This window comes from Myxocyprinus asiaticus, chromosome 4 (genome assembly GCF_019703515.2).
Source record: "Myxocyprinus asiaticus isolate MX2 ecotype Aquarium Trade chromosome 4, UBuf_Myxa_2, whole genome shotgun sequence".
Classification (NCBI taxonomy): Eukaryota; Metazoa; Chordata; class Actinopteri; order Cypriniformes; family Catostomidae; genus Myxocyprinus; species Myxocyprinus asiaticus.
In genome coordinates this window covers 8073821-8212572 of record NC_059347.1, presented here as the reverse complement: position 1 = coordinate 8212572, position 138752 = coordinate 8073821, and the positions used below count along the sequence as shown (strand labels likewise).

The 138752-nt window shown below is 38.4% G+C and overlaps 1 protein-coding gene across 1 annotated transcript; it reads left to right on the top strand.

Moving 5' to 3' along the window:
• Window positions 1–18869: 18869 nt before the first annotated feature.
• kif1c (kinesin family member 1C) lies at window positions 18870–98325 on the top strand. Its single transcript, XM_051691860.1, has 24 exons — window positions 18870–19406; window positions 47730–47858; window positions 55457–55533; window positions 56064–56243; window positions 59317–59382; window positions 59553–59731; window positions 64973–65084; window positions 65273–65350; window positions 65907–65972; window positions 69566–69644; window positions 70594–70672; window positions 70775–70923; window positions 78196–78356; window positions 78544–78623; window positions 80999–81074; window positions 81197–81276; window positions 81363–81457; window positions 84812–84895; window positions 85023–85203; window positions 85503–85575; window positions 85825–85923; window positions 91353–91523; window positions 94129–94512; window positions 95794–98325. The coding sequence occupies exons 2-24, from the start codon at window positions 47753–47755 to the stop codon at window positions 96712–96714; spliced, it is 3576 nt and encodes a 1191-aa protein (XP_051547820.1). The 5' UTR covers window positions 18870–19406; window positions 47730–47752; the 3' UTR covers window positions 96715–98325.
• Window positions 98326–138752: the final 40427 nt, after the last annotated feature.

Sequence of the window (138752 nt, the reverse complement as noted above, 5' to 3'; positions counted from 1 at the left end):
GATATTTGTTATGAATTTTAAAAGTGTAAATCTTAAAAATAGGCTTAAATACATTTTTGAATGCATATAAAAAATAATAACAATAATAACAATAATAATAATAATAATAACAGAATATAGAATTTAACCTGTAGTTTTTATTTCCTTCCAAGGAGATACTTCTCTGACTCCATTTGGATTTGTTCCAGATTGGGATCCATTAGATTTCATTTAGGCTATAGGGTTTATTTATTTATTTATTTTTAAATAACAAAATTAAAGGGAATACCATATTATTCCTGAGGACTTGATGATAAAAAAAATATATGTATTATAAAATGATTGGGTCTGATAGTTGGATTAGAAAAATGAGGGTAAATGCTAGGGAAACAATGTCAATTAATATTTTGTACATGTTAAAATATGTGTGCTAGTGAAAAATTATTACAAAAAGAAAGAGGATCTAATATTAATTTTATTTTGTGTGTGTGTTTATCTATGGATTCAGAAAGATTTAATCATAATGTTTATTGAGAAAATGGCACTAAAGACAACATAAATTCATCTAGTTTAATATACATTTCATTTCCAAATAGCCAAACAGATCTGAAGTCGTCTTTGGTTTGGCCTTGAGCGCGTCTGTGGTTTTATAAGCAATTTCAATGGATTTCTTCTCTAAGATGCACATTTAAACATCATAAGATAAGCCCATCTGTTCCAATTCTCTGACATTAACTCTTCATGAACTGCTCTGAAAGCACTTGCAACCACAAAGCAATTATGATGATAGCATTCCTCAAGACTCAACAATAGTAGAAAACTAAACTAGCCTACATGGCTCAAACATCAGAGACCAACAAAACGTATTTCTACAAATTATATAATATAAAAATATGACATCAAGTCATCATCACTCCTGAGAATCCCACCAGATGCCCAAGAATTCTCTGTAGCACAAGCAGGGGCTTCATTGGCCATCATGGGCGATCTATGCACTGTTCCTTCAACAAATGACATCATGGGGTTCCCTCCTGGAGCAAGGTCAAGCAAATGCTAGCAATGCTCTAAATGAGAACTGTAAAAACAAAACAAACAAAAAAAAAAAACATATACTATTCACCAAGAAGGCAAATGTTTTGATTCTTTTGTCACATTATATAAAACCCAGTTTGAAATTTTGAGTCATTGCTAGAAAAGAAAAGAAAAAAAAAATGAGAAGAAAAAAACTTCCTATATGAGCAACTTCCCTTTGTGTGCCATTCACAGCTGAATCGAAAATGCCTGTTATATTCCAGTTCAGTTCCTACATTTGAATTGAGGCAGCAAACAGGATGCAGAAGTGTATTTCGAATATCAACTTAAAGACCCCCTCCAGTAAAAATCACGTTTTTAACCTTGTTTACATGTCCATATGGTGTTTTTTATATGCTAGAAGACATACCATGAGTGAAATCAGCAGTCAAAACATGGCTGAGCATTTTCACCTCGGAACTGCAGTTTACCAAAGACAGTCTCAAAAACACCGATTCAGACAGCCAGGGTTTCATACGTCACAAACCTAAGGAACCAATCCCGTCAACTTGCGGGGTGGGGCTTTCCAACAGCATACGCTACGGCGAAGCAAGGGGTATCAGGAGAAGCCAAGTGTAGCTACGTATCTGTATTTTGCAAGACATGTTCTGTTTTCGGATGCACAGTTGTGAAAGGACAATTGGTGAGCCTTCATGTATTACCAAAGCATCTGAAAATCCGAGATAAATGGGTGCAGTTTATTTGGAAAAATCGTAATGTCCCGGCAAAACTTCCAGAGAAAACTAGGGTTTGCAGTAGTCATTTTCCAGAGAACTGTTTTGAGGGGAGCAGTGCAGGGGTGAGTGGAGATGGGACTAGATTGCATATTCATAGATCTGCGCATACTAAATGAGGCAAAGGTGTTGAGTTATATCTAAGCCATTTTAAGGCATGAAGGGATTATTTTAATGGAAATAAACTTTTAAATATGTAAATTTGATTAACAAAGATGAGTTTTTAGGGGTTAAACCAGTGCCTGGAGAGGGACTTTGAAATGCCTTATATAGCATTGCTGTTAATTGTTCTGACTAGCTTATTTTAGGGGCATTTTCTACCTTTGTGAAGGCATGTTTTTTCTAACCATGTGAAAATATACTGTGTCATCCTTTTTTGTCACATACTTTTTTGGGGGGCATTTCAAAGTTAAAATATTTTCTCCTGCCTTAGCTTAAAATACAAATACAACTGTAAGTAAAACATTCGTAGGTTAATTTTATGGAAAACTGTCTCTCTGTGGCTCTATAAAAATTCCTCTGTTTTGAGCGACCCGTCCAGCCCAACACAACAACATTGACTCAACCAATGACATGTGTTGGGGGTGGGACTACCTGTTTGTTTGACCAATGGTAGATGGGGGAGTATTCAGAAACTTGTTTGAAAACAATGTCTATTTTTTGCAATTCCCTTTCAGTGGAGCTAGTTCACTTGTGGCACTAGTTCACTAGTAACCCTGGTATTATTGTAAACACGGCCAGTTATGTCCTAAGTGAACGGAAATGGACAGGACACAAAAACTAAATATGTCAAAATATTGGATCTGTGCATTAGGTCTTACAGTGTAAATGCAGCCTAAATGTTACCTCATGGATTACAAGAAAGTAATTTGATAAGATTTTAAGCAGGGCATTACAGTTTTCTGTGTTTATGAAATTAAAGCTGCCATGGATTTACACAACCCGATCTCATGAACGAAGTACATAATTTACGAGTTGGCTATTTTGTATGGTCTCGCACGATGTTGGTCGCATAAACCCATACGACTTCATCACGTGCAAATTCCCGGATGTCTAATACGGAAGTAAGCGTGAGTTCCGCGCATGAATCGTTAAGGACATACTTATTAATATTATGCCCTTACCCAAACCCCTTATCTAAACTTAACTAATCAGTAGAGTGTGTAAACATGATAGGAAGCTGTTGAGTGTGACAGAAGCAAATAATTGTCGCATATTAGATGGAAACAATGTCCAGCGACGTCACTGGCTGTAGTGAAAGTCGCACAATATCATACGAATTAGCCAAATTTAGAAAAGTCATACAATTTCTGACGATTTTGCTGTGAGAGTGTATTATAGCAGGATAATGTTTAGCTGTTGTTGCAAATTAAAAACCTTATACATTATTTGTTTTATTTATGGTAATAATATATTGATGTTCTCTTTGTTAAGGGATTTTTAAAGGGATTAATTAATGACAAACAATTCATTTACAAATGCATTATAAATTATTAATATGCTGTTATAACAACCTGCATAAAAATGCATATGGACTTTAATGCAATACCTACCAAATAGTGAGCCATTTTACCTTACAATTTATAAATGCTTAATAGCATGTATTCAACATTAGTAATCTCTGATAATGTACCTGAGTGTAAAGTGGACATCTGAGAAGAATTTATTAAAGATTAATTTATTAAACCTGTACATACAAGTTCAGTATGGTTTAATGGCCATCAGGCTTTATAATTTGATATGCAGTATGCCTTGAATGAGCATGAAGACCTGCAAAGGACTTTAGGTAACTAGGACTAAGTAAAACCATTCTTTTGACATAAGTGTGACAAGGAAAGTCACAACACGAGTGAGTTCATTACAGTAATTAATATAAACACAATGCTTACTGTATTAAAATGACATAATCCCTCCTTTTAATCTCACTTTTATTGTATTTTTGCTATTTTTACAATTATTTATTTATTTATTTTGTTTTATACACAATTTATCTGCACAAACTGCACAATGATGACTCTAAGACTTTATAGATATTAGAGTTTTCTGTTAATGCATGATTTTCTGTAAAGCTTCTTTGAAACGATGTATGATGTGAAACGCGCTATACAAATAAAATAATATAAATAACATAAATAAGTGTAATGTCTCGGGAGCGACCTCTGTGGTTGTGGGCATGGACAGAGACTCGGAAACGACCTCTGCAGTCGTGGGCATAGACAGAGACTCGGGAATGACCTCTGTGGTCTTGGGCATAGATAGAGACTTGGGAATGACCTCCATGGTCGTGGGCATGAACTGAGACTCGGGAACGACCTCCGTGGTCATGGGCGTAGACAGAGACTCAGGAATGACCTCTGTGGTCGTGGGCATAGGCAGAGACTCGGAGTTGACCTCTGTGGTCGTGAACATGGGCAGAGACTCATACATTGCTGTGAAATGGCATGGAGCAGACTAAGACATGGCTGTGACATGGCGAGGAGCAGACTCAGACATGGCTGGGACATGGAGTGGAGCAGACTCAAACTTGACTGGGAAATGACGTGAAGCAGACTTAGACTTGACTGCGACATGACATGGAACAGACTCAGACTTGACTGGAACATAGAGTGGAGCGGACTCAAGCTTGATTGGGACATGGAGTGGAGCAGACTCAGGAGTGGCTGTGACATGGTGCGGAGCCGACTGTGATGTGGTTGTGATGTGGCGTGGAGCGGATTGGATTCAGACGTGGCTGACTCGGAAGCCAGGATCGGGATTGATTGAGGAGGATCCGCTGAAGCGAATGTCTCTAATATCAACTCAACATATTCCTCCCACGTGTAATGTCCAGTTGCCGGCAGCTCCCTCCACTGATGTGCAATGAGACCGATTTAATACATGGATTTTAGGGTTGAATCAGAAAACTCTGTGGATCTGGCAAGGATACTAAATAGACAGGAATATTCCTGGACGGGTAAGTTCGCTCGGGTCAGCTGAATAAAAGGAGCTGCTAGATCCATTTCATTAGGTCAGTTGTTCTGTAATACTGAGGGAGGTCTCAAGAGCAGGATCTAAATGCAGCGAAACAGTATTTAATCAAATAAACAAAGTACAGATTAACGGGGTAAACACAGGAACAATAGAAACAACCACGATTGGAAAAACACAGGAACAAAGAAAACATCAACGATGGGAACGGGTCAAAGAACAGGAGGTCAAAACACATAACAAGTGACACAGATAAAACAGACATCAGGGCAATATATAGACAAGGATAACAAGGTAAATGAAACACAGGTGAGAAACAATGGGGAACAGCTGGAAGTGATCAGAGCACGGGATTATGGGAAGTGTTGTCCGGGGGGAACAGATGACAGAGGCAAAACACAGGGCAGACAACAGTGAATCGTAACAGAGGCGGAAACCAGCAGTACAGTCAACATAACATTAATGACAGAAACGAAATGTAAAACAACATAAAACAAGACGCAAACACATACAGTGGCCGCGTGTGTCTCTCTCGAACTGGCGTCTCCGGCTCCCCTTTAGTCTGATCGCTTTAAATAATCATTTTAAAATGGCATCGCTGTTTCGTGCTTTTTGACATGAGAAACCAGTATAGAGTAACGAAAGATTCGCTCCCTGCAATTTCATTAGGGTAATTTTATCCGAGTGGCTAATGGCGCATAACTTTCCTCCCCTCCGCCGTATCTCCCACATCTGCTGCTGTCTGTCTGCTGTCATGTAAATATGGCAGTAGAGATGATGATGATGAATCGAGAGGCGATGGATTAATTTGCAGGCAAGCTGTAAAACAACGTGGAGTACCATAAACCAAATCAACAAACTAACACAAGTATTACATGGACGAGAACTGACAATCAATGAACAAAACAGGAGGGTATTTATACACAAATGGAGCTAATGATGGAATGGAAGACAGGTGAGGATGATGGGGAACAGATGGGTGATGAGGGCAGTGTACCATGGGAAATGTAGTCCAACTTCAAAATAAGAGTCCTAGGGAAATATGAGGAAGACAGAACGTGACATTTGCCCAGGGAAAAAAAAAGCCATTACCTGCTAGATGCCAAAATCGAGGGGGAAATGGATCTTATGCTAAATAGCGCATAATAATATAAATAAGTGTAATGTTATGCTAATATGCTTCAGTGTTTACTGCATGATGAAGTGCAAAAAGTATAGAAACAAAAAGAAAATGTGAAAAAAGTCAGGGCACCGCTTCTGCCAATTACAAACCCTGGCTATACTTGCATTTAATCTAAATGCAAACATTATGATAATTAGTAGAATATGCCTACCTGTAAATGAGCTGCTTCAGTCAGGTTTATTGTCATTTTACATATTGCAGTGCGATGAACAAAACGAAATGCGGAACGGCCGCATCCAAGCACAGATGAATGTCATGGGCTGCATTCATGGCAGTGAATTATAACAGCTACAACAGTAAATGACAAATAATACATTGGAAAATATATATAAATTTTATATAAGACATTAAGTATTTACATAACAGTGGATAGGACTATGATTTGAAGAGCCAGCTCAGAGCATTCCAACCATCCCCTATTTTTAAATGGGAAAATGGGTAGCCTATAATACTGGGGCGTAGAATAGGAGGCTACGCGGTAGTATTATGTGCCGTATTATCGGACAAATCTGAAGCTATGTGTAAATGCCAATTTTAAATTCACTGGTTGAGTTTTTAGAGACGAGCATTCAACATTAACTTTATATGATGAGCAAGTCACTCACACCCAAGCACCCTGTGCTCGCTCGCTCTCAGGAAAGTAAGCCTATTTCTTTACAGTGTAGGTCTATGCCTCTATAGTCTTGTAGATTTATGGTTGTTTTCGTTATTTCGGTAATATTAACTGAGACAAGTTCATCTGAACAATTTAACAGAAGTGAACTCTTATTTTGTCTCACGGCCTTGAAGAAGAACAGACGATACTGCAGGTTGACCAGTCAGACAAAAGAGGTGTTTTAGGGCCACCCACATATGCAAATTAATTTCTCACCTCTTTTAGTTTCTTTTTAGATGGAATCAAATTATCAAAACGCAGTGTCCCGTGGCCATTATTCCAATTTCCTATTTTTAACTTGAGCATAAAATCGAAAGTATGATAAACAAGTCGTTATTTGTTTTTTTAATATTGCTTTTGTAAATGATTAATGAAATAACAAATAATTTTTCCGATACTGAATTCTTAATTGAATATGAAAAGGACAAATGATGCATGGATTTTATATACTTAATAAACAAATAAAAATGTTGACTTTTTCTTTTTTTTTTTTTCATTTATATTTGTGGGGCAAGTTAAAATAGTTTCAGGGCAAGTAAAGATCTGGAGTACATCAGAAAACATCCTTTTAAAAATCCTTATTGTTGTGCTCTGTCAAGGTAACCTCAGGATTATTTATTGAGAGCACTGAGCCTCACAAGACGCTGTTCATTCCCGGCCTCCTTCAATTCCGGTGGAACTCTGCTCTCCTCTGGCCTGGAAAACACTGTGGTGCCCCACCATGTGTCCCCCTTCAACCTAGAACATGACAAAATAGACTAATTTATCAATTAAAGAGATAGTTCGTAGATGAGCGAATTATCATTTTTGAGTTAACTATTCCTTCAATCGGGGGTTCACGTGACGGCATGCGAGAGGCAGACATGTGAGACACGAGCTCTGCGCACTTTGCTAGTTTTTTAATTATTTTCTTGTTGTGATCCGGTGAGATTCGATACACCCAGTTACATACTTGATCTTTGAGGTAAACATGGCAAAGAAGTCAAAATCCTTAGACTCTGGAGACATTAAAAGACACTTACGTGTTCAAGCTGAGGCCTCTGATGGGACTGCGAGCCGGGGACCCGATTTGGATGGCGCGTCAGGAGAAGATATTCAGCGTCAGTTGTCCAACATGTCAGTGATGTTGACGAAGGTTCTTGCTGACTTGGAGGATCTCGTTGTAATACGTCGATCGATTACGGCGATGGAAACAAAATAGTTGTTTACAAGAGTGACAGAAGTTGAAAAACTAATCGATTATCTTGAGTCATCGGAAAGGGAATTATCCGCTAATCCGCCCGCATCCAAAACAGATTTGGAATTAATTTCGGAAAAACTGGAATATTTCGAAAATATGAGCCGAAGGAATAACATACGAATTGTTGGAATTCTTGAGCATGAAGAGGGCAGAGATATGGTGAAATTCCTGGATGAGCTTTTCCTGAGACTGCTCGACATAACAGACCATAAACTGGAAATCGAGCGAGCTCACAGGTCCTGACTCGCAGAACTGCTGAGGGAGATAGGCCTCGATCCATTCTGGCCAAATTTCTGAAATCATCCGATAAAGATCTCGTGTTGCGCCAGGCAAGGAGTAAAGGGAAGCTTTCTTGGAAGAACCATAATATTTTCTTGTTCCCGGACTTTGCGAATTCGACAAGAGAAAAACGCGATCGTTTCAAGGAATGTAAGAAACTCTTACACCAACAGAAGATCGCCTTTGCATTGATGTTCCCGGCCAAACTGAGAATAGAAATGAAGAATGGTCGCAAAGTATTTACTTGTCCAAAACAGGTTCTCTCCTTTATAAATACATTGGAGTAAGCCATTTGATGTTTCTTATATTAGTGGACTGACTCGCGGTTCAGAGACTCTATTATCTGAGGAAGCTGGGTGCCATTTTTGTTTCTTTTTGCGCTGGCTCCACCTAGCGGCTGGAATTTTTTTTATGGCATGACTCCAAGAAACTTTTGCATTGACGGAAGATTTTTTTTTACACTGAAGTTCACGGCCAGATCAAGAATGGACACTTTGGATGACCGCAAAATATCTACATGCTCACCTAAAGGACGTCTTTTATAAAGTTGACGGGCTGAGTAAGCTATGGTGTTTTTTTTTTTTTTTGTTTTGTTTTTTTTTGCACGGCCTCCGAGTTAGTTTGGCTCTTGATCATCCGAGGAACCGGGATGGCAGTTTTGTTTTTCGTGCTGGCTCTGCCTAGTGGCTGGAGCTTGTTTTGTGGAATTACACTACTTCGGGACAGTTGTGGTTAAATCTGTTTGTTCTTTGTGCTTATGCCTCCTAGTAGAATGATTAACTCATCTGCTGCACTCATAACTGCTGGCTCACTGAACAATTGTTTGTCTCAGGAAACTGAATGGCTTTATATCAGCTGGAGTTTATTTTGTGGAAGAACACACCTTCGAGACAGTTCTGTGAATGAATCTACATGTTTTTTCTGTTATTCTGCCTGTTGGCTGGGGTCTGTTTTACAAAGTATTTTCTGTTATGTAATTGTGCCTCACAAAATTTGTGCAGACGCACCGGACTTGAATAATAAGATGGCAAAGTTGTAGCGGGGATTCTCTTTGAGTTTAGAGGGATTGTCGCCGGTTGGCGCTGTCGCGCGTGGGGTTTATGCACACGTTTTTCTTTTTTCTGTTTGTTTTGTTCGGGGGGAAGTTTGGGGTTTGATTGTTTCACTAATGGGGAACGTAATCTTGTTTTTGACACACGTCAAATTTTAATATGAATAAGAATAAGAATGTGAATGGGTTGGGGCACCCTATAAAAAGAAGGAAGGTTATTTCTCTTCTTAAGCATAAGAAATATGATATAGTCTTTCTTCAAGAAATGCATCTTTCCCCACAGGAAGCTGAAAAATTTGGTAAGATATGGGGTGGACATGTTTTCTTTAGTGCTGGCTCAAGTAAGAGCAGGGGAGTTATTATATTGATAAATAAACATCTACAATTCAAATGTCTCAAACAGACTAAAGATAAATTAGGAAGAGTCATTGTTGTTTTAGGAGAAATTCAGGGGCAAAGGTTGATTTTGGCTAATATTTACGCACCTAACGTTGATGATCAGGGCTTTTTTATAGATCTTGATGGGATGTTGCAAGCTGCTGGCATCTCTCATGACATAATATTGGGAGGAGACTTTAATCTTTTGATGGACTCAGTCCTTGATCATAGTGAAGCATAAGTGTGTAAACCCCCTGGAGCAACACTGACGCTTCATAAGATCTGTAAAAATCTTGGTCTTGTAGATATCTGGTGACTTTTGAACCCATCTGGTAGGGATTATAAATTTTTTTCATCAGTTCATAAGATTTACTCTAGAATAGTCCCTCATTTCATCTGTTATTGATTGCTCAATTGGAAATATCTTAGTCTCAGATCACGCCCTGGTGAACTTAGAGATGTTGCCACATACAGAGAAAAAGAAATCATATAGTTGGTGATTTAATGTATCCCTTTTGCAAAATCCTGATTTCCAACAAATGTTAAAGACTGAAATCAATGTTTATATGGAGACCAACTGGTCCACAGTATTTTCTGTGGGCGTGGTTTGGGAGGCACTTAAGGCGGTTCTTAGGGGTCAGATCATACAGTATGCCTCATTCATCAAAAAATCCAAAGCACGAGAACTTGTGGAGTTGGAAGGAAATATTAAAAGTGCCGAGGCAGAGCTGAAGCGCCAAATGTCGTCTGATGGTCTCAGAGAATTGACCCGACTGAAATACAGATATAATACCATTTTGTCACGGAAAGTGGAGTTTTGGTTGTTCAGGGCAAGACAGTTATACTTTGAGTCAGGGGACAAAGCAGGGAAGCTTTTGGCTAGACATATAAAGAAGAGAGAGTCTTTTTCTACCATTCCCTCAGTGAAATCTGCTGGTGGTGAAATATTTACCTCGGCCATTGATATTAATAATGCCTTTAAAGAATTCTATCTTGATCTCTATGGTTCCACGTCTTCATCTACTGATGAAGATATTAGAAACTTTGTGGAACCATTAGAACTCCCTAAACTGACGAATGAGCAAAAAAACTCTCTTGATTCTGAGATAACCCTGGAGGAACTTGACGAGGTAATTAAGTCCTTACCTACAGGCAAGGCTCCGGGGCCAGATGGTTTTGCTGCTGTATTTTTTAGATCTTATGCTACAGAACTGGCTCCACTTTTGTTAGAAGTTTATACTGAATCATTAAAGAATGGAAAGCTTCCACCAACCATGACACAAGCCCGGATCAGTGTGATTCTTAAAAAGGACAAAGATCCAAACGAGTGTAAAAGTTACCGTCCAATTTCCCTGATCCAGCTAGATGTAAAAATGTTGGCTAAAATTTTGGCTAACCGATTAAGTAAAGTTATGACATCTCTTATACATATAGATCAGGTGGGGTTTATTCAGGGTCATAGCTCTTCTGATAATATTAGGAGTTTCATCAATATCATGTGGTCAGTGGCGAATGATCAGACTCCGGTTGCTGCCATCTCACTTGACGCCGAAAAGGCGTCAAAGGCAGCTGGGTGCAACTACAGTAACGCCTTCCAAATCGGTCAGAAATCTAGCGGTAACCATCGACAACAGACTAAATTTCACAGACCACATCTCAAAGACCGCAAGATCATGTAGATTTACACTCTACAATATCAGGAAGATAAGACCCTTCCTCTCTGAACATGCCACACAACTGCTTGTCCAGTCACTTGTCATAACTAGACTGGACTACTGTAACGCTCTCATTGCAGGCCTCCCTGCATGTGCAACTAGACCCCTCCAAATGATCCAGAATGCAGCAGCACGTCTGGTCTTTAATGAACCAAAGAGAGCACATGTTACACCACTCCTTGTCTCTCTCCACTGGCTACCGGTTGATGCACGTATCAAATTCAAGGCTCTGACGCTGACATACAGAACAGTTACTGGGTCTGCTCCAGCATACCTAAAATCATTTATGCAGAGCTACGTGCCCACTAGAAGTCTGCGGTCGGCTAAGGAACGTCGCCTTGTTGTACCAACACAAAGAGGCACCAAAACGCTTTCCCGGACTTTCAGCTTCATCATACCACGTTGGTGGAACGACCTTCCCAACTCCATCCGTGAAGCTGACTCACTCTCTGTCTTCAAAAAACGACTAAAAACACATCTTTTCCATGAGCACTTAACCAGTCATTTAAAATAAATAAATAAATAAATAAATAAATTTCTGTTGCACTTTATTCTATTTTGAATACTATTATGATGCTAGTGATACTTTGTAATACAGCACTTTTTATACCACTGTCTCCTAAGGTGATTCGCTTATGTTTTCCTCTCTTGTAAGTCGCTTTGGATAAAAGCGTCTGCCAAATGAATAAATGTAAAATGTAAATGTAATGTAAATGTAAATGATGTGGTAGAATGGGATTATCTTTTTAAGATTTTGGAAATGTATGGGTTCGGGAGTACGTTCATTGGTTGGATCAAGTTACTTTATAGACACCCTGTAGCAGCGGTACAAATAAATGGATTAATTTCAGATTATTTTACTCTGGTTAGGGCACCCGTCAGGGTTGCCCTCTTTCCTCATTATTGTTCTGTCTTGCCCTGGAACCATTAGCAGCCACGATAAGAAAGGAGGATGATTTTCCAGGGGTGATGGCGGGAGGCATGGCTTATAAGCTTCTGCTTTATGCAGATTATATTTTATATTCGTCTCTGACCCCACTAGATCTATGCCTTGCCTCCACAGAATTATTAATTCCTTTTCCAAGTTCTCAGAATACAAAGTCAACTGGTCTAAATCCGAAGCTTTGGCTTTGACAGTGTACTGTCCAGTAATGGCCTTCCAGCCAGGTGCCTTCCAGTGGCCCAAACAGGGCATTAAGTATTTGGGCATTTTATTCCCAACAAATTTGTCTGATTTAGCCAGAGTTAATTTTGACCCTTTAATAAAACGGTTTTCGAGCGATGTAGACAGGTGGGCTTCATTACATTTATCGATGATTGGGAAGGTTAATGTTATTAAAATGAACTGTATTCCAAAATTTAACTACTTGCTACAGTCTCTCCCGGTAGATGTCCTGCTCTCTTATTTCAAGCAATTTGATAGCATAGCAAAGTCTTTCATTTGGAGTGGTAAATGCCCCAGACTACATTTCAATAAATTACACAGGCCGATTGACAAAGGTGGGCTAGGCCTACCCAAGATTTTGTTTTATTATTATGCATTTGGTCTCAGACATTTGGCTCATTGGTCGCTTCCACCTGAAAGAGCCCCTCCCTGGTTCTGCATTGAACAAGAACTTCTTGCCCATATTTTGCCATTGCAAAGCCTTTCCATCAAGCTAAATAGAGAAGTTAAATCACACCCCTTATTTCACATTTGCACTCAGTATGGACAAAAGTGTCCAGAGTGTTTAATTCTCATATTTATCTAAATGTTGCCTCGAGCATATGGCTAAACCCCAAACTATGCATTAATAAGTCCCCTTTTTGTTGGTCAGAGTGGATTGCGAGGGGGGTTAATTCACTCAGTGATCTTTATGAGAGCGGTGTGATGAGATCCTGTGAAAATCTGGTTCAGTATTTTGGGATCCCCAGATCTCAGTTTTTTAGGTATCTTCAGTTATGCCATTTGCTCTGTCCCATTTTTGGGAATAGCATATACCCCCCTAAAGCAGCAGATACTCTAGGAGAGGTGATTTCTGCTTTTGGAAAGGGCCATGAGGCATCAGTGTATTACTCCTTATTAATTTAGAGTCTGGGGGATGGAGTCTCAAACACTCTCAAGAGATTATGGGAGAAAGATTTAAACCTGGAATTGGAGGAGAGAGAAAGGGCTAGGATTTTAAAAAACATAAAAACTGCATCGAGAGATGCAAGTTTTTATTCAAGATTATTCAAAATTTTACATCGGTTCTATTGGACCCCCTCTAAATTGTATAGGCTTGGTCTTAAAGACACACCCACCTGCTGGCAATGCCAATCAGAGGATGGAGACATGGCCCATGTTTTTTGGTGGTGCGCTGAGATTCAGGAATTTTGGTTGAAGGTACAGAGTGTTCTGTGTGACGTGTTGGGCATTTGGATTTTGTTTTGCCCCAGACTCTGTGTTTTGGGTGATGGGGCGGTCATCAACGTAGGTGACAAATACATAAACAATTGGGTCCTCACCAGTGCGTTGATTGTTTTAAGGGGTTGGAAGTCGGTGGGAGCACCCTCAATTCGGGAGTGGTACGAGGAGATGGGAAGGCTGGCAGCCTTCAAAGAGATAACATGTAGAAGGCTGGGGATATGGGATTCTGTGTGTGTGTGTGTGTGTGTGTGTGTGTGTGTTTGTATGTATATGTGTATGTATGTATGTGTGTATATGTATATATATATATATATATATATATATATATATATATATATATATATATATATATATATATATTTATTATTATTTTATTCTTTGTATATGTGTGTACTTATGTAAGACCACTGGTATGTTCATTTGGGGTCAGGAGTGGGTCTTGATTTGGGAGGGGTAGTAGTGGGAGTTAATGTTGAATCATTGTATATATGTTTTGTTTTTCTTTGTTGTGAAAATTAATAAAAATGTTAATCACAAAACAATTCCTTCAATCACTTTTGCCACCACTGACCCTGTCACTTTCTCTCACTGATTTATATGACTCTGTTTCCTCCTCAGGTCTCGTGTATGTTGCAGAACAACAGCAGCATGTCTCTCATATTTTCTCTCGCATCTCTTTTTGCCCATCAGCTGTGATGGCCGTGGTAGCCGCTCATGAGTCAGACATACAGTCTTTCCATTACGTCTGCTCACCTGAAAGAATTAGTTTACAGCATTTTAAGCATGGTACAGTGATGTATCAGATAGTAATAGAGTGGTACTGAATCATTCTCGTATTCCATGGCATACATTAAGGCAATGGTTCTCCACTGGTCGCAACCCAATAGGGTCTTTCTGATAGAGCCGTAGACAGCAGGGAAAAATAATTCTAAAAGCAATTATCAAATGTAAATACTAAGGGAGGAGAAAATGCTTTCCATATCTTTTAATGTTCAAAGTCCAATCCAACATTTGGCAACATGGATGAGTTGCATGGCATGAATTCCTCAAAAACGTTAATATCAAAACATTTCATAGTTTGATTTTAAGGAAATTTTTTGTTTACTTTTTACGACAGACAATTTTGGTTCTGTGTTAGGTCACCACTTGATGTCCGATGTAAAATCTGAGCCCTGAAACAGAACCAGTTGGGAACCACTGCTCTAAGGTGCTTTAAAGAATACCAAGGTATTATCATTATCATGTCCAAAAAAACAACCTAGTCTCATAGAATTAATGTTACTATAACAAAATTTTTGCAAACTGAGTTTTACATGCCGTGTTCTACATTTCGCCGCAGTTTCCTGGTGAAATTAACACTAGAGGCGCTACAACAACTGTGCATTTTTTTCCGTTTCACTATAACAGCTGATTTTGACTTTATAAACACTTTTTTTTTTGCTCTATAATTAACACACTGCTGTTATGATATCGAAACACTTTTACAATGCATTTACAATGTTTTATAACTCATCATTTGAAAAACGATACATTTTAATGCTTGTATTACAGACTCACCTACATTTACAAATTTATTCCAATGTGATTAGCTTGCGTGATAGCTCATCTGATACAGTGTTGGACTTTGAACTCAGAAAACCAAGGCTCAAGCCCAGCCAAACACGTGTCAGAAGCGACACGAAATGACATGGTTACTTCAGAAAATTTGCTTTTCATGTAACATTTGCTTTTAGAACACTATCGGTTAGGTTTAGGTGTTGGTTAAAGGTGAGGTTGTCTGTTTTGTTCACCTCTCATTTGCTTTTACGACACTATCGTTTAGGTTTAGGTTAAAGTTTTTGGAGGTACATTTTACTCATTAAAACCTCGATCTAATATTCACCTTAAAAACCTTGTCTGATTACAACATAATTTTACTGGCTTTTGGCGTCCCCTGCTGGACATTTCACTGGGAAACTGCAGTGAAACTTGTAATGAAGCACATCTTATTGTTGTGCAAAAATGTTACCATGGTCACATAATGCTCATGAGATCAGGCTGCTGAAAAACCTTGGTACTAGCATTTCCAGAAAACTGGTATTCACTGGGTATAGTGTCCAAGAAAACCATGGTAATACCATGGTACTTTTTGTGGTCAACTCACTGGATAAGAGAACTGAGCAGATGCACTGTAATTCATTTCACACATCATTGCACCATTTTGTAAAAAGTCAACATGAAAGCGCATTCATAACCAATTTTACTTCCATAATGTGAAACAGGTAATCCAACGAGAAAACAAAATGTAAGGCACAACATTATTTTATCCATTAAAGTTTGGAGGGGAAGGATTGAAAAATAATAGGTGTTTTGGAGGCGGAGCAAGTTATTACATTTTGATGAAAGATTATGAAGACAGTTGTTTTAAATGGGCATCAGGGTTGTGCACCATTCAGAACTGAATGAAAAATGCCAATTAAATTCCTGAATCTGGATTGAATTTGAATGAAGGTAGCAAAAAGGATGTAGAATTGCAATTTGAATTTGATTTGAAGGAAGTAGAATTAAAATGGAATTAAATTCAAAGAAATTCATTTGACTGTTTATGAGTTTATTCTTTAATAATAAATTTTATTTTTCAGTATTAACAAATGGGGTATTTCAAGAAACATTACACTGTAAAAATGTAAAAAAAAAAAAAATCTCAGATCAAGTAAATAATGCTGAAGAAAAAAAAAAACATTGAAAGATTTACTTGATTATTGTAGTTTTTCCAGCTAATAACAAGTAATGCATCTCAATGCAGCTTTTTCTTTTTGAGTCGAACCAACAAGCACAGCAGCATGTTGGATTAATGCATTAATTTGAGTTCAAATTGGCCAACACAAAATGGTTATGTGGTTCAGTCCCAATTAACCTTTGTTTGGCCATTTGCATGGTTTTATTACATTGTTGATTGTTGTTGTTGTTGTTTGTTTCTGTAATAAAATTAGCAGTTTGTTGATTGTTATCCTTGTCGTGTTTCATTAACCAGTTGTTGAGGTCTGTGCGTGCTATTTTAAAATACTTTATAACACGTTATAAGTGTTCATATAATGAGTAAAAATGTGATATCATAGGTTTAAGACAGCAAGCACATCACTCTCCAATAAATATATGTACATGAGATGCTCAAAATATTGACCAGTTAAAAACCATGTAAATAAAGGAAACAACTGTCATGCGACTTTGTTGACAGAGCTTAAGAAATCTTTTTAAAGCTACTTAATTTATATACACTACCAGTCAAAAGTTTTGAAACACTTGACTGAAATGTTTCTTATGATCTTAAAAATCTTTTGATCTGAAGGCGTATGCTTAAATGTTGGAAATTAGTTTGTAGACAAAAATATAATTGTGCCACCATATTAATTTATTTCATTATAAAACTAAAATTTTATAAAAAATAAACAATTTTTTTTTTAAATTGATGACTTGGACTAAAATGAAAGAAAAGCAGCCAATAAGTGCCCAACATATAGATGGGAACTCCTTCAATACTGTTTAAAAATCATCCCAGGGTGATACCTCAAGAAGTTGGTTGAGAAAATGTCAAGAGTACATGTCTGCAAATTCTAGGCAAAGGGTGACTACTTTGAAGATGCTAAAATATAACACAGTTTTGATTTATTTTGGATTTTGTCACAATATAATTCCCATAGTTCAATTTATGTTATTCCATAGTTTTAATGACTTTACTATTATTCTAAAATGTGAAAAAAAATTATAATAAAGAATGAGTAAGTGTTTTTATTATTACATTTTAGTTTTGTATGAAATAAATTAATTTGGTGGCACAATTATATTTTTGTCTACAAAACTAATTTCAAACATTTTAAGCATACACCTTCAGATTAAAAGATTTTTAAGATCATGAGAAACATTTCAGGCAAGTGTTTCAAAACTTTTCACCGGTAGTGTACACACATACACATACACACACACACACACACACACACACACTCACACAGTATATGACTATAGCAAATGTGTTGCTTTATTTATTGACAGAACTGTCAGAAGAAACAACTCTTACTTTGCCAGAGTCGGAAATAGGTCATACATGTCCATCTCAGTGTGTTGAGACATATTTAATGGTCTACGGCCGCCAAACAGTCACTTTCAGCCAAGTAAATAATACAACATTCAGTGAAACTTATTGTTTTGTTTTTTTTTTTGTTTTTTTACTAAAGTTTATTAAATGCAAGAGATGTTGTGAAGTCCACTGGCTAAGCTAACGTTAACAATAAATTGTGGATATTTAAACATAAAACGTGCTGAAAAATACCTCTGATAAACGACAGCTTAACAAAATGTATGGTTGACAGCGCTTCAAACTGTTTGATCGAAAGATTTGAGAGAAAATAATTTTCCAGCGCGCAATACTGACATGCGCGTGAGGGGCAGAAACAGCACTTTCATTTCGTTCAGGACATGTCAGAGTATAATAATAATAATAATAATAATAATAATAACGATAATAATAATAATGATGATAATAATAATCATATTAACAATAATAATAATAACGATAATATTAATAATAATAATAATAATAACAAGAAGAAGAAGAGAAACTTTAAAATTAGTCAAATAAGAATATACTGGATAAACTGAATTTCTGAGAAAAAAAAAAAAAGGATTTTCAGCCTATTCAGTAGGATCCAGTTAGTATCCAGTCAGTAGGTTCCAAATTATGATAGAAATTCCATTAGTAATTATGTACTCATATATTTAGGATTTCTTGACACCATGTAGACCTGTTGAGGGAGCAATTGCTTTAAACTTGTCGGGCTGTTCAATTTCAATTTATAATTTTATGTCAATGCATAAAACAATTGACAGAAAATTAAAAAGATACCAGTAAAGGTAATAAAAATAATAATAACAAAATACAGTAAGCAGTAAAATAAAATTAAACAAAATAGTATATATTAAAATAAAATAAATATTCAGCAAGACTAATGCGACTATATGAAATAATGTAAAAATGGTATAATAGTATGTAGCATATGTATATAATATATATATATATATATATATATATATATATATATATATATATATATATATATATATATATATATATAACGGATAAATGAAAAAAAAAATATTATGTGGTTCTTTTATAATAATGCAGACGAGCGGGACTTTTATCTCGTCTCTGACTCTGCTGACGTCATGCTATGATCTTTGGGAAGAGTGACGGAGCGGAGATCCAAACTTTCACAAACCGGCGACTTTTTAACTCCTCCGTTTTCATTCAGTGGGATCTGTCAGTGCCCTGACGAGTTTGAAACAGTTTTGTTATTGCCCGAAATATTGTTAGATTTGTTTGAAGAGAACGCTTCTCCTCATTTTGAGCTTTTTCTTGGATATTGTCGAGTGGAGATTTGGGATTGCCCTGCGTTCACTGGACACATGCGGATCACATTTATGTGGATGTTTTTATCAATAAACGACCTTTAAGCCCATGGGAGAAAAAGACGAAGGATTGACTTTGGGGTCTTTTGACGCGTTTTGGTTGTTTTGTATTTAGTCTGTGAGAATCTCTGTGAACGGAAAGACTTCCACCCAACTTTTTTTTTTCTGCTGTTGGTCGTCGTGTGATCCAGCAGGTGGAGAAACACGAGCCGCTCTTTCATCAGACAAAAACAACCTGTTTAATATACGTAAAGTCGGATTTCTTCTAAAGTTGCCCTGGATTTAGTTTCGTCTTGGTTGCTCGAAGTAATTTTACACAACGTGTAAGTGGTCAAATTTTTCCTGCTTACACACACCCTCTCTCTCTCTCTCCCTGTCTCTCCCTCTCTCTCTCTCTCCCTCTCTCTCTCTCTCCCTGTCTCTCCCTCTCTCTCTCTCTCTCTCTCTCTCTCTCAAAATCAAATCAAATCAAATTAAATCACTTTATTGTCACACAGCCATATACACAAGTGCAATGGTGTGTGAAATTCTCTCTCTCTCTGTGGAATTTCTGTCATAATTTCTCTCACAATGTCATTGGTTCAAATGAAATTCCAATATTTTATTTTATTTTTCAGAATTTTATCACATTAAGATTGTTTCAAAATTGTGGCAGACATTCCATATATATCAATAGCATTCTGTTAGGAATTTTATGACAAGTGTGACTTCTACTGTTTCCAAATCAAGGTACTTATATTTGGTATACCCTAACCCTACGTCCACCCCATACTTAACCTTTGCAGAACCTTTTGACATTTTATACCTTTTTTACTTGTGGAAACGTCTGCTCTAAATCTGTTCTTACAAGTCAGTTTTCAACAGATTTCAATGTAACAAGTTTAGATGTAAATATAAATACATATTTTTATTGAAAAAACGAACGGTACATGACTCCTATTGGAATTTCGACCATTACTGAGTATCCTGTAAAATCCAAGTAAAAGATCGTAGTGGATAAACTGAAAGATTTACAGGATTTTTTGTTGTTGAACTGTAGTTCTGTTGTATTGGAATAATGTCTTGCTTTAGACAGTTAAATACACAGGTGTAGATATAGGCGTTTTACAGTCTTCAAAGATTTCTTGAAATTCTTTTTGATGACCTACAGGGGCATGTTATCCTGTTTGCAATTACATATAATAATCCTATTGGAAAACATGTGTTATCAAAAATTATTATTATTATTATTATTATTATTATTATTATTATTATCTGTCATACAAGACAATTCCCATTAGGTTTATTAACCCATATTATTACTGGCTACTTATATTGTTATATTATTACTACTACATATGAATTTTATTATATCCCATTAGGTCCCTGAATGAAATATAGTTCAGATGATGATGATGTTTTGCCCTTAATTAATCCATAAACTTGTTGAGTGGCTTCATGTGTCTGGAGTACAAGAGTTAGTGTGATTCATGTTGTTGGCCCCAGGCACTACTTGATTATTTTGACAGCACTAACAAAATTTTAACAGATAGTATCATGGTAATAAAATGTTATTTTATTTTTAACATCATACCAATGTATTATACATTTTTTTTTTTTTTTTTTTGGACATGGTGGTAATACCATGGTATTTTTTAAAGTAACATGGAATAACTTGTAAATACCATGGTACATGCATGGTAATCATTCAGTACAATGGCTTGCATCAAAGTACCATGACATTACCATTTCATACATCTTAGTTTGTACCATGTTAAAGCAAGAGTACTGTACGGTGATGTACAGGACACAGATTATTATTATTATTTTGATTTTTATTGTCTTAGTTCCAGGTCAGATATATTTAGGCACTGTGTTTACCCTTGCATTTAATTCTCTCTCTCTCTCTCTCTCTCTCTCTCTCTCTCTCTCTCTCTCTCTCTCTCTCTCTCTCTCTCTCTCAGCTGTATCATGTGTTAAATCTGACTTGCTCAGATACTCTTTTTGTACTCTCAGCCTGGTTTCTGGCACTTTAATTGAAAGTGTTTGCACTTCTGTATTCTGCACTGCAGCTGCTTGTAGTTTTATATTACAGGGCGGGCACACACACACACACACACACGCGCGCACACACACATTTAATGACAGACCAGCATTCCTCAGGCTCACAAAGGTATGCTGTCTGTCTTTCTCATTCTAGCTATCCATCTCTCTGTCTCATTCTTTCTCAGATGGCTCGTGTCCAAACACATAATCTGGTTGAATGTTTATTACATGAGTTGTTTGGTCTGTAACGTGGCATACTTTAGTTGTTAAAGTACATGCTTGGCTAAGTAAAACAATCCAAAACTCACCAATCTTTAGTGGTGGATTGTAAAGACTTGGGCTGCTTTCACACTTGGTCCAAACATGAGTTAGATTGCGACCCTCCCGCATCCCCTTGCAGGTTTCTGTTCGCGTTGTATTATTTGGGTCTGGACCACGGTATGATTGCATCATTAAGGTGAGTACCACTATGAATACCAGCTGAGCAAACTCTGGTGTGGTATGCTGGTGTGCACTTGAGTTTGGAAAACTGCGTTCACAACAACCAAATGAACCGAACTCTGATATTAAACAAACTTCGATTTGCACCAGAAGTGCTAGTGTAAAAGCACCCTAAAGCCCAGTTCACACTGACTGTGATTTTCACTGACTGTACCGTTGGTAGCTAGTAGGCGCTCCTACTGCTGGTCATTATTGGTGGGCTGCACAACTGGCCATAGCCAGTATATCAACTAAGATATAATTCTATTTTTAATCTAATTTCTTGCTGATAAAATGATTGTTGTTGCTGTAGGCGCTGTCGTTCATTTCGCCTAAAATAGCCAGCTCTCATTGAAAATGAATGTTCTCCAGTCGACCTGAAGTGTGTTCACTGACCACCTGATGCATTTTGCACACAAAACTGGAAAGCAGTTTCTCGATTTGGCAAGCTATAATTTGGTTGGTGGGCTTTAGGCAACTTCCAGAGTAATGGCACATACAACTTTATTTTTTTTATCAGTTCATTTGGAAACAAGGTTGTGGTTACAAAATTGGTACAATGTTTTCCAGGTTAGTAGCATCTAGGGATGCACTGATCCGATACCTAGATTGGTATCGGCTCCGATACTGAAGTTTTTGATGGATCGGTTATCAGTTCGACGAGCCTGATCCAAATCCAATACTGTGTGTTAGTCATGTTTGTTACTGTCAAGCTCCAAAAATGACATAAAAGAACCATAAAAACACCATTAAAGCAGTTCATATGACTCGTGCATTTTATTCAAAGCCTCTTGAAGACCCACGATAGCTCTGAATCACAGAAGGCTGTGTTTAATAAGTAAATATATAGTATGTGAAGCACCAGCGCATTAGTGACTGTAGACACAAACTCAGGCACAGGCTGGTGATGCACTCGTGGCTATTTTTTGCCTTCACAGCGGTGCGCGATATTTGAGTGCTACTCAAGAACAGCATCTCAGATGTAGATGCTCAATAGTTCGGTTCACTTATAATATGCATTTAGAACGGCACCGGAGGTGCATTTTACCAGAATTTAATAAGAAGCGAATTAAACTACTGTGAACTTGCCTACAAAAAGAGGCAACTCTCCAGAGGACTTCCTGGAGAGTTTAGAATGTCAAAATAAAAGCATGAGGGTTTAAAAAGTGCACGATTTAAATATATTACTGTTGTATTTAAAATTAAAAGTCAATAATAATAAAAATTTTAACAATTTATTTATTATTATTATTGTCATCATCAGTATTTGTTTACAATTTATAACAATATTAAGTTGAATGGGTTCCAACTTACATCTAAACTCTTTTAAAAGAGATCTAAATCCTTTAAAGTCCAGATACAAGTTGAAACAGTTGAAAAAGGCAAAAATAAAACACTGGTTTCTTTTCTACTGAAGACATGAAAACTGGAATTACTGTTTTTGCTGCTACATTATCCAGTATACTAGTTTATAATAAACTGTTTCTTAATAAGCTATACATTTATATTGAAATAATGTGTAGTTAGAGGTTTGTGTTTCTTTACATATTAAAGAGTACGCCTAATTAGTTCCACACAATAATGTAAAGATATTCTAAACTGATTATGCAAAAAAACAACACAGGTATCGGCTTGGGATCAGTATCGTCCGATACCGAGATTTCCGATATCAGAATCAGATCGGAAGAGAAAAAGTGGTATCGGTGCATCCCTAGTAGCATCTAAGGCTGGGCGATATAGTGAATATTCATGATATAATCACAATGATTTTGCTGATGATATAAAATTAAGCAATATCTTAAATATCGCGATGATTGTATTGTGCATTATATTTGCCCATTAAGGTTCATAAAGAGCACATCAGTAGACTAATTTCACCATCATTCAGGGCTACACAATTAATCAAAATAACATCATATGGCGAAATGGTCATTTCAGATTATTAAACTGCAAAAGGCTGAGATTAAATACAGATAAAACATGGTCCATGTGTGCTGCAGAATAGTGCATTGTTAAAGAGAAGTACTGCATGTTCAAGCATTCATGCAATTCCAAATATTAGTAATCGCTACAAGTTATTATACAATTCTACAAATGCGTCCCAGTTTAACAGAAAAGTACAGCCACACATTGACGCTGCACTTTCAGTTTCAAAATTAAAGCCCCAGGTGAAGTAAATAGGACAGAAATGTATTACTTGTATACAGGGATGTAGACGGTTAACCAGAGGAACATGACAAAGAGTTCAAGGTGTTGACTTGGCCTCCAAATTCCCCAGATCTCAATCTGTTTGAGAATCTATGGGATGAGCTGGACCAACAAGTCCCCACCTCGCAATTTACAGGACATAAAGGATCTGCTGCTAACATCTTGGTGCCAGATACCACAGTCCGTGGAGTCCGTGCCTCAATGGGTCAGAGCTGTTTTGGTGGCACGAGGGGGACCTACACGATATTAGGCAGGTGGTTTTAATGTTGTGGCTGATCGGTGTATACTATATGTTGATTTTTCTTAACAAAAATAATTAGGATTGACCAGCAGCACAAATTGTAGTTAGATGATTTTTATTCTTCCATTGTTAAACTGTCATCCATTCAATAATTGTTTGTTACAAAATATAAGAAGGAAATATAAGAAGGAAATATACAGTTGTTCATTCAAATGCTGATGTAATAATTATAGCTAAATATCTGTCATGTGAGCTTGTTTTGTTTCAGTAAGTATAGATCATCTATAGATCACTAGTCTTCATCATGCCTGTTTGGCCACTTGTTTGATTCATGGCTTATATTGGTTAACTGGTTAATACTCACGGTTAACCGGTTAAAAGAATTTGCCAAAATTTGCATTCCTACTTGTATATAAAACAAATCTAATCCTCAAAATAATAATGATAATTAATAATAAGAAACTTGACTGGGCCCCACAGTAATAATTTAGTTCATTTTATATTCAAAAGTGTTCCAAAAGATAAGTGAGTGAAGTATTTGTTGCACAAAATATATGAAGATAAATAATGCTTTTTATTAAGCTAATATGTATAATTGTACAGCCCCAATTCTGAAAAAGTTGGGACAGTATGAAAAATGCTAATAAAAACAAAAAGGAGTGATTTGTAACTTATATTCACCCTTTCCTATATTATAAACACTACAACTACAAATTATATGATGTTTTAACCTGTGAATTTAATTGTTTTTTTTTTTTTTATGTACAGTAATTTCAAATCAGATGATTGCAACACACTCCAGAAAAGTTAGGACAGTCGAGTGTTTTCCACTGTGAAACATCACCATTTCTTCTAATAACACTTATTAAGCATTTGGGCTAGAAAGTGGAATTTTCTACTAAACTAGAAAGTTTAGAAAGTGGAATTTTCCCCATTCATCCATTATGCAGGTCTTTAGCTGCACAATTGTACAGGGTCTTCATTGCCGTATTGTGTGCTTCATAATGCACCACACATTCTCAATTGGAGATGGTCAGGACAGCAGGCAGGCCAGTCTAGCACCCACACTCTCTGCTTATTCGGCCAGTATGTGGTTTGAAGTTGTCCTGCTGAAAATTCCGGGAAGTCCCTGGAAAAGACGGTGCTGGATGGCAGTATATGCTGCTCCAAATTTTGTACATATCTGTCTGCATTAATGGTGCCCTCACAGATGTGCGAGTTACCCATGCAATGGTCACTGACACATCCCTGGCCCATACAAACACTAGCTTTTGGACCTAACGCTGATAACAGCTTGGATGGTCCTTTTCCTCTTTGGCCCGGAGAACACTGAAATGTGGACTCATCGGACAAAACTTTTCATCTAAGATGAGACCGAACCCAGAGAAGCCGGCAGTGCTTCTGGACAGTGTTGATGTATGGCTTCTGCTTTGCATAGTAATGTTTTAACTTGCATCTGTGGATGCAGCGGCGAATGGTGTTGACTAACAAAGGTTTACTAAAGTAATCCCAAGCCCATGTTCATGATATCCATTACAGATGAATGATGTTTTTTAAGACAGTGATGTCTGAGGGATCAGAGATCACGTGCATTCAGAAGTGGTTTTCGCACCGAGATTTGACCAGATTCCTTGAATCTTTTAACTATTGTGCACTGTAGAGGGTGATATGCCCCAAATCCTTCCAATTTGTCTTTGGGGAACATTGTTCTCAAAGTGCTGAATTATTTGCTGAAGCATCTGTTGGCAAATTGACAAGTTGACAAGTCTCGAATGATCCTTGCTCTTGAAGGACTAGGCTGTTTTTGGAGGCTCCTTATATACTATGACACGATTGCCTCACCTGTTTAACATCTCCTGTTTCACATCGCCTTGTTATTTTAACTCATCAAATAGTTATTAGTCTTAAATTTCCCCTGTCTCAACTTTTTTGGAGCGTGTTGCAATCATCTGATTACTGTACATAAAAAAAAAAAAATGAAATTCGCAAGGTAAAACATATATAATGTTTAGTTATGGTGCTTTCAATATAGCAAAGGGTGAATATAATTTACAAATTATTTTTTAATTATTAAATTATTTTTTAATAATTTGTATATAAATATACATGTACATTTTCATATCAGTGAATATAATTAAATCTCATTCTCCCTTGTGTTTATTTAGTGAAAAACTGTGGAGAAACTGTGTGCCTTTATTATTTTTTAAATAGATTTTTAGTCAATTCATTTAAAATATTGAATTTACTTGGCTACAATGGCTGTTTGGATGAAATGATGGATCCGTAGATATAAAAAATTTAAAAAATAAAATCACTTTTGAGCCTTTTTACACCAAATACATAATTATCGAAAAATATTTTGAACATTGTCAATTGCGCTTTAATCTCAACTCAGCTTTATTTAAATAGCATTTAAAACAACAGGGTTGACAAAAGTGCTTCACAGTAAAAAATGTAAAACATACCGTAACAACATTTTAAAATGACCACATACATAAACACCAGTAATCTAAAACTCAAAATTCAAACACTCCAAAACTGTGTCCTACATTTTGTCAGACTCAAAGGCCAGTGTAAAAGATGAGTTACGTGACTTAAAATCTTCAATGATCACACTGGGCCTGTTGCAAACTGTTTATCCAGAAAGTGAAGCTTCTGTGACTATTCAAAATAAAAGCTTGATGCTTGAAATTGAAGAAATTAAAAAATGGAATAAAAATAACTGTATAATAACATTATATATTCACTGTAATAATAACAATAATTAATCAATTTATCACAAGCAAGACTGGTGTTGAATAAAAGTTTGGCAAAAAAATAAATTTAGTGATGTTAAAAAGTTTTTTCACTTATTAAAAGTTTTAAGAATTAATTGGATAGACACCATTTTTATGATTAAATTAAACTTTAAAACAAGTTCTGGAAAATAAGAATAATTCCTAAAATATAATTATTAAAAATAACTAAACTTATGTGTTCAATAGCATCTGATCATATTAGCATATTGCTGTGGAGTCGAAATTGGTATTGAGAACCGTGAAATTTCACTGGTATTAGTACCGACTACTGAAATATTGGTACCGTGACAACACTAGATGTCACGATTCAAAACATATCACGATATCATGATTAGATTTCGACTTTAAATTAATTTGGGTATATTTCAGTTATAATGTCCATTTTTCTTACAGTATATTTCAGCTAATGCTGTTATTCATTATACAGGGGACCTTCTAACTTGTTAAATTATGGACATATCAATTTAAAAATATATATTTTATCATTAGTTTTGTAGCTTTTTAAAATTATAGTCCATGGATTACATCAATAAATATGATATATTAAAATTGCATATATTATATTGCATATATACCGTATATTGTTACATGTTTGTTGTTTACATGCCTAATTTGTACTATTTACAATATTAACTTAGATATGTAGAACAAGTGCTGAAATGGTACTGTCTCTTTAAGACCTGTGGCAGGGACTATGACAGTAGTGTTTGTTTAGTCGAATGGCTTCTTTACAGCATTCATGCTATGTGTGATTAGAATTGAGTGTTTCTTTTGTTGTTTTTGATAACTGACTGTAGAGAACAGAAAGGATATTAAAAGAGACACTATTAATGGTTTATTAAACCAACAAATGGTTTGCTTGGATCCAGTCTTTTGACTCCCATCACACAGAAAGAGTCAAAGCTTTTACTCTCAGCATGCAGTGAAAAGATCTTGGTGCTGAACTTCTTCGCTACTACACCACTCAAACACTGGTGAGTGAAATCTAAAAAATTGACCAGCCAATGGCTAATCACAGATATTTTTTGTAGCATATGGGAAGTATTTATGCACTTGATTGTAGGGGATTGCAGATAGAAAGAAAGTTCAATCTTGGCATTTTAAAAATTGACATTGGGATTATGAGAGAGGTCCAATATGTGTGAGAGAAACTGAATCCTGCAGAATCAGTTTCAGTCTCTTTCATGCCTCATAGAAGCATCTCTGACTGCACTGAAAATATGATGAGACATTTTTATCGAAACAACATTGTGAGAAAAAGTATCGCAATATATCGATGTTTGATTGCATTGACACAGTCTTACTAAAGCCAAGCGGACACTACAGAGCTGATCGCAGACTGGATGTGTCAACCACATGACCATCGTCCCCGACTGAAACTATGATTCTGAAATGTATTCACAAACTCTAGCACATAGCAGCAGGAGAGTTTATTCACGATAACACTTCAACAAACAACATGAAAGACGGGCTCGCTCCTGTTATTGCACTGATTTGCACAGAACAGGAAAAAACAGCAGAAAATAATAACTACGTAGACAGGGGTTCGGGAGAAGTGGTTGATGTTTTTATTTTCTTATTACTTTTTGTCTGCTGCTTCTCAATGCCTTTCTCTCCTCCTGTGCTCTGTATTTCTTTGGCACTTGCTCATTGCCGGTCTCTCGCTCATCGGGACAGTGCACACACAAGATGCTTGAGTGATTTCTTAAGCAGCAACCCCGCTATTTGTGTCACGTTACTGTCACCACTGGTGTGATGCACTGAGTCATGTAACAAAACAATATGATGCCAATCACCGCAGAGTTTGTCTTTGGAAGAAACGCAAACAAAACTACAGGTGCATCTCAATAAATTAGAATGTCATGGAAAAGTTCATTTATTTCAGTAATTCAACTCAAATTGTGAAACTCGTGTATTAAATAAATTCAATGCACACAGACTGAAGTAGTTCAAGTCTTTGGTTCTTTTAATTGTGATGATTTTGGCTCACATTTAACAAAAACCCACCAATTCGCTATCTCAAAAAATTAGAATATGGTGACATGCCAATCAGCTAATCAACTCAAAACACCTGCAAAGGTTTCCTGAGCCTTCAAAATGGTCTCTCAGTTTGGTTCACTAGGCTACACAATTATGGGGAAGACTGCTGATCTGACAGTTGTCCAGAAGACAATCATTGACACCCTTCACAAGGAGGGTAAGCCACAAACATTCATTGCTAAAGAAGCTGGCTGTTCACAGAGTGCTGTATCCAAGCATGTTAACAGAAAGCTGAGTGGAAGGAAAAAGTGTGGAAGAAAAAGATGCACAACCAACCGAGAGAACCACAGCCTTATGACTGTCAAGCAAAATCGATTCAAGAATTTGGGTGAACTTCACAAGGAATGGACTGAGGCTGGGGTCAAGGCATCAAGAGCCACCACACACAGACGTGTCAAGGAATTTGGCTACAGTTGTCGTATTCCTCTTGTTAAGCCACTCCTGAACCACAGACAACATCAGAGGCGTCTTACCTGGGCTAAGGAGAAGAAGAACTGGATTGTTGCCCAGTGGTCCAAAGTCCTCTTTTCAGATGAGAGCAAGTTTTGTATTTCATTTGGAAACCAAGGTCCTAGAGTCTGGAGGAAGGGTGGAGAAGCTCATAGCCCAAGTTGCTTGAAGTCCAGTGTTAAGTTTCCACAGTCTGTGATGATTTGGGGTGCAATGTCATCTGCTGGTGTTGGTCCATTGTGTTTTTTGAAAACCAAAGTCACTGCACCCATTTACCAAGAAATTTTGGAGCACTTCATGCTTCCTTCTGCTGACCAGCTTTTTAAAGATGCTGATTTCATTTTCCAGCAGGATTTGGCACCTGCCCACACTGCCAAAAGCACCAAAAGTTGGTTAAATGACCATGGTGTTGGTGTGCTTGACTGGCCAGTAAACTCACCAGACCTGAACCCCATAGAGAATCTATGGGGTATTGTCAAGAGGAAAATGAGAAACAAGAGACCAAAAAATGCAGATGAGCTGAAGGCCACTGTCAAAGAATCTGGGCTTCCATACCACCTCAGCAGTGCCACAAACTGATCACCTCCATGCCACGCCGAATTGAGGCAGTAATTAAAGCAAAAGGAGCCCCTACCAAGTATTGAGTACATATACAGTAAATGAACATACTTTCCAGAAGGCCAACAATTCACTAAAAATGTTTTTTTATTGGTCTTATGATGTATTCTAATTTTTTGAGATAGCGAATTGGTGGGTTTTTGTTAAATGTGAGCCAAAATCATCACAATTAAAAGAACCAAAGACTTAAACTACTTCAGTCTGTGTGCACTGAATTTATTTAATACACGAGTATCACAATTTGAGTTGAATTACTGAAATAAATGAACTTTTCCACGACATTCTAATTTATTGAGATGCACCTGTACATCTGGTAAGAAACCTCATTAAGTTTTTACATTGAAACCTGTTTGAGTCAAAAGACTAGAGTCTCTAGATTCATCCGATATTAAATAAAATTTGAGCGATTTATCGCGAAATTCCTCGCTGTTAAACACAATGACCACCCCACAATAGTGGACAGTAGCACTAGTTTTTCATTAGAAAATCTATATTTACTGTGCATTTTCATATTGAGAAAAAAAATTGCTTTCAGAGGCTTTATATGGAGTTAGAAGGTGCATTTTGAACTGGTCTAAAACCGGTGCAGACAGACAGCACACTGGAAGTTAAGTCACTCACTAAATAGGGAGCATCCTATAGCTTTCCTATGCAGCCAAGTGCATTCACTCCTTACATCCAACCAAAAGTTCAGTTTCAGGCTGCAGATGATGTATGGACCACTCAACATGTTTGGCAGACCCATGTCTATGATAATCAGTACATAGATTCAGAATTTATAGTGTATAATTTTATTTTAACATGGTTGGCAGTGATTTGATGATGCTGCCCATTACTATCATTGTTTGTTTGTCTGTGCAAAGAAAGAACATTGAGATTTTGTTGCCAAAATAGGAAAAAACATTGTAACAAAAGTAAAATCAAGTCAAATCATTTTTATTTGCATAGTTTTTTATTAGTGCTTTTCCAAATACACATTATTCAAAATTAGCTGTAATGTCTATAAAGTCTCAAAAACATGAAAAACTAACACTCCTGGAAACAATTTGATTAAAAAAAAAATCTGACTTTCTATAGCTTGGTATTATTATTATTTTTTTTTTTCTCCCCTTCCCCAATTTGGAATGCCCAATTCCCAATGCGCTGTAAGTCCTCGTGGAGAGTAGTGACTCGCCTCAATCCGGGTGGCGGAGGACGAATCTCAGTTGCCTCCGCGTCTGAGACAGTCAATCCGCGCATCTTATCACGTGGCTTGTTGTGCGCATTACCGCGGAGACATAGCGCATGTGGAGGCTTCACGCTATTCCCTGCGGCATCCACGCACAACACACCACGTGCCCCACTGAGAGCAAGGACCACATTATAGGGACTACGAGGAGGTTACCCCATGTGACTCTACCCTCTCTAGCAACCGGGCCAGTTTGGTTGCTTAGGAGACCTAGCTGGAATCACTCAGCATGCCCTGGATTCGAAATCACGACTTCAGGGGTGGTAGTCAGCGTCAATACTTGCTGAGCTACCCAGGCCCCCTATAGCTCGGTATTATTAAAAATTTCACAACTTAGTCCCATTGTCCCCATATGAGGACAGAAAATTTTACTATTTGCTCTAGATATTTATTTGGTGCTACTTGTTACAAATCAAAAAGGGAAATGGAAAATGCGCACAACAGTCACAAAATAGATCTTTTATCTCTTATATTTGTTTAATTCTGAAAGGGGCTGAAACTTATGAGATAAAAGAGGGATGTAAACTTATGGACTAAACTATATATGTATTAAATCCTTGATTAATGGGTTGTCAACTCTCTTTTCTTCGGCTTTCTATGTTTCTGAACAACAATCTAAATCGAGCAAGTCTGTGAATTTGGCAACTAAAAACAGCTATTTGGCTCCTAAATGTTTTAGTTCAGGAGCCAATGGCTCCAAAGTAATTGTTTTTGTCTGGAGCCCTGTAAGATCTTATCTTGATGAAACTTGCGATTTACACCCTTAGTAATGTGACTCATTTTGATTTTTGAATACAGCTGTTAAATAAAAAGTTAAAAGGGACATTTTTTTGTGTATTGATAAAAAAAAAATTAAAAGATTTAAGGACAAGGTTAAAGTTACCCTTTGAATCGTAATTGAATCGAATCATGAGGCCAGTGAAGAAATATCAATTAAATGTCAATTATATTATATTCAAGTCATTTTCCTGCAACAATAAAAAAACATGCAACTTTGAAATATGTATCATTTGTACTGCGCCAAGAGGTCCGTGTGCGACGTTCCGATCTTCTGTTAGTCACACGTCTTCTCGTCATCCAAATTCTCAGGTCAAAATTCAACAAACTTGAACTTTTTCCGCAGCAGAATGTAAATTTACTCCTCATGAACTTGCGTTTCTGGTTTCCCACATCTGGATGTGGTATGAATGGAAGTAAATAGAGCACGGAAGTGTAGCTTGACTGCTGCTCAAAACCAAAATCAAGGGCCTTCGAAGAAAAAATCATGTGTTTTGAGCGACAGTAGATGATGACTTCAGACTCATTTTTGGCTGATACCCCTTTAAGTTGTTAAAAATACAAAGTACAGAATTGACAGAGGAAAATTTGGGTTTAGATCAGCATTTTCCTTTTAACAGAAGCCAGCAAAGTGGACTGTTTATGCAGTGGTTTATTGCTGTGATTCAATTCTGTGCTCCAGATTCCAGCTTGTTTTGCTCTCTTATCAATAAAATGTGACTGAACTTTAATTTCCAAACATTCCCGAAACACAGAAGGACAGAGAAAGTGAGCAAAAGGGCATAAAAGAGGGAGTGGTGGCCTGGATGTGGTTGAAAGATGGCATGAAGCCAGTTATTTTGGCATGAGTGCTTTTAAAACCAGCACTGGCTGCTATGCTTTTTTTTTTTCTTCCAGGGATTGATTATCTTACTATAAACAAATCAGTTGAGCTGTTGAAAAATTGACCTGGACATTCACCAAAAACATTTTAACTGCCATAAATACATCAATAGCGGTATCGGCTAGTGCAGTGTAAAGTCATGATTGTTTTGCGGAATCAGATTATGATGATGGGACTTGTGTTGTAGTGATTGTACTGCAACACAATTTTAAAATAGCTAATTTTCCATAAGTACTTTTTATTTAGTATTGGGTAAACCTTTTTGCACCTTTAAAATACAACTGTGGTAATAAAAAGCAGCTATTTACATACAGTGGATTTAGCTTGTTCTGCAAGAAAATCAGATCCCACAGTGCAGCACATACCAATGCAACTAACAAGGACCTGACAAATTTCATAACATTTCCGCCAAAACTCAGACTATACACACCTCAGAGTTCTTTAAGCCAATGGTTTTCAGACTTTTTCGTGCTACCTGCGATGAGATCAGAACGTTTTCACCACCAATGTTCCCTTAAAAATTTTTTAGTATTAAAACATAATTTAAGAGTAAAATTGAGTGGCATGTTTTAAGACTTAAGGACTAAGAACAGTAGACCTCCCCCACAATTTTTTTTTTTACTAGGGCTGGGAAATGTAATGAGTTAATTTCTGCGGTTAATGGTTGACTGTTTAGCATGTTAAAATAATTAACGCAATTAATGCAGTACCCCTTTTTGTCACTCCCTGAAACATTACAAATCTTTTTCCCCACTGCCTGTGGCAAAAATGGGAAATTCCAGGAGATACACCCTCGACTCGACTGCACATCTTAGCATCCCTTATTTTTTGGAACCCAGTTAAATATTATATAATATTGAATCATTATTGAGGGAACCAGTCAAGTTTCAAATAAAATAAGTAGTTTAAGGGTGAAGGGAGACTGACTCGTTTACATCATTCACAGTGCGTCATGGGAGTGGGTGGTCACTTACGGACTTGTTCACCAGGAATTCCGCTATCAATCACGATTTTTAAACAATAATTTTGAAATAACGTAGACTGATGGCTTCAGCAGCAGCATACACTGATCAGCCACAACATTAAAACCACTGACAGGTGAAGTGAATAACATTGATTATATCGTTACAGTGGCACCTGTCAAGGGGTGGGATATTAGGTAGCAAGTGAACAGTCAGTTCTTGAATTTCATGAAAAATGGGTAAGCGTAAGGATGTGAGCGACTTTGACAAGGGACAAATTATGATGGCTAGACGACTGGGTCAGAGCATCTCCAAAACGGCAGGTCTTGTGGGTTGTTCCCGGCATGCAGTGGTTAGTATCTACCAAACGTGGTCCAAGGACAACTGGTGAACCGGCGACAGGGTCATGGGCGCCCAAGGCTCATTAATGCACGTGGGGAGCGAAGGCTAGCCCACAGAAGAGCTACCTTAGCACAAATTGCTGAAAAACGTAATGCTGGCCATGATAGAAAGGTGTCAGAACACATTGCAGCTTGATGTGTATGGGGCTGCATAGCTGCAGACCAATCAGAGACCCCTGTCCACCGCAGAAAGCGCCTACAATGGGCACGTGGCCATTAGAACTGGAACATGGAGCAATGGAAGAAGGTGGCCTGTACTGATGAAATACGTTTTCTTTTAGATCATGTGGACTAGGGCTGAAACGATTAGTCGGCGTTATCGACAAATATTTTCGTTGTCGAATAGACGTTTTATCTCATTTAAGGTAACATGAGATCATATGAAACTAATGATGGCGCACAAGAGCAGCATTGCAGCTCTCGCCTGAATGAGGAGAGGAAGAAGACACAGCCCACAGTCCAGACGCACTCCAAACCTTCCAAACAGCTTAAGGTGATGTAGATCGCAAAGTATGAGGGAATTATAATGCAAAAATATAAAAAGTAAATACAGAAGCACTCTCATTGTGGAATAAGTGGAGCCGGAGCTGCAAAACTTGCTTGTCGATGGTCTTTAAAGCAAATAATAAGGAAGCAGATCATGTAAATAACTACAAATTCCGAAACTGACATTTCTCTGTGCGGTCAGCGCCTCTTCTGTGAGTTGCACGAAGTGTCCTGATGTAAAGGGGAGAGATTGAAACTGCACCCGGCTGATGCACACTCTGTCGCAGGGACGCTCATCCCCCTCACGTGCATGCTTGCTGCTGCTAGATTATAACGTGATGGCTCGCGACTTATTGAATCATAATATATGTCACTGTGCATTTCTTATCGTGAAGAAAATTGTCAATACGCAGCTTTATTAATAAGAGAGAGTTTGATTTTTTTTGTGAGTTAAAGATGGATTGAAGTGAACAGAAAGGTGAGAGAGGGTAGTCTTCGCCCCATTATACACTGCAACAAAATACGTTTTTGATTTTGTTTTTGTTTTGGCTTGTTTTCCAATATAAATATCTAAAAACTTTTTTTTTTATCTGAGAATGTTGAATATAATATTAAAAACAAAAATATGTAAAATATGAATTCACCTGAGAAGCAGCATATATGATATTTAGACTTGCTTTTAGAGAATAGATCTTGAATATAAGTATATTTTGTTTTTACTACACTCGCAGAAGTATAACCAAGTGAAAAAATACACTTATATACAAAATACACTTATATTTAAGATACATTCTTTTAAAGCAAATCTAAATATCTTATATGTTGCTTCTCAAGTAAATGTATCTTGTTTTAAGGATTTTTAAATGGAAAACAAGGCAAAAACACTTGATAATAGGATTTTTTGCTGTAAATTTTTTACTGAAACTTAATAAAAAATTTTTTTTCCTTTAATTCAGTGAATGTCATTTAGAGGTATTTTTAAAAGATGATTTTGTCCTGTATTGTTAGTAAGTGCGTTTAATACAACCTTTTAAGTCGAGGCACAAGCTGAATAATCGGTTAAGAGCTAATGATTAACTGTTGCAATAATCGCCCGAATAGTCGAATAATCGTTGTAATAATCGTTAGATTAGTCGATTATCATAATAATCATTAGTTGCAGCCCTAATGTGGACGGTTGGGTGCATTTGCGTCGTTTACCTGGGGAAGAGATGGCAGCGGGATTCACCATGGGAAGAAGGAAGGCCGGCGGAGGCAGTGTAATGCTCTGGGCAATGTTCTGCTGGGGTCCTGGCATTTATGTGGATGTTACTTTGACATGTACCACCTACCTATAGATTGTTGTAGACCACGTACACCCCTTCATGGCAACGGTATTCCCTGATGGCAGTGGCCTCTTTCAGCAGGATAATGCGCCCTGCCACACTGCAAAAATTGTTCAGGAATGGTTTGAGGAACATGATAAAGAGTTCAAGGTGTTCAAGGAGTTCAAAGTTCATCCAATTTAGCATCTATAGGATGTGCTGGACCAACAAGTCCGATCCATGGAGGCCCCACCTCGCAAATTACAGGATTTAAAGGATCTGCTGCTAACGTCTTGGTGCCAGATACCACAGGACACCTTCAGAGGTCTTGTGGAGTCCATGCCTCAATGGGTCAGAGCTGTTTTGGTGGCATGAGGGGGACCTACAGTAGGTGATTTTAATGTTGTGGCTGATTGGTGTATACCATCGATAAACAACTTCGGAGCTCATGGTAGGTCTGTCTTTAAAGGTTTACAAGTTATCATTGAAAATCAATTAGTCTATGGAAAAAATGAATGAGATTTTCACTTCTGGAACCAGACTGTTGCACTCTGTAGCACGCACAGACCATGTATTGAAGTCATAAAGTCACAGCCATTTGTGGTTTAATATTCACATATGACTACATAGTGATTCTAATGTTTGAATAAGGATTCAGGAGCCCTGAAGGATTGTGAAATTAGTCTAATGACGGCTCTTTAGGAAATGCAGTGGCCAAGTAAAAGGCGCATTAAAATGATTGTGATATTCAAGATATTGCTTAATTTTATATCGTCAGTAGCGTAGTCATTGCGATTATACAATATTTCATCCTTATATACAATATATTGCCCTAGTTTAATATACCATGTACCATGATTAATCACAATTAATCACAGAAAACTGTGCAATTAATTAGTTAATTTTTTTACATCAATTCACAGCCTAATATGCACATATATGTACATAAAATTTGTGGTGTACGCTTCATAACACTACAAGGGGAAAAAAAAGGTTAATCATCATTTAGATTGTGTGTGTTGAAGAACAAATGCGGATACACTAACACCACAATGGCAACATTTAAAAGTTCCATAAAACTTTAACATTGAAAAATAAAAGTATTTTTTAGGATTTTTTCCACTAAGACATATTTTAGAGTTATCAGATTAATTAGAGATTGATAGAAATGAAGCATAACATTCTTAAACAATATTGGGTATGACACTAGAAACTCCATGTTGAGTTGTGTGTGAAAGATTAGACTAGCCTAATATAAATCTTGGGAATTCTGCAGTGTGTAATCTTATTTCCAGTGCGTGAGTCAGGAGTGTGAAATTTTAGATTCACTGCATGGCCAACAGAGTCACCTGCTGCAGTTGCAGAAGGCAGTGATATGTGTGTAATGTGTGCTATGAGTGTTATGTGGGCTGTGTCACAGTGTGTGTTTGTGTCATCTGAAATGAAGGGTGCAGCCGCTTGTTCCAGACACTTGAATTGTTGAAGTGTTGGATATACGTTCAGTACAATACCCAGAAATCACAGACACCACATGTAAAACTAAAGTGTGCTTTAGTATTTTTCCACCTACTCTTCCTGTGTGGTGTTAACTTCGTTTCATATACAATAGATTATCAACAAAATATGAAGTTTGTTCATAGGTGTTCAAACTTGAACTTACAAATGTAGATACACACACAAACAGTGCCTCAGGGCACATTGCTGACTAGCCTATACTGTCCCCTCATACCAAGCGACTCGTGCCTGAAATACACTGGAATGTGTTTACAATGGAGCATGCATAAGCAGTACTCTTACCCAAGACAAGACAAGTGTGGGTAAAAGTATTTTGTTCTGAAGCACATCTGTGACCATACCATATACTGTAGATATACAATTTCAGTATGAAGCTTAATTGTGAAAAACAGTTATTTGTTTTGGTTAATGGCCATAACATAAATTGGTGAATTTCACAAAGCCTGTCAAGAACACACACGGATTAGAGGTCAACTGATGTTGTATTTTGCCAATATCAATAGCAAAGTTGGTGGAAAATGCAGATAACCGATTAACTGGCCTATTGTTTTTAAGAAAATTTCTTTGTCTTCGTAACACATTCATGGAAAGAGGAGGCGAGAACCGGCTTGATAATATAAATAATAGTTTAATAATGGACTTAAACCAAAAGACACAAACACACAAGTGTCGGACAGCTGTCCATAAATCTCTCTCTGTCGCACTGCCGTCTCCAGTTGGCCTTTATCCCTCTCGGGCCTGATTAGGAGCCGGGTGTGTAGAATCACGACCCGGCCCCGCCCTCCTCCCTGCCACAGGTACTGTGATGGGCACAGACAAGAAAAGAAATTAAAAGACTCATTTCTGCTGAAAATCGATAGTTCCAAAAAAAGCTGTTAGGACTGTTTTCCAATGCATTGCAATCTTCATTTGAAGGATCTTGATATCGATTATTTTACTCTGTGTGCAACCCTCTGCTACAATGAGAGGAAATCACTCATATTTGCAACCAAATTTTGCGCTACGTGAAAAAAAATGCCTATCAGGGGCCGCACTCGGAGTGGGCTTACCGGGCTTGAGCCCTGAATGTTTTAGGAAAAGCCCCGAATGATTTTATACCTTGAACTAATTACTGAGTTTTCATGCGTGCAGTAAAATAAAATCCTTTAGAACCGCAATTCTGCTCGCGGCGCAACAAACAGAGTCTCCTTTTACATTCATTCACTCCTGACAAGAACCGCCCAATCTGACAAGAAGTATTGATAGACATGTAAACTGGCCAAACGTCGATAAGAAGTTACGTACAATCCTGCCAATGAGATTGGAACTTTTGGATGTAATTATCTCGATTGGTTAAGACAGATGGTTTATAGGTGTGCACTTGTCTTGGTGAGTATTTAAATGGACATTTCAAAATTCTTTATGAAAAAAAAAAAGTAAAACATCAGCACTTCAATGACAAAATGCGGCTGCTTCCAGGTATGCGTAACTACTGTGTAATTTATTGATTGCATTGTCAAATGAGGCAAACTATTTGTCACTTAACAGTTCTGAAACAGCGACAGCTATAGATTTTTATCATTGTATCATTTTCATTTTTGTCCTTTTTTTTTTTTTTAAACTTGTCTTTGATTTGCCTGTGTGGGAGAGGAAGAAAAGCTAGCAAAGTTTCTGACTAGCCCTCTAGCAGCTGCAGTCTTTCCAAAACACAAACATACACACGCACACACCGATTATGTAAACGTTCGTTTCCGTGATATCCGGATGCGGTTCGCTTAGCCTATAACAGGCTTTCACTTGATCTGATCTAGGGATGCACCGATACCACTTTTTCTCTTCCGATTCCGATATCGGAAATCTCAGTATCGGCTGATACCGATCCCGATCCGATACCAGTGTTGTTTTTGTTGCATAATCAGTTTAGAATATCTTTACATTATTGTGTGGAACTAATTGGGTGTACTCTTTAATATGTAAAGAAACACAAACCTCTAACTACACATTATTTCAATATAAATGTATAGCTTATTAAGAAAAACTTTATTATTAACTAGTATACTGGATAATGTAGCAGCAAATTAACAGTAATTCCAGTATAATTCATCAGTAGAAAAGAAGAAAAAAAAACTCAACTTGTATCTGGACTTTAAAGGATTCAGATCTCTTTTTTGTTCAATTTAGTTGAAAGATATCAGTCCACTTTTCATTCACACAGTTATTTTTTGGAACCCATTCAAATTAAATATTGTTTTTAATTGTAATAATAATAATATATTATAATAGTAATATATAGTAATATATCTCAATCATGCACCTTTAACTTTAAAACCATCTGGCTTTTATTTTAACATTCTGAACTTTCCAGGAAGTCCTGTTTGTGTCTATTTGTAGGCAAGTTCACAGTAGTTTAATTCGCTTCTTATTCAAATTCTGGTAAAATGCACCTCCGGTGCCATTCTAAATGTGTATTATAAGTGAACCGAACTATTGAGCATCTACATCTGAGATGCTGTTCGTGAGTAGTGCTCAGATATTGCACACGCATGAAGGCTAAAATAGCTGTGAGTGCATCACCAGCCTGTGTGTGAGTTTGTGTCAACAGAGCAGCGCCATTCACTAACGCACTGGTGCTGCACATACTAAATATTTACTTATTAAACACAGCCTTTTGTGATTCACAGAGCTATCGCATGTCTTCAAGTGGCTTTGAATAAAATGCAAATGAGTCATATGAACTACTTAATGGTGTTTTTATCGGAGCCGATACTAAACCTTACTGTGCTGTACTTTTGTGTGTAAATCTAACATCTTGGAATGATTGTTATTCTCACTTTGTGGTCATGCATTTTTGTTAATGAATATGATAAAATTGGTGGATGTTCTTTAGGCAGGTTGCTAATTAGACAAGAAATAACAGCTTGGTGTCATGGCTCTGGATTTGTAAGTTTTAAACATGTAGCCTATGTGTTCAATGAGTTTGATTACAAATTATAATTGCATAAAGGTTGGAAGGTTATAAAGCATGAGGATTGCGGATGATTGTTGTAACAGTGTTCACAGGATGGGCGGGAACCGGCAGAACAGTCAACATAACTTTAATGACATAAATGAACTTAAAGAAACATAAATGCACAGACACACACATACACAGCGGTCGCGTGCATCTCTCTCTCTCTCGATCTGGCACCTCCGGCTTGTCTTTATCCCCCTCTCGGCTGATTAGGATAATTCAGCGCCGTGCATGCGTCTTCATGGCCCGGCCATGCTCTCCTCCTCGTCACACTTGTCTATAGTGGTGGATTAAAGCAGTTGGTAGATCTAAAAAAGTTTTCAATCCAACTCATTTCATGCTCCGGCATAAATTAAATTTGTTGTATCCCTAAACAATGTCATTTAAAAATGAACTCATTGCCGATGTAACTTTTAAACACATATTTTAGTGTATCCTGTGTATTATAATGCATATGTCTCTGGGCTAAGCCCCGGATATCCACTGACCCCAGAACTGCCTCTGATGTCTATGATTAGCTACTCACTCACTGGTGATTGTGTAGTAGTGGTGAAGAAGTTCAGCACCCAGATACTTTCACTACGTGCTGAGATTAAAACTTTTGACTCTTTTTTTTGTATTGTGTATCCAAAAATGAGATCCAAGTAGGCTAAACTATTTGTCATTGAATAATGTCTCTTTTAATTAGGGATGGGAATCGTGAGGAATTTAAAGATTCCGGTTCCAATTCCTCTTAATGATTCCGGTTCTTAACGGTTCCAGTAACGATTCCAAATTTTTTTTATTTATTTTATTTTTTTCTCCCCAATTTGGAATGCCCAATTCCCAATGCACTCTAAGTCCTCGTAGTGACTCGCCTCCATCCGGGTAGCAGAGGACGAATCTCAGTTGCCTCCGCGTCTGAGACCGTCAATCCGTGCATCTTATCACGTGGCTTGTTGAGCGCGTTACCGCATTACACAGCGCATGTGTAGGCTTCACGCTATTCTCCACAGCATCCACGCACAACACACCACGCGCCCCACCGAGAGCGAGAACCACATTGTGGCGACCACGAGGAGGTTACCCCATGTGACTCTACCCTCCCTTGCAACCGGGCCAATTTTGTTTGCTTAGGAGACCTGGCTGGAGTCACTCAGCACGCCCTGGATTCGAACTCACGACTCCAGGGTTGGTAGTCAGCGTCTTTACTCGCTGAGCTACCCAGGCCCTCCCCCAATTCTTTTATTGCTTTTGAGGAAGAATTATTTGGAAATGAGAAATACAATTCTAATTGGATTTACTGCCCTTAGCAGTCTGTTGCCAAATAATGAGATCATTTCAGATTTCTACAGAGCAGATATTACAAATCAGAAATAAATGTAATGCATTTTTTGTAAAAGGTGTTTGCAGACTTTTTAGAGACATAAATGCAATCCAATTATTGATCCTAACTATAATTTAAATAAAAAAAAATCTAAATAAATTAGAAATGTGATGGCATATTTCATTAATTCATTTATTGTTTTATAAAATTCCACTTATTACAACAAAAACTGTGTGTATCTTTAACTATACATTGTGATATGAAACCCCAGTCAGTAACTGCACTGCCTGATTGAAGTCTCACAGACCAGGGGAAAGATTAAGTAAGATCAATGACAATCAGCGCTTGTCTTCTGTCATTTTTTCCATTAAAAGCAGGAGAATTTAGTAGAAAAAAATACAGCATTCGAGTGCATGATAATTGTTTGAAGATAGAATTGTTAGAATTAATACTTTACCGGACTATACTGGAAGCGTCGTATGTTGCGTGCTGTAGATCCAAAAGAGCCGGCTCATAAGAGCCATTCATTCGGGAATCAAAATACACTGGTAGTGCTGTGTGTTTTACACTGTAGACCCAGTAGAGGGTTGCGCTGCTGGAAACACTGTCAGAGTATTTTAGTTCAGTGTTCCATCCACATCGGCGGGAAATTTGCTTGCAGGGGAACCGTTAACAGAACCGAAAGTCATGAAGGTCATACGATTCAAAAATTTTTTAAAGATTGGAACCAGTTCTGAACAACCCTACTTTTAATGTCCTCTCTTTTCTTTACAGTCATTTGTGGATCAAAAACAACCAAAAATGTCATATTTCATTCTAATCACTTATAGCACGGGTGGGGTAAAGCCATTCGAGTCATCTCACAATTAATATGCTCTCATTAATAGATGCTCTTTACGGAACAGCCAGTTTTCTTAAATAGACAGTACCAGTTTTTAGCACGTGTTTAACAAAACAAATTATGCATATAAACAATAAACATATAACACAATATAATATTTGCAATATAATATCATATTTATTGATTGAATACATGTATTTGTTCATTTAAAAAAAAGCTAAAATGTGACCAAAATGATGAAAAACTAATAAAATATAATTAGTAAAATTAATGTTACTTTTAATTCCTGTTTAATTTTAAGATAATTTATTTGATATGTAAGCAAAATGGACATTATAACTGAAATCTACACATAAGAATCAATATCAAATCGAATCAAAATTTGAATTTAATCGAGACCTTGTAAATCGAAATCGAATTGGGAAATCTGTATCAATACCCAGCACTAGTAGCTATTGGCACCGTTTAACCGGCAAAACCGATATATCAGTCAACATGTAGTCTGGATTATATTGTATGCCATAATCAAAAGACCCCAAAAAAGTAAGAAATTGAAATATAAAGAGAATGAAGCCTATATGTTCATTACATATTGGCTATTAATTTTTTTTTTTTTTTTTTTTTTTTTTTTGCTTTGTGATATTATTTTCATGACAATGCCAATGCAAAAAAAAAAAAATAATAATAATTGTAAAGAGTTTTTATATCATGGTGACATTGTTTTTATTACATATTTACATCTAATTTATGCTGATTTCAATAATAATAATGACAAAAAAAAACTTTTTGTGTTACTTTTACATTTCTTTACATGCCTAAAATAGGCTTAATTTTCCTTATGCAAAGTATATCATATTTTTGTTTTATTTGTTTTTGTACATTTTTGGGGTGAAATGATCCAGCCATTTCTGGTTTTTACACAACTTATCATATCAGTCAAAATGTTTATATCAGTGCATGCTTAGTATTTTGGTATGGCAGTCTGCATAGGCTAGGGAAGTGAAAGTTTCTGTGAGTGTGTTAAAGGTAATGTATATTTTCAGTTATTTGCTGGGCCGCAGTGTGTTGACTGTGCCAGTGTGATCGTACAATAACAGTAGCATGTGTGAATGCTCTTTGTGTGCTGGAATTGGCAGGATAAGCATTATTTTCCTCAGTTGTTTACTCACGCTTTGTGTCTGTGTTGAAATGGCACAGTAGTAACTATAATGTTATACAGTCACATTGTGTGTGCTTTGTTGTTAGTGTAGTAAACTGGTAATTATGTCCTGAGGTCAGACTTGGTGTATATGTGTGTGTGTGTGTGTACATGGATTGTTGGCTGCCAGCCAGAATCTAATGTACATACCAAATCAGGGCTCGACATTAACGTTTGTCCGCTTGTCCGGGACAAGTGGATTTTTGAAGGGGCAAGTGAAAGAGAATTTGTCTTGCCCAACCAGACAAGCAGACTGATTAAAACATCAATAACAAAAACAATAACCAGCTTTATTTGTGATAGCCTAGGCCTGTTTCACTTTTAAGAAAGTTTAGAATTCTTATTCTGCTGTTGAAAGTAATCGAGAGCATGTCATTTTATAATTCGCTAATGATCTAGTAAAAGCTGCACCCTGTTTGATTGACAGGCGGCGTATGTGTGTGTGCTGAACATGTGCGTGTTTTCCGAAAATGTTCGTGCTAATACGCACCTGAACGGTCAAATACATTCCGCCAAAATGCCCGTGTTGGTGAGGTATTCATGTAAACACAGAGAGTGATGTCTAAAATGAACATAAACAGTGGAGAAAAAAGCAGATTTGTATTAAAATGTTGGACTTTTAAGTGTGAATGTAAGCTAACAGACCTTCTACTGTCTAGTGTGTCATTATAATAATCAAACCGGAACGAGAAAACACTCACTGCTTTTGACTGAGTAAATTTAGTAGCTTTAAAAAGTATCAATGTATTATAATCATACAGTAAAGACCAGTAGTTGTTTTATGCTGTATTTCATTCTGAATGTTTACACGAATGCTTGATAGCCAACTGCTTTTAAAATACATTTAAAGCTGTTAAAAAAGCACTGAATTTTCTTAATTTGTATTTTTGTTCTATTATCTATTTCTATTCATTGCTGTTTTTTATTGTTGTTTTATTACTGACTGTTTACTAGTCTTGAATAATTAAGAACTTGAAACCATTCTTCCATAATTAACTAATTAGTTAGTGTTATTACTTGTTTAGGTTTTGAAGCTTGTATTAAGAATCGTCGAATTTCACTACCGACTACTGAAATTTTGGTATTGTGATAATGTATAGCCTTTATTGTACATGGTAGATCTTGCTGCAATAACATGATGAAAAAGTAGATCTCGTTACATAGACGTGTGAGCACCCCTGCTGTAAATGATGGCGATGTATGCTTTCGTTTATTTGACTACCATACATGACATAAAATAATTATCATACGACAATAGCCTCTTCTCCTACCCAGTGCAGTTTACATTTCTGTCACAGAGAACTAAGTTGATTGCATAAGTACACTATTAGGTTGGGCATTGGCCATAATTTTAGAAACATAAACTTTGACATGCTACTTGAGCATGTAACTTAAATGTCCTTTTTTCTCTCTGGAAAAGTAACTTTTGACCAATTTACTTGTCCAGAGTACAAGCACATGACAATGCTTAATGTCGAGCCCTGCTAATATACAAGACATCCAAACAGGAACAAGTGCTGAAAACAGGAATGCAAGGGTATAGGGCATATAACGTGTGGATTAGGGATGGGCACGAGTACTCGAGTATTCGGACGTGGCAGCAATGAGCGATGGTGAAAACGATGACCAATGGTGATCATGCATGATGTGACTTTTGTCTTAATTCGAAATTCATTGACAATTACCTGACAACTAAACACACACGTGTCAAAGAGGGAGCTTATTTTTAAATTTGAGATTTGTGATTTTGAGGGGTACATTGATTGTCAGAGACGTCTCATAGCAACCAAACTGATACGATGCTGCAATGCTATCGTTACGATAATCAAAAGAGAGTGTAATTAACTCTGTTTTGAACATCTGTCTCTGCAAAACGTTTGCTAAACACGTTTTATTATCCTTTAATGTAAGAACTTTGACTTGTTGATTATTTAATAAAAGTGAATGTTTGTCACTGACTGTAAACCTCCCTGCCCTTGGTGCCAAAATGTTTACATGATGTAACACACCTGCATCTCGATGAAATGGGAGTTGCAGATTTCCGCACAAGTTTCCAAGTTAGAAGTCTGACATAATTTGTCATTCCGTTGCACTTTCCCCAGTTGAAAGGTGGAAATTCTGACTCTCCGAGTTGAATGGAACACTTCATGAATCATCACAGCAACAACAATACGGAGCATTGCGGCTTTCCCCACAGGAGCGAACACTTGGGGAGACACACACACACACACACACACCAGGTGTGTGACAATGGACTGAACGCGCTGCGAGTGTTTCAAACAGCTAGACAGAGTGCAGCTAAATGGAACAGAATGCAGCATCTTCAAAACTGAACTTCAACTTAACACGCTTATTAAGAAACGCGATGGTTATGGCGTCTCCTGTTAAGCCAACTCCGATTTGAAAAATAGATGGTTCAGACAGTCACTAAAAAAACTGGTGCGTGCTTACTAAGATTACTACAGTAACCTGAAGGAAGAACAGACAGACGCGCGTTGTGCACATTCTTTCATTGAGTTGGGCAGCGAATCTTCACATAATGACAAAATATGATGCATTATATTATGATTATGCAATCTTTTGTACATTTTGTAACAGATTATTTTATAACAGCCTATAATAATGAATAGATGATACACTGGAACAACAAGACGCAATGCAGCAGCCAAAGACGTTTGTCAGTTATTATATATACAGTTATGTACATGTCATTGCCGCTCGAGTACTTGAGTAATTAGTCCGAGTACTCGTGCAGACAACATGACCAAAATATCCATCCCTAGTGTGGATATGAAGAGTTTCATTTTGATAGTGTGGTGGTTATAATCAAGATAAAAATGGACATTCCTGTCTAGGGATGCACTGGTACAAAATATGTGTGCCGATACAGTAACCGATTATTTAGTACAACATCTCCCGATACTGATCGTTTGATTCTGCTTTTTTAAATGCTACCTTATTTCAAATCACTGATAATTAACTACACAAACTTCGAAAGAAATGTAAAACGTTGTGTTCAAAGCTTTAACGGTAGTTCCACCTCATGAAAGTCCCTTCTTTCATTGTCACCCAATTTAAAGTCATTCCACACAAGAGACATTTTCTCTCACATATAGCACGAGTTGTAGGCTAATTGTTCAATACATTTTCCACCCCTTTTGACAGGAAATAATCAACTTTGAGTATCGGCTGTTTTTAAACAATCAACCAATGTCCGTTAGCCTTTTTAATTGCTTTTATCGGCCGATACTGATAGTCCTGCCTTCATAAACTTGATCAAATTCAAATATGTAACATTTCATAAATACTTTCCTATCGCTAATGTTGTTGGAAGGTGTGAACTTTAAGAGTGTGTATTCTGGTCTTAGGAAAACCTGGAAATATGAGGGAGTTTTAAAATTGTGATTTCCAGACCTGGAAAAGTCATGCAAATTTCTATATTGACTATAATATTATTTTTTAAATTTTTTTTTTTTTATACTCAGCTGTAAAAAATTTCATATATAAGAAACTGCTCTTTGTGAGAGCAATATCTATAACATTATACACATTTTGGTGTCTGATTTCCCTTAAAACATGTACATTTCTAGACCAGAGTGCTTTTTTTTCTTTTTTTTAATACAGAAAAAACATTCTAGATGTACAATACTGACCATCATATTGGTTAAAACCATCAGGATCCAGCATCCAGAATTTCTATAACAAAGCATCCAGGTTACTTTGACAGTTTTTTTGACAGTTATTTTTATTTTTTTACATCTCCCTAAACCTAAGAACACAGTCAGTATCGATAATTTGATAACTTGAGTAATATTATGATTATTGTGATGTTACTATGAATAATATTCTTTCTTCCTACATGGACTCTGAGCATTAATATTTCTCTCATCTCACAGGAGTCGATTGACTGGTGGTTGTCATGGCGTCATCCTCTGTTAAAGTTGCGGTGCGTGTGCGGCCTTTCAACAGCCGTGAAACAAACCGAGGAGCCAAATGTGTGATCCAGATGCAAGACAAGAGCACCTGTGAGTCAAACACACACACACACACACACACACACACAGTGATTTGTTTTCTTTCATTTTATACCTTTATTTCTCTGTCTATGTTGTCCTTAGATAAGATCCAATGTAAAATAAATTTACTGTTTAGTCATCTCCGAAAGCTCACTGTACACTGCTTTATCTTTATCTTCATCTTCATGAAGAGCATTCCTTTCATGCTGACGTAGATGGATTCCAAACCATTTTCTGTCCCCTTTAGTCCTTGAAGGCTGTTGAAGTTGGAGTCAGTGTTATGTAGCTAGTTATGCATCTAAAAATGAAACTTACATCAGCCTATTCACCTTCAAGTGAACAGTTCCCTCATTTAAGGTTTGTTAGTCATAAGTAGACCTGTACGGAATTCCGCCAAATAGTCGGCAGATTTCCACAGAGTTTGCCTCACCCCTGGCATGTTCGTTTACTATATATTTTTAATTTAATAATGTTTTCATGTACTCATAGCATAGCGCAGTTTAGCACAATAGTCAGTGTTGTAGTACTCAAGATCGGTCTTGGTCTCGAGACCGGTCTCAAGAACACTTTTTGAAGGTCTCGGTCTCATCTCGGAATCAACCGCATTTTTACTCAGTCTTGTCTTGGTCTCATACAAAGAGGACTCGGGCTTTTATTTCAAGACCGGTCAAGACCACAACTGCGGGGATACCACTAAATTGCCTGTGCATTGTCTGATTTATTTGTTAACATCATTACTGTGATTGGATGTAAAACTTCCTGCTTCCAATGCAAGCAATAGCTTGACTCATTTCTAATTTTAAATTTTTGTTACTGTTAATGGCTGTCACCCCTCCCTGCCCCCCTTCACACGCACTCCAAGAAAGTGAATGCGGGAGACAGGAGAAGAAACTGTGGCTGTCTGAGAGATGTCAGACAAATCTTCTGTAATACAATTTGGCTACCTAAACCAGTGTTTCCCAACCACTGTGCCCACTAGTGTGCCGTGAAAGATTGTCATGTGTGTTATGGCTGAATTTGCATGGCTGAATTTCAAACATTACGAGTTCACGCTACTAAGACAGACAGGAAACATGGACAAGTTCTTGAAAAGGAAAACTATCGACGATGATTATGTGGGATAGTGGTGTGCCATGGGATTTTTTAATTGTAAAAATGTGCCATGGCAGAAAAAATGTTGGGAAACACTGACCTAAACCACAAAGAGTTAATCTGCAAAAGAACGTCCAAAAGAAAACACACAGCAGTATGTAAATTCTGCAATGCAGTGCTTACCGAGAGGGCTGGGACCACATCAAACTTTTATTGGCACTTAGAAAGGAAGCATAAAGAAAGATAAGCTAAGTGTAAGCGATGCTAGCAAAGCTAGCTAGCTAACGTTAGCAATCTGCCTCTTGCTGTATTCCATTCAACTCGGAAAGTTACTATATTGTTTTAGAAATGACAGAGAAAAGTGAAGACTTGTGTATTGAATAATTGTTTGATATATTCTGTACTTGATGGTTTCTAGGGGAAGAGTCTTCCAGAAAACCTGACGCGATGCTTGCACAAAAATTTTATTGTTTTAGGTGGATGGTAAAACTTGGAAAAGGAGTGTTGAATAAAGATGGTTAAGTTGATTTCAGCTCCTTGGTGTTTGTTTGTATTTGTTTGCTCATAGAAAACACATACAATTCACCTCTGCAATTTCTCATGGTACACTGATACATACACACACACACACACACACACACACATATATATATATACATGGCAATAAAATAGGTGAATGAAGAGGAATCTTCATTTGTTTTCTGTGGGTGTTTTTATGGGAATGTTCCTATAGTTTGCATGTTCCACATTTTATTGTAAGTGTGTCATGCAGTGTGGGACTCGCACTGGTCTGGTCTTGACTCGGTCTCGCCCTGCCTCGGTCTTGGTTTCGACTTGGTCTCAACCCCTCAAAGTTTTGGTCTTGTCTCGGTCTCGATACTCTCTGGTCTTGACTTGGTCTTGGTTTTGGTGGTCTTGACTACAACACTGACAATACTCAATATTTAAATCTGTTCCATGCAATTCCAAAGATTTTTTTTCCACAGTCAGCACAGAAAGGTGTGCCGTTTCCATGTGGGCCTATTCATAAGATGACCACTCAGAAAACTGAAATGAACAAGAAAAATGCGGGGACTTTTTTTTAGACCGGTGGCAGAAGGGACAAGTGTTTATAACCTGTTTAAAAAATACATTCAGTCAGTAATATCTGCACATTACACACTTGTTTTATTGCATTCACCCATGTTTTATTTACATCTCAAAAGCACAGATTTTTAAACAAGTCATTTTGCATCTTAGTTTTAATAAATTGCCTTATTCAGGGGTGTCCAAACTATTTCGTTGGAGGCCAGAGGCAGAAATAAATATATATATGAATATATAAATATAAATAATTCTTTATATATTTATATTTATATATGAATATATAAATATAAATAATTCTTTATTAACATTTTCGAAACAAAGCCTTCAAAACTATAAAGATAGAAATGCACGAAAATACCACCAATTTAAGTCACATTTAAATATTTCCCTTTTAAACACAAGTAGGAGGTTAACTAATTGAAATAACTAGTCACCATAGGTTGCAAAGTCATTGCAATGAGCATTATATCTCTTAAACTCTCATTCTCCACAATATCAATCGGCCATCAGACTGTGGCTATCTGCTTTTATTCAGAAATCGTGAAGCCACATTCACGATTCGTGTCAGGCCGTCTCTACTACTTTTTTTTTTTTTTCTTTTCTCCCCAATTTGGAATGCCCAATTCCCAATGCACTCTAAGTCCTTGTGGTGGTGTAGTGATTCGCCTCAATCCAGGTATTGGAGGACGAATCTCAGTTGCCTCCGCGTCTGAGACAGTCAATCCGTGCATCTTATCATGTGGCTTGTTGAGTGCGTGGCATTCGCAACTCACCACGCGCCCCACCGAGAGCAAACCACATTATAGCAACCATGAGGAGGTTACACCATGTGACTCTACCCTCCCTAGCAACCGGGCCAATTTGCTTGCTTAGGAGACCTGGCTGGAGTCACTCAGCACGCCCTGGATTAGAACTCGAGACTCCAGGGGTGGTAGTCAGCATCTTTACTCGCTGAGCTACCCAGGCCCCCGCGGTATATGCTTCTTTTGAAGCCTTCCGTCTGCGTTATTTCAACTTCATTGTTTAAATGGCATGTTTGAGAGCGGAATGCCTGGTAAACAACTACATTAACCATGATACAGCAGAACGGCTTACCAGTTAGAGAACCGTGGCCAACAAATCCCGTGAAATTTGCCTCAGAGCAAACGCCCACTCCCATGACACACTGTGAGTGACGTAATCGAGTTAGTCTCCCTTAACCCTTAAACTAATTATCTAATTGTACATATGAGAATATTTTGCAATAAACATAAAATATATTGTTTCTATACAAAATATATACTTTATTAAATCAATAGTTTGATTTTTTTTTTTCAATTACATCATTCGCAATGCTTCATGGGATTGTAGTTTGTACCCTCATGAAAGATGGTAAGTACACAGCCTTGTACCTTTGTCTTTTTGTCCGATTTTCAAAAAAAATAAAAATGTTGAATGTGAAGTTTGTGATGTTGTGATTCTCCTCGGAGCTGGTTGGTTTGGTTCATGGCTTATAACTCTTTTATGGAGGATTTTATGAAAAGTCTATGCAAAAAATTAATGGGAAAAACACTTCTGGAACCCAGACGCTGAATAAGTGTGCGGGGCACTGTTGCGCTGTATAACCACAGGCGAACTCAACGCAAACGTTCCGCCCTACTCCAACCAGTGTTTAGAACTCACACAGAGCTGAATAAAATGTCAGAATCTAATGTCAAATTGATAAATGCGTTAATCGCAATTAAGTGTTAAACGTTTTAAATTAATTGCATGTGTTAATTCGTTAATTTTGACAGCTCCAATAAATTCCTTTTAGTCATAAGATATGGCCAGACATGCAGTCCACCAATAGTGTTTGATCGACAGCACTAGGAACGCCCACTAGCAACATACAGGACAGGGACTTGCCACATTAAGCAATGAAGTCACTGCATGTGTGAACGGACTAATGAGAATGCCCTAATTGAGTGTGCTGTCAGATTTGGCTATACTTGATAGCGACACCCACTGTTCAGGCTATGAATTTCATATAATTTCTCTATAGCGGGCCAAATTCTGTTCTGTTTATAAAATCTCTCACGGGCCGCACCAGAACAGGCAGCTGGCCGTAGTTTAGACATCCCTGGCCTTATTGGACTTGGCGGGGAGTTTCAGTTCTGAAAATTACTGTATGTTTTCATAGTACAATGAACCCTTTTATGTCAAAAGATGAAGAGAAATGTGTTTACTTTGTCACATTTTTATATCTTTCTCCATACTTTTACTCGTTACTCTCTCACTTTCCCATGATTATATCCAAAAATACTTCAGTGTCTCCTACCATACAGGAAAAGAGGGGGAATTTTGGAGACTTTGGAAACTCGCCTCCCAAACCACAGTGCTTAACTGCTGTAAAATCCTGACACTCTCAGTACTGACTGCCAGACTTCACATTCCCTTCTTCCTCTGTGCAACATTTCCACCCCATTCTCTCTTCCCTTTAACCAACAGTAACGCCCCTACATTTCCCTCACCTCTCTCTCTCTCCCTCCCTTCCTCTTTCTCCCTCTCTCTTTCTCTCTCTGTCTCTCTCTCTATCTATAGAATCTGCAGGGCTGGCAGTCTGTTTGGTTTGACCCCCCTCCAACACAAACACTAGTCTGTGTGTGAGCTCAAGGCTTGCAGTGCTCTATTGTTACCCGGCAGCTCTTTTGGGGCCTTCTCCACCCTTTGGTTTCCTTTTACCATCTCTTTTCATGGGACTTTCACTTTTATACTTGATAAGAATTAACTACTGTACACTTGACTAGAATTAACTACACTATCTTATACTATCTTTTATCAAAGACTGATAACTGGTCTCTGAGCTATATAATGCCCTATCACAACCGATAGTTTGTCTGTCCTTGAAAGCGAAATAACATCAAATCAGAATGGTTTTTAGTTCAGTCATGACAACTCTCGGAATAATTTGGCATGTTAATGTGGGTATGACAGGTTGATAGGATTTGGTCTTAGTGGACTAGATCTGCTACGCTGCTGCTGCTGCAGAGCAAGTATGAACATACGCATGTGAACATACACAGAAATACTGTGTGAAGCATGTAGACATGCTGCTGCTTCTGCTGCTTCCCAATTGGACATACACAAGACATTGTGCATCAAGCATGTAGGACATGCTGCTGCTGCACAATTAGACATATACACAGTCCTCATGTAGTAGATCTAGACTTGTAGAGCTGAGGAGGAGGAGGGTTTCAGAGGAAAACTCCCAGTGTGCTGCAGTGAAACCGGCTTTTCTGCAAACTGGGCAATTTAAAAGAGAGTGTACGCAAGTTGATTGGCTAACAGATTACATGTCAAAGGACCTATCAGCTCACACCATGCGAACCAATTGGCCATGGATTTAGCAAGCTGATTGGCTAACATATAACAAGTTCAAAAAACCAGTATGCGCCATATAGAGTTTCATGACTGAACTTCAAGTCATTTGATTTTTGATGGAAAGCACCACTCTTACTATTGCTTATATTTAAGATTAGGGATTTGTGAAATGTCGATCCAGTCACAATATTGTAGCAATACTTTAGAACCCTGTATCAATATTTTTATTCATCTATTTGTGTATTTATATAATGTCCATCAGTTCAATAATGATGAAGCATATTGACTAAATAAGTGTAAACTCGGAGACCAGCATTTTTCAGTGCGGTCAGAGTTGCTTCAATGGATACGCTGGGTCTCTCTCACACACATATAGCACGGTTTCAATCGCATTGCAATTAATATATCTTGATGCATTGTGATATATTGAATTACTGAATCGCGGCTTATGATACTCGTGCAGTAGAGGGAGATGGTTGTAAATACCAAAGTCCCTTTAAGGCAAGTCAGGCAGCCATGTTCGTAACACCTCAGGGCAGCCTGTGGGGCGACATTTCTGTGGATTCAAGTACAGGTCCTTTCTACTTGAAAGGGGAAAGGTCAAAATCTTTAAAACAGCTGGTCAAGATTACAAGCAAAGAGCATAATTCAAATCGGCAAAAAAATCAAACAACAATATCATAAGTTGTGCTTCAGTAGCTCAGATCATGCATTTTCAGGATGGTCCAACTAATGCGCATGTGCGTTCTCAAAGAAAACTAACAGGCAATGTCTCTTTCAAAAAAGTGATTGGCTTCTTTTAACTGTTAGGCAGGACTTCCATTATTACAGCCGCCATATTCAGCGTTACGATTTCTCCCATTCATTAAGTATACCAGTGAGCCGTCTCATCCTATATTGTCTCCGGCAATACCCAGCTCTACCCCTGACCCCAAGTTTTAAACTCCTGCACATAACTGATCCTACACTCTTTGTACAACCGAAACCTTAAATCTACCATATCTACTGTAGGGACCAAAATATCATAGAGACTTGGCGATTAGCTCTTTTGACTCAGGCTATTAAGCAACCAGCCGAACATCATTGCAATCACATAGCAATATGCCAACTGCAAAACAACCTCTGGTGACTGCCTGTAACACTCTATCATTGTGGCGGTGCATTTTGCACTGACAACCACCACTCACATTTTCTTCAGAAAATGTATAAATCAAGTTGATGTTTCATACACAGCTATGCGTATTTTGAAGCAGTGAAATTGTACTGTGGGTGGGATATAGGATAGGATTCTAACAAAGGTGTCAAAGGGCCTTCTAAATCTACTGAAAGAAATATGGTGAGAAAATGCTGTGGCCCTGATATGTTTGCTGACTGAGAGCTCATAATGATGGCTAGACAGTTCCACAGTGTGTGGACACGACTTGGGAAATAGTATGAGATTTTGTAAGCATTACAAAAGCTAGCTTTTCTAAGAAAGCTTCAACTGCTCCTTGATACTGTCATAACTTTTAACATGAATGGAATTCTCGAATGGAAAGCATGCTGTTATCTTGGTATGTTTATACAACAGTTGTAAGAAGAAGCAAGAACTGCTCACTAGTAAATGAGGAAGTAAACAATAATGTAAAGCCAGATGATCAAAAATAAACCCCAACAGGGTGATCAGGACCCTGATGCAAAGCGGATTGTACATCACCAATACTAAACTAACACAGTGTAGAAGATTTTTATTTATTTATATTACATCAGAATGCCATTATTGACCAATAAGAATCAAGTATTTCAGTGAGCTGTGTAATAACATTTATTATTATATGGATAGCTCTGGTCCTACAGCTGATTGGTCAATACAGCATTCCAGCCATGCTAATAATATACAATAGAAACAGCTATGACACTTTATTGTGACTGTTGTCACAGTGTGTAGCAGGAACACCCTTTAGCTGTGATCATACATTTTGACATTAAAATTGAAAATTGATCTTTAAGGTGAAGTTATGATTAAAAGGAAAATCTTTTTGTGACTCTGACTGTCATGTATTTTTATAGACGTGTATTACATAAATTTATGTGGTGTTGTTTTACAGGTATTATTAATCCCAAGCAACCCAAGGATGCACCCAAGAACTTCACTTTTGATTATTCATATTGGTCACACAGCTCGGTAAGCTCCTGTCTGAATATGTCACGTCCTCAGGTCTGAAATTAAACCAGGGCTGTGTCCGAATTTGCATACTATCCATCCCACAGACAGAGTATGCAAGATTAGGATTAGTGCATCTAAAATCATAGCACTTTGAGAGTCCACAGGAAAAAGTATTCCATGTGTTCTCTCAATTAATACGAGTTCATAATGTGCATGCATATTGCATAATAATTATACTAGAATGCTGTTTAAAATGGTTTTAGGTTGATTACAGAATGTCACTCTATTCATGTCAGCTATCCACATGCGTTGTGCATAGTAATAGAATGCAAATTATTCTGAACTCTTGTTTTCCCCTCATGATTATTAATGTATGTGATGCATTCCATTGTGGTTGGATGTTTTGTTGTGAAAAAAAATATTATCCAAATTGGGACGCAGCACTATTCATTAAACACACAGACATACATGCTCAGTAAAAAGACTTCCTCAGTCATTTATTTGCAGACAGAAATCTCCCTCAGACTTTCTTTCAATGTGTGTTTCAGGAAGAGGACCCGGCCTTTGCATCTCAGAGGAAGGTGTATCAGGACATTGGTGAGGAGATGCTGCTGCATGCATTTGAGGGTTATAACGTGTGTATCTTCGCTTATGGACAGACTGGAGCAGGGAAGTCCTACACAATGATGGGCAAACAGGAACCTGGACAGCAAGGCATCATACCACAGGTATTTTTATAAGAGATACATGAGTAAGAGTCACACCGTGTGCATTATGGAACAAGGTTTCAAAGTAATGCATCTGTCTAAAAGTGAAATTCTGCTTGAAGCAACAAAATCACATGCTGAGTGAGATTTTTGACCAGTGAGATTCCACCAGGGTGGAGCTAACAAAATGACAAACAAAATGTTTTGTAGCAGTCATGACAAAAACGGATTTGTTGCTAATTGGTAATCTCATTGGTCATTGATCATTGTTTTTTTTGGGGGGGGGGGACAAAATGGCAAAATGGCAAAAAGAAATCTGAATTAAAAGATCTTGCTTAATTGCTGAAATATTTTAACTTCAACTATGCCTACAACTACAGGTCCCAGTGCAAAGAACCTGTCAAGTTGATTACAATATTTAATCGATTAATCGCATAACTTTTCATGGTTAATCACGATTAATCACAGATTTTGAAAGTGCTTGAGTTTGACTCCTCCTTAGGGTGCTTTCACACTAGCACTTTTGGTGCGCACCCGGGGTCAAATGAAGTCAAAGTTCGGTTCGTTTGGATAATGTGAACGCTGTTTTCCGAACTCGGGTGCACACCCGCGAACCGCACCCAAGTACTTTTGAAAAGGTGGTCTGGGGTATGGTTCATATGAACTCCAGTACGGTTCATTGCTGATATGAACACAATCATACCAAATCGCGGAAGTGAACTGCTTGTGATGACTTTAATTTGCATCTTTGCAGGCTCGCGATCGCAATTATTCTGGTAAAATGCATTTCTCATACCTGCTTGTGTCCAAATAGACCGCCTTCAGAGATCAGCTCACATTTTTCATATCTCTTGCAATGCAGTTGCGGGCTTGCTGGCAGACAAACGCTAATATTTATCACATCATTGCACATTCAGTGCATCCGCTGGAGACAAACACAAGTGCTGTTCTCTGCATGGCAAGTTTTCGTGGTAAATCCAAAGAGACAAACTTTAATACTTCACTTAACACATTGACGTCTTCTCGAGTTGTTACCTAGATACAGGGGTAAACAGCTGCCACTTGTACTCACGTTGATGACGTAATCGGACCGTGGTTCAGACCCAAAAAAATATGATGTGAACAGAGACCAGCGGGGGCAGGGGAAGTAGGGAGGAAACAAACTCGGGTTCAGTCCAAGCAATCGAACCAAGTGTGAAAGCACTCTTAGAAATAAAAACAAAACATGTAGCCATAATGTATTATTAACATTTTCCAAACAAAGTATTCCACAGTAAAAAGATAGAAATGTACTAAAATAGCAGCAGTTCAAGCAACATAAAATGTTAGAGGTTGACCAAAAGAAAGAACTTGTCCCCATAGGTTGAATATTCAGTGCAGTGGGCATTAAATCTCTTAAACACTCATCTGCCACAATATTAATCATGGCTATCCACTTTGCTACAGCAATCGCGAAGTCGCATTCACATGATTTGCACCATTTTGAACTGTTGTTTGAACGTCTTGTTTTGCTTTTAGCGCTGGCACTGATTACGTAATGATACTTCATCTTAATTGTCCGGTAAGATGGAAGCACAACACGGTGCCGAGGAAACGCTGATGATTCACTCCAGTGAGTCATGTAAATGCAGCTTTTTACAGGTCCCATCTGTTTTGGGTTTTTTTTGCAACAACAAAAAAAAAGTACGTTTACGAAATCCTTTCTTCATCACTTGATCACTGACACAGAATCACTGTTGTTTGTGTTTGTGGTCTGTGTGTCAGCATAATGACCCCGGACACATCGCAAAGTTTCCACTCTTGTCCAACCAGTGAACTCACATGGAGCTAATTTAAATGTCAGAATCTAATGTCAAATTGGTAAATGCGTTAACGCATAGGGCTGGGTATTGACAAAGATTTCCTGATTTGAGTCAGATTCACAAGCTCTCAATTCAATTCCAATTTCGATTCGATTAGATTCAGTATCGATTCATACTCTCAACATGCAGTGAAAGAATTTAACTTCTGAATACTACACCACTATACTACACAATTACTGGTGAGTGAAATATGCAATTCCCAATGCGCTCTAAGTCCTCATGGTGGCGTAGTGACTCGCGGTGGCAGAGGACGAATCTCAGTTGCCTCCGCGTCTGAGACCATCAATCCGTGCATCTTATCACTTGGCTTGTTGAGACCTAGTGCGTGTGGAGGCTTCACGCTATTCTCCACGGCATCCACGCACAACTAACCACGCGCCCCACTGAGAGCAAGAACCACATTATAGCGACCACGAGGAGGTTACCCCATGTGACTCTACCCTCCCTAGCAACCGGGTCAGTTTGGTTGCTTAGGAAACCTGGCTGGAGTCACTCAGCACATTTCTTTGTCTTTTCTGACTTTGTTGCGGTTATCATGCAGAAACACACTGACATAGTAATTAATGTATGTTTTCATGAAACAGAGTCCCTCCCCTCCCCTCCAAATCCATTTACAAGTGGTCACAGGAGACACATTTAAGCGACCAGGTTTAAACAGCGATGTGTCTCACCTAACCACATGTGATCGGATCAGCCGAGACGCATCTTAATACCAGGTGGAAACGGGGTCAAAGAGACATTATTAATGGCAAATGGATTTCGTGAATCTCATTTTCAGACACACATTACATGGAACGAGTCAAGCTAAACTTTTCCTCTCAGCATGCAGTGAAAGGATCTCGGTGCTGAAATTCTTTGTCAGTACAGTAGCTATATAGTACTCAATCGCTGCTGAGTGAAATCTGAACATTTACCAGTCAGTGGCTAATCACAGACATTTTAGTCGCAAAGCTCAATATTTGGTCACATATGCGAGGAATTTCAAGATCAATCTTGGGATTTTAAGAATCGTATCGGGATCTTTCAAATGAAGGTAAATCAAAGTATCTCTTTACACAATAAAAAAAAAATGTTGAGGGAGTCCAGTAAATGTAATTTAACATGCTAAGTTTAATTGTGGACTTCAGTAATGGTTTCTGTACTGAAAGTGCTTTAAAAGCTCAGACTTGTGTTGATTTGTGCTCTGAAGGTGGACCGAACACCTCTGACACTACATCATTTTTCTCCCATAGATGTGTGAGGATTTGTTCGGGCAAACGGCAGATAACACTGATCCTGACCTGTCCTTCTCTGTAGAGGTAAGTACACTGCCTGTGTGTGTTGATGCTTTCGCCAGCCATATGATAAATCTGAGAACTCTGTTGGGATGAAATTTTCTTCATAAAAATCAAGCGTAGAATTTATAGAATGTGACTTTGTATATATAGACAATAAAAGATTTGATATGGTGTGTAATTGATCTTTGCAGGTGTCATATATGGAGATTTACTGTGAGCGGGTACGAGACCTGTTAAACCCAAAGAGTCGGGGGTCCCTGCGGGTTAGAGAGCATCCTATAATGGGCCCTTATGTAGAAGACCTCTCTAAAATGGCAGTCACCAGCTACAGTGATATCGCTGACCTCATGGACACTGGCAACAAAGCCAGGTAGGGGTGGGCGATATGACCAAAATCTTATATCATGATAAGAGTAATTTTATATCACAATAACGATATACAGTTGTACTCAAAAGTTTGCATACCCTTGGAGAATTGGTAATATATGTTCCATTTTTAAAGAAAACATGAGTGAGAAGGCAAAACACATTTCTTTTATTTCTTATGGGATTCATATTCAACTGTAGGTTATAACAGAATGGCACAATCATAAAACAAAACATGGCAACAAAGAAAAAAATTACAGTGTGCCAGAAGCTGTGAGGCGTGTCAAGGTGTTGTCATTTGTGGCATTGGCACAGTAAAGGCTTCTTTCCTGCAACTCGACCATGCAGCTCATTTTTGTTCAAGTATCGTCGTATTGTGCTCCTTGAAACAACCACACTGTCTTTTTCCAGAGCAGCCTGTATTTCTCCTGAGGTTACCTGTGGGTTTTTCTTTGTATCCCGAACAATTCTTCTGGCAGTTGTGGCTGAAATCTTTCTTGGTCTACCTGACCTGACCTTGACTTGGAATCAAGAGATCCCCGAATTTTCCACTTCTTAATAAGTGATTGAACAGTACTGACTGGCATTTTCAATGTTTTGGATATCTTTTTATATCCTTTTCCATCTTTATAAGGTTCCATTACCTTGTTACGCAGGTCTTTTGACAGTTCTTTTCTGCTCCCCATGGCTCAGTATCTAGCCTGCTCAGTGCATCCACATGAGAGCTAACAAACTCATTGACTATTTATACACAGACACTAATTTCAATTTAAAAAGCCACAGGTGTGGGAAATTAACCTTTTAATTGCCATTTAAACCTGTGTGTGTCACCTTGTGTGTCTGTAACAAGGCACAAACATTCAAGGATATGTAAACTTTTGATCAGGGCCATTTGGGTGATTTCTGTTATCATTATTATTTAAAAAGGAGCCAAACAACTATGTGATGATAAATGGCTTCATATGATCACTATTCTTAAATAAAAGACAGGTTTTTTTGCATGATCAGTCATATTTTCAAAATCAATGCCAAAATTTCACAGTTTCTGCCAGGGTATGCAAACTTTTGAGCACAACTGTATATCACGACACAGTATACATTTTGTTGCAAAATCTAACAAAAATTGGTTAACTGAATATAATAAATAACCATATTGTTATGCCTGTTTTTGGATAATGGTGTCAGTGAATTAAATACTTCCAAATACTTCCTCTTACATCATTTTCTCTTTATTTGGAAATTGACAATAGTCCATGTAAAAAATAAATAAAATAAAATAAATAAATAACTCAACTTAGTTTAAATCATTCTTTTCATAATGCAAAATTTCACATTATGCCACATTTTAGCCCGATATGTTGTTGATCAATATTGTTATTATTATTATACATTTTCCTCAAGAAACTCTAGATTTTTCCAAAGCAATGCAACAAAGAAAATAATGCCTAAAAAAAACAATTCCATCAAACACTTCTTACAGAAAATATCCAAAATTATGCAAACACTTTTTGCAGAAAATAAATATTAAATATAAACACTTTTAGAAAACAAATGACCGAATTAATGCGGAGCGCATCTTTTGGCTTTCGTAATATTCTTTTACATGCTTCATTTTGAGGAGGTAAAACAAATTGCTTATATTACGAGTGATTATCGTAGTGAGAGTTTGCGGATGACATTTTTTTTTGCTCTGTGTTGGCTTTTGTGAACCTACACCACAGATGTCGCACCTGTTTTAATAACAAGCTCCTCTTCATTTTCTTGATTTGTTTGGGAGTCGCCCCATTCTGTGGAGATGTTTTTCAGGGTTTTTCCTATGTCAGTAATGAATGAGTAGCATGAGTGATCCTGCTCTGTGCTCTCCTATAAATATTGAGAATCCTGCTGGACTCGCGTGCACTTGCGTGATCCAGAAAAAGTGCACACGACACTTGCATGAAACAGATGAGCATGTCGGATGAAGCGGTGAACATGAGATGAATGTTATTGAATTTGCTTGGGCAAACCCTGTCTATGTTCCTTAAATTCTCTCAGTCTCACGTGAAGCCCTACCCACTGATAGATAAGCCCACGCTGCGCACATGAATATGTACATATCATGATATACACGACATAGCAAAATCTGTATCGATTGACACTTTATATCATCGCAACAATATTCAGTATATTGTTATGTTGCCCAGCCCTAAAGCCAGGTATTATTACATATTCAAAGCATTACTAAAATAAACATTCTTACTGCCAGTATCATGACATCTAAAGGCCCCTGCACACTTCCTATGAAATCGAAGAATGAACAGGTGTGACATAATTTAGAACAAAATCTGGCCAAAAAGAAGGTGTTTTTGAGTTTGTTTCGGTGGTTTGTGACAGCTTGCCAGGGTGAACTTTCAGGAAAACTTCTTACCGGCTGCTAAACACCTTCTTACTGCCATTGGTCAACGTCATCGGTAGGTGTGACCTGGAGCTTCACCTACTTTGAGGCCAACAACTAATTCCAGTTACATTGTTCAGTCAGTTAAGTTCAGTCAACCTGAACACACCGGCGTGCAAAGTTTTTAGTGAGCTGGTGCGAACTTCTGTACCCACATCTGTATGATCGTTTGCATAAAAACATTTTCCAAGAACATGTCATGCTATATTTTTTATTTTTTTTATTTATTTTTTTTTGTTGGCTTAATTAGTCTACAAAAGGAATCAAATATACTCAAATACTCTTAAGTGCCCATTCATCTGCAGCCAAAAGCAATTCACACTTCTACCCAAAGTAAGATGCCTATCATCATTCTTTTGTCTGTAGTCTACCCATTAACATGCTTTTATACACCCATCTTTGCAGTAGTAACAGTGTCATCATAAATTACAATAACAGAGTGTAACTGTGCATATTATGGCCGCATATAGCATTAGTCCATTACCGCCATGAATGCACAAGGTAAACATTACAAATTACACATTATCTAGTGCATATATATTACTTTAAATCATCATCGACTGTTTAAAACAGCTTCTTTTACTGATCTCGTGTGAATTATTTTACTTCAGAATGAGGCATTAAGTCATCGATAGAACACATTTTAATGTCATATTAGTTGATGTTTTACATTTAGTTTTGAACGTCTTATTTAAATATTCCTCTATACGCCTCCCCCCAGCGCTGTGGCTGGTGTCTGAATGATCACAAACAGAATGTCGTTGCTCAGCTGTTTCAAACTTCTTTTTGGCTCTGAGTGAAGAATCACTTTGTCTTGAGTGTGCTGGGGTCTTTACTCTGCACTTTTCTTACTCAGCATTTCTGTCTTTTACTCCAGTAAAAAAAAAAAATTATAGCGACAGTGTTTACAGTTTCTGAGAAAAATTAATCTGCAAATGGCTTACTCACAGTTGTCTCTGCATATTAGGATTGGAAAAGTGAAAGTATTTTAACACAGACAGAGTCACTTACTTCAGCTTTAAGTCCACAGTCAAAAGACAAAAATTATGACCAAAATAGAAAAACATCAAATAAACAATGTTTATTTGATGGAGACATTTCAAATAACACTGGAGACACTTTGGAATACAAGGTGTAAATGCAATCTACACTGCGTGCACAATTATTAGGCAAGTGAGTATTCTGATGCACATTTTCCAACACCATATATACTTGCTTATTGGTTATTGGATTCAGTCATTTTCAAGTGATTCAGGTGCATTTGTGTAATAAGGAAAGGTGTGGCGAAAGTGACTAACACCTTATATCAAGGTGTGCATAATTATTAGGCAGCTTCATTACCTCAGGTAAAATGGGCCAAAAAAGAGATTTAACTGACACTGAAAAGTCAAATATTGTAAAATGCCTTTGAGACGGATGCAACACTCTTGAAATAGCTAAACTATTGAGGCATCACCACCGGACAATCAAACTTTTTGTTGTGAAAAGTCAACTGGGGCGCAAAAAAACGCATGGAGAAGAAAAGGCGCAAATTAACTGCAAAAGACTTGAGAATAATTAAGCGTGAAGCTACCAGGAACCCATTATCCTCCAATGCTACCATATTCCTGAACTGCAACCTTCATGGAGTGTCCAGAAGTACAAGGTGCCAAGTGCTCAGAGACATGGCCAAGGTCAAGAAGGCTGAAACATGACCACCACTGAATATATTCACAAGTTGAAGTGTTAAGATTGGGCAAAGAAATACATGAAGACAGATTTTTCAAAGGTTTTATGGACAGATGAAATGAGAGTGATTCTTGATGGACCAGATGGATGGGCCCGTGGCTGGATCACTAATGGACACAGGGCACCACTTTGAGTCAGGTGCCAGCAAGGTGGAGGAGGGGTACTGGTATGGGCTGCTATCATTAAGGATGAGGTAGTTGGACCTTTTCGAGTTGAAGATGGACTGAAACTCAACTCCCAAACCTACTGCCAGTTTCTGGAAAGTACTTTCTTCAAGCAGTGGTACAGGAAGAAGTCGTTAGCATTCAAGAAGGCCATGATCTTTATGCAGGACAATGCTCCATCAATGCATTCAAGTACTCCACTGCTTGGCTAGGCATTAAGGGCCTCAAAGATGCCCAAATAATGACTTGGCCCCCTTCCTCACCTGACTTAAATCCTACTGAGAACTTGTGGGCCCTTCTCAAACATAAGATTTACAGTGAGGGAAGACAATACACCTCTTTGAACAGCATTTGGGAGGCTGTGGTTGCTGCTTCAGTGAAAGTTGATCGTGAACAGATCAAGAAACTGACAGACTCCATGGATGGAAGGCTCATGGCAGCTATTGAAAAGAAGGGTGGCTATATTGGTCACTGAATATTTTTGAAAGGCCAAAAATGTTATTTAATTGTCATTTAATTGTTACTTATTTGTTGCACCTACTCTAAAAATTGAGAATAAACAAATGAGTTGGGAAAAATTATTTTTGTAATTTAGTTGCCTAATAATTGTGCACACTAATAGTTGCCTAATAATTGTGCACACTTATATATTCCCCTGAGAAAGACAAAACTCACTTTTCCTTTGTTAAACATTCAGGTTTGATGTTCAATAACATTTTGGATTGACTGAGAGCATTGTGTTTGTTCAACAATAAAATTAATCCTGAGGAATACAATTTGCCTCATAGTTGTGCACGCAGTGTAGTTAAAGAATTCTTATTCCTAAAGAGTTACTATCCAGATCCGAAACGCATATTAATGCCCGGTTTAAAGGGACTTCTGTGTTTTGGTCTAAACTGTATTTTTCTGTCACATTAAGGACGGTTGCTGCTACAAACATGAATGAGACCAGCAGCCGCTCTCACGCTGTCTTCACCATCCTCTTCACACAGCACAGACATGATAACATGACCAACCTGGACACTGAGAAGGTGTGTGTGAGATTAGAGATGCCACTAGAGTTTTTGTATTTAATTTGAAAGTGGAGTGGACAAATATGGACACATGGATGGATAGATGTAATAGACAGTTAACAACGTGTTTGTACACCTGTTTTCCATCACATTTTTTTTTGTTGTTTTCTTCTTAACCCACTCTGGTTTGTTTGCCTGCTGCTCAGGTGAGTAAGATCAGTCTGGTGGATCTGGCAGGAAGTGAGCGAGCAGACTCATCTGGAGCCAAAGGCATGAGGTTAAAGGTGAGGGGGAAATGTGTCAACAATGTGTCTTTTTAGTCTTGAGTTGAAGGAATAGTTTACCCAAAAAATTATTATTTGTTTTTCGTTCTTCTGTGGGATACTAAAGGAGATGTTTAGCAGAATGTTCATGCAGCTCTTTTCCATACAGTGAAAATAGACAGTGAGCAGAGGCTGTCGAACTCAAAGAAAAGTAGTCTGTAAAACTTGTCTGTTGTATTCCAAGCCTTCAGAAGACATACAATAGATTTGCAATAGGAACAGACTGAAATTTAAGTTGTTATTCACTGAAAATAATGGCCTCATTCAAACGTCATTTCTGCTTGTGAGTATACAAAAAGGTGTCACACCAGATTTGGCTATATTCAATGACAAACAACATTGGTTTATAATGCTTTCAATTTATCAGCCAAAGTCATGTGTTTTAAACAACATGTGAGTTAGTAAATGTGACAGAATTTTCAGTTTTGGATAAACTTTATTTAAGTTGTCCCTGACTGGCTAATCACACCTTATCAAGTATTAACAGAAAATTGTACTGTGGTCGTCTATTTTGTAGGAGGGAGCCAATATAAATAAATCTCTCACAACACTGGGTAAAGTCATCTCAGCCCTGGCAGACATGGTGAGGACTGCATATAGTTTGCATATAGCCTCATAGTTTGCTCTCGTCTTTTCTCTCCTCTGCTGTTTACTGCTACATCAGGATTCATAATTTCTTGGCCTCTGTTTTTTTTTTTTTGTGGTGACAGCCCTCTATATTGCGAGTAAATCACTTTCACATGCAAGTAAATTTTGTGCTATATGACTAAAATTGTCTGTTATTAGCCACAGGCTAGTAAATATGAATATTTCACTCGCAAGTGATTGAGTTGTGTAGTGTCAAAGCACCGAGATCCTTTTACTGCTCTGATGTGCGTGCCATCTACAGAGGCTCGCGCCAAACTCCCAAACTCCAAAATATAAACAATGCAAAACATGGGGCCTGGGTAGCTCAGCAAGTAAAGACGCTGACTACCACACCTGGAGTCGCAAGTTTGAATCCAGGGTGTGCTGAGTGACTCCAGTCAGGCTTCCTAAGCAACCAGTTGGCCCAGTTGCTAGGGTGGGTAGAGTCACGTTGGGTTAACCTCCTCGTGGTCTCTATAATGTGGTTCTCACTCTCGGTGGGGCGCATGGTGTGCGTGGATGCCGCGGAGAATAGCATGAACCTCCACACGTGCTACGTCTCCGTGGTAACGCGCTCAACAAGCTAAGATGAGTAGATTGACGGTCTCAGACACGGAGGCAACTGAGATTCGTCCCCCGCCACCCGGATTGAGGCGAGTCACTACGCCACCACGAGGACTCAGAGCGCACTGGGAAATGGGCATTCCAAATTGGGGAGAAAAAAACCCCAAAAACAACAATGAATAAACATATTAATTTAATAGTGAACGCAATGTGCTCCAGTTTCACTTTAATTTAACAACCACGTAATGGGAAATTTCTGTGGTCATTGCGAGTTTATTCACGTAGTGTTAATGACACGCTGTGACACAGAGATGCACACCTACATTTATGTGGAGATTATAAAATGCAAGTAACAGAATCTCAAAGGTCTTCCTTCACTAAAAATAAGGGCTCGTAAGTTAATCGGAGAGCGTTAAAATAATGTGTAAAGGTGAAGAATTTCAGGAAGAAATATTTTACTATTGCATAATTTTATATAATCATATCATATAATATAGCTATACAGGTTGGCTGGGTTCCCAAAAAATAAATAAAACAAAATAAGCGTAAACTGTAAAATGGACCAAGACTAAATCTGACAAAAGAAAAGAGAGATACAATTTAGTTATTTAGAAATATTTTGTTACTTAAAATATTATTTTAATTATTTTACATTTATACTTTTATATTTGATTGTCATTCATCCATTTTTGAAGCCTGAAAAGGAAATCATATACCCTTACTTTATTATATGACCCAAGCTCCATTTGGATAAATGACTTTATGTGCATGAAGCACACATAGTGACAGTTTGTATGACAATTAATCGACATATTCGTGAAAGACCTAAAACAGGTCATTAATTGTCATAATTGCAATTATTTGTTTGACAATTAATCTTCAGCCACATTTCATAATTATGACAGCCCTAATTTTCAATATTAGGTTCCAACCTTGTGAATTTTTTGTTAAAAATGTGTATGAAATTTCAAACAGTGACATCAGCTTGTATCATTATTAAAAATGCAATTTTATGACATCAAATAAATTGATAGAATGTAAAATTTTTACATTTTTAAAAACGTAAAATGTGATTAAAATGATAAGGTGAAATATAAAATAAACTGTACAATATTGCATACTATGGCTGAAATGATTAATCGACGTTATCAACAACGTCGGCAATAAAAAATTGTCGACAAAACTTTTCATTGTCGAATAGACATTTGATCTCCTTTAACGCAACATGAGATCACATTAAACTCTAATGATGGCGCATGAGAGCAGCACTTCAGTTCGCTCCTGACTGAGGAGAGGAAGAATTACACAGCTCACAGTCCAGATGCACTCTGAACTTTCACAGTTTCAGGTGATGTAGATCGCAAAGTATGAGGGAATTATACAAAAATACAAAATAAGTAAATACAGAAGCACTCTCGTTTTGGAATAAACATAGCCGGAGCTTTTTAAAGGAAACACCCTGGCATTACATTTTAAATGCGGTTATATTTAATGCGTTATAGCTTTATTAAATTTCAAATAATAAGGAAGCAGATCATGTAAATAACTACAAACTCCGAAACTGGCATTTCTCTCTGCGGTCAGCACCTCTTCTATGAGTTGTGCAAATGTCCCAATCTAAGGGCGAGAGATTGAAACTGCACACGGCTGAGGCACACTCTGTCAGGGGGACGCTCATACCTCGAGCGTGCACGCTTAATGCAGCTAGATTATAACGTGATGGCTTGCGACTTATTTCGAAATATTTTTAAAAGATGATTTTGTCCTCTATTGTTAGCAAGCACATTTAATACAAACTTTTAAGTCAGGGCACAAGCTGAATAATCGGTTAAGAGCTAATGATTAATCGTTGCAATAATCACAGAATAGTTGAATAATCGTTCTAATAATCGATAGATTAATCGATTACCAAAATAATCGTTAGTTACAGCCCTATTGCATATTACTGTATATTGCATTAAGTTATATATATATGAAGAGGCCCCCTTTCTCGGTTTGCTTAATATCTTTTTCAGTTGCATTACGCATATTTCGTCAAAAGTCAGGCGAAAATGAATAGCCAATGGCTATTCTTTCTCCAACATGATCGTAGAGGGTTGTTGATTAAAATCTTTAATCGTGATTAATCGCAAATTTTTTCATAGATTCATTGCATTCTTAGGACAGAAAAAAAACACATGTAAGAATAATGCTTTAGTAACATTTTCCAAACAAAGCCTTCCAAAGTATAAAGAAGCAAATTTACTAAAATAGCACCAATTTAAGTAATATAAAATGTTTCCCAAAGTCTTAGTGGGAGGTTGACTATTTAAAAGAAAGAATCCCCATATGTTGCGTATTCATTGCAATGCACATTAAAATAACAACAATCGTCCGGCAGACTGTGACAGTTTCACTTTGCAATCATGAAGCCGCATTCATGATTTGCATCAGGGCACCATTAAGCGCTGCTTATATCTGCACATGAAAAGTGCTGCAGACGTGTTGTCCTGCTTTTAGCGCTGGCACTGCCCACATAATAATATGTTATCCAGATTGCCGTTTTGGTGATAGTTAAGACTTGATGGGCTTCTGTGGCAATTAAATTGCATCCTACAGAGGCTGCACATTACTTAATTTCTGTCACAAGTCCTTTCTGGGTTTGTTTTGTCCAATAAATAGCATCAAGAGGTCCTTCTTCATCACTTGATTTCTGATACCGAATCGCCGTTGTGTGAGCGTCAGTTTAATGTTCCTGGACACATCACAAAGGTTCCGTCCTATTCCAATCAGTAAATGTCAGAATCTAATGTCAAATTAGTAAAATCATCAATCACGTTAAAGAAAAATGAATGTGTTAAACATCTTAAATCGCATGCATTAACGCATTAATTTTGAGAGCTCTTCTCTTTTCCTTTTCTCTGTCTGCTTCTTTCTTCGCTCGCCTTTTAGTGCTTTCTTTCTCAAGTTCTTTCTCAAGAGTAATGATTGCTTTCACCTCCACAGCATGGCACAAAGAAGAGACGCTCTGATTTCATTCCCTACAGGGACTCTGTGCTCACATGGCTATTGAGAGAGAATCTGGGTAAGTCTTGCTGTCTTAAGGCCTTTTCACACCAAACGCAAATTTTTGCTGCAATTACTCGCCACCATATATATTTTTAATAAAAAAAAGGACTCCTAAAGAGCCTCTGACACCAGGAGCGATCATTTGCGCACCAGTAATGTACGTTTCAGACACAACATGGCTGGTTGTTATGTTTATTTTTGCTCCACCAATGACATTAGTTCCAAAAGAAGTCAAAGCATAGAGGCATCAGCTGTTTATTTATAGTACTCTTGAATGTGCCAGCTTGAAAAAATTTAGGATTTTTGCATGATTGTGTATAGGAAGAAATATTTATGATACTTGTTAGGAATTTTCAGGATTGGCCCCTAAGTATCAAGTCAGGTCTGCCGTCGCTGTCTCGATCCGGATCCTCGCGAGGGGAGAAACGAGTGACACAGACACAGAGCATGTGTCAAAGATTTCTCATACTTTATTGTTCAGCACTATCCAATGAAATCAATCATTACCTTATTTGGAGAAAGCATACATAAAGATTCTACATTAATTATGTAAATGAAACAAAATATTCTAGAACAGACGAGTGGTATTTAACCTTTAATTTGAGACACTCAGAGAAGAAAATCAGGGTACCCTTTCCACATGATTTCCATTACTGACACACACACACACACACACTATGAAAATAGGGAACTGAGGACTAGCTGTTAAATGTCAGCTTGCTTAAATATATAACAACTGAGAGGTCAACTGAGAGAACTTTTCTCACAATACTATTGTCATCAGATAGCTTTATATGTAATAACTTCTTGTATTAATCTATAATGAAATCTTGTGAATGAGCACAGGAAAAAAAATCACTATTGGTGTGAAGACCGGTCAACAGTGATTTGTTTCACTTTTTTGTTTCGTTTTTGCTTTAAACAGGCCTTTAATCACTTTATAAATTGAGTGTTTGTGTTTGAAGGTGGAAACTCTCGCACGGCCATGATTGCTGCTCTGAGTCCAGCAGATATCAATTATGAGGAAACACTCAGTACTCTCAGGTAAAAAGACACACCAGAGAATGTTCTGTCTTATACAAGTGAAGTTGGACACTCTGCTGTATAAACTATACAACCTTTAACACTGTGTGCGACCCACTGCAGGTATGCAGACAGAGCAAAGCAGATCAAGTGTAACGCTGTGGTGAACGAGGATCCAAACGCACGTCTCGTCAGAGAGCTGAAAGACGAGGTGAACAGACTCAAAGATCTGCTGCTGTCTCAGGGACTCAGCAACCTAATCACTGCCTCAGGTAAACACACACACACACACACACACACACACACACACACATACACACAGTGCTCATTTACACATGGGATTAACATCTGTCTCGGTGATCACAAGAGGTTAGTTATAGGGCTGGGCTATCTACAGTTGAAGTCAGAAGTGTACATACACTTAGGTTGAAGTCATGAAAACTCATTTTTTAACCACTCCACAGATTTCATATTAGCAAACTATAGTTTTGGAAAGTCGTTTAGGACATCTACTTTGTGCATGGCACAAGTAATTTTCCAACAATTGTTTACAGACAGATTGTTTCACTTTTAATTGACTATATCACAATTCCAGTGGGTCAGAAGTTCACATATACTAAGTTAACTGCGCCTTTAGCAGCTTGGAAAATTCCAGAAAATTATGTCAAGCCTTTAGACAATTAGCCAATTAGCTTTTGATAGGAGGTGTACTGAATTGGAGGTGGACCTGTGGATGTATTTTAAGGCCTACCTTCAAACTCACTGCCTCTTTGTTTGACATCATGGGAAAATCAAAAGAAATCAACCAAGACCTCAAAAAAAAATTGTGGACCTCCACAAGTCTGGTTTATCATTGGGAGCAATTTCCAAACACCTGAAGGTACCACGTTCATCTGTACAAACAATAGTACGCAAGTATAAACACCATGGGACCACGCAGCCATCATACCGCTCAGGAAGGAGACGCATTCTGTTAGGGTTCCCCCCTAATAGAAAAGTCTTGGTCGACCCATTTTTGATTGTTCGGTTGGTCGCAGAAAAAAAAAACTCCACAGGAAACCGATGAACACTGGTATTACTGCTGGTTGGACGCTAGGTGCTACTATGGGGTAATTTTCGTTAAGCAGGGTTAGGGTTAAGCCTACACATTAAAGCAGTTTTTATTTATTTACTTTGATGTTTCTCTTTACTATAATACAGCAATTTTTTTATTTATTTATTTTACTAATAGCAAATTTATAATTTATATTCTGAATGATTATATATTATATTAGTTCTTATTTATTTAAACAGCATACATTCCAAAATTCCAATCAGTCAAATTTTTTTATTTTTTTTTTCATCATAAAAGACCCTGAAGAGTACAGTTGATATACAGCACCCCCTTTTTGATTTTAAACATGAACATTGTCTTTTTTTCCACACTAAACACAAGCTTTTTAAAGTAGCTTTTCATCTGGAAAGAGCGCCACCTACAGTATATATCTTACCATAGATATACAGTAAATCCTTCATTTTAGTTAAGGAGTGAAAAAGATGATTAGAAAACTTACAGATTGGATCTGTTTAAACCCAATACAGAATCATATTTTTTTATTCAAATACAGAATCATGTTTTTTATTCAAAAACATTTTATTTCAAAGTCTAAAATTCTGCCTGGCGGACAACAAAATGCGCAAAAAATCACACAGACTCGCATTGAAAAGGTCCCTCGACATATTTAGAGATCAGAATGTCATAGAGATGTGGGAATGGTCTCTGTTGACTTTGGCCAGTAGGCAACCATCTAGCAACCATTTAGGAATGCCCTAACAACCACCCAGCAACACCCGAATGAAATTGCATAAATATAAACAAGTAGGGGTGTCCCGATACTGCGCTCATGTACTTGTACTCATACTCATAAAAATGCTCCCATACCAAAAACCGATACCATCTGATGTACGAATGTCATTCTGTAAACATTCAGCGCACAAATTAAAATCACATTATATCGTAGTGTGATTATTAAACCGCAAATGCTGGGATTTAATAATAACCTGATTTTCCAGAGGTTAGAAACTTCTGTCAAAAATAAAGAAACACGGGGCTTCAAAATAAAAGCTTCATTGAAATAAAAGCTGAATTTAAATGGAAATAAGACTATAATATAATATATAATAATAATATAATACTAAAATATATCACTACTATACTGTATAGTCATGTAATATTCACTGTAATATTATTACTACTAGTACTAATAATAATACATTTATAGTCATTTTATTATATTTATTTTATATTTAGACTTCTCTAGCAATATCTCACATCTGTGGTGCTCTTATGCAGCACTTTATTTGACAAAAATTACTCCAATGTTGTATTTTGGATTGTGCTGAGAAGTTTTGTATAAAAAGCACTTGATTCTTGAGATAAGGGCAAAACATGTCTTACATACAAAAGTCATCTTAATGTTAAAAATAAAGAAATTAATAATTATAAAAATACCGGAATGAAATTTGTATCAGGGCAGGGCATTTATTTCATATATTTTAAAATAATTTCATTAGATTTTTTTTTAATGCATGCTCTATACTTGAAAGCACATTGTAACAACCTGACCTCAGTAAGAGGTCACAATGTTAAACTGCCAAATAAAGTGTTAAAAAATGCAACAAATTCATAAATATACAAATCTAATGAAATGTAGGGATCTGTAAGATATCAAACAATGCATAAAGTAAACTTTAAATTATATTTTCCATATAAAACTGCCTATCAAAGTTGTGTCCTCACTTTGCATCAGCTTTTTATAATCCTGAATAAATCAGACAATGTCATGGTCAGCTATAACTCTGAGTACCTCTTTTCCATGTCCTGCTCTTGGTGGATGCAACAGTAGGACACATGGTAAGGTAATTTGTATATTTTTTTTATATTTTAAACAAACAATGTTTAAGTTTCTGCGGTCCCATTATGAAAATTCCTGTTTGAATTATGGGATAAATGTTGGCATTAGACCGTAGTTGAGGTTATAGAGGCTGCTTCAACTGAGGAAAAAAACTAAATGTCTCCAGTGTACAACACATGGTTGAGATGGAAAAATATGTCAACTCTTTTGTCAGAATTTTCAGAATAGTGTGAAAACAGTAAAAAAAAAAATGTATGAACTCCTTTAATGAACACCATTATTAGATCATTAATAGCATGCTTTCTGTGTGTCTGATGGAGTTGACACAAATGAGAGTAAGATGTAAGTTATTAAGTTAATAAATGTCAATTTTAAGAAAAAAGCATTTTTATAAAAAAACTGTTCCCTTACATGGTTTGTTCGATGAGACCTTTTTCTACAAATATATCCATTTCAAATTAATTTAGTATTAAAAAATAAAAACATGATTTTAAACATTTTTTGTCCCTTATCTCAAGAATCAGTGATTTATGTTTTACTGAATTAATTTATTTACACACAGTTTTGATGATTAAAAAAAATAAATAAACATGTTGATATGGAATTCAGAATAAAACAGGTATTGTATCAGCCAGTACCCAAAAGGAAGTATCATTACTCATATTCATTCTCAAAAAAATGGTATGGGGGTCATCCCTAAAACAAGTATTAAAAATGTAATTTTTTTTCTTCATTTATTCATTGTTGTGAAGAATCCCAAGGCATATTTTGACTAAATACAAGATTAAAATATAAATATATATATATATATATATATATATATATATATATATATATATATATATATATATATATATATATATATATATATATATTTTTTTTTTTTTTTTTTTACTAATTTTAAATTAAAATGGGTCAAAAATGACCGGAACATAACAGGAGGTTTAAAGGTGAAGTATGTTGAAGTGACTTAAATTTACATTTATTCATTTAGCAGACACTTTTATTCAAAGTGACATACAATTGAGGAGAACAACAGAAGCAAATCATCCTAGGGAGGCATTAGTAACACAAGTGCTGTAATACAAGTCAAGGAGGACGAGAGACTTTTTTTTTTTTTTTATTAATATGAAAACAGTGCGCTAAAGAGATTGGGTCGAGTGCTCACGGAAGAGCTGTGTCATTAGATGCTTTTTGAAGGATTTTTGAGAACCAGCTGCTCGGGTGGAGTTTGGCAGGTCATTCCACCCACATGGAACAGTTGAAATGAAAGTCCTGGACAGTGATTTTTTTTTTTTTTTTTGTTTCTTTGAGATGACACTACGAGGCGCCTTTCACCCACAGAACGCAAACTTCTGGAGTGCACGTAGACCTGAAGTAGTGAGTGTAGATAGAGGGGTGCAGAGCTGGTGGTTGTTCTGTAAGCAAGCATCAATGCCTTGAACTTAATGCAAGCAACCATTGGTAGCCAGTGCAGTTTGATGAAGAGAGGTGTGACGTGCGCACTTTTGGGCTCATTGAAGACCAATCACGCTGCTGCATTCTGGATTAATTGTAGAGGTTTGACTGTACATGCAGGAAGGCCTGCAAGAAAACCATTGCAGTAGTCCAACCTGGATAGCACAAGTGCCTGGACGAGGAGTTGTGTGGCATGCTCAGAAAGGAAGGGCCTGATTTTCCTGATGATGTACAGAGCAAATCTGCACGATCTGGCTGTCCTTGCGATGTAGTCTGTGAAGATTAACTGATCGTCAAACACAACCCCAAGATTTCTGGCTGTCTTGGATGGTGTGATCATTGATGAGTCTAGATGAAATTGACAGATCCCAGAGATGACATGTATATAGAGAAGAGGAGATGCCCAAGTACTGAACCCTGGGGTACACCAGTAGCTATGAGACTTAGACACCACTCCCCTCCAAGACACCCAGAAGGACCTACCTGTGAGACAAGACTCAAACCAGCGGAGCACAGTTCCTGTGATGCTCTTTGCTGTGAGGGTTGACAGGAGAATCTTGTAGTTTACATTGTCAAATGCAGCAGACAGATCCAGCAGAATGAGAACAGAAGATTTGGATGAAGTTCTTGCCAGTCTCAGAGCTTCAGTAACGGACAGCAGGGCAGTTTCTTTAGTGTCCGCTTTTGAAGCCAGACTGGTTGCTGTCTAGCAGGTTGTTCTGGGAGAGAAAAGATGAGACTTGGTTGAACACGACTTGTTCAAGTGTTTTCGCTATGAATGGGAGGAGAAAGACAGGTCTGTAGTTTTCGAAAAGTGCAGGATTTAGTGTGGGTTTCTTAAGCAGTGGGGTTACCTGAGCCTGCTTAAATGTAGTGGGGAAGGTGCCAGTGAGAAGAGATATGTTAATAATGTGAGTGAGTGCAGAAAAGATTGAAGGGAAAATAGCTTGAAGGAGACTGGAAGGAACAGGGTCAAGGGGGCAGGTAGTGGGATGACTGGAGAGGAAAAGTTTAGAAAATTCAGCCTCAGAGAGGGGCGAGAAAGAGGGAAGTAGGAGGTTGTGTGCTGTTGGCAGGTGTTTGTGGGCTTGTGGTGTGGAGAACTGACTGCTGATGGTTGTTATTTTGTTTGTGAAAAATGTTAATGGCAAAGTCATCAGCTGTTAAAGAGGATGCAGGAGGGGAAGGAGGAGGGCAGAGGAGAGAAGTAAAAGTTTGACGAGTGTGCGCGTGTCAGGGGAATTTTTAATCTTGTTCTGATAGAAGGCTGTTTTAGCAGTGGGGTTTTTAGTGGAGGAGGAGGAGAGCAGAGACTGATACTCACTCATGTCAGCTGGACCTTTTGATTTGCGCCATTTCCTCTCCGCCGCTCTGAGGTCAGAGTGATGTTCACGTAGAACATCAGATAGCCAGGGGCTGGAGGGTTTAGCATGAGAGGAGACAGATGCTATCTAGACAAGACGTTAAAGTTGAGCATAGGGTGTTAGTAGCATTATTGATGTCAAGTGAGGAGAATTGGTTGGAGGACAGAAGTGAGAATGAGACCATAGCAGAGAAACGAGTGGGTGAATGAGAGCGAAGGTTTTGCTGAAAAGAGATCTGCGGAGGAGAGTGTGCTGGGCAAGGAGATAAATGAAGGTTAAAACTAAGGGAGAAATGATCAGAAGTGTGCAGTGGTGTAACCAGAACATGATCAGATATGTGTAGATGTGGTCCAGTTGGTTACCTGATTTATGAGTTGCTGCAGTTGCGAGACGTTTAAGATCAAACGAAGCAAGGAATGTGTAGAAGTCTGCAGCCAGGTGGATATTGAAGTTGCCAAGCACAACAAGTGAGCTACCATCCTCAGGGAAGGATGATAGCAAAAAATCCAGCTCCTCCAAGATGTTTCCAAGATGACCTGGCTGATCAGACCTGACTTACATTGGCTTACACTGACACCTAGTTGCCCAGATGCTGCATCATTCAACACAGTTGTTTTCCGTTACCAATGCCAATGTAGAAATTCACTATGCACAGTAAACCAGAATTAATTTAATCATGAATGTAAGTGTCCAATAAAAGGGCAGTTACTGGGCAGTAGTATTCAGCTATTCATGTGATGCTAACATGGCTGCCCCTATGAGGGCACCCCTGCCCCATGTAGAATAAAAGATCTTTTATAAGGTTACTGATATGACTGAACTCTTCATCTCACATGAATGGTCATGATTTCATACATACGTTTCAGAATTACTATTCATTTCTTTAGAAGTACAGTAAAATCTTTTAAATGAGGACAAAATGACTGAGTGCACTTTTAAAGGCAATATTGTGTGACAAATGTGACTGTAAAAAGACTTAAGGCTATAAATTGTTGATGTGTGTAACTGCTAAAAGTTAATTTGGTTAACTTTTAGGAGTATGTTAGCATATACACCCATCGGCCACAACATTAAATCCACCTGCCTAATATTGTGTAGGTCCCCCTTGTACCGCCAAAACGGCACCAACCAGATGATATTCTTCTCGCCACAATTGTACAGAGTTATCTGAGTTATTGCAGACTTTGTCAGTTCGAACCAGTCTGGTCAATCTCTGTTGGCCTCTTTCATCAACAAGGCATTTCCATCCACAGAACTGCCCCTTACTGGATGATTGTTGTTTTTGGCACCATTTGGAGTAAATTCCAGAGACTTTTATATGTGAAAAATTCAGGAGATCAGCAGTTACAGAAATACTCAAACCAGCCCATCTGGCTCCAACAATCATCCATGCGATTATCGAATCAGCCAATCGTGTGGCAGCAGTACAGTGTATAAAAACATCAGATACGGGTCAGGAGCATCAGTTAATGTTCACATCAACCACCAGAATGGGGAAAAAATGTGATCTGAGTGATTTAGACCGTGGCATGATTGTTGGTGCCAGACAGGCTGGTTTGAGTATTTCTTTAACTGCTGATCTCCTGGATTCTTCTGTTTTGGCGACATGAGGGGGACTTTCACAATATTAGGCAGGTGGTTTTAATGTTGTGGCTGATCAGCATAGGTGGCCTCAAAGTTAACAGACAAGGACAAGTCACAATACGCCCATTTTGATTTCATGGGGTCTTTAACTGTTGTGATGAACTGTTGTGATGAACTGTAGGCTGGCCATATTGCAATCAATGTCATTAAGTCAATCACTCACACAATATTTTGTCTCCCCCAGGGTCTGAAACAGGCCGCCCAGCTTTAGTCATGGCATCAGGTGAACATAATCAGCCCTCGCTCCCATATGTACAGAATATTTCTGATGCATCAATGGAGGGTGTGACGCCCACCAGCCCCACTGAGCTCATCAGTGAAGAGGAGGCAGTGGAGAGACTCAAGGTACACATTACATCACAGACTTACCAAAGTGACTAACAGTAAAGTGCACAAATCATGTATCAGGACAGTAGTGTTGGGGAAGCTACTTTGAAACTGCATGGTGACTTGCTGTGTAAACACAGACAAAATATTTGAAAGCTTATGGAGAAAATTTACGTGTCTGGCATTGTTACTGTGTCTCGAACAGGAAACAGAGAAGATCATTGCCGAGCTAAATGAAACATGGGAGGAGAAACTCAGGAAAACAGAGTCAATACGACAGGAGAGGTGAGAGCACACACACAGAGTGTTTCCACGATCAAAAATGTTTACACTATAGTAGTATAGTGTATAGTAGTATAGTCAGTCTCAGACAGCATGTCACAGATGCTCACTAACCATTCACTGGCCATTTTGGACCCATGAGCTTATTGTAGGTGGATTATGATTACTAATAATTACTGTCGTCACACCACAGGCAACCGTGCATTTGGGTTCTTTAGAACAGCAACCTTAAATGGGGGAAATGGCCAGGTTTGCAGTTTTAATAATCTGTTAAGAATTATATCAATCTAATAATGTATATGTTGATAAACTTTGTTATAAAGGGATATCTATGATTTGTAGTGAAGAAACTTATGTTGGATCTTTTTGAACAATCAATAAAACCAGTTTTGTTAACTTGACTCAGTAGGCCTGTAGGATTTTGCCTGATATGTAACAGGTTGATGAATACACAACCAACAGCAGCTACGGGGCAATATAGATCTCATTAGAGCAGCCGCTATAACAATGAAGGTGATCTGTAAAATATTTTCATTTATGTCAAATCCTGAGTTTTTCCTGATTTACTGGCCCAGATGGAAATCTAAACAAGCCAAATCTCCAATAATCTTTGGAAATGCGGTGTTTAAATTCCACAAATAGCACTTTTGGGTAGAGGTCGACCGATGGTGGATTTTGCAGATGAAACTCTGAATGGCACAAACTACTTTGAACTTTTTATCTGTTAGCCAATCAGCTCAGTCACAAGTGATATGTAAAGCCAAAAGGCTCACATGGTGTAAGCTGATAGGTCCTTTGACGTGTTTTCAGGTACCCAATCAACTTGCGTACACTCTCTTTGCCTAACATTTATATTTGCTCAGTATGCAAGTAAGCAAATAGTTTTCTCTGAAACCATCCTCCTCCCCAGCTCCATCTGCTACACTGGGATTGTATGCATGTCTAATTATGCAGCAGCATGTCTTGTGTTTTTTCTAATTGTGCAGAAGCAGCAGCATGTTCGCATGCTTAACTCAGCATTTCTGTGTATGTTCTAGCAGTAGCAAGTCTTTGTACTTGCTCAGCAGCAGCAGCAGCATAGCAGATCTAGTCTGCCAAGACCAATATTCTGTCAATATGTCATACACTCATTAAAGGGATAGTTCACCCAAAAGTTTTAATTCTCTCATCATTTACTCACCTTCATGCCATCCCAGTTGTGTATGACTTTCTTTCTTCTGTAAAACACAAACTAATATGTTGAGAAGAATATTTCAGCTCTGTTGGTCCATTCAATGCAAGTGAATGGTTACCAGAACTTTGAAGGTCCAAAAGACAGTATAAAAGTAATCAATACGACTCCAGTGGTTAAATCCATGTCTTCTGAAGTGATATAAGAGGTGGGGGTGAGAAACAAAACTGATCAAAATGTATATTATACCTCAATTATGCCATTTTTGGACCTTCAAAGTTCTGGTCACCATTCACTTGCATTGTATGGACCTACAGAGCTGAAATCTTCTTCTAAAAGCCTTCGTTTGTGTTCTGCAGAAGAAAGAAAGTCATACACATCTGGGATGAAACTGAGGTAAACAGAGAATGGCCAGATTGGTTCAAACTGACAAAGTCTACGGTAACTCAGATAACCGCTCTGTACAATGGTGGTGAGAAGAATAGCTTCTTAGAATGCTATTCTGAGATGCGGGTTGGCGCTGTTTTGGCGGCATGTGGTGGACCTACACAATATTAGGCAGCTGGTTTTAATGTAGTGGCTGATCGGTGTATGCCCTCACTTCAATTTATAACTCTTGATTTTCTGATAACAAAATATTCATTGAAGTGAGGATAAAAATATGGATTAATATAGTCAATGATAAAAGATTTAGAGACAGCAAATCCCCACGTGATTATTTGTATTTCACCTCTACAGGCCACTATTATACTGTAGAACCAAGCCATTCTAACTTTAGAATCTTTCAGCACCACCCACAGAGGAAAAAAGCTATTGGCATAGATTTTTGCTGATAACCGATCCAAAAAGCTATCGGCATCGATAAATCTGTAAAACCAATATATCGGTCTAACTCTACTTTTCTGGTATTTTTAGCTCCTTTTGAACAAAGCGCCCACTGAAAGCAATTATTTTCTGTATTGCTGAAAGAATCTGGAAGTGTCGCCGCCAAGCGTGTGTTTGTAAGCGGTAACTTTACTTTTATAGAAACCAAACGATGACAAAATGTCCTGTCACTTGTTGCGATTTCGGCTGGTTAGGACAAAAACTGATGCTAGAAACATGGATGAGATGGCTTTAACAACTTGTTGCTTTGTTGCGTCACATCTGCTTAGGACACTGTGCTACACAGACACATTCTTGTCTCTTTCTGTGTGTGATACATTAGGGAGTCACTGCTGGCTGAGATGGGTGTGTCCGTAAAAGAGGACGGAGGAACTGTGGGTGTTTTCTCACCCAAAAGAGTGAGTCTGTTTAACACACACATACCGTCATTTCTACACATATTCAATGTTCTTGCACACTAAGTGTTCTCTAGCAGATCTATGATGTTTTGGCTGTCTGAACGTGTGTTTTTGTTTTCCAGACGCCACACCTGGTAAATCTGAACGAGGATCCTCTTATGTCAGAGTGTCTGATCTATTACATTAAAGATGGAGTGACCAGGTAATTGAGTTGTTTGGGATGTAGTGATTTGTTTCTATGTACATACTGTATTGTGTATCTCTTGACTTTGTGTTTGTGTCTTGCAGGGTTGGTCAGGAGGATGTAGATATTCGTTTGAGCGGTCAGTTTATAAAGGAGCTGCATTGTGTCTTCTGCAGTGAAGTCAATGAGAATAATGAGGGTGAGAGTGCACACATGACATTTATAACATTCACAGATATACACAGCTCAAAGCATACATTCACTTATAGGTTGGGATGGGAATCGTAAGGAATTTAACCGGATTCCAGTTCCGAGTCCAATTTCTGTTTCGATTCCGGTATCATAATGGTTCCTTTAATGATTCTTACTTTTAAGGAAGATATATTTGGAAAAATGCATTCTTTATTGCATTTACTGCCCACAGCAGTCTGTTGCCAACTAATGTGATCATTTCCAATATCAACAGAGGAGATATAACAAATACATTGTTTTGAAAAAGCCATACAAATAAAAAAAAATAAAAAAATTGAGGTATACAGTTGAAGTCAGTTCAAGTTTACATACACCTTAGCCAAATACATTTAAACTCAGTTTTTCACAATTCCTGACATTTAATCGTAGAAAACATTCCCTATGTTAGGTCAGTTAGGATCACTACTTTATTTTAAGAATGTGAAATGTCAGAATAATAGTAGAGAATGATTTATTTCAGCTTTTATTTCTCTCATCACATTCTCAGTGGGTTAGTATTTGGTAGCATTGCCTTTAAATTGTTTAACTTGGGTCAAACATTTTGGGTAGCCTTCCACAAGCTTCTCACAATAAGTTGCTGAAATTTTGGCCCATTCCTCCAGACAGAACTGGTGTAATTGATTCAGGTTTGTATTCAGCAAGGCCTCCTTGCTCGCACATGCTTTTTCAGTTCTGCCCACAAATTTTCCCATTTGTCCCATTTGCGACCGAGCTTTAACATCCTGGCTGATGTCTTGAGATGTTGCTTCAATATATCCAGATAATTTTCCTTCCTCATGATGCCATCTATTTTGTGAAGTGCACCAGTCCCTCCTGCAGCAAAGTACCCCCACAACATGATATTGCCACCCCCATGCTTCACGGTTGGGATGGTGTTCTTCGGCTTGCAAGCCTCATCCTTTTTCCTCCAAACATAACGATGTTCATTATGGCCATTTTGTTTCATCAGACCAGAGGACAGTTCTCCAAAATGTAAGATCTTTGTCCCAGTGTGCACTTGCAAACTGTAGTCTGGCTTTTTTTATGGTGGTTTTGGAGCAGTGGCTTCTTCCTTGCTGAGCAGCCTTTCAAGTTATGTTGATATAGGACTCATTTTACTGTGGATATAGATACTTGTCTATCTGTTTCCTCCAGCATCTTCACAAGGTCCTTTGCTGTTGTTCTGTGATTGATTTGCACTTTTCGCACCAAACTACGTTCATCTCTAGGAGACAGAATGCGTCTCCTTCCTGAGGGGTATGATGGCTGTGTGGTCCCATGGTGTTTATACTTGCGTACTATTGTTTGTATAGATGCACGTGGTACCTTCAGGCATTTGGAAATTGCTCCCAAGGATAAGCCAGACTTGTGGAGGTCCACAATTTTTTTTTTCTGAGGTCTTGGCTGATTTCTTTGGATTTTTCCATGATGTCAAGCAAAGAGGCATTAAGTTTAAACGTAGGCCTTAAAATACATCCACAGGTACACCTCCAATTGACTCCAATTAACCTAACAGAAGCTAATTGGCTAATTGCCTAAAGGCTTGACATAATTTTCTGGAATATTCCAAGCTGCTTAAAGACACAGTTAACTTATTGTATGTAAACTTCTGACCCACTTGAATTGTGATATAGTCAATTAAAAGTGAAACAATCTGTAAACAATTTGTTGGAAAAATTACTTGTGTCATGCACAAAGTAGATGTCCTAAATGACTTGCCAAAACTATAGTTTGCTAATATGAAATTTGTGGAGTGGTTAAAAAATTAGTTTTAATGACTTCAACCTAAGTGTATGTAAACTTCTGACTTCGAATGTATATGCAATCCAATAATTTGTGCTTCTATAACTATACTGTATATTAAATAAAAAAAAAGGGCTAACATATTTCATTCATTTATTTATTTTATAAAATTTTACTGATTAAAACAGACTTATGTGTATCTTTAATAACATTTATATATGAACAACAAGTCAGTACCTGCACTGCCTGATTTAAGTCTCACAAACCTTAAGTACAACATTACAGGACACAGTAAAAGTTCTGGTTTCATCAGAAGTTTGAAATTACGGAGGTCATAACTTTCAGGTCAGTGAATAACATCCAGGTAACTTCTCCGACTGACGTGTTCTTGATTCACAAAAAAAAAAAAAAAAAAAATTTTTGCGTTATAGTTTTAAAAGAACCGACTCATAAGAGTCATTCGTTCTGGAATCGGACTACACTAGTTGTGTTGTGTGTTTTGCATTAGAGATTCAAAAGAACCAGCTCAGAAGTGTAATTTGTTCAGGAATCGAACTACACTGGTTACTAAACTACACTATGCTACACTTTGTTTCAATATAACAAAATGTGAAAATAAACGCTACGCTATGTTTCGCGCTATAGATTCAAAACTGCCTCATAAGAGTCATTTGTTTGGGAATCCGACTACAATGGTCGTGCAGTGTGTTTTGCACTAGAGATTCAAAAGAACCAGCTCATAAGAGGAATTTGTTTGGGAATCGAACTACACTGGTTGTGCTGTGTTTCCCGCTATATATCTAAAAGAACTGCCTTATAAGTGTCATTTGTTTGGGAATCAGACTAAACTGGTCATGCTGTGTGTTTTGCGCTATAGATCCAAAAGAACTAGCTCATAAGTGTCATTCATTCGGAAATCAAACTACACTGGTTGTGCTGTGTGTTTTGCCCTATAGATTAAAAGAACCGCCTCAAAAGAATCATTCATTTGGGAATCGGATGGCATTGCTTGCGCTGTGTTTCACTCTTTAGATTCAAAAGAACCAGCTCAAAAGAGTCATTAGTTCGGAAATCGGACGACACTTCTTGCATTGTGTTTCACGCTAGAGATTCAAAAGAACTGCCTCATAAGAGTTATTAGTTTAGGAATCGGACTACACTGGTCGTGCTCTGTGCTTTGTGCTATAGATTCAAAAGAACCAGCTCTTAAGAGTCATTCGTTCAGGAATCAAACTACACTGGTTGTGCTTTGTGTTTCGCGCTGTAGAGTAAAAAGAACCACCTCATAAGAGTCATTTATTCAGGAATCAAACTACACTAGTTATGCTGTGTGTTTTATGCTATAGTTTCAAAAGAACCAGCTCGTAAGAGTCATTCATTCAGGAACCAAATTACACTGGTTGTAATGTGTGTTTCGCGCTATAGATTTTAAAGAACCTCCTCAAAAGAGTCATTCAGAGAGTGCTCGGAATGACTGTTATGCCATAGAACTTACACACTTCACCTTCAAATGTATTAAAATGTTAAATAGAGGTGAGAGTACTACATCCTCAATTAATAAATGTCTGTCTGTCTTCAGTGGTTGTGACTCTTGAGCCGTTAGTTGGGGCCGAAACATACGTCAATGGCAAACTAATTACTGATGGTGTCGTACTCAAACAAGGTAATTTTTTTTCTCTGCCAGTTTTAGCAGTATGGTTGTATACCATTCAAATTTAGCCCTTTAAATCCTTTCCATAGTATCTTGTATCAAACTTCCTACAATGCACCTCTGTGCTATGGTTTCTTAGGTAACCGTATAGTGATGGGGAAGAACCATGTATTCAGATTCAATCATCCTGAGCAGGCACGGTTAGAGAGAGAGCGCAGTGCCACTCAGGAACAGCAAGTGGAGCCAGTGGACTGGAGCTATGCACAGAGAGAACTGCTGGAGAAACAAGGCATTGACATAAAGAAAGAGATGGAGAAGAGGTGAACAACTGCTTATGTGTGTCTGCTGCAAAACCCAGGTCATACCAGCTTAAGGTTGTCAAAAAGATTTCTGGAATATAGTAGCTGATTTGTTGCTGGTCCAAGGTGGTCTATCAGGTCTGTCTCAGCCCAATCAACCATCTAGACTAGCTAGGACCAGCTGATCATAATAAATGACCAGCCAGAATCCATGTAAATCCAGCTTCAGTCAGATTCAGAAGATGGTTTTGTGTGGATTTCCAGTAGAGATTCCCGTACTGATGTTATCTCTCACACTTTTAACTCTCTCTCTGTCTTAGACTGCAGGATCTGGAGAATCAGTATCGAAAAGAGAAGGAGGAGGCCGACCAGCTACTGGAACAACAGAGACTGGTTAGAGAACACACAACTTAATTCACACACATTTACACTCAAATCAAGTCAAATCACTTTATTTGCCACATCACAATTTATGCAAGCTTCATTGACGGTAAAATGTTGGATGAAACCTTCATTGTAATGCAGTAGCAAAAGAGGTCAATCAGAGAAGAGCATTTTGTACTGAGGAAAACCCTGCAAATTGTTCACTATATACTGTACACACGTTATGCAAAACCTCTTTTTCTGTCCATCTGTATCTAGTATGCAGACTCGGACAGTGGTGATGACTCAGATAAACGCTCCTGCGAGGAGAGCTGGAGACTCATCTCTTCTCTCAGAGAGAAATTACCAGCCAACAAGGTCAGACACACACACACACACACATGCTTTAACACACCTCTTTAACATTAAAAGTTTGACAGAATGTTGCCTTCTGTGATGGTTCTCATGCACAGCTGACGGAAAACAGCAAAGTTTGTGGCTGTGATGCAGCTTTTCATTCCAACAGCAGCAAAGCCACATCGGGGGTGCTAAATGGTCGCATTTTGTGACTTTTTGTAATCAGTAAAATTTGTTCAACCCTCTCTCTTTTTTTGATCATGCACTGCCATTTTCTGTTGCATTTGAGAAACATCAAACGGCAAATGCTACTGTTACTCGGACAAATTATCAGCATGGCAGAGCAAGTGTGTTTACTCGCTGACCGCTGACCCATTTACACCTGGTATTAAGATATGTCTCAGGCGATCCGATCACATGTGGTCAGGCGAGACTCATCGCTGTTTACACCTGGTCGCTTAAATGCATCTCCTGTGACCACTTGTGTGATCGGATTTGGAGGGGAGGGTCTCCGTTTCATGACGACATACATCAATCACTATATCAGTGTGTTACGGCATGACATCAAAGTGCAACAAAGTCATAAAAAACAAAGAAAGCGCAAAAAAAACAGCACGCTGTTTCTCCCAGATGCAGCAAAAATTTAATCAAATCACAAACGCAACATTTCAAGTAGATTTATATATTGTTTTAGTGGATTACCTGTATTAAAGGAGCTTCAGATGTTCGTGGTTCTCATCTGCGTTGATATCAAACACACTGAAGGGATCCGTGAAGTTCTCATGTTTGTGTATGTATACTCTTTTACGATCGGACGGTTATTTCCTGTTAAAGCCGCTCAGAACTGACAAGTATAAACTCTTGTTTTAATGCAGCGGTTGATTGACAGGTGAGGGGTGGCGCTTCATTGCTGCCGGGACGCATTCAGGATGGATTAGCATTTACACATCAATTGCAAAGTAGTCACGTGTTTTTGACCACATTCGTATGTGGTTTTTGTGATCCGATCACAAAACGTTTTAGACCCCGTTTAGACCTGTATTTAGCACTGGCCACATATTATCAAATCACCCAAAACGCATCTTAATACCAGGTGTAAACGGGGTCTTTGAGTAGGGTAAGCTTGTACCATTTTGACAATGTTGCTTACATTTATAAAAGAAAACTTAATGATTTAAAATATGAGAATCAGTATGATTTGTGTGTGTGTGTTTTACTCGCCATTTGTCTGTTTCTGAGTGAAATAAAAAAAAAAGGCACTTAAGATGTTCTTACTCAGGCAATTTTGGCATTACAAATGCCACCCATGTGTGGTAACAGATCAGAACAGTTATATTTATGGGCAACATTTGGGACAAAATATATTTATAATTTATAATATTTATAAAAATTAATATTTATAATTGCACTTAAAAGTTAATTTTTTATTTAGATCACTATTTCTTCTAATAACATAAGGGTTTGGGTACTGAAGACAGAAGTCTGTTAAGTTTTGCTATCAGAATTTTCCCCCATTCATCCATTATGTAGGTCTTCACCTGCACAATTGTACGGGGTCTTCATTGCCGTATTTTGGGCGTTATAATATGCCACACATTATTGACTGGAGAAAGGTCAGGACTGCAGGCAGCCCAATCTAGCACCCACACACTCTGCTTATGTAGCCATGCACTTGAAATCCGGGCAGTGTGTGGTTTGCCATTGTCCTACTGGAAAATGCATGGATGTCCCTGGAAAAGACAGCATCTGGCTGGCAGCATATGTTGCACCAAAATTTGTACATATCTTTCTGCATTAATGGGGCTCTCACAGATGTGAAATTTACCCATGCCATGGGCACTGACACACCCCCATACCATGACAGACACTGGCTTTTGGACCTAACGCTGTTAACAGCTTGTATGGTCCTTTTCCTGTTTGGCCCAGAGAACACGGCAGATGTTTTTTTCCAAAAACTACTTGAAATGTGGACTCATCTGACACAAAACACGATTCCACTGTTCTACTTCCATCTCAGATGAGACGAGCCCAGAGAAGTTGGCAGCGCTTCTGGACAGTGTTGATGTATGGCTTCTTCTTTGCACAGTAAAGTCTTAACTTGCATCTGTGGATGCAGCAGCGAATGGTGTTGGCTGACAAAGGTTCACTGGAGTATTCCCAAGCCCATGTCATGATATCCATGACAGACGCAGGATGCGGGATCGGAGATCATGCGCATTCAGAAGTGGTTTTTGGCCTTGATATTTACACACCAAGATTTGACCGGATTAATCTTTTAACCCTCCTATGGAATTGAAAAATGGTACCTCCCTTTGGCATTTGCTGTCATTTTTGACCGGAAGGGTCAGATGTGTTACCCTTTTTTTTTTTATGATGATGATACCATTTCTTCGTATCATAGTAAGAACAATAAAATGATGAATTTCTTTTGGGGTGTTACGCTATTTTGATCTAATTTACATGTAAATTTATCAATTTTACCATTAATTTGCATTTACGAATAAGCAATTAAAAAAAAAAAAAAAAATTCAGAACCTACACTTCTATATGTTGAAACATGAAGAAAATATGAGAATGTGGCATAAATTGGAGGCAGATTGCTGCCATCTGGTGAACGAAATATAAATAACATGACTTGAAAACCAGGCCATGCCAGTCACAGCCAGTAGATGGTTGTAGCCACCTACTGTGTAGTCTGATGGCTTGTTGTAACCTAATTTTATATTTTATCACAAGATATGCATTTGGATATATATATTAAGACATTATCAAACTATTATTTATCAAAGTTTAGCATTTTAAAATTTATTTGAAATTTTTTGCAGTTGATGTCATTATGCTTGCAAATGAACCTGACCATGGTGTTACAAAGAGAAGACACAGAATAAGCATTTTTCTACCAATAATGTATTTCAAACATAAAAATGTAATAACTCTAAGTAAATGCATAATAATGTCAAGAAAATGAACAGCAAGAAACAGAAATGAACTGCAAAATTCTGAATTCAATTAGCATATCAAACAGAAGAATCAGAGTAAACATTTTGCAATTTCAAACTTTCAGTATTAAAAATTAATTTTGAAAATGTGAGTGAGTGAGTGAGTGAGAGAGTGAGTGTCAGTTTGCGGTCATAAGCTGGAAAACAGCAGATGATTGTAATGCCAACAATGACCAAAAGATGGCTGTAGAGCTCCACTTATTGATGGCCTGGTTCTGTGTGTGTGTGTGTGTGTGTGTGTGTGTGTGTGTGTGTGTGTGTGTGTTATCGTCTCACCCCTTCATTTCTGAGTGTTTGTGTTTAGCATTGTGACTGATTTGTTTTTGTTTTTTGACAAATGTAAAAAGTGTGTTATAGTCTCACCAATTCAGTTTTGTGGGTGTGTAAATGTGTGTGTGAGTGGGTGTGTATGTTTTGCACTAAGGATGTTTTAGAGTCTCACCCTGTAATTTCTGTCCTTCTTTCTGCATAGTGGCTGATTTCTTGATTATATTTGACAGATCAAATAAAAATGCATTTTTTTGTTTTGTTTTTGTTTTGGTCTTTCCCATTCATTTTCAGTGGTCGGTCAATTTTGACCGTGAATACCAAGGTGTCGCTTTTTTTTTTACGACCACTTAGACTTATCGAACCCAGCCCTTTTTTTATGTTCAGATGGCAAATGGAGGAAAAGGCACCAAGTCTTGTACTGCTCAGATTAAATTTATTTCGATCAAACATTATTGAATACCATAGGAGGTTTAACAATATTGTGCACTGTAGAGGGTGACCTGGCCAAAAGAGAACATTGTTCTCAAAGCGCTGGATTATTTGCTAAAGCATCTGTTGGAAAATTGGGGAGCGTTGACCCATCCTTGCTCTTGAAGGACTGGGAGTTTTTGGAGGCTCCTTATATCCCATAACATGATTGCCTCTCCTGTTCAACATCGCCTGATTCACATCACCTTGTTATTTCAACTCGTCGTTATTCCAAAATTGCCCCGTCTCAACTTTTTTGAAGCGTGTTGAAATCATCGGATTTAAAATTTAGTGTATACTGTTGAAGTTTGAAGTTTACATACACCTTAGCCAAATACATTTAAACTCAGTGTTTCACAATTCCATACCCCACAATGACAAAGCAAAAAACAGATTTTTGATAACTTTGCAAATTTATTAAAAATAAAAAACTGAAATGTCACATTGACATAAGTATTCAGACTCTTAACTCAGTACTTCAAGCACCTTTGGCAGCGATTACAGCCTCACATTTTTTTGGATATGATGCGACAAGCTTTGCACACCTGGATTTGGGGATTTTGTTCCATTTTTCTCTGCAGATCCTCTCAAACTCTCAGGTTGGATGGGAACCATCAGTGGACAGCCATTTTTAGGTCTCTCCAGAGATGTTCGATTGGGTTCAAGTCCGGGCTCTGGCTGGGCCACTCAAGGACATTCACAGAGTTGTCCCTAAGCCACACTTGCGTTGTCTTGGCTGTGTTCTTAGGGTCATTGTCCTGTTGGAAGATTAACCTTCAGTCCAGTCTGAGGTCCTGAGCGTTCTGGACCAGGTTTTCATTAAGGATGTCTCTGTATTTTGCTGCAGTTTTCCTTCAACCCTGACCAGTCCCCCAGTCCCTGCCCCTGAAAAACACCCCCACAGCATGATGCTATCATCACCATGCTTCACTGTTGGGATGGTATTGTGCAGGTGATGAGCAGTACCTGGTTTCCTCCAGACATGACGCTTGGAATTGAGGCCAAACAGTTCAATCTTTGTTTCATCAGACCAGAGAATCTTGTTCCTCACAGTCTGAGAGTCCTTTAGGTGCTTTTTTATGTCTTGCACTGAGGAGAGACTTCCGTCTGGCCACTCTGCAATAAAGCCCAGATCGGTGGAGTGTTGCAGTGATGGTTGTCCTTCTGCAAGTTTCTCCCATCTCCACACATGATTTCTGAAACTCAACCAGAGTGACCATCGGGTTCTTGGTCACCGCTCTTACCAAGGCCCTTCTCCCCTGATTGCTCAGTTTGGCAGGGTGGCCAGCTCTAGGAAGAGTCCTGATTGTTCCAAACTTCTTCTATTTAAGAATTATGGAGGCCACTGTGCTCTTGGGAACCTTCAATGCAGCCGAACATTTTTTTGTATCCTTCCCCAGATCTGTGCCTCGACATAATCCTATCACTGAGCTCTGCAGGCAGTTCCTTTGACCTCATGGCTTGGTTTTTGCTCTGATATGCATTTTCAGCTGTGAGATCTTATATAGATAGGTGTGTGCCTTTCCAAATCATGTCCAATCAATTGAATGTGCCACAGGTGGACTCCAATCAAAGTGTAGATCCTTATTTGATTTTTGTTTAATTTTTTTTTTTTTTTTTTTACAGTATATTGAAGTCTTCATATTGCAGGGTTGTCAGAAACATCAGAACTACACTTGGACAAAAAGTAATAATTCTATACTTTGTTTACAGATGCAGTCTATAGTAAAGAAGTGTGGTTTGCCTAGCAGTGGGAAGAGGAGAGAGCCGGTTCGTGTGTATCAGATCCCTCAGCGCCGCCGCGTACCCGCCTCCCTCGAGTCCAAACACAGACTGAGCTTAGAAGAGCTTCGCACTCAGGCTGTTAAAGAGATCTGCTATGAGGTATCGCACTATGTTTATGTGTACATTAAATCAGAAATGGGAAATTAAATAAATGACTGCCCAAAGACTGTGCAATGACCGTATGATTGCAAACAAAAAGGGCATGTGCTTTCTCAAACCAACAAGCTCCAGTCGGATTGGTTGGCTTTACGTTATATCTGGGTGAACAGGTTTTTATGGATCAGACTTTAGGGCTGCAACTAATGATTATTTTGATAATCGATTAATCTTTGATTATTTCTTCAATTAATCAGATAAAAAAAAAAAAAATCTTGTATTTCATTAAAATGTGATTTTTAAACAAAAGAAATGATAAAGGGTGCAAGGAATTTAATATAAACTTTAAATAAAGCCTAAATCATAAAAGTTAAGTTTACATTTTTAATATGCAAAACAGCTCCTTTCCTTTATTTCTAAAACATGACAAAATGTGCTGTTCATTAAAGTGCAAAATGATTCATTTGAATGGATTGGACTAAAAATCAGCCCAGCAGAGGGCAGCGGTGACACCAAAATAGAAGTATTCTTAATTTTGCCTATCTGAAAAATACATAATTATGTTAGATAAATATGCCTGTGCACTGTCATTGATTACAAATAATTAATTTAAAATACTTCAAATGTAATTTTTTAAAATAGTATTGTCACTCATTACATGTTTCTAAACTATTCTTTTCAAAAATACATTTTTAATGGTAGTGAATGCTTATCCAGTAAAATTATGATAACATTTGGTATTATCAAATATCAGGATTATTATACATTATACTCAGCATCATATACGGTTTCATATAGTACATTAATCTGTAAACGCAGTGCAGATTCACTCTTGTGCTGAAAAGTTGCATCGTTGCTCATTGTATTACATGCGCTTACATGATGAGGAGAAATCGAGTAAAACCGCACTTTAAAAACTGCACACTTTGACCTCTGAGAAATCAGCATGATACCCATGAAAGCTGCACAACTGATTACACTGAAACTGAAATTGCGGTATGATGTTGCACAAATACTTAAAGGGATAGTACACCCAAAAATGAAAATTCTCTCATCATTTACCTACATTCCATCCCAGATGTGTATGACTTTCTTTCTTCTGCTGAACACAAATTAAGATTTTTGAAAAATATTTCAGCTATGTTTGTCCTCACAAAGCAAGTAAATGGTGACCAGAAAAAAAAGGACATAAAGGCAGCATAAAGTAATCCATATGACTCCAGTGGTTAAATCCATATCTTCTGAAGCAATATGATAGGTCTTGGTGAGAAACAAATAAATATTTAAGTCCTGTTTTAACTGTAAATCTACCCTTTCACTTTCACTTCCCCATTCTGGTGTTGAAGTGTCTTTCACTTTCACATTCAGCCACATACTGGTTGGGGCTGGTCAAAGGTGGAGATTGATAGTAAAAAATGACTTAAATATTGATCTGTTTCTCACCCACACCTATCATATCACTTCAGAAAATATGGATTTAACCACTAGAGTAGAATGGATTATTTTTATGCTTCCTTTATGTCCTTTTTGAACCTTCTGAGTTCTGGTCAAAATTCACTTGCATTGTGAGGACCAACAGAGCTGAAATATTCTTCTAAAAATCTTAATTTGTGTTCTGCAGAAGAAAGAAGAACATACACATCTGGGATGGCATGAGGATGAGTAAATGATGAGAGAATTTTCATTTTTGGGTGAATTACCCCTTAATCCGCAGAGCACTGTTTAATCAAAATGAGTGCACTCCCTTTCTCCACTGCGATTGTTTGATTGTCGTGGATGTGTGCGCTTGCTTGCTCAATGAAGTTTAATGGAGATGCTTGTTTTAAAGACAAACAGTTTTGCAAAATGGAAATACGCACCTGATTTTGAATTCATAACATGTATAGATTGTAAAACAGAAAATGGCAGTAAAATGTAAGTCATGCACTGGAGAGAAACAACTCTTAAATACATCAAACAGCACAATAGCTCTGTCAACACACTTGACGCAGCAACCGGTGCACATTAAATTGCATGCTCATTATGATCTTTGAAGTGTTCAAAGAAGTGCACTCATGCACTGGGCAACTTGGTTCATGGTTTTTCCGCTTCAGTTTGTCATTTTTCAAACGAGTTTCATCATGCAAATGCATTTTTCACTAGGCTGTAAAGTGACGTCACTGACGGACCTTTCCGTGCTCGCCGCACATTCAACTACTCAATAATCAAATTAGCTGTCGATGATTTTCATTATCGATTATTATCGATTTTAGCGATTAGTTGTTGCAGCACTACCAGACTCCATGCGGATAGACAAAAGTCTGTCTCTGCAATACTTAGCAGACCTGGGTAACCTTGAGTTGTAAAGCTAACCTTGATGTACTATCAACTACATTACAATACCACTACCACTGTTATTGTGGCTCATAAATTGTCCAACCATGCTATGGAATAGGGCTCAAAATAATATAAGGGATAGAAACATTGTTTTTAAGGAGAAACATCTGTTCCAAATTAACAAATCCAAGAAGCAAATTTTTTCACTTTTCTGAGGCACTCACTCAAGTGGCTAGCTTGAGGACATGTATACAAACATTAACATGTACGTATCGTCTTTTGTCCTTCTAAGGTGGCCCTTGGAGATTTCCGGCACACACCCCAGGAGATTGAGGCTTTGGCCATTGTCAGGATGAAGGAGCTTTGCCGTACATATGGCCAAAAAGACCCTCAGGAGAGAGAGAGCTGGAAAAGTGTAGCGAAGGGTGTGTGTGAGACAGTGGGCATTGGAGAGGAGGAGGGAGACAGGGAGGAGAGAATGACAGCCTCAGCTGGAGGAGGAGTAGCAGGGAGTGAGGAAGGAAAGACAGATATGGGTGAACTGAAGGCTCATATTGATAAGCTGACTGATATACTGCAGGAGGTGAAGCTGCAGAATAACATGAAGGACGAGGAGATCCGATCGCTGAGGGATCGCATGGTGAAGATGGAGAAAATATTTCCTGTAGGAGTGCAGGTAATACTTTTTTTCATACTTTGTTTTACATACGAAACTGGCAAGCGACAGCTGAAAATTTGCATTTTCAATCTGATTGGCTGCTTTAACGGAGTCGGGATGTGCCAGTCCACCTGGAAACAAAAGCCCTATTCGGGCAGAATTCATTTTCCAGACTTATGTTTGTAAAGTGATTGTTACTGTGGGTGTCTGTAATGTTTACTCTCAGTTTGCACAGGGTAAGCAGGGCAACTTTAGGTAACTCTAGGTAAGATTAAGACACCCATCTCTGAAATTTCTATAGACAGTAGAAATTGCAGAGATTGGCGTGTCTTCGTCATTTACGCATCAAGTTCAATCTGCCCCATGCGTACTTTTGCGAAAATTATATTACTATATATTAGCATTATGGGTCTTTTATGTATAGGGTTATGCATATGCTAGAATAAATTAGTAGTTTGCGTTTTCTTGATGTTTTCATATTGCAGCTTTGAGCTCTGCTTCTCCACACAATGAACTTCAGGTACAATGGGGAAAAAAACAGCATCCAGGAGTGCCTCCTTACTTAAAACTTAAGACTGGGTAATATTTACCCTTGCAGTCCATAAAAGTCTGGAAAAATTACAGATATGACCGATTCGCACAGGATTAAAATCACGGAGAAGCTCTGGTAATTATTTCATTACCCCACGTCCCCATATAAAACGAATCCCATCAGAATAGGGATAAAGTTCCATGTTGATACAATGAAGACTAGATTTAATTATTTATATATTATTGTGATTGTTTTAGATAAACTTGCCCCTAAAACAGGGGTAACCGACCCTGCTCCTGCAGGGTTACCTTCCTGCTGAGTTTAGTTCCAGTCCTGCTCCAACAGTCCTGCCAGTAATTTTCAAGTAATCCTGAACATCTGGATTAGCTGGTTCAGGTGTGTTTGATTAGGGTTAGAGCTAAACTCTGCAGGAAGTTAGCCATTTACATGTCAGTCAGACAGACCCTTCCTAAGTGGGCGGTTCTTGGCAAGAATAAGTTGCAAAGTTTTCGATTGTCAAAAGTCTAGCTCTGACTCTGAGACTAGCTGAAAACTTGGTTGCAGGAACTTGGCCGCATTAGGTTGCAGAATTATTTACTCATGGTGGCAAATATACCTATGAATAGGATAGTTCTACATTGGCTTTTGTGTGATTCTGCATCCATGCCATTACGTGTTCGGCAAGCGAGACATAACCAAAAAAAATTACTTGGTGCACTTTAAGACGAGTTGGGGATTTCTCAAAGAATATCTCATTTTTATTTCAGGAAGAAGTTGATGACATTGGGTTGGATGGGGCCAGAGGTGATGACCCGACAGCACAAGGCAACAGACGTGATGAGGATTCAGGGTATCGACGTGGTCGCCACCGCTGGCAGTACCCAGAGAAGTTCCACGACCCTAAACGTCGCAAAGGAACCGCTAATCAGCCAAACAATCCCCTTTACACCCCTCCATCAGGACACTCTCAGAACAACCCATCCAGCTCCGCGTCGGGTCGCTTTCCAAATCCATCTTTCAATTCTCAACCCCCTCGCTACCCCAGTGGGCCTTTCCTGCCTGGCACTGGACGGTTCTTGCCTCCTCAAGAGAGAAGGCTACAGTTCCCCTTTAAGAATAACCCCCAACATAGGGGATTTTTCTGGGGCCCGTCCACAAACCAAGGCGGTGGTGAAAGTTTAAAGGATGCAACTGGTCAAATATCCTCCAATACTGATTTGGTTCACACTTTCGAGTCTTCGCCTTCTCCAAACAAGGGCCAATGGCCCAACAATCATTACCAACAACGGCGCAATCATGGCAACAGGGGCTATGGTAACAGAGGCAACAGGCAGCGATCACGAAACAGAGGACGGAACCCATTTGATGGTTATTTGACCAATGAGCAGGCTGGGAGCGTTGAGCGTAAGGATGTTGGGGCGATCCAAGGGCAGCGCAAGCAGGGTAGAGCAAGGTACACTTGGTACAATCCAAATTTTGGTTCTGACCAGTTTGTTGGAGATGGTTCTCAATTGAACTACAACCAACACCAAAGCAGGCAAGGTCTCTACAGACACCCCAACGCACAGTACAACCACTACCAACCCCCTCATCTGCAGGACAACACCCCAGAAATGACCCAAATTGGGTTTGAAAGCAATCCCAATCCATCTTCTACCCCAGAATGTAGCACCCCAATGGAGACCTGATTTACTTGCTTCCCTAGAGGTGGCTACTCAGTGGATGATCTATGGAGTCCAAGGTGTTGTAAAGGGCTGTTTATGGGAGCCAGTGTATCACTTGGCGGTATGCAATTCATTTTCTGCTGCTGTTCTTGGATCAGATTCAGAGGAACCTTGGAATTTCCCATCCCACTGATGTATTCCTCGACCAACAACAACCATTTTTAATCTTACATTTTGTTATGGTTTGTTGTAGAATGGTTTTAAATCAAGAATGTTGAAGTAACAGCAAGGGAGAACAATTTTTACAGAAACTTCTTGGTGCAATAACATGCAACAATGTTTTGTACGGTAAGCATTTTTAGGAAAAATATTTAATGCGCCTGAATTTCTATGTACATATTGCAGTTCCATACCTGCACCTACAGTGCTTTATGAGTGATATGTTTATGTGTGCACATATCTGTTTTTTTTTTTTGTTGTTGTTGTTTTTTAGATGTGTATATATCCATTTGTAGGTTATATATTTGAAGGGTATGTATTTGCAAGAGAATTCAGCTGATTCAGTTGTTCTTTATAATGCACAATGTAATGGAAAATTGATGTAATGGCCTTTAAAAGTCTGTAATTTTTAGAAAGTTGTGCTGGATTTTAGATTATTTCACACTGTGCCTGCTGAAAAGCCAAAGAATTTGGAAATACTGCTTTGGGTACTGCCATTTTTTTTTTTTTTTTTTTTTTTTTTGACATTTTCCCCACTTTTTCTATCATGATATTAATTTCTATATTTTCATTTTTCTTGCATCCTGAAGGTTTTTTGTTTCCTTGTTTGTCAATTTTATTGTTTGGAGATTTTTAACAAAAGAAATGTGATAGATAATTCTAGGACAAGACTTACTTTATAGTTAAATACATATAATGTGGGTGGCAGTGCCTTATATTTTATTTTAGTTTTTTGAGGTACCCTCAATTTGTTAACCAGGTGAAAAATGATAAAGCGAAAAATGCTAAATCCTCTCACTTACATGTTAAGGTCTATTCACTCTGACAGTGGTTTTCAGCGGAAAAGCAACTGGAAGTCATTCAGTGATGGTGAGCGAGTTTCATTTGATAACCGACATAAGTGGCAATGACTGTTGCTGATGCGATAAAGTTGAACCAAGTTTAACTTTATGCAGCTGAGCAAAGGCGTGAAGTAGAAGACTTCCAATGAGAGAGCAGGCAGTGCCGGTCACGTGATCTGCTTCATGATACAGTTGGATACTGTAGTTGACTTAAAAACCTCCAGCGTTGTAATTCCTGGCACAGTGAATGCACCTATAATTGGAATTTTCAACCTAACCAGCCGTGACAAGAAATTTTGGTTGCTGGGGTTCTGTTTGTCTTATCGCAATGTGTAGTACCACAATGAAATCTCATTATTCCAAAATCCCACTCCACATTGCTCTATTAAACATAAAATATTTTCTGAAAGGCTGTGATTTTTGTTTGGTTGCTCAGCATTCTACTACCATTGTAAATGGAAACATTGCATCGTGCCTGGTTAGGACATGGTGTTATTCCCATTTTGACCACTTGTAAGTTCTTACCTGACAATGATCCACAACTAAAAAATGAATAATAAAAGAATCTTACAAGTTTACCTTAATTATTCTTTGTGTATTGTAATTGCTTTATATGGAATGCACAACTGTTAATGTCCTAAGGTGTCTACTTTATAAAAGGAAATATGAACAACATGGCCCGTATTCACAAAGATTTTTAAAGATTTGGAGTTCTCCAAAGAGTTCCTAGTTAAGAGTTTTTGCTTATAAGCTATTCACAAAACTGCTAAGAGCAATTTTTACTAAGGAAAACTTAATATAAGAGTAAGACGGAGTTGACCTTGTTGCTATGGATGACATCACGTTTTATGCTGATTAGTATCCTGATAGCACATGTACATCACCCAGACCTACTTGGTGTGTGTTTACATCTGGAAGACGTATTTTTTACGTTGTTTGCTCATGTGCAACACGTCTATAAGATGTATGTCAATAAGTATGTCTCGGATGTCAATAAGACATTCAGCAGATGCCTTTGAGATGTTTATGATTTAGAATGTTTGTAAATCTGATCTTTTTAAGATGTTTAGCAGATGTTACTTAGATTGTGATTCTCTCCAGATGAAAATATCTAAAACAGACATCTCAGAGATGTACATGTGATACCTGGGTAGACAGGGAATCGCAATTTGTCAGCAAATACCTCATAGACAGAAAGCGGGATACAGAGACGAACGGACGGCAGACAGACAAATAGATAGATAGATAAAGCCGAGATCAAGCTTTTATCTTGGGTGTAATTGGCTTGTTTCGATTCATGGGAGAGGTAACTGCATCTCTAACTAAGTTTACAATAAATGAAAACACCCTCGCAATTCAGGCGATACCTATTCGGGCGATATTATTAAAAGACACTGACTCAATCGCAATTCCGGTGATACCATTTTAAAAGGTCAATGTCATAATTATATTCTAATAGCTTACATTGGCTATGTTTACATGCACCCTCATAATGTGATTACAATGCGATTAAGGCAATGCTGCGATTAAACTGTTGCTCATGTAAACAGAATACTGTGATTATTTTATTGCAGTTATGCTAATAATCAGAGTAATGATAATCGCAGTAAGATAGATGGAGTACTCCTATTTTAATCGCTTTATACAGGCATGTAAACACTTTAATCACATTTCTTCTACTCTGATCAAAGTGCGCTTGTGCCAGTGCTGCACACGGATGATGTTACGCTCAAGCACAAGGTCAAAAACATAACAAATAAACACTGCGGTCAAGCCAGCCGCAAATAAAATATATTTTATTAATAGAATTACGGTAACTTGCAGGAGGAACAGAAAGACGTGCTTTAAGTCAATAAAAATGTTGTCCCTTGATTTCATATCATTGGTGTTATCAATGTTAAAAACGTTTATTTTTAAAATTCAAAAAGTTGTAGAAATGAACTTACAAGATCAAAGTTCAGAGGAAGAAGCGGCTGCTCAAATTTGCAAACAGTGATTATCCCACCATGTTGAAATTAATTTACATTTTAACTAAATGTTTCACATGGTTAATGTAAATATGTAATTGGTGTTACATTGTTTAATGTTCATGTGAAAGATTTTTATTGAAAAGTGTTATACCATGGTATGATTTATTTACGTCAGATCAGTGGTGTGTGTTTTGTGATGCTATTAACATCTTAGATCATTAATCTTTTAAGAGAATTTATCACTGGTGTTATCGTCACTGGTGTTACAACTCTTGCTTAATTTGTGAAACAAAATAAATACAAATATAGCTGCAAGCAGCGATGATGGGCCCAAGCACCATGGGTCCATTTCCTTTTGGAAAACAATGCAAGGTGGACCCATGCATTTGGCATTTGACATTATTCGAAACAATTTTGAAGCAATTTGGATAAATATACAAGGACTATTTTAAAGTCTGTTGTAAGAGCCACACTTCCTGCTGCCAGGCATTGGCGCTATGACCATAAATAGTCACATTATAGTCACATTCGTGACTCAATTTTGATCTAAATCACACATTGCACACAGAAGACACGAGACACTTCCTGTTTGCCATTTTTTTGCCTCTAATGCCTTTAATGCCTCGCCATGGCAACACCATTCGATATATATATAAAAAATCTGTTCACAATTTAGCATCTTCAATGTGTTGACATAATGTTGTCTAAATGTGGTGACAGTCTCATAAATCCCATAGGAGGAGTATATAAAAGTCTAAAATAAAACAATTCAGAGACTGCAATATATATATATATATATATATATATATATATATATATATATATATAAAAAGCCAACTTCCTGTTGGGCTGAGCTAATAGCTATAATTATGAAAGTTGTCTGGCTTGATGAGAAAAATAGGGCCTCCGCACTTTCAGTGCTTGGGCCCTAATAATCCTTAGAAGAACAATAGGGTCTCCGCACTTTCAGTGCTTGGGCCCTAATAATCTTTAGAAGAACAAAAGGGTCTCTGCACTTTCAGTGCTTGGGCCCTAATAATAATCCTTAGAAGAACAATAGGGTCTCCGCACTTTCAGTGCTTGGGCCCTAAATAATAATAATAATAGGGGCCTGGGTAGCTCAGCGAGTATTGATGCTGACTAGCACCCCTGGAGTCGCGAGTTGGAATCCAGGGTGTGCTGAGTGACTCCAGCCAGGTCTTCTAAGCAACCAAATTGGCCCGGTTGCTAGGGAGGGTAGAGTCACATGGGGTAAACTCCTTGTGGTCGCGATTAGTGGTTCTCGCTCTCACTGGGGCGCCTAGTAAGTTGTGCGTGGATCGTGGAGAGTAGAATGAGCCTCCACATGCAGAGTCTCCGCGGTGTCATGCACGACGAACAACGTGAAAACATGCGTGGATTGACAATCTCAAAAGCGGAGGCAACCGAGACTCGCCACCCGGATTGAGGTGAGTAACCACGCCACCACGAGGACCTACTAAGTAGTGGGAATTGGGCATTCCAAATTGGGAGAAAAGGGGATAAAAAAATAAATAAGAATAATAATCCTTAGAAGAACAATAGGGCCTCCGCACTTTCAGTGCTTGGGCCCTAATAAAGAAGAACAGACATGTTGTCCTTTATGATTAAAAATTATCTCAAGATGTTAAAATATATATGTATATTCTCTGCTCTTATGGGTGAAAACTGAACTGAATAAAAAAAGTTTAACATGTTCAATGTTGGAATGTAATTTTTTTTTGAAAATGACCCAATTGTAAATATTCTCAATTTTAGAGACCTGTAAATGGTTATTTCTAATAAGTAGTGAAAATGAATGCACGTTTCCTTCAAGGGACCTCCCACACTATCTGAACCATGAAAATGAAGCCTATATACATTTATCAATTTGATGATGCACCAAAGTCACACAAGGCTCAAATTATTTGAACAAGTATAAAAGTAAGATGCTTCCGAATTTAAAAGGCACAGATGTTAAATACAGAGTACTGAGAAAAGCTGAATTAAAATAAGTAGAAAAAATGTATGGCCATTTCTGTGGCAATTGGAAGTAAGACGCTTCTAAATTTAACAAAAGGTGCAAACGTCAAATACAGAGAACTGTAGAAATGTGAATTAAATTAAGTAGAAAAAATGAATGGCCATTTCTAACAAGAGACCATCCATACAATCTAAACCCTCAATATGAAGCATATTTACTGTGGCAATTTGTAGTAAAATGCAGCCAAATTCACCACAAGGCACAAAGATGTTGTGATTTTTCTCAATTTTAGAGACCTGTGGAAAGGTCAATTTAAATAAGTAGAAAAAATGAATTCCCATTTCTTGAAAGGGACCTCCCACACTATCTAAAACCTCAATATGAAACTTCCTCACTGTGGCATTTGGTAGTAGGATGCATCTAAAATTATTATAAGGCACAAAGACATTTTAGATAGTAATGAAGATCTCTTGCAAGAAAAGTACTTTGTACTTATTTGCATTCACCTTTCCACAGGTCTCTTTATGAAAAATCCCAACGTCTTTGTGCCTTTCGGTGAATTTAGACACATTTGACTACAATTTGACAGTAAATATGCTTCATATTGAGGGTTAAGATAGTGTGGGAGGTCCCTTACAAGAAATGGGCATTAATATTTTCATCTTTCCACAGGTCTTTGAATTTGAAGGAAATCACGTCTTTGTGCCTTGAGGTGATTTTGGGCGCATCTTACTCAAATTGCTAAAGCAAATATGTTTCATATTGAGAGTGTAGATAGCTTGGAATGTCCCTTGAAAGAAATTGGTATCCCTTTTTTCTACTTATTTAAATTCACCTTTCCACAGGTATCTGAATTTGAGAAAAACCTCAACGATTTTACGCATTGTATTGACTGTGGATGCATTTTAATAAAAATTGCCACAGTAAATATGGTTCATATTGAGGGTTTAGATAGTGAAGGAGGTCTCTTGCAAGAAATGGGCATTCATTTTTTCTACTTATTTGATTTAACTTTTCCACAGGACCCTGAAGTAAAGGGAAATCACAATGTCTTTGCGTCTTGTGGTGACTTTGGACACATTTTAATAAAAGTTGCCACAGTATATATGGTTCATATTGTTACGCCCCAGGACGTATCTTATGTGTATACAGTGCATCCGGAAAGTATTCACAGCGCTTCACTTTTTCCACATTTTGTTATGTTACAGCCTTATTCCAAAATGGATTAAATTCATTATTTTCCTCAAAATTCTACAAACAATACCCCATAATGACAATGTGAAAGAAGTTTGTTTGAAATCTTTGCAAATTTATTAAAAATAAAAAACGAAAAAAAAATCACATGTACATAAGTATTCACAGCCTTTGCCATGACACTCAAAATTGAGCTCAGGTGCATCCTGTTTCCACAGATCATCCTTGAGATGTTTCTACAACTTAATTGGAGTCCACCTGTGGTAAATTCAGTTGATTGGACATAATTTGGAAAGGCACACACCTGTCTATATAAGGTCCCACAGTTAACAGTGCATGTCAGAGCACAAACCAAGCCATGAAGTCTAAGGAATTGTCTGTAGACCTCCGAGACAGGATTGTATCGAGGCACAGATCTGGGGAAGGGTACAGAAACATTTCTGCAGCATTGAAGGTCCCAATGAGCACAGTGGCCTCCATCATCCGTAAATGGAAGAAGTTTGGAACCACCAGGACTCTTCCTAGAGCTGGCCGCCTGGCCAAACTGAGCGATAGGGGGAGAAGGGCCTTAGTCAGGGAGGTGACCAAGAACCTGATGGTCACTCTGACAGAGCTCCAGCATTTCTCTGTGGAGAGAGGAGAACCTTCCAGAAGAACAATCATCTCTGCAGCACTCCACCAATCAGGCCTGTATGGTAGAGTGGCCAGACGGAAGCCACTCCTCAGTAAAAGGCACATGACAGCCCGCCTGGAGTTTGCCAAAAGGCACCTGAAGGACTCTCAGACCATGAGAAACAAAGATTGAACTCTTTGGCCTGAATGGCAAGCGTCATGTCTGGAGGAAACCAGGCACCGCTCATCACCTGGCCAATACCATCCCTAGAGTGAAGCATGGTGGTGGCAGCATCATGCTGTGGGGATGTTTTTCAGCAGCAGGAACTGGAAGACTAGTCAGGATCGAGGGGAAGATGAATGCAGCAATGTACAGAGACATCCTTGATGAAAACCTGCTCCAGAGCGCTCTGGACCTCAGACTGGGGCAAAGGTTCATCTTACAACAGGACAACGACCCTAAGCACACAGCCAAGATAACAAAGGAGTGGCTACGGGACAACTCTGTGAATGTCCTTGAGTGGCCCAGCCAGAGCCCAGACTTGAACCCGATTGAACATCTCTGGAGAGATCTGAAAATGGCTGTGCACCGACGCTCCCCATCCAACCTGATGGAGCTTGAGAGGTCCTGCAAAGAAGAATGGGAGAGACTGCCCAAAATAGGTGTGCCAAGCTTGTAGCATCATACTCAAAAAGACTTGAGGCTGTAATTGGTGCCAAAGGTGCTTCAACAAAGTATTGAGCAAAGGCTGTGAATACTTATGTACATGTGTTTTTTTTTTTTTTGTTTTTTTTTTTTTTTTAATAAATTTGCAAAGATTTCAAACAAACTTTCACATTGTCATTATGGGATATTGTTTGTAGAATTGAGGAAAATGAATTTAATCCATTTTGGAATAAGGCTGTAACATAACAAAATGTGAAGCGCTGTGAATACTTTCCAGATGCACTGTATCCTTGTTCCATATCTCTCTCTTCACAGACTGCCTTCAGCTGCTGTCACTAATGGCTGCTAACCACTCGGTTGTCATGATTGGTTGTTGGGAGAGGAAGACTGGTATAAAGCCATGGCAGTGCCACCCTACAGAGAGCTTCTCTTCCCTTGTTCAAAAAGGTTGTGAAGGGAACTCCAACCTTTTTGTTAATCCAACCCTAGACTGGGGCGGGATGTAACAATATTGAGGGTATAGATAGTGTGGGAAGTTCCTTGCAAGAAATGGGCATTCATTTTTTCTACTTATTGATTTCATCTTTCCACAGGTCCTGAAGTTGAGAAATTACAATGTCTTTGTGCCTTGTGGTGACTTTTGATGCATTTTAATAAAAACAAAAAATGACAGTAAATGTTTCATATTGCGAGTGTTGATAGTTTTGGAGGACCCTTGCAAGAAAAGGTCATTGATTTTTTTATTTTTTTTTTTCTACTTATTTGATTTCCCCTTTACACAGGTGCCTGAAGTAGAGGGAAATCACGTCTTTGTGCCTTGTGGTGAATTTGGGTGCATCTTACTCCAAATAGCCACAGTAAATATGGTCCGGGTTGATAGTGTGTGAGGTCTCTTGCAAGAAATGGCATTAATTTTTTTTCTTACTAATTTGAATTCACCTTTCCACAGGTCCCTGAATTTGAGGATAATCACAATGTCTGTGCCTTCTAGTGACTTTGGATGCATTTTAATAAAAATTTCCAGAGTAAATATTGTTCATATTGAGGGTTTAGATAGTGTGGGAAGTCCCTTGCAAGAAATGGGCAGTCATTTTTTCTTCTCACTTGAATTCAGCTTTCCATCCATCTCTGAAGTTGAGAAAAACCACAACGTCTTTATGCCTTGTGGTGATATTGGATACATTTTACTTCAAAACTGCCATAGGAAATATGTTTCGTATTGAGGGTTTAGATAGTGTGTGTGTGTGTGTGTGTGTGAGAGGTCCTTTGCAAAAAATTGAAATTCATTTTTTCTACTTATTTGAATTCACCTTTCCTCAGGTCTCTGAATCACAAAGTTTTGCCTTTTAACACTGGATGCACCCTACTCCACATTTCCAGAGTAAATAGGCTTAGATATATTCAGGGCTTAGATGGTGTGGGATGTCCCTCACAAGAAATGGGAATTGATTTTTTTATTCTTGTATGAATCCGGCTTTCCACAAGTCTTCAAGTTAGAGAAAATCAAAATCCAGAGCCTCGTGGTGATTTTTGGCCACATCCTACTCCCAAGTTTCTACACCAAAATGCTTAATATTAAGATTTTAATTTTTTTTTTCAAGGGACCTCTTACATAATTTGCCTTTTTTTTTAATTCACTATTCTGTAGGTCTCTGAAGTTGAGAAAAATAATGTCTTAATTTGAGCCTTGTGTTGTCTTTGGTGCATCTTCAATTTGATAAAGTAAATAGGCTTCCTTTTCATAGTTCAGATAGTGTGGGAGGTCCCTTGCAAAAAATGTGCATTCATTTTCATTATGAACCATGTGAAAAAATGACAGTTAAAATGTAAATTAATCATTTTTTCAACATTGTGGAATACTTACTGTAAGCACATTTGAGCAGCCGCTTCGTCCTCTAAACTTTAAAAGCACGTAAGTGCTTTATTTTATTTTTTATTTTTATTTTTTTTAAATACAAGTTTTTAACATTGATAACATCAATGATATGAAATCAAGGAACAAACTTTCTTTTAAAATTATTTTATTTAGGAATTACTTATTTTGTTTTGCTTTTTTGCACACTTGTCAGACCTTATACTAATGCTTGACCTGAGAATTAGCAAATTCAAATATATTTTCAAAGAAATTTGTAAAACAATACAGTCAAACTATTTTGTTTTATTTTTTAGAATGTAAGTTTGTAGAGTGATGCCTTTAAAAAAAAATTTTTTTAATTTGAAATCTTTTTCATGACTGAAAAATCAAGAGACAATATTTTGATAATGACCAATGACTGGCTATAGCACCACCAGAGTGTTGTTTTTCTTTTTTGAAATAAAATTTTTTTTTTTTCTAAAATATTCTACAGTTCAATAAGTTTATATAAAGAAGGAAATCAATGTGTAACACTTGGGACATTTGCCCTAGCGGCCACTAGAGACCACTAGGTGAATTAAAGACTCTTAGTTTGAAGTTCTGTATTTTCCTTGTCAAGTCATGTGATATTCTGTTTCCCTCATGTTCATGTATCTTGTTCTCATTGGTTTATTGTCTTGTTAACTTGTTAGTCTTGTCTTTTCATTGGTTCATGTATTAGTAGTCTTGTTATCTTGTTAATAGTTTAGTCTTGTCATTGGTTGTCTTTGTCATGTGTTTCCCTTGTCAGTGTATTTAAGACCTCTTGTTTGCTATAGTCCCTTGTTGAGTATTGTTGGTTGTAACTCTGTTTCCATGTCCAGTTGAATCGATTCCTAGTTAAGTCAAAGTTTATAGTCTAGTCTAGTCTGGTCTAGTCAAGTCCTCGTTCATGTTTATGTTCAGTTTCACCTTTTGGATATAGTGTTTCATGTTTGGATACCAGCACTGTAAATAAAACTGCACTTGGGTTCTACACTTCATTGTCTTGTCAGTTGCTGCCAGCACTCCCGGCCACTAAGGCCATTTCCCAATCACTGCCAGCGCTCCTGTCCAGTTCCCCAAGGCTGTTGACGAGCCTGTCCAGATCCCCGAGGCTGTCCAGTTCCTCCAGCTTATGCGTCTCGAGGACCAGTCTTGAATTCTCAATCTCACATCTCACATTACAGAGCTGCGAGGACCATTGAGAAGCATGTGCAAGTCACGGAAACATTTGAATTCGGCACAGAATACTCTGGTGCAAACCTCTCGGTGAGCAAACATTAAACGGCCCAACAAAACACTGAGTAGGGTGGCCAGATGTCCCGTTTTTCCCAGGACAGTCCCGTATTTAAGCATTTTTTCTAGTGTCACGACTTATTCTGAAAAAATCGTGTTTTGTCCGTATTTCCCTTCTCCTAAAATTTCTCTATCGCCTGTGCGGCTTTATCAGTCACGTGAGTATTCTAATCAAAGGTAGCCAAGGATACGACTTGTAAAACCAATAAAATCACACCATGTTATTTGAAGTACATGATTGGATTAAACTATCCAATCACAATCCACTATCAACAGACTTCCAGTTAGTGAAATGATTGAAGAGTCAGTTTGAAAGAGCACACAGATGAAATTCCGACTGGAAAAATGTCAAGGAAGCGTGCATGTACATTTAATGAGGATCTTCAAAAAGAGTTTACATTTCTAAAAAATAGAGTCACAGACAGAGCCTAGTAAAGTGAGGTGTGAGATTTGTGGAACTCATTTTTCTGTTGCCCACGGAGGCTGCACTGACATTGTGCAGCATTTTTATACAAAAAAGCATGTGGATACTGCTAAAAGTAAATGTGCCAAACCAAGTGTTAACGATTTTGTGAAGCAAAGTTCAGAATCTGACAAGTTGCACGCAAGTGAAGGACTTTTTGCTTATCATTCTGTTGTGCACAGCTATAGCTTTGCACATTCATGACTTGAGAAAAGTCTTGCAGGCCAGGCTGGAGGAATCATTCATACCCTCTGACATTGAAAAGCAGTTGGATGCCCTGGTTGAAGTTGGTGACATGTGCATGGATGATTTATTTTGTGCAGTGAGAATTTTATTCAGCATCGGTGGATTACCTCCAAAATTGGAGCCGCTCATTGGAGAACACAGAAAAACTTGAGTGGGCCCTACTGAGAGACATCCCAGAGTGGAAAGACATTCAGAGCAGCCTCAAACACTTCTACTCCAGAATCCCCGCTCCCAGTTTGACTGATGAAACCATGCCCTTTGATGAGTGGGCTTGTGTGAAAATCATTGTCACTCATTGCATCACTTAGGGGAACATGAACAAGACGGCCGTGTCTGAGAGATGGACAGATGTTTTTTGTGACCTGGAGAGCAAGACCATCAACTTCGGAGTCTTAGCCAAGGTCGTGGAATTTGTTTTATGCCTGCCTGGGACATCTGCATCTGTGGAGCGTGTGTTCTCATTAATGAATGCAGCATGGACACCGGATAAATCTCGACTTGGTGTAACAGTCACGAAGGCAATGGTTTTCGTACGTCTTAATTTTAGACTGGACTGCTCTGCATTTTACGATAAACTCTTGAAAGACAAGCGCACACTGAGAAAAATTACTGCCAGCGAAAAGTAAAAGGTGACAACAGTTACAGATGCGGATTCACCCTCTACTTCACATTGATCTGCACCTAGGTAAGGATACGTCAATTTAATTTTTGCTGGGAGGGGGCTGTCCCATTTTCCACAAGCAGGAATCTGGTCACCCTAACGCTGAGAAAACACTGTGACATGCACAGACATAAATTAGCAGATTTTTCACAGAGTTCACCTTTATCATGAATTTACTATAGTAACACTAACTGTATTGACTGTAGTATTTTAAGCAGAAATATATTCATAATTAATATTATATTACTACTATAGCTCTGTTAAATTTATAATAGGCTAAATTAGAGAAGTGAGGGAATATCATTAATTTTTGTAACAACTATGGTAGTTTATAATGTTTTTTTAATTTTAATTTTGTATTTATAGTTTTAAATGTGTTTAGGATACTGTTTTTCTTTACAAAAACGCCAAAGTTTGTTTTATAGACATCATGTTACATTTTACCATGATAGTGACGATCCATGCTTGGTTTTACCTCAGGTTACCACTGTTTAAACTATAAAAACTATGGTACATTTTCATAAGGGCAAATGCAAAATAAAATAAAGGGCTTTAAAGCCCTAAAGATTTATGGACAAAGCTAGTTTCCCATCTGTATAAAATCTGTTCTCTTTTAATACAGAAAAAAGGATAGTTAATTGATTGTTTCCTGAATAAAAATAAAATCCATGATTAAAGTAAAACTTTGTGTGCTTTATTAGACATAAATAAATAAGGCAATCCATTAAAGTAGTCAGTTTAAATATTTCAAAATTGAATTAGCCTTATGCAGTGTTTATTAAACTACCAGCTGCAAAAACTATTGCCAAAGAAAAAAAAAAAAACACTTGACTTGGAATTGTAACCAAAGACTTGAAACTTGACTTATGCCGAGTTTACACAACATGATTTTAGCCCTGATTTTCCACTCGCCGACAGTTAATGGAGATCACCATCAAAAGCCCGAAATCAGAGGCAAATCAGTGCTCGCTCCCGTGAGCGTTGATCGCTATGTGTGAATTTTCAAAGACACGATCAGAGAGATGCGCCAATGCGTCGCAGATGCCCGAGAGATATTTAGCAGTTTAAATATCTAGACCTGTCTGTGACTCCAAGTCCTGCAGTGTAAAATGTGTTTTGATGTGTCATCTGCAGCAGCTCTCTGAACCCAGTCTTATCATGCATCTATTTGTATGATGAGCAGGGGTGGACTTAGCACTAGGCAAAGGTAGGCATCCCCCTAGCGCCCCCAGAAGCCAAGGGCCCCCTAAAAATACAAATAATATGCTTTGTTATTATCATTAATGCTAAATAATGTGTGCTGAAATTTTAAATATCACTGTAACAACACCGATATGATTGATATTGCAGTTATTTTCAGCACCATCAATGCAAGCAACCCCCTTCCCCCTCAGATCAGGCTGTAATGGAATATTCCAAGTTTTTTTTTTTTTTTTGCATCTACACAAGTTCGTAAACAGGTGAAAGAGAGCCAAACCGCTCAGAATGATTTGTGTGATTTCACCATATACTCTGTTGCAAGTTACAAGTTAAGCTACATTGTTGCTAGTTCAGTTTGGTTTGAATTTGTGGAGAGAGAAAAATGAAATGGAATTGAGACTTCTTAAGGTAACACTCTTTCCAAATGGATCAGACTGCTGCACCGTTTGCGCCGCCACCCACTGCTGCTCCCACAAGCACAGGCTGCACAGCACTCACTATAGACCTTATTCATGCTAGCGCCATCTTTGATTTTTAATGGGAATGAGAAGGAGGCTGTGAGGGATAGACGGACAGTCTCTTCAATGGGCTGTGCTGCAGTTTGAAGTTGTTTTGGATCGTTCCACAGACAAAACATTAAAAAATATTTTTCCAAGAACATTCCGTATACAAAGAACTCCAGACAACATGAGTTGTGGAAAATCAGATGTGAGCAAGGAGTTTTTACAGGTTTATACTGTGCGTGCCATTGAAGAGATGTTCAGTCTATCCCTCACAGCCTTGTTGTCATTCCCATTAAAAATCAAAGATGGCGCTAGTGTGAATAAGCCTGTCCTGGCAGCATTTAATTACTGTACAATTGCTCCAAGCAAGGAGATCAATCAGCTGCTCCATCATGACAAGGCTCCCTGAAGATAATGCGCATAACGTAGTAGTGGATGGAAACACACAACGATTCTTATTTTCTTTTGTCTAATTTTTAGAAATGCGCATAAAAATGCAAAACGTTTAGATGGAAACCCAGACGTGTTTTTGCCTTATTTAACAATGTAAATCTAGCAAACTTTTTTATGTTTTCAAATTTAAAAGTTGATCAAAGTCTTCTAGAAACATGCAAAGTCAAGTTTTAGTCTAATAATTTGGATATAGTTAATTCAAGGTCAAGTTGAGGGAGAGTGATATATAAGGTATTGTAAATCCCCGCGGACCTCCCGTTCCCCAGCATGCTCATTTGCCCCCGTTGAGTTCCAAGATGAGACCAGCTCACTTCAAGGCCAGCTTAACATCTCTTTCAGGGCTCGTGAGCAGGATGAGTCCTCGATCGCTGCATCAGAGAGTGCGCTGGCGATGTCGGACGCCGAGGACTCGACTGGGCTGCCACCTTCGGGTCTGACCACCCAGTCTGAGTCCGACGCAGAGCTGACCGCCATGCTTGCCCAGGCCGCCGCGAGTGTCGGGTTGGTCTGGAACCCTCCACCCTCCCCTGAGCCTTCGCAGCTAGATGATTGGTTCCTGGGTTCGGGGCGCCGCTCACAGCCGCACCCACCCCAGTCCCTTTCTTCCCAGTTCATCCACTCTCACTACCCTCGATGGTGGGGTGGCCCACGGGTACGCATAGATCCCTCAGGTGGATAAGGCGATTGCGGTGCATCTGTGCCCGCAAAATGCCGCCACCTGGCGGGATCGCCCGACGCTCCCCTCCAGGGCCTGTAGGACTATGTCGTCTCTGTTGACCAAAGCCTACAGTGCCGCTGGACAGGCCGCCTCTGCCCTGCATGCCATGGCCCTCCTGCAAGTCCACCAGGCCAAGGCACTGAAAGAACTACACGTGGGTAGTCCTTATCCCGATGTGATGCAGGAGCTGTGCTCGGCGACCGACCTTGCCCTCCGAGCGATGAAGGTCACGGCGCAAACGCGGACCCCCTGCCTTTGCGCACCCGGCCGCACCACATCCACACCTCTGGCCAGCCGGTTGTAATGAGTCTCAAGGACGGCCCAAAAGGCCCTTCTCCAAAGTCACTGACCCGCCCTATGTCAGGTACGCGGAACAAGGTAAGTGCTTCGAGGTTCTCCTCAGTGCAGCCACCTCGGGATGAAGCGAGGCTCCTCGACGTGGTGTTTCCTGCTCCCTCCCGCCACGAGGCCCCAGCCCCAGGTACGTCAGACGTGATTGTCCCCTTAGTACCCCTCGCCCGGAGCTTGGACGCGTGGCTAACGCTTTCCAACCCGTCGCGGTGGCTGGCCAGGACCATCCGACTCGGCTATGCGATTCAGTTTGCCAGGCGCCCGCCCTGGTTCAGCGGCATCCCGCGCCCTGCGTGTGGAGATCGCGACCCTTCTGCGCAAGGGTTCGATAGAGCCTGTCCCTCCAGCCAAGATGAGGAAAGGGTTCTACAACCCTTACTTCATCGTGCCAAAGAAAGGCGGTGGGTTGCACCAATCTTGGACCTGTGAGTTCTGAACGTTCAAGATGCTGACCAGAAGCTCATTTTGGCATGCGTCAGATGTCAAGATTGGTTCGTGGTGGTAGACCTGAAGGATGCGTATTTTTAAGTCTCAGTTTTACCTCGACACAGACCCTTCCTATGGTTTGCTTTTGACGGCCGGGCGTATCAGTTCGAGGTCCTTCCTTTCGGCCTGTCCCTGTCCCCTCGCTTCTTCACGAAGGTCACAGAGGCAGCTCTTGTCCCGTTAAGGGAAGTGGGCATCCGCATACTCAACTAGCTTGACGACTGGTGAGCCTACTTGCTCAGACCCTGTGCAAGATCAGGGAGGACGAGGAACAAGTCACCCTCGTGGCCCCATACTGGCCCACCCAGACTTGGTTCTCTGACCTCACGCTCCTCATGACAGCTCCTCCCTGGCAAATCCCCCTGAGGGAGCACCTCCTCTCTCAGGTATGGGGCACCTTCTGGCACCCATGCCCAGACCTCTGGAACCTCCACGTCTGGCCCTTGGATGGGACACGGAAGACCTAAGTGGCCTGCCACCGGCAGTGGTAGACACGATCACTCAGGCCAGGGCTCTCTCTACGAGGCAGCTTTATGCCTGAAGTGGCGTTTGTTCACGAGTTGGTGTTCTTCCCGAGGCGAAGACCCCCAGAGATGCGCAGTCAGGTCAGTGCTTTCCTTCCTGGGCACACCGAGGGGCGGCTGTCCCCCTCCACCTTGAAGGTGTATGTGGCCGCCATAGTGGCACACCACGACGCAGTGGATGGTAAGTCCCTAGGGAAACACGACCTGATCATCAGGTTCCTCAGAGGTGCCCGGAGGCTGAATCCTCCATTTCCACACCTCTTCCCCTCATGGGATCTCTCCGTGGTCCTACTGGGCCTTCGGAGAGCCCCGTTTGAGCCTCTAGAGTCAGTCGAGTTGAAAGCCCTCTCCTTGAAGATGGTCCTCCTGACTGTGCTCACCTCAATCAAGAGGGTTGGGGACCTGCAGGCATTCTCTGTCAGCGATACTTGCCTGGATTTCGGTCCGGTAGACTCTCACGTGATCCTGAGACCCCAACCGGGATATGTGCTCAAGGTTCCCACGACCCCCTTCACGGATCAGGTTGTGAGCCTGCAAGCGCTGCCCCGGTCGTTGCTGTGTCCGGTGCGTGCTTTACGCATTTACATGGATCGCACACAGAGCTTTAGACGCTCTGAGCAGCTCTTTGTCTGCTTCGGCGGACAGCGGAAAGGGACCGCTGTCTCCAAACAGAGGCTTGCCCACTGGATCGTGGATGCCATCACTCTGGCATACCAGGCCCAGGCCGTGCCCACCCCTTTGAGTATAGTGGTATTTACCACTGAGCTACCCAGGCCCCCTAGCTTGGTATTTCTTAAAATTTCACACCTCATTCCCGCTGTCCAAATACATAGACATTAATTTTTATGAAAACTATTTGCTCTAGAATTTTATTTTTAATTTTTTTGGCTTGTTTATTAGGTCCTACTAGTTACAAATCAAAAAGGGAAATGGAAAATGCACACAGCAGTCACGTGGAGGTCTCAGGAGGTTAGTTTCAGTCCACAAAACATTTTCCCAGTAGAGTTGTGGAGTGTCAAGGTGATCTTTTGCAAACTTTAGGTCCTGCCATAGACACCATGCCTGTTTAATTATTTCCGTATATATTTCATGAACAGAGATGTTAACCAGTTCCAATGATACCTTCATGTCTTTAGCTGTCACTCTAGGGTCCTTTTTTACTTCATTGAGCATTCTGCGGTGTGCCCTTTGAGTTATCTTGGCAAGACGGCCACACTGTAAAAAAAATCCAACTTCAGTTTTGTCAGACAAGCTCAATTTTAAAAGTTGATTGAACTAATTTCCAAAAAAATTTAGTTTATTTAAAACAATCAAGTCAACTTTTATGCCATTTAAGTCAGAGCAACTTACATTTTTAAACAGTGAGCACATATAATATCAAGTTTGGTGGTTTAAATGTCACTGTAAGTCTATAAAGCCAGGCTTTTCCCACATATTTCCTGATTTTCTGTGGTATTTAAATCTTTAATTTCGACTCACATCTTTAATGATGTTATCCATTTGTTAAAATCATGGAAAGGTCTTGAAAATTCATGGGTAAAAATCTGGGGGAACCTTGTAAGGCTGAGCACTATGAATTTCACATTGTTGCGTCTGCTACTGAACATGCCCACTGGAGAAGCTTTGTGGCTGAAGACACTACCCACAATGCCCTGCTCTTGAATTTATTTAAGTGTGTTTGGTCAAAGCGTGCCGAATTATGAGGACATAAAAAATTTGTAAATAATCTGATTTCAATTAATAGATGTTTTTTGCTCTTTGTGTTTTTAATTATGTTTGCTGTAAAAAGTTGTGTTTTGTTTGAAGTCACCATCAGGGTAATTAGTGTTCACTTTGATGAAGTATCTTTATTTATGATTAAAAGTTTCAACTTTTAAAAGTTTGAAGTACTTTGTAACCTACACCACCATTTAAGTTAGACCAACTATTTGGTATCATGGTGGGGCTGATATATGATCTTATGTCAAACTATAGATCTACTTAAAGAAAATAAAAAATTATATTATTTTCAAAAATAATGAAAATTATGGACAGCTATACTTAAAAATTCAAGTTCATCAATATTTTTGAGTTTGCTGAACTTATTGTATTAAGTTCATGGAACTTAAGATACAACTTGAATTTTTAATATGGTAAAACTAATTTGCCTCAAGTTGAGTAAACTCAAAAATGCTTTGCAGCTGGTTGCCTTAGATTACTGAACTTTTTATTTTTTACAGTGCACTTCTAGGGAGAGTAGCTAAATTACTAAATCATCTCCATTTATAAACAATTTGTCTAACTGTGGACTGATGAATATCTAAGCTCTTCAAAATAACTTTGTAACCCTTTCCAGCTTTATGCAAAGCAACAATTCTTGATCGTAGGTCTTCTGAGATCTCTTTTTTTGCGAGGCATGGTCCACGTCAGCAGATACTTCTTGTGAATAGCAAACTCAAAATGAGTTGAGTGAGTCAAAGTAGCTCTAAGCCACACCTCCAATCTATTTTCATTAATTGGATGCCAGGTTTGCCAAATCCTGACTAATTAGCTTTTGTTTACGTCATTAGCCTAGGGGCTCACTTACTTTTTCCAACCTACACTGTGAATGTTTGATGTAATTGAATGTATTCAATATGTACAAGAACAATATAATAATTTGTGTTATTAGTTAAAACAGATTGTGTGTTTTCATTATTTTAACTTAGATAATCACACCCGATTTTAAGACAAATTTATATAAATATATACATAAATGTAGGTAATTCCAAAGGATTCACATACTTTTTCTTGCCACTGTATGTAGAATATAAAGATCAATCAATCAATAAATCAACTACTACATCCTGAAGAAAAAAATAGTATTGTAGTTTGCCATTCAAAAAATACTCTTTCTTATTACAAGTGCTTTCATGCCTACCGCCCTGAAATGATTGGATGCTTATAAGGAGCTTTGTCAGGTTACAGATTTTACACCTTTTACTGTGTAATGTAAATAAAATATTCTCTCTCTCTCTCTCTCTCTCTCTCTTCCATTTACGCTTCCCTCATTCTGAGAGATGGACTAGCATTGTAATCTGAGAACTCAAAGCTCAGCTCACAGAACTGCACATCAACCATTGTTTCATCCAGAGCTGACTGTGTGCTGACTGCTCGGATAAAAGCAGACATCTACTGTTTCCATTTCTCTGAGTGTTTGGGGGGTGGGGGAGGGAGTGTTGAAGTTGGCGGGCACTGCTGATTGATTTTTAAATGGCAGTTTTAAAGATCCATATGTTTTTTTTGTTTGTTTGTTTTTTTTTCACTTGCATAAGAGAGAGTGCAAAACATAAAATTATCCAGCGAAATTCAGCACAGGATCCAATCTGTTAATTATGTAACTGCGTGAGATGTTATGTACAGCCATCCTGATACTCTCAGACATTAAAGGCCAGCACTCTTACATTTACTCATTCACACACACACACACACACACACACACATCCGAAAACACATTTTTAAACACTCTGATATATAATGCATGTGTGTGGGCAAGTGTGTATATTCAATTCAGGATCTCACATTTTCTAACACCTAGCACATATTTCCAGACAAACTTCATGAAAGAGAAATTTGTCAATAATCTTCATGATATTCATATTACCATGAACACTAAAAACAGAAAAAGTCTGGGTTGTATTTCATCTCAAAAACAACTTATATTTTGCATAAAGAAAATGAAGCCTATATTTTAAGACCATTGCACTGTGACATTAATTTCATAAAAAATGTGTCTGTGTGACAGGATTATTTTTATTACAGTATTACTGTTATTCCTCTCATGTTTTGTCAATGTACCATCACTATTGTGCCTTTGAGCAACTGAGCAAGACTCTTAACCTCTGGTTACTCCAGACGGTTCCTGTAAAATTTTGTTCTGCTGTTCATTGTCATGTGAAAGTCATGGTAATAAAATCCTATAAAAGCCAATAAAAATAAAATCCCGCCCTGGTCATGTGGCAATAAATAAAGAGAGGACTGGCTATCCCTGTGTAGACCGTGTCAGTCCCTATTTCTGTGGAAAAGAGTCATTGGTGGCTTTTTCTACTTGATATTCCCCTGCAACATCCTTCTTGTCTTATTTCTATTCTCAGTTGAAGAGTTCAAATTACTTTCAGTTGTGCACATAGATTTGTTTAGTAGTCATGGCATCATAATATGTGCACTGGGAAAATTGTGGCGCTCTCTTCCCTTCCACATATAGCAGCACTGTGGACGACAAGGGTTTAGCATGTCCCTTCTCATTTAGCACCTTAAAGTGGGATCATTTGAGAGTCTTCAGTGTGTTCCTTAATAGAGGTATCACAATTTCCCAGTCAAAGTGGGCATTGGAGTTGCTGTGTTTTTGGCGATGTGCTCGGAATGGAATATTACTGTAGTTCTTAGGGCACAATACATACTGTAATCTACTTACACTTTCTTTTAAATAGCATATGGAAAATCGATGCAGTATGTAACAATAAAGGTTTCAAACTGTAGTATACTACATTGCTGTGACATGATCTCAGTAAGTCACACATTCAATGCAATGAGTGGCATAAATATATACGGTTATACGGATTAAAACATTTTTGGTAACTTTACGTTAATGGTTCCTTTAAGGTATTATATATAAAGTGGTTTAATAATGACAAGTAATTCATTTACAAATACATTATAAATCACTGAAATGTGATTATAAAAACATGCATAAAAGGGTAACTTTCAAGTAAAACCTGTCAAATAGAGCCATTTTACCTCACATGTTATAAATGCTTAATTACACTTATTCAACATTAGTAACCTCTGAAAATGTACTTTAATAAAGTGGACACATGTGAAGAAGTTGTCAACATTAGAAACCTGTACATAAAAGTTAAATATGGTTCAGTGGCAATCAGGCTTTATTATATGATGTATGCTGTTAATAAGCATGAAGACCTGAAAAGTGTTTTTGAAGAGGACTTTAGGTAACTAGGACTAGGTAAATTGGGACACCACTCAGATTAGCACTATTCTTTTGACATCAACCTGACAAAGAAAGTGACAACACAAGTGAGTCAAGACATTACAGTAATTAATATAAACACTAAGCAGACTGTGGCAAAATTACATCATTCCTCCTTAGAATTTCACTATAATAGTCTATTTTTGATGCATTGTGAAATAAATCATGAGTTAGGGGAGTTTTTTGATGAAAAGAAATATGAATAAGTGTATCAATTAAGCATTTATAACATGTAAGTGAAAATGCACACTATTTGGCAAGTATTGCATGAAAGTCACCCTTTTCTTCATGTTGTTATGCATATCAGTGATTTATCATGCGGACACACACATACATACATACACACATACACATACGTAGTGCAATCTAATACAAATCTGTTATCTGGTATGTACAGTGCAAATACAAATTTGTTATGTACAGTGCAAATGTTTTTTTGCTTTTTTTCCAGAGTAATGAAATGGCAGAAGAGGTTGGATATGTTGAATAAATATAAAAAAGACTAAACTGTGAATTGCACAAAGTTATTGCTCAATGGGGCAATTTAACTGTTCATGAGATGGATAGCCTAAGGGAAAAAACTGTTCCTGTGCCTGACAGTTCTGGTGCTCAGACCTCTGAAGCATCGGCCAGAAGGCAACAGTTCAAAAAGGTAGTGGGCAGGGTGAGTGGGGTCCAGAGTGATTTTTCCAGCCTTTTTCCTCATTCTGGAAGTGTATAATTCTTGAAGGGGGGGGGGGGGGGGCAATCAATAATCCTCTCAGCAGTCCGAACTGTCCTTTGTAGTCTTCTGATGTCTGATTGCATAGCTGAACCAAACCAGACAGTTATTGAAGTGCAGAGGACAGACTCAATGACTGCTGAGTAGAACTGTATCAGCAGCAACTTCCTCAACTGACGAAGGAAGTACAACCTCTGCTGGGCCTTTTTCACAATGGAGTCAATGTGTGTCTCCCACTTCAGGTCCTGTGAGATGGTAGTGCCCAGGTACCTGATTGACTCCACTGCTGCCACAGTGCTGTTTAGAATGGTGAGGGGGGTCAGTGTTGGGCTGTTCCTCTTTAAGTCCACAATCATCTCCACCGTTTTGAGCATGTTCAGCTCAAGGTTGTTTTGACTGCACCAGACAGCCAGCTGTTCAACCTCCCTTCTGTATGCAGACTCATCTTCATCTCGGATGAGGCCGATGACCATGGTGTCGTCTGCAAACTTCAGGAGCTTGACAGAGGGGTCCTTGGCGATGCAGGCATTGGTGTAGAGGGAGAAGAGTAGTGGGGAGAGCACACATCCCTGGGGGGCACCAGTGCTGATTGTACAGGTGCTGGAAGTGAGTTTCCCCTGTCTCACAAGCTGCTGCCAGTCCGTCAGACAGCTGGTAATCCACTGACAGATAGACATGGGAACAGAGAGTTGGTGTAGTTTAGTCCGGAGAATAGCTGGGAATATTGTGTTGAAAGCCGAACTGAAGTCCACAAAAAGGATCCTTGCATATGTCCCTGGTCTGTCCAGATGTTGCAGGATATGATGCAATCCCATGTTGACTGCATCATCTACAGACCTGTTTGCTCGCTAAGCGAATTGAAGGGGAACTAGAAAGGGTCCAGTGATGTTGTTCAGGTGGGCCAACACCAGTCTCTCAAATGATTTCATGACCACAGATGTCAGGGTGACAGGTCTGTAGTCATTAAGTCCTGTGATTTTTGGTTTATTTGTGACAGGAATAATGATTGAGCGTTTGAAGCAGCATGGGACTTCACACTGTTCCAGTGATCTATTGAAGATCTGTGTGAAGATGGGGGCCAGCTGTTAGTACAGGATCGAAGACACGTGGGTGAGACGCCATCTGGGCCTGAAGCTTTACTCATATTTTGTTTCCGAAAGACGCGGCAGGTCATCATCACAGATCTTAAGTGCAGGTTGAGTAGCAGGAGGGGGGAGAAGGGGGGTTGCAGGAGGTGTTGGTGTTTGTGTGATGTGAAGGTCAGAGTTGGTGTGGGGTGTGATATTGGGCCTTTCAAATCTGCAGTAGAACACATTCAGGTCGTCAGCCAGGTCATTAGCTGAAAACTTATTTTTCAGCTTCTCAGAGTATCTTCTTTTAGCCACTCTGATCTCCTTGTTCAGTGTGTTCCTGGCCTGATTGTACAAGACTTTATCCCCACCCCTGTAAGCATCCTCTTTGGCCTGACGAAGCTGCCTGAGTTCTGCTGTAAACCACAGTTTGTCGTTGTTGAACTTTAAATAAGTCCTAGTAGGAATGCACATATCCTCACAGAAACTGATATATAATGTAACAGCACCTGTGAGCTCATCCAGGTCTGTGGCTGCATCCTCAAAAACACTCCAATCCGTGCAATCGAAGCAGGCTTGTAGTTCCCGCTCTGCTTCATTGGTCCATCTCTCATCATTGGTCTACAGTCCTTACTACTGGCTTGGTTGATTTTAATTTCTGCCTGTAGGTTGGAAGAAGATGAACCAGACAGTGATCAGAGAGTCCCAAAGCTGCTCTAGGGACAGCGCGATATGCATCCTTTATAGTTGTGTAGCAATGATCCAGTATGTTCCTGTCTCTGGTGGGGCATGTAATGTGCTGTTTGTATTTGGGCAGTTCACGTGTGAGATTTGCTTTGTTAAAATCCCCAAGAATAATAATAACTGAGTCCGGGTATTGTTGTTCCATGTCTGTGATTTGAGCAGCCAGCTGTTGCAGCGGCGCATTCAAACACACGTTTGGCGCAATATACACACTCACCAGAATAAACGAGGAAAACTCCCGCGGTGAGTAGAAAGGCTTACAGTTAATAAAGAGCACATCCAAATTAGGACAGCACATCTTCTTTAACGTTGTTACATCTGTACACCAACTTTCATTGATGTAAAAGCATGTTCCACCGCCTCTCGTTTTCCCCGTTAACTCCGAGATGCGATCCACTCTGAACAGCTGAAAGCCCGGCAGATGTAACGTGCTGGTCTGGAATGGCTTCACCCCGCCAGGTTTCTGTGAAGCACAAGGCAGCAGAGGTTGAAAAGTCCTTGTTTGTGCGGGTGAGGAGATTTAGTTCCTCCGTATTGTTAGGAAGAGAGCAGAGATCGGCAGCGCTGTAGTATGCTATTCTATCTGTTTTGTACTTTGTGAAAACGTGTTCCTGCTAGGTTGACCTTCTGCAGGTTTAATACAAGTTCTGACTAATAAATGCAACTGATTTATTTCAGTATTGTTTTCTGGATCCACTTGGCAACCAACACACACCTTTCTCATGCTTTGGCCAGAACTAAATGTTCTTTAATGAAAGCATGAAGAGTGAATGATTGAGTGATTGAGTGATTGATTGATTGATTGATTGATTGAATGAAAGAGATGATAAGAGACAGAGCAGATGTGGCCAGAGATTCTGTAGTCAATCTGAGAGTCTCTCAGAGTTTAATCCCTGATAATCTGACCCTTTTACAGCGCATGGATCGGGGAAGCTCCGCCTCCGCTATCCCATCCTATGTGTGTGTGTGCATGTGTGCTTGTGTGTGTATGTCTGTGTCTGTTATGGCACTCAGACAGTTAAACATTGTTGCAGATATGTACAAAAGTGTGGCAAATAAATTCTTTGAAAGACACATTTAGTGTATGCATGTATACAAATGACACTCACAGTCAAACAAAGAGAGTTTTGTTTTTATATCATTTTCTAATTAAATAATCATATGAATTATTTGGCATATATTAAATAATAAATGTATACATTTAAGACTAATAATTAAAAAATAAAAAATTCTAATGAAGTATTTATACCCTTATACTCAAAGTAATCAAGTTTACTCTTTTGCTCAGCCTTGTTTTCATACAAAATAAATAGTAATTAATATTTTCTACTGTACAAAGTAATGTTTTAATGCTGATTTACCTTGAAGCATATACAGCTGTGCTCAAAATTTGCATACCCTGGCAGAAATTGTGAAATTGTGGCACTGATTTTGAAAATATGACTGATCATGTAAAAAAAAACTTTTATTTAAGGATAGTGATCATATGAAGCCATTTATTATCACATAGTTGTTTGGCTCCTTTTTAAATCATAATGATAACAGAAATCACCCAAATGGCCCTGATCAAAAGTTTACATACCCTTGAATGTTTGGCCTTGTTACAGAGGTTTAAATGGCAATTAAAGGTTCATTTTCCACTCCTGTGGCTTTTTAAATTGCAATTAGTGTCTGTGTATAAATAGTCAATGTGTTTGTTAGCTCTCACATGGATGCACTGAGCAGGCTAGATACTGAGCCATGGGGAGCAGAAAAGAACTGTCAAAAGATGGAAAAGGATATAAAAAGATATCCAAAGCCTTGAAAATGCCAGTCAGTACTGTTCAATCACTTATTAAGAAGTGGAAAATTCAGGGATCTCTTGATACCAAGCCAAGGTCAGGTAGACCAAGAAAGATTTCAGCCACAACTGCCAGAAGAATTGTTCAGAATACAAAGAAAAACCCACAGGTAACCTCAGGAGAAATACAGGCTGCTCTGGAAAAAGACAGTGTGGTTGTTTCAAGGAGCACAATACGACGATACTTGAACAAAAATGAGCTGCATGGTCGAGTTGCCAGAAAGAAGCCTTTACTGCGCCAATGCCACAAAAAATCCCAGTTACAATATGCCCAACAACACCTTGACACACCTCACAGCTTCTAGCACACTGTAATTTGGAGTGACGAGACCAAAATAGAGCTTTATGGTCACAACCATAAGTGCTATGTTTGGAGAGGGGTCAACAAGGCCTATAGTGAAAAGAATACCATCCCCACTGTGAAGCATAGTGGTGGCTCACTGATGTTTTGGGGGTGTGTGAGCTCTAAAGGCACGGGGAATCTTGTGAAAATTGATGGCAAGATGAATGCAGCATGTTATCAGAAAATACTGGCAGACAATTTGCATTCACATGGGACGCTCTTGGACTTTCCAGCACGACAATGACCCTAAGCATAAGGCCAAGTTGACCCTCCAGTGGTTACAGCAGAAAAAGGTGAAGGTTCTGGAGTGGCCATCACAGTCTCCTGACCTTAATATCATCGAGCCACTCTGGGGAGATCTCAAACGTGCGGTTCTTGCAAGATGACCAAAGACTTTGCATGACCTGGAGGCATTTTGCCAAGACGAATGGACAGCTATACCACCTGCAAGAATTTGGGGCCTCACAGACAACTATTACAAAAGAACTACATGCTGTCATTGATGCTAAAGGGGGCAATACACAGTATTAAGAACTAAGGGTATGCAGACTTTTGAACAGGGGTAATTTCATTTTTTCTTTGTTGCCATGTTTTGTTTTATGATTGTGCCATTTTGTTATAACCTACAATGGAATATGAATCCCATAAGAAATAAAAGAAATGTGTTTTGCCTGCTCACTCATGTTTTCTTTAAAAATGGTACATATATTACCAATTCTCCAAGGGTATGCAAACTTTTGAGCACAACTGTACTGTAGAATGCGACATGCACATTTAGGTTAAAATGTAAATCAATGTATAAGGAAAAATGTACATTTCAGATGATGTTTCTGGTAACAATTTCTATTTTGCACCAAAAAAATTATAAAAAAAAAAAAATAAAATCCTCTAAACAATGAACTATGAAATATACAGTAGTTCATTTCAGTGGTCCAGCAGAGATATATAAATTTTTAAATGAACAAATATTCCATGTTATCTCTCAAATAAAATAAAAAATCTCAAAACTGTTTTAGAAGATACAACTAAAGAAATCTAATTTGTGATCTTCTTGACAACGAGGTGATTATTAGTAAACCTTGCATTTTTATTATTAGATCTGTGATATTTTTGGTTTCTATTTGATGTCAGCTCTTTGTTTTTCTTTTATTTTTTATTATCAGTTCCTTATCTACATGATGCATTTGAGCTGTTGGATGAGGGACTTTTCATCTGAGGTTTTTGCTAATCAGGTCCAATGCTGCTTATGCATTAGTGTGTGTACGTGTGTGTGCGTGTGTGTGTATTTTATCTAAATGACATCATTGTAAATGCCCTGCCATTTTTATTTCAAAGAGAGAAACAGACCAGGAGAAAGACTGTAAACGAGGGAAAAAGTAAGAAAGAAATTGAATTTTTTGGAAGCATTTCATCCATTGGTCTGGACGATGTGATTATTTCAGCAGGGTGAAAAGAAGATTTTTAAAGGGGGATTTGTGTCTGTGTGTGTTTGATTTTTGACAGTGACATCCACAAAGGTTTTGGAACTATTTTCAGTGTATAACAGAACAAAGTTATTGAATTTGATGGTTTCATTTTCTTTTTGTCTTCATGTTTCTGCTTTTGAGATAAATCTCCACATGAGATATTTAATTTCTTATCTGCTTACCGAAACTGTTCTTTTTTTTCTTTTATCTTGTTTAAATTTAGTCGGCTGTTGCTTCTCTAAACACATTCAGCTGAGATCTCAAACTGAAGACAAACACAATCTGAAGTTAATCCAGGCTTATTAGTTCTCAATGGCAATGTTTGGGGGTCGCGGGGGGAAGGCGGGCAAGTTTTCTGTTGAGGACATGTATGGTATCAGCAAGAAGCCTAAAGCTTTATCTGGGGCAGGGGGCAGCATCGGGGCAAAAGGGGGAGTGCAGGGCCGTGGGAAAGGGCAGAAAGGAGAGACGGACACCTTGGCTTCTCAGATTTTGGAAGCAGCACACAGACTGGTTGAGCGACGGCAGCTTGGACTGTACCTGAGAGAGTGCGGCCTCAGCATCAGTGACTGCCAATCAGAGAAACAAGCCATGCTGTACCGGTGAGTGTGGAGCTAGATGCATACTGTGCAGTCTCAAAGCCTTGTCTGGAAGTTTAACTTGAAAGTGCTGTAAGTGAGTTTTTTATTAAATGACATGCAGAAAACATCCCTATTACCTGTTAGATATCATTGAAATAGATGCCATGAAATATCACACCTAACAGCCTCTGTAAACGGTGGGGTAAAACATGTCCACGAGTCCCGGTCAAAATGTTTGCTTAGCCAATAAGAAGACCACAGTTTTCCTGAGCAACCACTGGGTGGCGCCATGATGATTCTAATTGCCTGTTTTTTGTTTCTGGTCTCGAGATGCAACGTAAAAACTACCAAAAGAGCGATCCAGATAGAGAACAAAAACAATTTACGTGTTATTTGGAGTCAAAATGAATTTCAAGCTCAACTTGTGTAGTTGTTGGCTGTCATAACAACTTAAAGCAGTTAATGATATTAACATAACTAACCTCGGATAATCGCTTCATGTCATCTACACACTAAAAAAAAAAAAAAAACTCGACTCTGTGAAGTATCAGCACTTTAGAGCCACATGTTTTTGACCATTTTTACAAATGTAATACACTAAACATCACATTACTCACTAAGAATAAACACAATGTGAGTGAAAACACTGGAGATCGGAAATTGAAAACAGGCAAATTGTGGAACACTTACACATTCAGGAAAAAGGTGGATTCCCTCTCACCTCAGCCTATCTTCTCCATCTCTGATTATAACGCTAGTGTTTACGTGTCTTTGGAGTGCGGGTGTCGGAAACAGGGGCCGTGGCTAATTCAATGGTTAAGTGTGATGGAAGTTCAAGAATGGCTAAAATCGCTTACAGCACCTTTAAAGCAGATTAAAGTAATTTAAAGAAGATTAAAGGCCTTGTTTAGGTTTGTTTACATTTGAATTTTTGACAGTTGGAGTTTGAATAGTCTCGGCCAGTTTGAATATTCCATCAATGTAAGTCTATGGGATTTTTGGGGATTTTTGATTGTCTGCTACGGGACAACTGTAAGTATGATCAGTTAGAAAAGACATATCAACCTGTGTCAGAACAAGTTGAAGGAATGTGCAAAGTTTGGTGGATGTAGCTTGAAAGATCTAGGATGAGTTACAGTCAGAAAATGTGGTCGTGGTTTAGGGATATTTAAAAATCTGTGCTTAAATTTTTAGTCCGCATAGAGTAAATAATCATATTTGACATAGTTGACTATTTAAACTTAGTAACAGGCAAATTAGGTTGGACAAATAACTTGCTGCAAATAAATGCAAAGACATACTGTATTTTAAAGTAGTACATTATTTCAATTCAATGCATATCCTTTTAGAAACAGCCAGTACGCACTGCAATTGGAGTTTATGTTCCTTAGTGAAACATTCAAATCTACCAACAGCAGCCTCAGACAACTGGATATGATAGTGTGCCATTCAAAACATACCTACTGTCTTTGGTCTTTTTGAAACACAAAGAATGCTAATAGATATAAATATCAGGACTCTTTTGTCTGGAGTTTATAATACTATCAGACTTGACCCTGTTATAATTGCACCTCAAATCCCATAAGGCTGTTCTGTGTCCCCAGGTGAACTGCTCTCTGCAGGTTGCCATGGGAACTGTCCGACGTGCTCAAGGTTCGCTGACATGTGGCACAGTGGCTGCAGTGTCCTTATATAGTCTGAGAGAACTAAGTGTGTGTGTGTGTGTGTGGCTTTGCTGGTGTCAGGTGTGGAAGAATTTGACATTTCACTTGAGTACAGATATACAAAAACTACCTATGACAACCTATGAGTCAAAAAATGTATCACCTATTTCTCAAAATAGGTGGAAATTTCTAATTTCTTATCAGTGGTGTTTTCTGAGGCAAGCATCACTATTAAGGCACTAATATACTTACAGTACAGCCAAATCGAAGAACGAATGGGTGTGATGTCATTTCAAACAAAATCTGCCCAAAAAGGTGTTTTTGTGTTTGTTGTGGTGGTTTGAAAGAGCTTGCCAGCACAAACTTCCAGGACAACATTGTACCGGCTGTTTAAAAACCTTCTTACTGCCATTGTCCATGTCATTGGTGGGTGTGATCCAGTGCTCCACCTCCTTTGATGCCAAATTTTTTTTACAGTTGTTTTGTTCACTGTCGATGTCAACTATATATACTGGAACCAAATATACTGGAATACTCTAAAGTACCCATTCACTCTATTGCTTGATATACTGTTTCATTGACATGTCTTTGTCTGCAGTCTGTAGCCATTCTCACTTTTGCTCAATCTCCCCCACCTGTCTTGACACCCTTTCATCAACCCATCTTTACAGTAGTATCAATGTCTTTCTTTAAAAAAGCAAGTATAAAACTTTTTTTTATGATCTTGCATGGATTCTTCTCACAAAATTCATCATGAAATATTACAAAAGAGGGTAATCGGTGCATATTATGTCCACATGTAACATCTTAGCATTAGCATTAGCACCATGGATGCAGAATGTAAACATGACAAATTACATATATATTGCTCTAAATCATCAAGAAGTTAAACAGCTTCTTTTACTGACCTCATGTGGATTCTAGTCATAGAGAGGCATGAAGTAAATGAGAACACCTTGTATTGTCAAATTGGTTAATAGGCTTGGGGAGTAACTGAATACTTGTAACGGGTTACGTAATCAGGATACAAATTTTTTTGTAACTTTAATCCATTACAGTTACATAAAAACTCAATGTATTCAGATTACAGTTACATTTGGTAAAAATTAGGATTACTAGCAGGACTATAATTTTCAATATATATAAAAAATAAACAAAAGATCCTCCTGACATAAAACGATAGAACGCTGCTTGCTTTGGAGTGGTACAGATATGATCAGATGCGCGCTCCAGATCTCTTCTGGTTCTCTCTCATGACTCACGTGAATCTGGCGCCATTTACTGTCACATATGTAAATAACACCTGTCTCACATCAACACTGTGCTCTCCAAACGAGGTCAAACCATTAAAAGTGCTGTTTCATTGCAATGGCCACTGGAGGACTATTATATTTGTAGTGGAAATTCCGACATCCTTGTCACTTCAGTGGAGAAAAGGGAAACATTACATTTCAATGCAATTTATTCCTTCCAGCTGGGAAGATGCAGTGATTTTCCAAGGACCCGATGCATAATTTAAAGAAGAATTTAAAGGTAAGACCCATATGAAAATCATGTTAGCTAGGATAGCTAAAATTAGTCATAAGTGTTTCCTAATTTCACCGTCAGATGGTCTGTCGATCATTTTCGCAGAAGCACGAATAGAAGTGGAGAAATGACCACTCCAACTGATTTGGTTAAAAATACGGAGTTGTTCTACATTTGAACATATTCTGTTTTCGTATTAAGGAGGCAGTGTCCCTGTTTTTCATGGTTTTTTCTTATGCTGTAAATAATAATAGTGGGCCTGGGTAGCTCAGTGGTAAAAGACGCTGGCTACCACCCCTGGAGTTCGCTAGTTCGAATCCCAGGGCATGCTGAGTGACTCCAGCCAGGTCTCTTAAGCAACCAAATTGGTCCGGTTGCTAGGGAGGGTAGAGTCACATGGGGTAACCTCCTCGTGGTCGCTATAATGCGGTTCGTTCTTGGTGGATGGCGTGAAGTCTCCGTGGCAACGCGCTCAACAAGCCACGTGATAAGATGCACAGGTTGATGGTCTCAGACATATAGGCAACTGGGATTCATCCTCCACCACCTGGATTGAGGCAAATCACTACATGACCACGAGGTCATTATTCAAATTCAGTTTGTATGCATTCAGAAGGCATGATTAAAATTCTTTGAGAAAATATTGCTTTTCTCTTGACTTTATTCACATGCGATCTTGAGGTAATTAAAAAGTAACAAAGTAATCTGATGACATTAATTTCTTATTGAGATAACTAGATTAAGTTGCAGCAAATTGTCCATTGTTGCCAAAGGTTTTGCCGGAGGTTCACCACTACTGTTGAAGAGCTGCAAACTTCTGGCAAACATTTGCGGCGAATCACAAGCTCATTTGCAAATATTGAAATTTGCTGCAAGTTTTCAGCTAGTTTAGATTTTCTTGTAAGTGTAAGTGTTCAAATGTTCGCAAACAGTATACGTTATATATAGGGCTTCTTTCTAGCTATGAGTGAAGAACAAAGAACAAACCCCTAACCCTAAATATCAAAAAGGATGTAAGGAAATCTGAGCTTTTGTAAGTTAATTGTTAATATGGTCAATGTCACAAAGTTGCTTACGTTTGATTAGTGACTTTGATTAGTGAAATAGTGCAGAGTGCATAATTTTGTCATGTTTCAAAATCCTAAAAGTTTCTGTTTATTTCCTGATTTATATAAGATGTTGAATCCTAGATTGTCAAAGTGCTCTCACACTTCAGCACTTCTCTATTAAATTTTCTTTCCAAAGGGTTATGTAACAGTTCTTGCTAATGCTGTTTTAAAGGTACACTCAGTAGTTTTTTCCTCTTTAAAAATGTTTTGCTCCAAAAGAAATGAATTGTAATTTTGAAAATATATGTATAAAATCATGACCACTCACATGAAATGAGGGCTCTAGTCAAATCAGTAACCTTATAAAAGCCATTTAAATCTACATAGAGAGGGTCTCCTCATGGTGGCTGCCACGTTGAGATCACATGACCAGCCGAATACTACTTGCTTTATCTCAGTAACTGCCCTGTTATTGGTGACTTTCACTCTTGGATTAAATTAATCTTGGCTGACTGTGAATAGTAAATTTCTACAATGGCATCTGTAACTGAAAATTATTGATTTTGAGTGATGCTGCATCCACACCACTAGGTGTCAATGTAAGTCCAAAATGACACAAACAAAAAAGATACTGAGTGCACCTTTAAAGGGTTAGTTCACCCAAAAATGAACATTCTCTCATCATTTACTCACCCTCATGCCATCCTAGATGTGTATGACTCTCTTTCTTCTGCAGAGCACAAATGAAGATTTTTAAAAGAATATCTCAGCTTTTAATGTCCATACAATGCAAGTGAATGGGTGCCAAAATTTTGAAGCTCCAAAACCCACATAAGGGCAACATAAAAGTACTCCAGACGACTCTGGTGGTTAAATCCATATATTCAGAAGTGATATGACAGGTGCGGGTGAGAAACAGATAAATATTAAAGTCCTTTTTTACTATAAATTTTCCTCCCTGTTCAGTCAATCTCCACTTCACTTTCACATTCTTCTTCTTCTTCTGTTTTTGGTGATCAAAATTCGTCATGCATATTGCCCCCTGCTGGGTAGGGAGGAGAAATTATGGTAAAAACTGACTTAAATATTGATCTGTTTCTCACCCACACTTATCATATCACTTCTGAAGATATGGATTAAACCACTGGAGTCGTATGGATTTCTCTTATGCTGCCTTTATGTGGATTTTTGAGCTTCAACATTTTGGCACCCATTCACTTGCATTGTGTGGACCTACAGAGCTGAGATATTCTTATAAAAATTTTCATTTGTGTTCCGCAGAAAAAAAGAAAGTAATACACATCTGGGATGACATGAGGGTGAGTAAATCAAGAGAGAATTTTCATTTTTGGGTGAACTATCCCTTTGAGTGTTTTAAGATCAGTCATGGATATGTTCCTGTTCTTTAAAATAATGTTGTGTGCTTTTACTGTGGACCTGTGTGTGAATGTGCTGCTTTGAATAATAGAACATATTTTGTCTATGAGACATACAAGAGAGTTGTGCCTCGTCTGATTTTTATAGAAAATGAGAGAAAGGGGGAGATGAGAACTAGAAACAGAGATCTACAGGTTATTCAGAAAGATAAAGATGATGTAAATGCAGGATACAGTGGTTTAAAGACAGAAAAAACATCAAGAGGCCAATGAGGAACACAGGTAGAGTGATAGAACGTGGGAGACTAAATTGTCTGAGGTTTATCTCAATAAATATACTGTACTTGTCTCAGAGCCCCTGACCAGGGGCGGATCTAGAAATTTGGCTGGGGAGGCAGAGACAGGGCCGTTTACGTCAACTCCACATCAGGAGGACGTAAGGGAGGGTGAAGTCTTGGCTTCCCCAGTCCTTAGAGGATTCCCTGCTGGGGATTTTCTTCTGAAGCAGATGGGAGACGAGACCCTTAGGCATGCCTTTGATTAAGTGAAAGTGATTAATGGTCAACTCCTCCAGCCAGACATTGCACTTGCATATCCGTATTTTTCAATTATTAAAGATTGGTTGTATCGAGTGACACAGGACGCTCAGACAAGGAATTGTTAGTACTGAAGAGCTGTCAGGAAATGTAATTCCAGATGGCTCATTATAATCCAATGGCAGGTCACATAGGGCAGGAATAAACACTAGTCCATCTGATGGCCCGTTTCTATTGGCCAGACATTTGCAGGGATGTTCGCATGTGTGGCATGCAGTGAATGTCAGTTGGTGAATCCTGTGGCCACCCCAAAAGTGCCATTGCGCCCCCTTCCATTGATCAAGGTCCCCTTTGAAAGAATTGGCATGGACCTCGTCGGGCCATTAGAGCGGACAGCACAAGGGCATCGCTTTGTGTTGGTTCTGGTGGACTACGCAACGCAATATCCAGAAGCAGTGCCTCTGCGCAACATCTCAGCACGTAGTATTGTGTAGGCACTCTTCAGAATAATCTCCCGAGTGGGGATTCCAAAAGAAATCCTCACTGATCAAGGCACAACGTTTATGTCACATACACTATGCAAACTGTACAAATTATTGTGGATTAAATCGATTCAGACCAGCGTTTACCACCCCCAAACAAACGGCTTGGTCAAACGATTTAATCAGACACTAAAAATATGATCAACCGCATGGCGTGCTTGACGCCCTACGGGAACATTGGGAGGAGGGACCTTCAAACAGCAAAAACGAAATTCAATATGTTCTTGACCTGAGAGCAAAATTCCACACACTGGGGCCATTAACACAGGAGAATTTGCTCCAGGCTCAAGAACGTCAAAGCCGGCTGTATAATAGGGGTACTCGGCTATGGGAGTTTGCACTGGGAGATAAAGTCCTTGTATTACTCCCCACATCAAGCTCTAAATTACTTGCCAAGTGGCAAGGGCCCTTTGAGGTCACAAGGCGAGTTGGGGAAATCGATTATGAGGTTAAATGAATGGATAGAGGCGAAGCATGTCAGATTTACCACCTCAATCTCCTAAAACCATGGAAAAAGGTGGTCCCCATAACTTTGGTGGTTCCGGAGAGGGAGCAGCTCGGACCGCAGGTGAATTTAAAAGCCACCGATTGAGTCACCCTGGTCACTTGCAGAGACCACCTCTCACCGTCACAAGTCACGGAGGTTGCCAGGTTGCAAGGAGAATTCTCCGACATGTTCTCGCCTCTCCCTGGTTGTATGAATCTCATAGAGTACCATATCGAAACGACCCCAGTGGTAGTGGTATGCAGTCGTCCCTACCGATTACCCAAACACAAAAAAAAGTGGTTCGGGAAGAATTAAAGGCCATGCTAGATATGGGTGTAACAGAAGAATACCACAGAGGTGAGACAGCCCGGTGGTGCTGGTTCCGAAGAATGACGGCTCGGTCCGGTTCTGTGTGGATTATAGAAAAGTCAATGTGGTGTCTAAATTTGATGCGTACCCAACGCCTTGGGTTGATGAACTGCTCGATCGGTTAGGCGTGGCTCACTTTTATTCGACAATGGATTTGTCAATGGGATATTGGCAGATCCCCTTAACTCCCATGTCCCGAGAAAAAAACTGCATTTTCCACACCATTTGGCTTACGCCAATTTGTCACCCTTCCTTTCGGTTTGTTCAGGGCCCTGGCTACATTTCAGTGGCTCATGGACAGAATCCTCAGACCGCACGCCGCTTACACCGCTGCCTATCTGGACGATATCATTATTTACAGTAATGACTGGCAGCGGCACCTGCAGCATCTGAGGGCTGTCCTTAAGTCGTTGAGATGGGCGGGACTCACTGCAAACCCTAAGAAGTGTGCAATTGGACGGGTAGAAGTACGGTATCTGGGCTTCCACTTGGGTCATGGACAGGTGTGGCCCCAAATTGATTAGACCGCAGCGATTGGAGCCTGCCCGAGACCTAAGACCAAAAAGGAGGTGAGACAGTTCCTGGGGCTGGCTGGCTATTATCGTAGGTTTGTGCCTAACTATGCGACCGTCACCAACCCACTGACTGATCTTACTAAAAGGGGGGCACCAGATCTGGTCCAGTGGACGGAGCCACACTATCAAATTATAAATGGCCATGAATCTGTGATACAACTGCATTTCTACAGGAACCACATAGTAACCATTTTGATACTGATTTGCCAACATCAGTAAAGGATTCTTTAAATTACCTGTTTTGATCAACAGTCATACCTAATGACTGATTCAAGCACCCAAATAATTATGTCAAATAATATGGTAATTTGATTTCTACATCTGCAACTATCAGTCTTGGGATTTTGTTAATCAATAGATTAATACATAGATCAGCACTTTGATTAAGAACATGACTGATCTAGTGGAAACTTTTTGTCTTTAGTTTTTAGAGGTTTGGATTCTAATTTGCCCAAATATAACTTTTTATTTTAATAAAACAAGATTGCATCTGTACATCAGTGTATGGTTGTTACACTTTAAAAATAAAATGCAATAAAAGATCCGGGGAGACGAGAGTAGCGGAAACACTGACAGATTTATTGACAGTTCTGTATATGAAAAACAGCTAACTCCAAAATTCAGACAGCGACAACCACAAACTCTCTGCTCCAGCAGCAGGAACCTGGAAAAATGTCATTATGCGCATGAGCGCCCGTGAACGAGATGACACAGCTCACGATCAACCCTCTTCCATAGCACAACCCAGCCATGAAACACTCTGCACACTGTTGCGCCCCATCAACAATTAACACACACCTGAGAGTGATTGAGAGAGGAAGAGAAAGAGAAAAAGACAACACACACACACACACTACATACACACAAGCATCACAGTGGGGTTCACGGAACAGAGCGCAAGCTGTGGCAAAACTGCCAACACTAAACGACACTGATAACAGCCGCAACAAACATTTATCATTTACATTCAAAATAACTCATTCAGCGCCTGATCACCAGTCAAAACACACACAGATGAAACTGAAACTCCAACTCGAGAACTGGAGATGTTTCATGTGGATTATACACATACCTGACGAAAGCTATTTCAAAAAGTGGCGAAGACACGTCTCACCCGTCTCAACCCATAACTGACAGCGATGTATCTAATAATCATTCAGTGAATACTTGGAAACAACTGAGAAATTCATCTTTTACCTATTTTTTTCCACGTATTTGTCCATGTGGTCATTGTAGTTGAGGAACTAAGCTCATCAACCCGCAAGAGCCCAAACACTGTACACGTACTGCAATAGTAGATTGATCAATGTTGTGACTGGCTGCTGCTGTAATCATTCAATGTGTCTGTAGTCATTTGTGTGTTCGGTGAGAGTTTAGGCAGTTTGACATGAATAAACCCCTACACAATGTCAAAATCAATGATAATATACTTACATTTATATTTAATACATGTTTATACTTATGCTGGGGTGGCAGATGGGGTGGCAATGCTTTTTGTTAGGGTTGCATTTGCCACCCCATGCCATCCCGGTAGATATGTCCCTGCCCTAGACTGTGTGTGTTTCTGAGTAGGCTTTTATGCTACTGCATATTGCGTTTTCTCCAGATGGAAGCACTTAAAAGCATTGCTCTCTAGGGGAAGAAAGATCTGTTTCCAGGTTTCCTCTTTTGAAAAACATACTCCATGAATAATTGAGACTGAACTTCCCTTTGCTGTCCACTAGAGGCTTTAAAGCAACAGATTTATCAAAAACAACTGAGAATTTGAGAAATTAACTGTTTTCTACTATTTATTTAAAAAAAAAAAAAAAAATTATTATTTTTTTATCTTTACCTTTATGAAATTAGAACACAGAAGAAAGTAGAGCTTTTTGTCCTTTGATAAATCCCTGTACGCTATCGGTCCAGACCTACTTTTGACATTTCCTGATAATTAATTTGCAATTATGTCTTCATTAGACATTTAGTAGGACACACCTCACAGGCAAATAAGAGGGAATACTCTCTCTTTCTTTCTATCTTTGTACCCCACATGGACTAAATCACAAACCAGGTGATTCATGGTCCGATTTCACATAACACGTTCATTCACTGCGACTCACTTTGTTTGCAGCTGAAACTATTTTTTTAAGATAAACAAGAGTATAATCTAGCATAATAAGGATACAATAAAGCAATGTTACATATACCAGATGTCCCTTAAGCTCTATGAGGCCATGTTGTTCCAAATCCTTACTTCGGTGGAACACCAAAAAAGATGACAGCCTCAGTCACCATTCACTTTCACTGTATTAAAAAAAGATGCAATGCAAGTCAATGGTGACTGAGTTTGTCATTCTGCTCATTTCCTTTTGTGATACACTGAAGAAAGAAAGTTATATGGGTTTGGAATGACATGATAGTGAGTAAACTTTTTCTTTCTTTTTTTTTTTTTGGGGTGAACTATTCCTTTAACCTTGTGTGACCCTGCGTCCTCATGCGCGGACTGTGTGTGTTTTGTCTTCGCTATACGCTATGCATAACTTAATTTAAACTGACTAATCTCAGTTTAGGACACTCTGGGCTGTCAATAAAGGGTTCAACTTTTGACACATAGTGTCATGTGACAAAACAACATGGTGCCGATCTCAGCAGAGTTTGTCTTTGGGAGAAACACCAACAAAAATACATCCGGTACATTGAGGCCTATTTGAGTAAAAAAAACTCTCTAGTTTCATGCAATATGCCATTTTGAAAATGTAATCAGTTTATCGCAAAACGGCACGCTGTTAAATACAATGACCATGGACGTGGGCTATAGGGCTATTTTTCCATAGAAATCCTCCATTCACAGTGCATTATCACATTGAGAATCAATGGGTTCATCCAAAAGCTGGAAGATGTTGCTTTGAGAGGTTTTATATGGAGTTAGGGTGAAAATAAGGTGCATTTCGAACTGTTCTGAGACCAGAGTAGACAGACAGCACACTGGAGTCATTCACTAATTATGGAGTAAGGGATCATCCCATAACTTTCCTGCATTCACTCCAAACTTCTGGAAAAAAGTTTCAGGCTGCAGATGATGTTTGGACTACTCAACATGGTTGGCAGACATGGGGCAATGATAATCAGTACATATATTAAGAATTTATGATGCTAAATTTTATTTTAACATGGTTGGCAGTGATTGGATGATGATTCAAATTACTTTGAATCAGAATTAATTATGCTAAGTTCTGAATGGTAAAATGATTCAGCACTGGCTATATCACTTGTTTGTTTGACAGTGCAAAGAGAGAACATTGAGATTTTGTTGCCAAAGTAGAAAAAAAACATTGTAATATAAAAGTCAAATCAAGTCAAATAATTTGTATTTGTATAGTTTTTTTTATTTGTGCTTTTCCGAATGCACATTGTTCCAAAGCATCTTGACAGGAAATCAGCTATTGTCTGTAATGTCTCAAAAACATGAATAACCAGCACTCATGGAAACATGATAAACAATTTGATTTAAAAAAAAAAAAAAAAAAAAAAACTGACTTTCTATAGCTTGGTATTATTTAAAATTGCACATATGTCCACATATGAGGACATACATTTTTAGAAAAAATATTTGCTCTTCAAAAAAAAAAAAAAAAAAAAAAAAAAAAAAATTTGCATGTTTACTAGGGGCTACAAGTTACAAATCAAAAAGGGAAATGGAAAATGCACACAGCAGTCATTCTCAGGTCTTAGAAGGTTAAAATACTTTCTCCTATTGCAGCTCAATATGCAGAGTCAACTATAAGATATTTGTTGGTTAATTTTAAAAGTGTAAACACTGTGGCTCTGTCAAAGCATTGTTTTGTATGTTTGAGCATCCCGACCAACCCAATGTTGGTGTGAGTTTGGGGTTGTTTGACAGTCTTTTTGTGGCAGTGGCAGATGGGGGTATGGCAAGCCGAATTGACATTTAATCACAGGATATACAGTAAATTATATTTATAAATATATAAAATTATATATATAAATATTACACAGTGCTGGGCAGATTACTTGTTAATTGTAATTAGGTATTGATTGCATATTACATGACAAAAAATTAAATCAGTAACAATCTCATAGATTACATTTTTGGGGTAATCTATTATGATTACTTTTGGATTACTTTCAACCTAATTCTGCATGGTTTCATGGTGCTTATGTCCACAAATTCAGAAACATTATCACAAGTGTAAAAACATGAAGGAAGTTTTCATATTTTCATGTTTCTCCCCGTGATACTGATAGAGGTCTAAACTCTCCATCAATGACAGACTCAAATATGTTTGAGTTTAACAGGCATTTCTTATTGGAGTTTCTAAAATTATGGACAGGTTCTCGGGGCACATAACACAAATGTAGTCCAGCAATTTCGCCATTATATAAACGCTATCCACGTGTGGTAAGAGATCACACCAGATATATTTGTGAATCAGCGTCACAAAAATGTCTCAAAGTTATCATCACTACACCAAAAGTGCATTCATATAAATTTTTGAAGCTGACTATAAAAGCAATTTAAGAAACTAAAAGTAACTTTTAGTCCAATTGAATACGAAATGATGTGTATTTGTGCATTTTGATGCGTTTGTTGGAAAAAACCCTTTCAAAAAAATTGCAACACATGGTTATATTACACTCAGAGTGATAATTCAAATAATAATTGAAAAAAAAATGTGTTTGGGTTGGTTAGATTTGTTAGAAAAAAAAAACATGCAAACATACATCCAAATGCTTCTTTAGATTTGACGTAGAATCCTTTGCAGTTGACAGGATATTAACTTTTGGAAGGCAGAGTTTACATTACACAGTGATGTTTTTGCCCTGTGTCTCCTTAAAAATTATATTATCTCTATAGATCTAGTGGTTAAATGCTGAGGTGGACCGCTCCATCTTCACCTGGCTGGTTTGTAGTGAGTATCAGTTCTGAGTGCAATACACACAACCCTCCCCCCTCTTCCGAAAACACTCAAAGACTTACTGAACATATATCAGCACTATGCTGATTTAGAATGAAAAATGAATGAGATTGAAAATAGAGAATGATTAGGATTATCAAAAAAATTATAAAAAATGAACTGCTGTTGCCTTGTTAATATGTAATCATGTAATCAATAAAAAGTAAATGTAGTCCGATTACGAGAATATAAAAATTTAATATAATCCAATTACAAGTACTTGATTTTTGTAATATAATTACATAATCAGATTACATGTAATATGTTACTACCCAGCACTGATATTTTATATATATATATATATATATATATATATAGCACTGTGCAAAGGCTTTAAGCACTTGTGAAAAATGTTGCATAGTGAGGATGTCTTCAAAAATAATGACATAAATAGTTTTAATTTATCACTTAATGTCATACAAAGTCTAGTAAACATAAAAAAAGCTAAATCAATATTCGGTGTGACTACCTTTGCTTTTAAAACCGCACCAGTTCTGCTAGGTACACTTGGAGAATTGTTTTTCTTGGTTGTTGGCAGATAGGATGTTCCAAGCTTCTTGGAGAATTCGCCACAGTTCTTCTATCTATTTAGGCTGTCTCAATTGCTTCTGTCTCTTTATGTAATCTCAGACTGACACGATGTTCAGTGGGGGGTTTTGTGGGGGCCATGACATCTGTTGATAGGGCTCCCTGTTCTTCTATTCTAATCTTTTCTATTTGCAAAAGTAATGTTTGGGAGTCTAACATTTATATTTCCTATTGACACACTAAAGCTGAAGATATAAATAACCATCTTAAGACAAATGCTTTAGTGAAACATCTTATGTGCCTAAGACTTTTGCACAATACTGTATATATAAACTCAGCAAAAAAAGAAACGTCCTCTCACTTTCAACTGCTTTTATTTTCAGCAAACTTAACCTGTGTAAATATTTGTATGAACATAA

Excerpts from the sequence above, each read along its gene's own strand:
- kif1c (XM_051691860.1), top strand. The coding sequence starts at position 47,753 with ATGGCGTCATCCTCTGTTAAAGTTGCGGTGCGTGTGCGGCCTTTCAAC. Across the intron at positions 65,085-65,272 it reads CCAACCTGGACACTGAGAAG|GTGAGTAAGATCAGTCTGGT; the intron begins GTGTGTGTGAGA and ends CCTGCTGCTCAG. Across the intron at positions 70,924-78,195 it reads CAACCTAATCACTGCCTCAG|GGTCTGAAACAGGCCGCCCA; the intron begins GTAAACACACAC and ends TGTCTCCCCCAG.